The 144179-nt window shown below is 42.3% G+C and overlaps 3 protein-coding genes, 1 long non-coding RNA gene and 1 pseudogene across 7 annotated transcripts; 3 read left to right on the forward strand and 2 right to left on the reverse strand.

Annotated features, from left to right (window-relative positions):
- The first annotated feature begins 18211 nt into the window (after positions 1-18211).
- Cacul1 (CDK2 associated cullin domain 1) lies at positions 18212-83932 on the forward strand. Of its 4 annotated transcripts, none has more exons than XM_078042207.1 (10): positions 18212-18913; positions 39361-39487; positions 40254-40356; positions 61867-61962; positions 65922-66024; positions 66563-66628; positions 69008-69097; positions 72579-72654; positions 78991-79034; positions 79413-83932. In XM_078042207.1, exons 1-10 carry the CDS (start codon positions 18553-18555, stop codon positions 79451-79453), a joined length of 1107 nt encoding a protein of 368 aa, XP_077898333.1. In that variant the 5' UTR covers positions 18212-18552; the 3' UTR covers positions 79454-83932. The 4 variants fall into 4 exon arrangements, with proteins under 4 accessions (XP_077898333.1, XP_077898413.1, XP_077898302.1 ...); XM_078042176.1 differs by having other exon boundaries at positions 18221-18913; positions 72516-72654; XM_078042287.1 differs by lacking the exon at positions 66563-66628 and having other exon boundaries at positions 18220-18913.
- On the reverse strand, positions 30499-36031 carry LOC144376090 (uncharacterized). The gene is made up of 3 exons (XR_013436183.1): positions 35857-36031; positions 35391-35465; positions 30499-31144 (listed from the first exon to the last, which is right to left on the reverse strand). It is a non-coding gene; the product is annotated as an uncharacterized LOC144376090 (long non-coding RNA).
- Positions 56394-57769, forward strand: LOC101974165 (fructose-bisphosphate aldolase A). The gene has a single exon (XM_040272367.2). The coding sequence runs from the start codon at positions 56481-56483 to the stop codon at positions 57555-57557; it is 1077 nt and encodes a 358-aa protein (XP_040128301.2). The 5' UTR covers positions 56394-56480; the 3' UTR covers positions 57558-57769.
- A 34364-nt stretch (positions 83933-118296) lies between the features above and the next one.
- LOC120885387 (peptidyl-prolyl cis-trans isomerase A pseudogene) lies at positions 118297-118792 on the reverse strand (annotated as a pseudogene).
- Positions 118793-128552: 9760 nt separating this feature from the next.
- Positions 128553-134798, forward strand: Prlhr (prolactin releasing hormone receptor). Its single transcript, XM_005320713.4, has 2 exons — positions 128553-130088; positions 130352-134798. Exon 2 carries the CDS (start codon positions 130358-130360, stop codon positions 131468-131470), a length of 1113 nt encoding a protein of 370 aa, XP_005320770.1. The 5' UTR covers positions 128553-130088; positions 130352-130357; the 3' UTR covers positions 131471-134798.
- Positions 134799-144179: the final 9381 nt, after the last annotated feature.

A 144179-nucleotide genomic window follows, 5' to 3' on the forward strand; every position in this document is an offset into this window, starting at 1 on the left:
AGGAAGGGTACAGTGCGGGTGACTGTGACTGCCAAACCTCCCCCACACAGTTTGTTCTTTTTTTTTCTTTTGGTATTTTTTTAGTTGTCAATGGACCTTTATTATTTTTTTTTTAATTTATTTATACGCCACGCTGGGAATCTAGCCCAGTGTCTCACACGTACTAGGCAGGTGCTCTATCACTGAGCAACAAACCCGTACCCCTCCACTTTGTGCATGCTTCCCAGGTTCCATGCCCTTGGGGGGCTGCCCGCCAGAGAACTCTCACCTCGGTTTGTGACGTGCTTTGGGCCGTGGAGGCAGCAGAGGCCCCTGCACACAGGCAGAGGCGTGGAAGGGGCCTGGGAGTTGGAGTTGCCTCCTTACTGTGGGCCTTCTGGTACCTGCTGCACAAACCACCACAGCCTCTTGGGGGTTGAGAGATCAAGGCAAGTGTGGCTGCACACATCTCTGCTGAGGCCCAGGCCCAGGACGGGTGCCCAAGGCCATCCTAGAACCCCCGGCACTGGCCCGCCTGACCCAGACCACAAGAACCGCCCAGGTCACTTGCAGAGTTGTGAGTTATTGCTCGAAGCCACTGAGTTTGGGTGGGTGGTTACACAGCAAAAGTGAAGTCATGTCTGGTGTGGGTACAGCCTGAGATCTGCTCTCTGTGTCAAACTCACTGCATCCTGAACCACAGACAGTCCTCAGACGACATGCGTTCCAGTGGCCCTTCCAGCTTTGATCCCTCTGTGTGTACATGGGTCATTTTCCTTAATCGTTTGCCCCAGGTAAGAGGTAGGTACCATGAGTATCATCCCCGTGTTAAGATGGGACAACCAGGGCTGAGAGAAGCTCAGGCATTGCCCAGGATCAGACCACTAGGGACATGGGAGCAGGGACGGGCTCACTGCCTGTCCTTGCAGCAGCGGCTCGGGCTCCACACAGCCTTCCGCTCTAGGCTGACCGTCATTCTCCATGGAAGGAGATCCTAGGAAGGGAAGCAGATGCAGACTTTGCCGTCTTGTTGCTGAGTCGGCCTCAGTCATCAGCCCCTCCGTGCACAGCGGTGGGTGGTTGGGTCTGGTTTAGTCCTGGGAACCAGGTTTCGCATGACGGTGGCAGCTGTGGGCCTAGTGGGCTCTGATTGGCTGAGAGGAGGTCACCAACGCAGGTTGTTAGGAGTAAAAGATGCCCAGCCGGGAGCTGGCTGCGTCCAGAAACGGTACCTGGGAGGGGAGCCAGGGTACTGCTCCGGTTTGGGCTCAATGAGAACTAATTGATTCCAGTCGCATTCCCTGGGACCCAGGTGGTGCCCATTATGGGCGGGAACAAGGCCAGCGCAGCAGAGGGTCTGTGCCAGGCAGGGCCTTTTCTGGTAGCGGTCTTGATGAGGCCTTCTATCCACCCAGCCTGGCCTCCACCCGCGCTCAGATGGACAGAAGAAGCACAGATTGGATTAGCCAGGTGGGGTCTGCACACGAGCTGCCTGCGGGGCCGCTGGGCTTTGTCAAAGGGGAGCAGACTCCGTGGTAACTGGCCAGTGCCCGGAGCATCATTACACGAGCTCATCCTCTCAGGACTCGAGGAGGACGATGTCTCGTTCCCAGCGGGCCCTGGCTGCTCTCCATCAGCGTGCCGTTCACTGTGATGGTTCTGTTGGCTTCTTTATTTGTGTTTTGACCGTCTCTCCCCCACGCTCCATGAAGGTTGACGTCGTGCCTGTCATTTTCTCTCTGATGTCCTCAGCACAATGTCATGCAGACAGCACATGTACAATAAAATGTTAGGTGGCTGGAATAGTTCACGAAATATATGTGATATTCCTATAAATCATGGATTCTTGAAAACAGACATCATCATCATTATGTTTTACTAAAGTTCAGAAACGCTGGGTATCTTCCTTAAGGTTGCTCGGCTAATCAATCTTAGCAACAAAATTCTAACTGGGGTTTGACTGGCGACCCCCCCATGGTAAGAGTGGCCATGTAAGTGGCGCTCACATATGTTTAGAGAATATTGAATCATAGTGCAAACATTTCCATTCTACGTATCTTTCTTTTTAATTTATTTCTTATTCTAATTGATTATATGACAGAATGCGTTACCATTCATATTACACATAGAGAGCACAGTTTTTTCCTATCTCTGGTTGTACACAAAGTATATTCCCACCATTCGTGTCTTCATACATGTACTTAGGGTAATGATGTCCATCTCATTCCACCATCTTTTTTACCCCCCTGCTCCCTCCCTTCCCCTCCCACCCCTTTGCCCTATCTAGAGTTCGTCTAATCCTCCTATGCTCCCCCTCCCAACCCCTTACATATCTTTCGGTCCTGATTATCTTAAGAAAAAATACTTTTCCAAGAAAAAACAGGCTTTAGGTACAGAGGCAGACTGTTGTAAGAGGGTTGGTTGTAAGAGGCAGAAAGCTGGGAAAGAGTGGTGTAATGAGATAAGGCATGTTCATCTCGTGTAAATGAACCTGAGGTAGGAGGCCTGGGGCTGCATGATTGTCAGGAACCGAGGAATCTTCCTCGGTTGCTCTGACATCCTTATCTACAGAGACTACAGTATAGCCCAGGATAGCTGCTGCAGCTCCAGTCATCATGCTGAACTTCTTGTCATCAGAAAGGAGGAAGTTCCCACCTCTTTAGTTCAGGGTGACTTCCTGCAAGTCATATGCAATAATTCACTTCATATTCCTTCAGCTACTAGAGGACTTGAAGAAGGAAGGAAGGATGCAATCATTTGTTCCTATCATTGCAACAAGAGCCTGGCTGTCACCAAGTCTGTGGGCTCGTTGCACTTGGCAGAGTCTCCAAGCTGGAAGCTTTGATCAGAAGATCAGAGGTGCTTTGTTGTTGGACAGGCTGTAAAGTGGGACTTGCCCCTTGACTTAGGATAGGGACAGGGACTCACTCTGCTTTGGACCTTGTATGGGAGAGACAATTTCGTTTCCTTCCTGGGGTTCATAGTGGGAGTGGCTGCTCCCCTCATTGTGCCACCAAAGCCAGTGAAGGGGAAAGAATTCCTCAGAAAGATTGGGGGTTGCCTGCCGGAGGCAACGGGTACGCTCCATTCCAGTCAGGTGGGGCCCAGGCTCTGGGTGTGCTCATCTCAGGACAGGCCCCATTGAGCTGAAAAAGGAGGGCAGGGCGGAGAGCCGCCCGGGGCAGGCCCATTCACCACGCATGGTCCTGGACGTCACACATGCCAGTCCCCTCGGCATCCAGGTTGATGACGGGAGGTGGCTGCCTCCAGGTGAAGGCCCTAGCACCCTGTGGCTGTGGGGTAACCACCAGGGTGGGCAGCTCAGGCCGGAGGAGTGGAACCAGGTAGCTCACATCAGGAAGCCAGGCAAGGGGAGGCTCTTGGGTCCAGGCAGACACATACCTGCTCCTGCCCAGAGGGTTCAGCTCAGGAATGCCTGGGGGCTTGGGAAGCAATGGAGAAGGCCATGGGAGGCCTGGTCAGCCAGTGACCACATGGGCTCACTGTTCCTCTGTGCGGGGCACCAGCAGGTGTGTCTGCCCACGTCAAGGAGCGAGAGGGGCAGACGATGTGGAAGGAACGTGTGCCGGCTGAGGAGCGCAGCGTTGAGGAGGCCACCGCTCAGACCAGGGGCCACCGCAGAAGGCCTGCGGGCTGGGAAGGAGTCCTGGAGGTGTCAGGACACGGGTGATTCCTCGACCCTCCGCTGGAGGGGGCCTAGCCAGCCTGGTGGGGTCACCCTGGGGGTGTCCAGACCGGCTGGCCATTAGAGTCTCAGGTTCACAAACCCAACCCTGGGATGGTCATCTAGTGGCATGGGGTTTGGGGCCAGGAACATTTCCTAAAACACTGTGATCATCGGAAGGTCTGAGAACCCCTGGTGGGAGAGCCCAGTGCTCGCACCTGCTCCTCCCCGATACCTGCTGGATGGAGGCGGGGGCAGAACCACAGGTATTGAGGGCCGAGTCTCCATTCCCTCCAAGCACTTTGCCTGCATTCTCTTTTTTAAAATATGATTCTCATAAGCACTCCAAGGTGGGTATCATCCGCCTACCCGTTCTTAGCTGAGGGGACTGCGAGGCAGCGAGATTAAATCCTTGTTGGAGCTCACAAGGTGCCCCGAGGTGGAGCCGGCTGCCCCGAGGTGAGAAAGGCAAATGCTAAAAAGGGAGCTGGCCACGGAAGGCAGTACATTCCAGGTGGCGAGGGGGCGTGGACCAGGCCCAACTTCAGATTTCAGAGGAGAGAGGGGTGACAGAGGCCTGCGTATTCTGGTGGGTCGGCTGGGCCATCTGCAGCCGCGAGGCCAGGCCCGCAGAGCAGAGGCTCAGAGAGGAGGACAGTCGGCAGCAGAGCCTGCACCTGCGGCCCAGAGAGAAGCAGAGACCCGAGGCTGCCTGGGCCTGGATGGGGAGACAGCACTTGCTTTTGCATACAGTGGCAGGACATCAGAATCTTTATCCCAGGGCAGAGAGGGAAAGGGAGCCTGGGGACCAGAATTTTCCTGGAAATGAATACCAGACGCATAGCAAACGAGAGGCTTCAAGTTCAGCATATCTAAACATAGCAACTCAGTGCAAAACCCAAATAGTAGAGATTCTCCACTTCTATCTTTGTGGTGCCCCCTCGACTGGCACTCAGGGGCATGTCTCCTCCCCCTGTCCCCTTCACTGTGCCTCTGAGTTTGCAGAAGGCTCAGAGGCACTGTGTTTTCTGACTCCAAAATTCATGAGCTCTCAGGCATTTTGTGTGACTTCAGCCTCTTGTGTTTCAGTTAGGTTGAGTGTTTCCGATCTCTGTAACCATCAAATCCCTGTCCAGAGTAGAGATGATGAGTATGGTTTCTTGTATGGGGAACTTGAGATGTGCACGTGGCCCCTACATGTTGAACTCTACTAGGAAACTCAGAATGAGGAGAGGGAATGTATTAGTTAATGCCAGATGCTGCGACAGATAAAACCTTAGGGCCTTAACATGATATGTATGAGTTTATTTCTTGTTTAAACCTTGTTCCTCAGGCAGCCTTCATCCAAGATCTGAATCCTTCTATCTTGTGGCTTCTCCCTCCTGTGTGTCTGTGGCATCCTTAGCATTAGACCATGAATAGGTTGCACCTGTGGAGAAGCACACCTGCCCAAATGTCACAAAGCTCCCTAGTGTCATTTCCAATGCTAACAATGAGTCACACAATCTCACCAAAATACAAGGGGGCCCATGCTGTGGGAAACAATATGGCTTTTCCTTTATTACTATCTGACCCAGTGGTTCTGCTCCCAAATGTGTACCCTAAAGAATTGAAAACAGGTATTCAAACAAATACTTGGACACAAATGTTTGTAGCAGCATTATTCCTGGTAGTCCAAAGGTGGAAACAGTACAAACATCTATCAATGGTTGAATGAATAAACAAATTGTGGTATATCCATCCAATGGAATATTACTCAGTCATAAACAGGAAAGAAATACTGCTTCATGCTACAATATGGATGAATCTGGAAGACATTAGGCTAAGTAAAAAAAAAAAAAAAATCCAGAAACAAAAGGCCACGTGTTGAATGATTCCTTCTCTTAAAAAATGTCCAAAATAAGTAAATCCATAGACAGAGAAAGCAGATTGGTGGTTGCCAGCGGCTGAGGGGAGGGAGGAATGGGGAGCAATTGATTAGCTTAATAGGTACAGGGTTTTCCTTTAGTGGAACGAAAGGGGTTTGGAACTTGACGTAAGGGTGACTGCATAACACTGGGAATGTACCAGATGCCACCAAAGGGTACATTTTAAGATGGTTAATTTTGTGTTATGTGAATTTCCCCGCAATCTTTTAAAAAATGCAAGAGGAACTGGGCAGTGTCGTCGCTGGCTGGACAGCTGCTGCTTGCTTCCTAGTGACGACCCCACACTTTAGAAGGGAAATACACCTTTGGTGACTGGCTCAATATACCTGTGATCACATTCCTAAGCCCCCCTCACAGCCCCTAGGACGCCATTCACTTCTCTTTCAAGTCAGCACGCCCAGCTCAAAGCTGACGCTGTGCAGCGCGCTCCCCTCCCCGGGGCTCCGCGGCCTGGTGGGACCACTGCAATCGCGGGATCTGCTCGGCAGGCACAGAGCAGGTGTGCCCACAGGTTGGCCTCTCTCCATGAGGCCCAGGCTGATTTCTGGGAGGAGCTCCTGGGCCCATTGGTCTTTATGCCCTGACACCACCCTTGGGGAGATTTCCTGTTGACGAATATCTCCTGAGCCAGAACTAAAGGGAGAGGTGGGGAGTTTGCCCCACTTTGAGGGTGCACGGCTTGTATCAGGTGACTTCCTGCCTGTGTGAAGTTGGGAGTCCAAGGGTGGTTTAATGCTTCAACGGTCAAAACTATTCCTGCTTTGGGCTCATCAATTCTTTGTCCATAAAACATCCTTGAAAGCGTAGTAGCCTTCTTACTAGATACAGAAAGTACGTACTGTAAGGTTTAGTTATACGATGCTCAAGAACAGGCAGAACAAATCAATGTGGACACTTGGAATAATGCCAAGTACCTTGCCCAAAAGAATCTTTTGATTGAAATGGGACAGACTCAGAGGGAATAAGTGACTCATTAGGTCATGCAGCCACTGTGAGCAGAGGCGGGCCTAGAACCTGGGTCTTCAGCTTTGCAGCCCAGGGAGCTGTTCCACACCTGGACCCAGCCGGGAGCCAATAGACCGGCAGTTACCAAATGCAGCTTTTCCTTTTGGTGCTTTTAATTAGCATATATGAAATACACTGCCAATCTAATTTAATTATAATTAGGTAACCAGAAGGCTGATTATGTTGTAAATTTAGATTAAAGAGCTGTTGTTTTCAATTAGGCTTGATTGTAAAGTACTTTGACACTTCTCCCCCGCCTCCAGGAAAGTTCATTATATGTGTAACTTCCTACTTACTCCCTTTCATTCTGCCTACAGGTGGGGGGGGGGTAGGAACTGGACTAAAGTTCCTAGGGCACACTCCGTCTGGCGCAGATTTGGACCTGGTACGTACCCCATGGGGGCAAAGACCACCAGACGCTGCTGGGTTGTGGCATCGGGGGCTTTGCTGTATGTAATGGAGGAACCAACTGAAAAGTGGCTCCAACCCCAAGAGGGTTTAGAGTCTCATGATGAGAAGAACAGAGGTAAGACATTTCCAGGGTTTGCTTTCAACACCTCCTTAAGGACCCAGACTTCTTCTCCCTGCTCTGCCAACTTCTCGGGTTGGATTCTGTCCTCGGGCTAGTCCCTACTGGCTGTGTGATGGTTGCTGCAGGCCCTGGCTTCCCCGTCCCCCCAGGAGGGAGCATTCCTCTCTCACATCCCTGGGCCTCCAGGAGAACTCCCACTGCTCTTTGACCAGGTTTGCAGCTCAGACTGGTTTCAAGCCAATTGCTGTTCCCAAGGGGTCACCAAGATTAGCTTGGGCAAACCAAGATTCAAGACGGGTCCTTCTTGGAGACCATGGTTTCCTGCCAGCAAATGAGTCTCAGGCTGTAGGGACAGGGAGTAGTTGTTGGCTTGGCTATCAACAGTCCCCACCTGGAACCAACGTGACCGCGGCGGCCTAGGCGAGCCTGTCTGACGCAGCCCCAGGCTGCAAATGAATCCAGGTGCAGACGTTTGCTGTCTGACTCCCCATCAGAGGGCTGCATCCCTGTGTTGGCATGGGGTGCTGCTGGCAGTACACTTAGGTAGGGTTTTAAAAGGATGGAAAAAAAGGAGGGAAGAGAGAACCTTCTAGAAGACGATGAAAGAAATGAGCCCATTGGAAGAAGAGGACCTGGACTGTGGGGAATATTGAGATCTGCCTCTTGGAAAGAGGGTATCAGAGAGATGCCCCCAGCACCTCAGGTAATCCTCCTGGCAGTCCTCGAGGTAGGGAGTGTCTGACCCAGACTATTATTCCACTGCACAAGACTGCCTCCAACAGCAACCATCTTCTTGTCGGCCAGCCACCTGCAACTTCCCCAGGGCCAGCCCTGCTTCCCGCTGCTGCCCTGTGTGGCCCTCTTCTGGAGTGGAGCAGGTGAACAAGTGGATAGGCCTGGGGTCCAGCTCCCTGTGTTTACATTCCCATGCCTCTTACCATTGATCTTGGGAATTTCCTTACACTCTCTTAGCCTCAGCTTCCTTAACTGTAAAAACTCTACCCAAGGCTTCCTGTGGGGATTAAAAAGAATAATCCATAGAACCTGATTAGTACGATGTCTGGCATGGAGTTTGCGTACAGTGGACGTTGTTATTATCATCGCTGTTATAACCTCAGTACTGCTAATGTTATCATCCATGGTATTCTGGGCACTTGGAGAAGCTGGAAAATTCTCTGGATCTCATGACCCTCAGACTCCTTCTTGGCATTGATTTACAGGGTAGATCTGAGGCTAGAAGAAGGGCAGCCCATTGTAGATGGCAAAAACCTTGGTATGTGTCTGACTCACAGTAGGTACACAGTAACTATTAGTCACCTTTCCTAACTTAGAATCATCATGTCAATGACCTCCACATTTTGTTTCCTGTAAATCCTCAAGGATGATGCTTAAGCTGCAGACATGGCGCTCCGGGAAAGAGGCTTCTGTTCTGAAGCTCCAGGGACTGCACAGCAGGCAGGCCTCTGCTCCTTACAGCATGGGTCCCTCAACATGTTGGGACATGTGAATGTATGGAAGTTGAATAACGGCTCTGCATGGTTGTAAGAGGCTGGATATTCTCAGAAAGCTAAAGCAATTATATAATCCTCAATTACAATAGTCCTTTTAGACAGTCCTTGGCAGTAATTTGTTGCCTTTGAACTTAATTTTGTTCTTTACAGCTGAAGACATGAGTGACCACTGACTGAAGTCCAGCGAATGACAGATAGAGGTTATAATCCTGCTTGCCTCACTCCTAGTGGTTTCTACTTGTGTCTACACTGGATTACCTTTATAGCTTTTTAAAAGATCACTGGGTGCTAGGGCTGGGGCTCAGTGGTAGAGTGCTTGCCTAGCATGTGTGAGGCACTGAGTTCAGTTCTCAGCACCACATACAAATAAATAAAATAAAAAGTTCATCAACAATTAAAAAAAATCACTGGTTCAGTTCCTGGATAATCAGCGTGGCCTTAAAAGGCACCTGGGCCTCTACCCAGGGTTAATCCATGGAGAGAGGTTGTTGGTGCCAAGCTCATGAAGCATCTTGGTCCAGGCACCTGGAATGCCAATGAGAATTGTTCAGATTGACTGGCCATGAAAAACCAGGTGTCTTGTGCTCACTGCTGCCAACCCCAGATATGCCATGGCACCTGCCAGTGCTGGGTGGTGGCAGAGGGCCAGTGCTGCCTTTCGACTCCAGGCAGGGTGTCCCTTGCAGGCCACAGCTGAACTATATGAGGCCCAGGTTCCCTGTTCCTCTCAGACTCCACTGGGGTTGAATGCACTGGATTCCAAATTCTTGCCTCTAAACTTCTCTGTAATCCTCGGACCCTGCACAATCCCATCCCTCCCTGCCTTCTAGAACTCTTGCTCCATGATCCGGTTATTCTTTTATGTACCTTTTCCTTCAAATACTCCCTGCCTTCATCTGAGTTCAGCTCCCTCTGAGGGGACGCCTAGTTCTCACACCCAGTACCCCCCATAGGGAGGAGGTGATGGTGTCTTCCTTTTCCCACAACTGCTTCCATCCCATTCCTTCTCTTGCCCTGGTGAGCTCCACAGAGGTGCCCACCACCTCCTCAGAGTGCCTCTCTTGTGTCCCCTGGTCACTGTTACCCCTTCACCTTCATTTCTGGAATACCTTGATCTCCCCTCCGACTCCTACCAGCATTCCTGAGGGAACTTCACATCCGTATGAGTGACCCTTCCAACCTCTGGCCTCTTCTCTGGCCTCCTCGCCAGGCTGGGTTCTAATAACTGTAGTAAGAATCCCAACGGAAGCTCATCTGTATGTCCAAATAGTCAAATGTTACATACCAATTAATAAATGGTTAGACATATGTTCTGTTCTCCTCTATTAAATATACTTTTAAATCGTGACAAAAAAATATGCATGAGAATATGTGCTATTCATGGTAAAATATTGAAGATGACTGGCTATAACTATTATTATGTTTGGATGCTCTTTTGATGAGTTGGATAAGTCATAGTCATGCATAATTCATAAATTATATTTATTTCATGAAAGTTAATTTTCTTGCCTTCTCCTAAGTAAATTACTAATTATGTTGTTATAATCAAGACTTTCACATAATTTGTGTTCTATTGAGAGTAATGACAGATTAGACAACTTTTCTGGGGACATTGTGGTTCTTAGGGTGTTTATCATTAATTTTGAAATGGAGGAACTATGTTTTGCTGAAATCAGAGCAACTGAAATAGTTAACTTCATTATTAGTGCAATATTTAGATCATAAATGAACCATGGATTTGATATATCCTGCTTGTATAAGTCCATTCTCCATTGCTATAATGAAATATCTGAGACTGAGTACTTTGTTAAAGAAAAGAGGTTTATTTTGGCTCATAGCTCTTGGAGCTCCAAGGATCTGGCTCTGACTTCTGCCCAGCTCAGTGAGGATCCCCGCAGACTACATCACAACACAGTGGGTGACATCACGGTGGAAGTGTGTGCAAGAGAGAAATTACAATGGTGAGACAGGAAGCCTGAGGGGCGGGACCGGGGCGGGCAATCTTTTCTAAAACAACTTCCTTTGAGAGGACTAACTGGGGTCTTGTAGAACTACATTAATCCCTTCTTTGTGCTGGGCCAATGCCCCAGTGTCCCAATCACCTTCCACTAGTGGCCCCACTTTTTAAAAATTCCTCTTACAATCCTGCACTGAGGTTCAAGTTTCCAGCACAGGAGCTCTTGGTGGACACACTGAAATCATATTCAAACCATAGCAATGCACAGACAGTTGAATAGGGTGAGGGTGTATGTGACCAGTTATTGTCACAGAAAATAGAACAAAATATTTTAATGTCATTATATAAGTTGATGTCACTAATATAATGAATTTTACTGTTTCTTAAAGCAATATCAAGATCCATAAAGTATTTTCAAGTATTTTCCTTTCAAATCTCCAGTGCTAGAAACTAAGAAGAAAATCAACAGTTGGGCATGGTGGTGGCTCAGGGGGTTGAGGCAGGAGAATCACAAGTTCAAAGCCAGTATAGGCAACTAAACGAGGCCCTAAGCAACTTAGCAAGAACCTGTCTCAAAATAAAATATGAAAAGGGGTGGGGACATGGCTCAGTGGTTAAGGGCCCCTGAATTCAATCCCCGTACCAAAAAAAAAAAAAAAAAAAGAAAGAAAGAAGAAAAAAGAAAATCATCATCATCAACAGCAGCATGTTATTCAATTTGTTAAAATCTTTCTCCTCCAAATGCCTCTTCATGTTAATGGTCAAAATATAGTCTCTATAGTAATTCAAGACAATTTGGGGAAGATTATATCTAAATCTTCGTTATAGTCATGCAAATGCGTTTTTTCCTTTAAATCTTTCTTTAACAGTTAAAAAATAATCTTTTAAAAGGTGAAACAAATTTAAAACTCTGCTTTTCTTTCATAAAGTTCACTCCATATAATGTGGATAGTGTACATACTAAAGTAATTTCATTTTCCACTAAGGACCACAATTCACTCACATTTGAGAATCTTCTATTGTTTTCACTTAACTCTTCCAAGGCATCTCATCTGTCTTGTCTAAATTAAATCAAATTGCTTTAACACAGTGAGTAGCTCCAGGACCATGAATTAGAACACAAAATTGGACACTTGGCACAACTGGGAAATGATATTTCGTTATGCAAGAATCTATCACATTAATGCCAAGTGGAAAGGATTTGAGAAGTTAATTAATTTGTTTTCTCTCTCTGTTAAGTGCTTGTGCTGCTCAGCTCCTCCCTGCATTCTGAAGCTGTCTTTGTGTGTCTGTGGTGGACACCACCCAGAAACCTTCATGGCAGCCGGTTGTGCTTGCTTTTTGTTTTGAGGACACAGAGCCTAGAGGCACTTGTAGGAAGCCGAGAGGAGCTGGTTGTCTTGATGTTTTGGTGGTGGCCAAGCCATATACACTGAGCATGAAAGCCCAAGTGGCAGAGGTGCCCACATGGCCTTTGATAAACTTGATGTGTGTGTGTTTGTGTTATACAGAGCTCTCTGAACTGTGGGGCCCAGGGCAGTGGCTTCTTTGGAGGTGAGGTCTCATTTCTAGGGGCTTTTGCTTCTTTTCCATGTTGGTGTACCCCTTCCACAGTCCCACTGTATCTCTCTATTTTTGGTTAAACAGAAAACAACTCTAAAGTAGAAGAGGACTTTACTGGAAGGACGTTGAGCAACTTATGGAATCAACAAGAAGGTTGGGGAACCTGGCCTGGAACACAGGCAGAAGCCAGGTGTAGCTGGGTCTCTGAGAACGCCGCCGAGGTCATGCCAGAGGGAGCTGGTGCTGAACATATTACCTCAAGTGCCGCCCTTGCTGTGAGACTCAGGCTCTGCAGATGTCATTCATTATTTCCAGTGATTCCTTTGGCTTCGAGTCATTGTCTCCACACCTGAGTCCCTTGTCAAGAAGGTTGGCTGCGCGTAGGTTGTGCGACCTTGCTGTGGATGATAGCATGTGGGGAAAGAGATGTCTGGCACCCTTAGGCTTCCTGCACAGTGGTAGGTGGGGACTTGCTTCTCACTAAAGAATGCAAAATATGAGTGTCCAAATAGGAAGGAATTCAGGTACTTGGAAGCAAAACAAAAACCAAAACAAATCTCCACTATTATCCACGGTAAGTTGGTAGGTCCATACCAGCGGAACTTTCTTTCTTCATCCTCAATGTTGACTCATTGAGTCCCATTGATCCTAAATTCAAAACAAATGTGCAGTCTACCCCTTCTTCCTGTGTCCACAGCCGTCTCCCTAGTCCAAGCCACCGTTTTCTGCTGCCTGAAGTATTGTCACAGCCCCCTGCTTGGGTTCTGTCTTCACTCTTTCTTTTCCTATATGCCACTTGCCTCAGGACAGACAGGTGCCCTTCTAAAATGTTAGGGCACATCATATGCCACTTCTCTGCCTCTTTAGCATTCAAATGGAAACACAGGATCCTCAAAAGGACTCACAGGGACATACATAACCCACCCATAGCCCACTTATCTGCTGTGTGCTGAGCCCCCTGCTCTCCCCTTCATTCCACGTGCTTCTCATTTCTTTCTTCAGTGCCTGGACAGCGCCAAATACCTTCTGTCATGTTTCTTTGGCCTGGAATGTTCTCTGCCTAAATTGTTGTCTGATTAACTCCCATCTACCTTTTCATCTTAGCAGAAATATTCTTTTTCAGAGAGGTTTTCCTTGTTCTCCTAAAATAAAATAATTTTCTCTGTGATGTCCTCAGTACTGCTCTGTGATGCCTAGTATTTTCCTTCATGGTGCTTTTCGTGCTGTGGTTAACTGCTTGATGCCTGACACCTCGATGGAAACTCCACAAAGGGAAACGCATGCTATTCTAGCCATCAGCACCACAGAAATACCTGTGAATGAGTGAAAGGGACAGGCCTAAACAGGTGCTGGGGAAAGCCCTACCCCCAGCCTCCAATAGCTTAAAGTAATTTCTTTCAGCTCCTAAACTCATCAGGTTTACAATAGAATGTGCATCAGTATCTCAGTTCCCCTGCTAGGATGGACTTTCAGATTCAGATGCTAAGATTTTTATAAATGAAAGAAACAAAAATCCAACATGGAAAGAAACAGAAATAGAGAATACTCCCCCGAGTGGCTACACATCTTCACTGTAAGCAATAATCTCAGTGTGCAACTATTGAGACTTGAGTAATTTACACGTCTCTAATCCTCTTACCTTCTAATCAAGAACATTCCAGTAGCTTTGCACTTAGATTCCCAAATGCATCATACATTCAGAAATCATTTCTTTGTCAGTGCTGTATTGGTAACTTATAATCACCTAGAGATTAAATAAGAATTCATTTTTCTTTATCCTAATATAGTTTATCTTTACAAAAGTTGCGTTTTTAAGTTTTCCATGCTAATTCCTTTACATAATTAATAGTAATTTAAAATGAAATGGCAATTAAAAGAAATAATCTATGTTTGCACATGGTCTACTTCGCTACTCAAAAGAGGCAACTATGGTTTGTGGATTTTTTCATGTATATTTTTTCTGCTCTTCGTGCTTATCTCTGAGCAATTTCATCATTTATTAATAATGCAAGAATTAGGTGAATAGGATAGATAAAAGGATGTAAAAACTGCAATTATAAAACTTTACTTTTTCTTGGGGAAAAAACTTATCTCAATAAAGGCTATGTTTTAAGAGTTGACTACCAAAAAAAAAAAAACACTTGATATAAAATAAGATTACAAGTAGATTTAGGCTGATCATGTATTTATTCATTGAGAAATACTGTATAATTGTGATGAAATACTCTGTGGAAAAGTGAGGCATTAAGGGGGAGGTAAGTGGAAAGGCTGGGACAAGGCTAGGTCATGGATGGTTCCAGGGGATTAGTACTTGGGCCTGTAATAGGCATTATTGGCTGCCTGACACCCACTGAAACCTCCCAAATTGACCCCCAAATTTGTTCCTGTTATCTGTCCCTTCCCTCTCTGCCAATGTACTAAAGGAGAAACTGATCCTGCTCTGAGTTCCAAGGGTGGGCCTATTTTCCAGAGTAACTCCATGCTCTTTCTAGTACAAGGTCCTGGAATCCCGGCCCAAGTGTCAGGTAACTGGCTCAGGAATGAGACAATGAGACGCTGAGAGGAAGTTTGCTGAGGGCTTCTGGGAAAAAAAAAAATTTGCTGATAGAGAGCAATCAGAATTCATGGGTGTTCTTCATCTTGACTTTGTTGTCCACATTTAATGAGGCCTGGCTGAGGCGGCTGTTTTCCTGACACTCTGAGATGAAGCCTGAGAAGGGGTATGAAAAACATGGCAGAGGGCAGAACTGGAGGCCTGGCTGAACCGTACCTCACCTCTTCTTGCCTAGACCCCATGGGTCTGTTAACCATGAATATTTTGAGTTTTGAGCAATTTTTACTTGGGAGTTCTGTTTCTGAAAGCCAAAGCATTTTAACCTATGATATCCCAATTTATATTTCCTTAATGTTATTTTTATTTTTAAACTTTAAGGTTTGGGATGTTTGATAATAAAAATAATCAAGCTCATTGTAGAGAACAAAGAAAACATTGAACGATACAAAGAAAATTAAAACCATGCAAATTCCATTATCTCTTGAAAACTATTACCGATGTTTTAAACTAGTCTTCTTTTTGTATCAAGCTTTACAAGTATACTTTACATGTATAATTTTAAAGAAACGCACAACTTAGTAGGAAATAGAAACAAACAAAAAATCAATAGATGAATATCTGGGAATGTGGAAGGTTGTCATTTTAACTGTGTCCACTGTCAGTGTTGCTAATAATGATATATCCTAACTCCACACCCAGGTATAAATCATCAAAGATTTTAAGTCAAAAACTATTGAAGTATAATACACTTTAAAATAGATGTCTTATATTGATTATCTTTAAAGTACACACATAATGGCTTCAGTATTCATCAGCATTCATGAAAATTCCTGGAACAGAGCTTTATTAGGATGAAAGTTATATTATTATGCTAATCCCTTCAGTTTTGAATGCTTTCAAATTCTCATTGTTTTTTTCTGACCCCTGAGTTCACAGGAAGAACAGAAATGTGGAGACTTACTAGTTGTCTTTTGGTTATTGGCATCTAACTTAACTGCAGACTGGTCAGAGATTGCAGTTGCTATAGCAATTCTTAGATGGAGACTTGCTTTAGGACCCAGTATGTTTGACTTTTGAAAATATGTCATATATTCTTGGAAGGAATGTGTATTCTATAGTTTTTAGGCAACATTCTATACATAACCACTACATTCAGCTTGGTAATTCATGTTATTAATTCTCCTAGTCCTTTAAAAATTTTTTTTGGTCCTTTTGACCTATGTATTAGTTTCCTGTGGTTTTTGTAAGAAGTTACTACAAACAGATGGCTTAAAACAGAAGAAATGTATTCTCTTGCAATTCTTGAAGCTAGGTTTTAAGTCAATTTTAAGTCAAAAACTATTGAAGTATAATACACTTTAAAATTGAAATTAAGGTGTTGGCAGGTTTGCATTCCCTCAGGAGGGTCTAGAGAATTCATTCTTTGCCGGTTTAAGCTTTGAGTGGCTGTTGACATTTCTTGACTTGTGGCTACATTACTCCAATCCCTGCTTTTGCGTCCCATTACTGCCTCCTCTTTTCCATGTTTTGTATACCTAACAAATCTCCCTCTGCCTTTTTCTTTTAAGGACCATTTTCATTGGTTTTATGGCCCACTGGGATAATCCAGGATGATTTCCACGCATCAAGGACTTAATTACATTTGCAAAAACCCTTTTCCCCAATATGCTCACATTCACAAGTTCCAGGGATCAAGACACGGAACAATCTTTTGTGGGGCTATATTCAACCTGCTGCAATCTTAGATATATGTATAAAATCACCTACTCTGATAGTAGGGTTTTCTGTTTTCTTGTACTTCTGTCAAATTTTTGCTTTGTATATTTTGTGGCTGTGATATGAGAGATATAATGTTCATGTCTTCCCTGTGCGTTGGATTTTTTTATATCTTATCTGTGTATTGGAACTCTATCTTTGGACACTCCACCCATCATCTATCCAGAGTCTATTGAGTTGTTTATCTTAAAAAGATATGATTTAGCTTCTTTTTCCATTTTTAAAACATTGGGTCTGTGATTCTAAGTTTGTTTTCTTCTCATTATTTCATTTAACTCTCTTCTACTTAATTTTTTAAAAAATTCCCAATTGATCCAAGAGAATCAAATGATCAGAGAATTAAAACATATGCAGCTGAAAAAAAAAAAGTCGCCGGGCGCGTGCTGGCACACGCCTGTAATCCCAGGGACTCACAAGGCAGAGGCTGGAGGGTGGCAAGTTCAAAGCCAGCTTCAGCAAAACTGAGGAGCTTAAGTGACTCAGTGAGACCCTGTCTCTAAATAAAATTCAAAATAGGGCTGAAGATGTGGCTCAGGGGTTGAGTTCAAACCCCGCTACCAAAAAAAAAAAAAAAATCATTATCTTAAATTAAATCATTCCAAAATGATTGGTAAAAAAAATTCCATTAGGGGCTGGGGTTGTGGCTCAGCGGTAGAGCGCTCGCCTAGCACCCGCGAGGACCTGGGTTGGATCCTCAGCACCACATAAAAATAGAGGTACTGTGTACAATTAAAAAACAAATATTAAAAAAGTTCCATTAAACATAGTTCAGAACAAAGTGGGGAAATATTCATAGGGAAACTGAAAGTGGATACTTAAATACATCATAAGTAACAACTTGCTGAAGCAGTTCTTTGACACTAATAACTTATCTTGTGGAAGTAGATTCATTATCTACTAATATAGGGTTTTCCTAGACAATGTCCTTATTCCATCAGTAGCTAGACTAAGCTCCACAAGAAAAAAAAGTATAAAACATATTCTCAATTACTACCACTATTGCTATAATTTTGAGAATGCAATTTTACTGTGAGCAATGAGAGAAATTAGAATCACGTAATTTTCGTCCGTGGGCCTCAAGACACACCTCCAGGTGATAGTTTTGTGGAGCCGTGCACGAAGTTTGGCGTTAAAAAAAAATGCGTCCGCAGCGCAGAAGAGATAAAGAACTGGACGTCACGCCCACGGGGCGAGTGAGCGGCTCAGCCGAGTTCAATCCCTGGCAGCAACACCAAAACGCATCAACATCTCGAACGCATTACTTTTCTCGCCTCCCTGCAGTGGGTCTCCAAGGCTGAGGAATGATCCGTGAGCAGTCCGCACGAGCCGTCCGACACGTTCATAACCTGCACCCTGGAGCTTCTCGAGGCCTCACACCGCTGTCCCCACACTAAGGCTGCGAGGCACTCCAAGGCACTAACGTCTGGGAGACGCAAGTGGGCGTGGGAAAACCGCCAAGCACTCGGGCCACCGCAAAGACGTCGGCTTGGCTCTAGTCTTCAAGCGCCTTTCCGATCCCGGTCGTCCCGGTAACCAGACTGCGACCGCGCGTGCGCGGGACAAACTCCCTTATCACGTGAGGCCGGCCCGGGGGCGGGGTCGGCGAGGCTCACCGGCACCCGTCGCCCCACCCCTCTCAGAGCCCCGCCGAGGCGGGGCGAACCTTCACCTATTGCGTGGGGTAGACTCAGCTCCCGCCCCTTTTCGCTCTGCTTTCTCCAAGGCTCTTCACTTGCACCACGTGCCCTTCTGGCCGCTCCCCCAGCGCTCTTTCCAACCGCCTGTTGGAGGCTGCCGTAAAATGGCGTGAGTGGCGCTGCCGCTTTACGGCTGCCTCTCCCTGAAGTAGAGCCCCGGAGCGCCCACCGCCGTCAGCTGTGTCTTCAGGAGCGTCGGCCCGGAGCAGAGCGGGAGACCCGGTGTGGCACTGCTCTTCCAGCTGTGGTTTCCCCGTTCCGGTCCCCGGCGATGTGAGCTCGAGGAGCCTGCGGTGCCCCCTGGCCCGGGGGTTGAGGCGGGCGGCAGGTGCCTGTGAGGCGGACGGGTGCTGGGGGACAGCAGGATGGAGGAGAGCATGGAGGAGGAAGAGGTACTAATCTACGAGGCGATGATGGACGACCAGAACCATAACAACTGGGAGGCCGCCGTGGACGGCTTCCGGCAGCCCCCGCCACCCCCGCCGCCTCCGCCGCCCCCCTCGTCGATGCCAGTCCCCGCTCGAGAGCCTCCGGGGGGCCAGCTGCTGGCCGTGCCCGCCGTCTCCGTGGACAGGAAAGGCCCCAAGGAGGGGCTCCCGCTGGGGCCGGAGGCCAATGGGGTGATCATGATGCTGAAGAGCTGCGACGCGGCCGCCGTGGCCAAGGCGGCCCCCGCCCCCACCCCCGGCTCCACCATCAACATCAACACCTCCACCTCCAAGTTCCGTGAGTCCAGCCTTTCCCCAGCAGCTCGGCTTCTCTCCTCCCCACCCGGACGCCAAGTCCACCCCGCTCCTGGAGCAGCCCCGCTGCCTTTGTTCCAGGCCTGGGTCTCCTCTCCTCCCCTCCCGCCCCCTCCCCCTCGGCTGTGCCCGCGGCCAGCGCCTGAGCGGGCCTGGCTTCTTGTGTTACCTGGCCTAGGGAAGCAGCCTGGTACGTACGCCACCCCAAGTTCTGCCACGAACGCGATCCTTATCGCCACTGGCGTCTCTCAGCATTAGCAAGCTCTTTTCTCATCTGTACCCTCTTAAAGTTTCGCCCTTCGAGGTGAGGGGAAAATAAGCCTGCCTGAGTTTCGTTAGAAGAGGCTTTCAGTCCTTTCTGCAGCCAGAGAGAGAAAAGAAATCTGGCAACTCGTGTTGCTGTGCTTTTAGCCCATCTGCGTACGTTGAACAAGTTAGGGATCGAAAGTTGACCTATATCTACACTGCATTCTTCCACTTCTCTGTACACTTTGCCTCCTGCTAGGGAAATGTTGAGTTGCTTCCTAGTGCAGTGGGAGGGGGGACATCCGCTTTGAAGCTAGTGTGTAAAATCACTTTCCAGAGCCGTTGCTCATAAAACTCAGCAATTCAGCATGTGTCCAAACGCAAAAGTTTGTTGCATGTTGAACTTTGTTATGTTAGTGATCAGCCTTAACATTCAGTTGCAGTTAGAAAGATTTAAGACCAAAGTCTGTTTTGTAATCCAGAACTGACCCCAACCAGGATGTATGCTTCATAGGTAGGGAAAGAAAGTGCTTTGGTTTGAGTGTCCCCAGCCCCCGCCTCGGTGGTGGTGGTGCTGCTCGTGCAGGTGGTGGTGAAAATGAATGTGAACATCACAGCCAGGTTTTCTCTCCTGTTAATGACTGCAAGTTTTAATGGCATCTGGTAAAGCAACTGGAGATTTCATTTCTAGTTACTGATTTTATCAAGCAGTAATTGTCCACTTAGCTGTACAGAGAAAATATTTGCTTTGATGCGCATATGTAGTCACAACCTTAAACAAAAAAATTCTTATGAGAAGAGCACAAAATCTTAGTTATTTGCCTTCAAGACACTGCTTTAGTGAAAGATTAACAACTGTAATGTTAATCTATTAATGTAGTTTATCTCATTAGTAGACAAAGAAGAAAAACCGTGATTTTTTTCCATAAAACCACTTGATGCCATAAAAACCATTTGATAAAATCCAGCACCTATTTATGATAAAAACTCTTAGCAAGCTGGAAATACAAGGTAACTAGATAAAAGTCATCACCAAAAACATAGGATACATATATAATAATTAATGGAAAAAATTTAGATATGTTTACTTTAAGACAAATTAAGGATGTTCCCTGGCACACTTAATTTCAACATGGTAGGAAAGTCCTGGCTAATACTTAAGAGAAAAAGTCTGGAAGGAAAGTGATAAAACCAATAACTTGCAGATAATTTAATCAGTTACCATGAAAAACCATTAAATTAGAGAAATAGAACTAGTAGGAGTTTATAGTTTTGTTACTATTCTTGTATATATCTACTTCTGACTACCTTTACTAGTTTGTGTAAATGCTATTTTTGTAGGGTGATGATGATCAATAATCCTTCTAAAGTCTCTAGGAAGTAACTCAATACATGAGATCTTTAAGGAAAAACTTTAATTAGGAATTAGAGGAGGGTCTAAATAAATTGTATAAGTTTCCATGTTATTGGGTCAAATTGGTTATTATAAGAATGTCAGTTCTCTCCAATTTAATTTAGAGATTCAGTTTAAGTGCTTTCAAAATATTTGGATTGACAAACTCGGTTACCTAAAACCTCAAATTTACATGGTAGATGGAATAAAGATTGTGAATAACTAAATCAGTCTTAAAGATTTGTTTTGTTGGGTGGCTTGTGTTATCAGAAGTTTAGATAATATTTCAGAGCTATAGTAATAACAACTGGTGTTAAGTGTAAGAACAGAAATATAGACCCAGGGAACAAATTAGAGAGCAGAGAATTACCTATTTATATTTGGGAACTTAAGATAAAGGTGGCATTATAAATCACTAGTTAAAGGAGTCATAGGTTGTTTGAATAGCTCAGTATATGGATAAAAAAACCAAATGACAACATAAATAGGATGGACTCTGAATGAATTAAAGACCCAAATGTGGAAAGAACTACAAAATTAACGAGGAACTGTTGAAGAAGCTCTTTCCCTAGGAACAGGGAGGACTTCTTAAAGATTCAAAAGCTTACACAGATGAAAAATCAGTGGCTTTGGTTGTATAAAACTTAAGAATTTTCATTTATTAAAAGACAGGTGAAAGAATGAGAGAAGATATTTAAAGAACCTAAAATTGGTAAGGGATTTGATTAAAGAACTGTACATCTATAGCAAGAGGGCAGCTACATCTTTAAAAAGTAGGCAAAGGATATCGATAAGTAGTTTACAAAATAGAACATCTTAAGAAAAAGAAGGGATGAAGGTATTACTGATCTGAGACATGCAAATTAAAACAGTAATGGAATGTCTTTTTATACCTATTAGATTGACAAATATTAAAAAGCTGGGTAGTGCTAGTGTAGGTGGGGACATGGGGATACATGAAAACTCATACCTGTGGGTAGACTGACAGTTTTAGTGGACTTGTGTACTTATGAGATGTTCAAAGTCTCTGTGGACCAGATAGTGAAAAATAGCCCAATGGTCCTGAACCAAGACGGTGATGGAGAAAACAATTGTTGGTGTTTTTTGAAATAGGAAACTTGATGAATATACACTGAGTGCTGGGATGGTTGGTTTCTCAGTGATCAGGCCATATCTGGAAGAGCAACTTCGATTGAAGTCACTACTAGGTGTGATTTACCATAATATAGTCATTCTCCAAGACTTATCTCCTGCTCAGGCCAGATAGACTGGTGAAATTGGAATGTCGTAACAATCACCATCAAGTCTTTGAAGTTGGTAGTATTCTCTATTGTTCCCACACAGATGTACTGTTTGTCACTGTGGGGTTTGTTAGTTTTCACAGGATGGGGGGTACACATTGGGTCATTGGCCCTTCCTCAACTATAGCCCTACCTCCAGGGAGCAGTTAACCTGTGTGTTCAGGAACTGAGGAAATTATAGGGTGGAACCTTAGATCCATGGGACCCCTCATGAGATGGATTGAAGCCAAAATGCCATTTATCTTGTGATGTCCATAAGTTCCTGATCTTACTGGTTTACTGTAGTGACATGCTGGTCCCTGAGGGTTAGTATGGGCTTAGAGCTAGTGTTCTGTAATCCTTGAAAAATCTGAGTGATTTCCATTCCCAACTGTACTGTCTCTCTAACAGATAGCCATGTGTTCCACTGGAACAGGCTAGAAGGAAGGCTTAGGTATGTTCTTTCAGCAGTTTTGGAATTCATTTTCTCCTTTGTTCCAGGGGTTCTATGTCTGAACAGGTTCAAACTGGGTATTAGGTGAGATTTCTCATGGCTCTCCATTGTGGTCACTCAAGCGAGACCTTTGTTATACTTAAAAGAGTGTCCTGCTCTCATTATTCAGATCAAGTAACATCTTGATATACTGCCTGCTTATTTTTCTTAAGACACCATAATTAGCTGCCACTAGAGCCAAGCCATCCTGATAATCACTCTGACCCTGCTACTCATTAAAATAATCATGCTCACTTTATATCTGGGAGTTATTTCTACTTATCTTTTGTCATTATGGAAATTGAACTATCCCATTGAATCAGAGAGCCCTCTATAGTGGCAGTTTTGCTCATCTTTACCCAGAACTACAGAGAACAACTACCCCCCCCCCCATCCCCATAGTAGTGCCTCCCTCACCAATATTCTTGTCAATTCCTTAGTGAAGTCCTTCTCAGAACATAGTTTGTTGGGGTGGGGTGAGGGGGTCAGATAGGATAAATACAGTTTATAATTCCGGTCATTCATAAGTCTGGATTCCTTCTCTCACATACTAAGGAATTTCTGGTGTTCTAATCTCCTCTTCCCTACCTCTCTTTTCTTCTCCTTCATTTTCTTCCTTGTCCGTTTCTTTTCCCTCCTCCTTAGTAAAGTGTACCCATTTTAGGTGAGTAGTTTGAATTTTAACCCATGTTTCTGGTCTGAGATTTGATTTTTCTCTACTTGCAAGTTAAAAGTTAGCCTATTACTGTTATTACTAGATGCTGACTGAAGTGGGAGATTTCCTGGGTTGGAGATAAGGAATGTATTACAGCACAGCAAACAACATAAGAATCACCATATTTTCTTAAGTTCCCCTTCCTTCCAAATTCTACAAGGATGATACATTAATACTATGGATGCTTTTTTCAGTGTGTGTGTGTTTCACAGCTGAAGAACACTGAATTTGGGGGAATCCACTGCTTTTATAGAAAGCAGAAAGCAAATCAGCTGTTTGTTTAGCTGGGAGACTGCCTCATCTTTCAAGGTTACCAAATGCAGAATAGCAAAGGTTTAGGAAGGGTTGCTCAGGGTCTTGTAGTCTTGGCACACTGAGCCCTGCAGGGGAATGCATGAGGCCCAAGGAGGACTTTCCTTCCACGGTAACCACTGCATTAATCAAGAGATAACTTATTTCACCACTCTAAAATACACCTTATGCTTCTTTGCAGTTAGTAACCCTGCCTTCACCCCAGCCACCTACTGATCTGCTCTCTGTAACTAGAGGATTTTGAAAGTGTAATCATAAAATTTGTATTATTTTGTGTTTGACTTCTTTCTCTCATTCTGTTTTTGAGATATTCCATGTTCTTGCATGTATCAATTATTTATTCCCTTTTATAGCTATATCTATCATACATTGTTCATTCATCTATTCACCATTTGAGTTGTCTTCAGTTTTGGCTATTTTGCGTAAAGCTGCTAGCTTTGTATGAAGATAGATTGTCAAATAAGAATCTACAAATGGAATTTCTTGGTTATAATGTTGGCTATTTTTTAACTTTGTGAGAAACTGCCGAATTGTTTTTCAAAGTGGTTGCACTATTGTGCATTCCCACCAGCAATATATGACAGTGCCAGTTGCTTCAAATATTATTGATAATTGTACAGGCCCGGCTTCATTTTCTTGAATGTCAGTCTTTAAGTTGATTTTCTAGAGGGTAAGTAAGTGCTATTTAATTGTGGTTAACAGTGATGTTGGTTAACCAGCTTATCAGCTTTTTTCTATGGCTTGTGCTTTTTGTATCCTAAGAAGTATTTGCATATCCCAAAGTCAGGAAATTTTTTTTTGCATTTTCTTCTAGAAGTTATATGGTTTTAGCTTTTAAGTTTAGATCTGTGATCTGAATTATGAGTTGATGTATGTGTGTAGTGTGAGATAAAGACAGAACTTCCTTTCTTTCATATGGATGTGTAGTTATATCAGCATTATTTGTTGAAAAGCCCATTCTTTCCATACTGATTTTGGCAACTTTATTAAAAACCAAACAAATCACAGCCTTTGAGACAGGAGTCCCCTGTGTTTCTCGTTTGCTCAAAATCTCAATACAAAAACAAAAAACCTGACCATATATATGTATGTCTGTGTGTGTATATCTATCTATACCTATCATCTATCTGTGTGTGTGTGTGTGTGTGTGTGTGTGTGTGTGTGTGTGTATCTTCAATTCTATCCATTAATCCTTTATTTGGTACATCGTGTTTAGGATTCTTATTTCTTCTTGGTATTTTATCATTATAGAATGTCTGTCTATATTGCTGTCTATCTTACTCCGAAGAGTACTTTTTCTGATAGGCATTTTAGGTTTATCAGGATTATTTTTACATAATACGACTTCCCCAGTTCTTTTGTTTTAACTTGTCTCTGTAAAGTACATTTCTTATAGACAATATGTGATTGGATCTTGCTTTTTTAAAAATCCAGTCTAGCAACTTCTACCTTCTAATGGTCTTGTTTAGACCCTTCACATTTAATGTAATTACCTGTATAGTAGGGTTTGAATCTATTGTTTTGCCATTTGATTTCACTTAGTTCATCTGTTATTCTTTTTTATTTTTTCCCCACATCTTTTAATGACTTAGTTTTGTCTCCAGTTTGGCTTATTAACATTCTCTTTTGCCCTTTTGGTTATTCTAGGATTTACAATATGAAAATTTAATTTATAACAGTTTACCTTCAAATAATTTGGACTGCTTTATATATAAAATATAAAAACTTAATGTCAGAATACTTCCATTTCTTCCATCCTGTCTTTTATGATATTATATATTGCTTTACTTCTGTATATGTCATAACCTCTCAAATACATATTATTAATTTTGCTTTAAAAAATCATTTATTAGGGCTGGGGCTGTAGCTCAGTGGTAGAGTGCTTGCCTTGCACATTTGAGGCACTGGGTTCGATCCTCAGCACCACATAAAAATAAGTAAGTAAATAAAGATAATGTCCATCTACAACTAAAAAAATTTTGTAAAGTCATTTATGTTTTTTAGAAATTGAAATTCACAACATCAAGCTAGCTGTTTTTATTTATTTATTTGTTTGTTTGTTTATTTATTTATTTATTTGCAGTCCTAGGCATTAAACCCAGGGTTGTTCTACACCTGAGCTACAACCCCAGCCCTTTTTATATATTTTCTAAAATTTTGAGACAGGGTCTTACACCCAGAAAAATTAACCATTTTAGAGTGAACAATCCAGTGGCATTTAGTACATTCATAGGATTGTATAACTATTCCTCTATCAAGTTTAAACATTTTTATTAAACATTTTTATCACATTGTAATAATATTTTATACCCATTGAGCAATTGGTATGTGTTCTTCCCTCCCCCAGCTCCTGGTATTCCCCCATCTGGGTACCTTCACTGTGGGTTTACCTATTTTGGATTTTTCATATGAATGGAATCATAAGATGTGAAATTTATTTTTTAAATAATCAGAAGCTGGAAAAGAAATCTTTTACCTAAATAGTTTGCATTTTTATCACTCTTTTTTCCTTGATCCAAGTTTCCTTATCTGTTTTTCTTTTACCTCAAGAACTTCCTTTAATATTTCTTAGAGTATAGTTCTGTTGGCTTTGAATTTATTCAGCTTTTGTCTATCTTTATTTTACTTTCATCTTCTAAGATGATTTTTGCTGGATATAGCATTCTATATACACAGCCTTTTTTTTTCTGCTTTGTTTTTTCTGTCAATACTTTATAGATATCTTTACATTTTCTTTTTTTAAAATATATATATTTTCAGTTGTAGATGGACACAATATATTTATTTTTATGTGGTGCCGAGGAGCAAACCAGTGCTTCATGGGTGCTAGGTGAGTGCTATACCACTGAGACACAACCCCAGCCCCTCCGTGGTTTTTTGACCTGCATTATTTCTTATAATAAATGTTGAAATAATCTTATCTTTGTTTCTATCTTTGTAATAGGTATTCTTATTTCTGTCTTCTTTTAAGATATGTGCATCATATGCATCTGTGTTGATGGCAACCATAGATACTTTTCTGTTCATTGATAATAATTTTCATTAAATTTTGCACTGTCATCAGGTCAAATAGCCTACCCCATTGTCTTCGAATTTCCTATTTCCATCATAATTATCATAGCCAAATTGTTTTTTTCAAGAACTTTATTCCAGTTGTTTATCATTGATAGTTAAGTAACACTTGGCTGCTGCAGTAGTGCCATGCATTACTGGAACACTGTATCATCACTGCCTTTCAATTCATCTAGATCAGAAAACCAAAGATAACTTTTTAGCCTTTAGGAGTCTGTTTCCTGTAACTGTTCTAATAGCAATTACTTTGTCAGTCACAGTTCACTGCAAGAAACCATTCTAGGTATCTAAAGCAAGAAGCCACAGAGATTTGGAGTTTGAATGCTCCAAATCATGTCTCTACTTTGCAGGAAAATTGGCAACAGTAATAATGTTTTTTTGTTTTGATTTGGTCTTCCAAATATCACTTAAATGTGTTCTCTTAGTGGAACCTAATTGTTTTTTAGGGAGTGGTGCTGGAGATTGAACCCAGGGGCGCTTTACCAGTGAGCTACATTCTTAGCCCTTTTTAGTTTTTATTTGGAGAACAGGGTCTTGCTAAATTGCTGACATTGGCCTCGAACTTGCAGTCCTCCTGCATCAGCTTTCCAAGTCACTGGGATTGTAAGTGTGCGCTACCATGCCCAACCGGAAAGTATAATTTTTAGTGTAACTTTCCATTCCACATTAGTCAGCATACTATGAAAATAACCACCAAATCTCAGGAATTTATGTAACAAAGGTTTATTTCTTGCTTATCTTACATTAGTGGCTGAGAGCTGGCTGCGGCTCTCCATATGCCATCTCATTGTAAAGAGCAGGCAACTCTTTTCTGGACCTTGCCGTTCTTGGAAGAGGTAGAGAAGAAATAGAAACATGTGGTTTTTAAAGCTTTTAAGCGCAGATTAGCACATCTGATGTATCACATCAGAATGCCACATGTGCTTATGTTCCATATGTGTTTAACAGAATAGAATGGCTTTCTGTATGTGTGGGGAAGGAGGGCATGTAGGCCTGGGGCTACCTGGCTACATAAACACCCAGTGAAGGATCTTGCACTGATTGATAATGATGTTCCATGATCAGAGGAGACTTATTATCTCAACCCAGTCACTAATGATTCTCTCTCCCAGATGAAGACACTGAGCCATCAAGATCTTATGGGGATCCAGTCTTGCTTTTTTTTATTTAAACACTTATCATGTAAAATGTCATTGATGAAACTGTAAGAGAAAGCCATTTTAGTGTTTATGTAAGCCCAGGTCAAATCTCTAAAGAAAATCAATGCTGTTTACTTTCTCTATAAACTGTGCACCATATATAACCACATTGCAAACTGTTCTGTGCTATGTAAAAATTTACTATAGCTATCCCTTTGTAGTGTGACTTGGCAGGGCAAATTGGCCTCTTTTACTTTCTACTTTTGTGGACATTTGGCTGTTAACCTCTGTAGATCTGTAATATGTAGTTGTAGGTGTGCTGATTAGACATCTGAATGTCTTTTTTTTTTACTTAAGAAGTATTTATTTGTTGTTTGCCAAGTTGATATTTTTAATATGGGAGGTGATAGACAAAAGATTAATGGTACATTATGATTAAATGCTATAGTAAAGTTATGTACCTACTTGGTAGCCTAGAAGAAAGAATACCTGTGAATATGAAGACATGTTGTCAGGAGGAGGTGGGTGGGGGGAATTGAACTTTGAGAGGCCGGTAGTTAAAGTGACTTCTGGAACATAGGGTGTGGGAAATGCAGTGGCACAAATTAAAACTGGGTAGGTAGAAGGAACTGGATTGTGAAGGACTTGCCATGTTAGAAGGAGGATTTCTTCTAGGCATGGGGCCCTGAAGGATGTTAAGGAAGGAAGTCTACTTGCTATGTCTTGGTGTGAGAGTAGAGAGAGTGAAGCCTGGAAACTAGTGGTGGGTTATAATTAAGTCTCCACAATTGGAGGTCTGAATAAATAAAGCTTTGGAAGCAAGGAGGTTTCAGATTTTATAGATATTTAGTGACTAGAATCTACAAAAATGTGCCAGAGAGGGAGAATAAAGACTTAGGATTGATGTTGGATGACTGAAACTGGCCCCGACTTTGACATAGGTATGGAAAGAATAAAGGTTTTGAGTGTAAATGTTTCTTTTAAGAACATTCAGGTAGAGCGGTCCAGGGGCAGTTGGTAAATCCTGGGCTTTCTTTTCTCCTATGCCTTAGAATATTGGAAATCTTGAAACAAAAATTTAATTATGATAGATTTTTTTCCCCCCCATTTTTAAGAATTTGAGATTCACCAAACTTTGGTCTTAAAAAGGAATAAAGCTGAGGCTGGGGATATAGTTCAGTTGGTAGAGTGCTTGCCTTGCGTGCACAAGGCCCCGGGTTGGATCCCCAGCATCAAACAAACAAACAAAAAAGGAACAAAGCTTTGTGCTTATTAGAATAGTGGGGGGTTTTAATTTAAAAGTTCAATTTATAGGAAAAGACATACAATAAACTGTTATCTGAAGTCAATCATTTGACTATAATTGATTTAGATGTTTCTTCTGGCATTTATCCACATATCTCAGTGTGTTAATGTATTGTTATTGTTTACTTTATCATGCTTATATGTTATTGATTTCCTGTGATTTAAGATGAGAATTTAGTTCTTTTATATTTCTACACACCTCACCTCTCCTGTTCTTTTAATACCACAATTTTTGGTTTAATAAAAAACACATTTATATTATAGCTATATAAATGATCCCTGAAGGGCCAAAAGTATACTCAGATCCTCACATTTTCTTTCACCTAGAACTATGCTATTAGTTGCCTTATTTGCATTTACATAATTCCTTTTAGATATAGTCTTAAAAGTTTTAGCAGCTTCATAGATTGACCATCTGATGACTGGTGTTTTTGAAATGCTCAAACAAATCAGTTTGTTTACTGTCTGCTTGTGAAGCTGTCCTCTTGTTCCTGCTTATTCCTTGGGGCCATGCATAGTTGGCAGCTTCCCATATAGATGGGAATGATTGCTTCTTTATATTTTCCTTTTTGTTGGTGAATGTGTGTGTGTGTGTGTGTGTAGAACATATCTTTTTTTGGTACCAGTGATTAAACCCAGGGCACTTAACCACTGAGCCACATCCCCAGTCTTTTTTTTTTTTGAGACAGGATCTCATTTGCATAGGGCCTCAATAAGTCACTGAGGCTGGCTTCCAATTCAAAATCCTCCTGCCTCAGCCTCCTGAGCCCTACCATGCCCAGCTGTACAGAAAGAAAATATCTTAATATTGTTTTTATACTTTATTAACAATTCAGGTATAAGATTCTTAAGTGAAATTTCCCTTAAAATTTTGTTAAGTGTTGCTTCATTTACATTAAACTAGCATGCTACAATGAATGAAGGAGTCAGGTAACATTTTAATTCTTGTTCTGTATGTGACATTTTTTTCCCCTTTGAGAAAATTTGTGTGATATTTTCTTACAGGAGCACGTCAATATTTTTCTGTACATTTTCTCTATTAACCCTTTCTCTCAAATTGTTGGTGGTAAACATGGTAGTTGGTAGAACATGGTAGTGAAATGTTGAATTTCCTGTTTTGATCTTCTAAGTCTTTTAATTTTTGCTATATACTGTTTCTCTTAATGCTCTGAGAGAGTTCCTGGATGTTTTCTTTTTTCTTCATCCCCTGGATTTTAAACATTGGCAGATTACTACTTTTTCTTGATAGTGATCTTGACTTTTATCTTAGGGTAAGAATTATAGTGGCTTTTTGTTTGTTTGTTTGTTTAAGAAAAAGTTTATTCTACTTAAATTATCTTTGTTTTAGCTTGTCAACTTTTTGTTTTTGGTCTTCCATCTCTAAGACTTTGTGTAAATCTTTGGAAATCCTTAGCCATCTATTCATATTTAAAACCAAAAAAGGCTAATAAGCAGTTCTGTGTGTATAGAGGGCCTTGTCAAGCTTAGTTGGTCTTCACCTTTTGCTGATTAAATGCAGGGCTGCATTTATTATTTATTTATTTATTTATTTTTTAAAGAGAGAGAGAAAGAGAGAGAGAATTTTTTTAATATTTATTTTTTAGTTTTCGGCGACACAACATCTTTCTTTGTGGTGCTAAGGATCGAACCCGGGCCGCACGCATGCCAGGCGAGGGCACTACCGCTTGAGCCACATCCCCAGCCTGAAGAGCTGCATTTATTGGCTGATTAAAGGCAGAGCTGCATTTTGTTGAGGAACTTCCAAGTATTCATATGTGAACAAACGTCTTTTCTCTCAACCATTGAGTTTTGTAGAAAAGGATCTTCTAAAAAAAGGTAGGGGTTGGGAGATGGAACAGGAAGAAAAGGAGCAAGGTAGATGCAGGAGTGTTTCTTGTGCTCATGTTTGACTCTTGCTTCATCAGCCCTGTGTTTCACACCTCCCACCCATGCTTTACATGTATCTGTGCCTCCCAAGTCTTAATACTTTGTCTTCCAGTTTCTTCACAGAATAACACTTTTCTAGCTTCTTTCTAGTTTTTGGCCTACAGACTTTTGCAGTCAATCTTCATTCCACCTCTCACCCCTTTCCATCTCTTCCTCATTGTATCCTGTCCTCAAATCCTGAACCTTGCAGGTCTGGCAGGGCAAGATGGCTCCCTTTCTGTTGGGATACATGTCAGCACTTGCCTTTTGTGATTCCTTCAAAGTTCACATGTTCTTAGTCTTCATGCCAAGGAGAGACTGACCTGTTTAAATCTTGGAAGACATCAGAGAATTTTAAAACCATGGCAGACCTGTAACCAACAGTTTATACCTATATAATCTCAGTTGATAATACTTTGAAGTTTGAATAACTTCGAATTTTTTAAAATTTTGGATTAGGTGAACTTGGTACCATAATGGATGGCTTGGTAGTCCTTGGCCATTTCATATTGTTATAACATGTTCATGTTAGGAACTATGTCATAGGTTCAAGATAATGAAATTGTAGTACAGTGTTGTGCAGTTACCATTCTAAAAGAATGGAGATCTCAGTTCTTTCTGGTCGCCCTACAGCTAGGTAGTGTTTTTGTTTTGGTTTTTGTTTTGAGATAGTAGTAGTAAAGGAAGTTTCTGCTATTCTATTACATTTTCTCAAGTTGGAAAATGTGTGAATTCCTAAGCAGTAAAAGAGTAACAATGTATTTCCCATATAAGTTTTAAAGTTTACAATGGGAGAAGTGGTACTTCATTTGATACAAAGGCCAGACAGGTTAGATAGTGTCAGATATTGGTACAGTTATAACCTTACCTGGACCAAAATGTTTTTTGTTTATTATGGTTTTGTTTTTGTTTTTATGTAGGGTGAGGGGTTGGTAGCATAGAACCCTTAAAGAATGTGTTAATGAGGACCTATATAAAATGACACATTAGATATATTTGATATATTGTTATTAGGAAGAATGACTTCATAATGATCACAGATATTTTAAATTGTCCAGTGTTTCAGTTGAATTGTGCAGACCACAGACCTTAACACCTAGAAACTTCCCAAACACCTAAAACTCACAAGTTTTTGAAAGGATTCACCCCACTTAAAAAAACAAGTGCTTCACTAGGAATTAATATTAGCTACCTTCTTCTATTGGCAAATCAAAGTATACCCAAGTAGGCGGTGCAAGTTTTGTTTTATTCTAATAAGGAAAAGTATATTTAAAGATTTCAGTAACTCCTTTTACTGATTTTTTAAGCTGATCAGTTTCTCTGAGGATCAACTAAGTATCACTGTTTTATTTGTATCAGAGTTATTAGCTAGGATTTTTCTGTCTTAAGTAAAACTTAACCTCCCCCCACTTATTAGATACACTGCCTGGTTCAGCTTCGGGTTCTCCTCTTCCACTCTGACCATGCCCTTTCTTGATTGCCAAGGCCTTCTTCTGAAAGTTTTGTTCTTTTTTTTTTTTTTTTTTTTTTTTTTTTAGAGAGAGAGTGTGTGTGTGGGGGGGGGGAGAGAGAGAGAGATAGAGAATTTTTTAATATTTTTTAATTCTCGGCGGACACAACATCTTTGTATGTGGTGCTGAGGATCGAACCCGGGCCGCATGCCAGGCGAGCGCGCTACTGCTTGAGCCACATCCCCAGCCCCTGAAAGTTTTGTTCTTGACCGTTAGCTTCATTCTTGTAAGAGTTCAGTCATACTTGTGTGCTGCAGGGAGCAGAATATTGTGCCCAGTGGTAATGTCTTGGACAACACAGATATACTAAGTGGTTATTGACTGCTGGGTACACATGATCACAAGAAATCACAAATTTTCTTCTACAAAGTATATGCTGGCTAGAGTTAGATAAACTAGAGTTCTTTTTGGCTACTCCATTCTTCTTTTTTTTTTTTAATATTTATTTTTTAGTTGTAGTTGGTCACAATACCTTTATTTATTTATTTTTATGTAGTGCTGAGGATCAAACCCAGGGCCTCTCACGTGCTAGGCAGGCACTGTACCGCTGAGCCACAACCTCAGCCCTCCTACTCCATTCTAATTTCAAATTTATAATTTTAGTTCATCTAAAAAGTTTATTTCAAACATAATTTAGCTTATTAAATTTGACTTAATTATTTATTTTAGAATTGCCATTATTGTAGTCTTTTTAAAGAGTCAATTTTAACTGAAAGTAACTTTTGGGGGGGTATGGAATAGGGATATAGAGTAGCACTTATAGAGTCTGATGTGAAACAGTTCTGGCTACTCTTTTAACATGGTCTTTAATATGTATTGTTATTTGACTAATTCAAATTGTTGACAGCTGACAAACCCCTTATTTTCAGTACACAGAAGAGAAACTTTTATGTGACCCCCTGGCTGTCCTAAGCTACCATCGCAGTGGCATTAGTTAGTGATTCTCAAGCTTGAGCTGTCTTGACAAGCTGGAGCAAGGCTTGTTAGATCTAGGGTCCCACCTAGGCTCTGGCCTGGCAGTTTGCTTTTGCAGCAGTTTTCAGGTGATGCTGTTGCTGATACTGCTCTGGAGGTCACTTTTGAGAACCACTGAAAGCAGGTAGTGATCAGCCTTTGCAGTAGACCAAGCTTATTGTAATTTCTGAATTTATTCCCCTCTTAAATAAATTCAAGGAAATAACACCAGAAATCATTCAAAGGATTATTTAGTAGGATTAACCTGATTTACTTTAGCCTGTGTGAAATCAAATGTGATTTAAGCCTTAATTCTAAAACAAATACTAAGTAGTAGTATGCCTTGGACTTTTTCTAGTGGGCATTCATTTTAATACTAAATTAGTCCACTTCAGACTTAATATTGAATACCTACCAATTGTTTGGTACTCTGTTGGTGAATTTCTTCTCCATGGGGCTTATGTTTAGTGTGTAATGGATCAACAATAATAAGTAAATAAGTTGTTTTGATAAGTTATTTGGTCAAAAAAGGATGAGTGTTTATTACTGCCTGGTATGAGTTATACATCTCGAGTAGTTTCCTGTTTATTAGCAGCCTGGTATTTCTTAAACCTTAGGTTCCAGCTATTCCATGTGTTTTAGACTTTGTTTCATTTTACTTTACTAAAGTTTGGTTAAACTGTCTTCTCAGTAGGATTTAGATCATATGAACTTGTTATCTGTTTCTTTTTTTTATTTTTTATTTTTTGGCGGACACAACATCTTTGTTTGTATGTGGTGCTGAGGTTCGAACCCGGGCCGCATGCATGCCAGGCGAGCGCGCTACCGCTTGAGTCACATCCCCAGCCCATTGTTATCTGTTTCTAGGTTTAAGCCTTGTATAACATTATCTTTGAGGCTTACACCATGGATCTTTAAATTTTTTTTTTTAATGTGAATGTTTCTAGAAGACATATACAGTTCATTCTTTTGTAAAATTCTTTTACCAAACTTGATTTATTAACTTGTGTTTACTGGCCTAGTTTTGTAGGCATCTGATTTTGTAGAACTAGCCCCCCCCCACCCTGCCTTTTTTATTTTTTTAGGATTTGGAGTCCTGCCAGGTTGTCCAGCCTGTTTTGGGACTCCTGGGCTCAAGTGATCCTCCTACTTCAGCCTGCCAAAGTAACTAGGACTGCAGTCATGCAACACTATGCTTGGTCTTTATAGTGCTTTTTAAAATTGACTTAAAAAGTAATCCATTATTTTCAAGTGGAAAATGTTAGATAAAATTTAGTAATTTAATGGTGATTTCAATTTTATCTGGATTATGTGTGTGTGTTTTTTTAATGAACACAATACCTTTATTTATTTACTTACTTTTATCTAGTGCTGAGGATTGAATCCAGTGCCTCACACATACTAGGCAAGTGCTCTACCACTGAGCTATAACTCCAGCCCCAAGATTCTGTGTTTTCATTTGGATTCACAGTTGTTAACGTTGCATATCATATCCAGAAAAGGAATTTAAAAGGTAGAATTCAAGAATTTCTTAGTTCACTGGAAATCTTTTAACCACAGACATGTATGTTGAAAAAAAAGACTGGTATGCACCGTGTATTGGTGGGGAATTATGAGTGATTTTTCTTTTTTGCTTTTGTTTTCTAATATATACTTAATGCCTAACTACTAAAATCAAGACATAAAATTGAAAAATATTGTCTAAATTATTTGGCTTTGTTAGTCTTCTGAGATTTCTCCATGTGGTCTGCACTCTGACCTATATAGCACTGCATGTTGCCTTTTTAAATTGGTAAGCTAGTTGTTTTATTTATTGCATGAATTTTGACTGTGGTTTCTTCTGGTAAGTCCACATTTTTCAATGGTGAAAGTTTAAAGGGATTTCATTTCTTTAATCAGCAGATCTAATTTTTAAAGTTCAAGGCTGCATACCTATACACATGAGGCTATGTGTTTAAACTGCTGATAAACTGCTAATGGTTTTTGTTTTTTTAATCAGGAATGGGTTGGTATTAGCAAAGAAATAACCAGTATCTTAAAGTTCCCTGCATTGTCATCATAAATGTGGACCGAGGATTGTGTGAGGAGCCCTCCTTAGACCAGCTTATACTCACTCTTCAGGCCTCCTCTGGCTCTGCCCATACTCGCCCAAGTTCTGCTTCTCTTGCCACTGGTGAGGATTGGCTGGCCTGAGAAAAAGGTTACATTTGTTAGCATGTGAGGCCAGCTGAGTTGACTTCTTCATCTGATTTTTAAATAAAATGTATTTGAAAATAGGTGCATATTATATATGTTTGTGGAAATAGATGTAACTCTTTTTTTTCTGTATGTGGAAAGAGGCTTCTTTACTGTTCCTTGAGTTATCGTCATTTTTTTAAAAAATGCCCCTTTTCAAAGATCTTTAAAAGCAGAGCATTAAAAAAAACCAAACAGGGTTAGGAATATAGCTCAGTTGGTAGAGTGCTTGCCTCCCATGCACAAGGCCCTGGGTTCAGTCCCCAGCACCACCAAAAAAAAAAAAAAAGGAAAAAAAATAAGTAAAAATAAAATACAAATTTCTTTAAAAAATAAGAAAGATACCTGAGTGGCATCAGTGGTTTCTGCTTCTAAAGTTGGTCTCCATTCTGTCCTAATAGCTAGAGGACTTTTTAATTTTTTTTTATTTTAATTTTTTAATTATTTACACACACACACGTAATAGCTAGAGGTCTTTATATTTTAGTTCCTTTCTCTTCCTCTTTCATGTGTTTGACTCGGTGACTTGCTGAGGTCTGACTCCTATGCTTGAGAAGTAGGCACGCTCCCCACTGTGGCCACGTGGTGTGGTTTGTTGAGCTCAGCAGGCCAGGAGCCCAAGGACTAGTGTGTGGGGTCTTGGCTTTGTGGAACTGGCAGCCTTCTCTTTGAGTATTACACTCCTGTTCTTCAGGTTTCAGCTTTTGGTTGTATACTGATAAGGGATTCACACATAGAATATAATTTCCTTTTCAGTTTTCTTTGAATCCTTTAGATTACATGAGCAGAAATGTAGTGTGTAACACTTTTCAACATCTGCCAATCTCTTTTAACAGGGAAAGCCAACTTCGGGCTCAGAACACTTGGCAGGCAGCAGGACCTCACTAGAATTTGACAACATCATATTATTTGTATATTGCCATCTGTTTAATGGCAAGCAATGTGGATTTTCTGTTTTTAAGAGACCTTCCTTCCCCTTTTTCTTTTTTAAAAAGCACAAATAGTTTTAAGTACAAGGTAATGAGACCAGGAAGCACTTGTAAGGGAGTTGAGGAAGTGAGATAGAGAAGGTAAGGAAGCTGGCAGAGTCTGTCACCACTCTGAGCCCAATCCCTGTAGGGAACTCTGGGTGTTAGTATAGCACCCGTGTCTCAGTTATTTCACCTGACAGCAGAGGGATCTACTGAGGTAATGAGGCTGAATCCTCATTAGCCATTGATTGAAAGTAGCTGGAGAGTATGGCTACTTCTCTACCGCTCCCAACCTGCCTCTCCTCTCTAGAGCAAGTTATGGCAGCTAGACAGAACACTGAGGCAAGTAATTGTAGGTGTTGACAGTTGGCCTTTGTGGACAAGGGTATGTTGATTTCCGTTGCTGTGACAAAATATCAGAGCAAAACAACCTAAAGGGGAGAAAGATTTATTTTGGCTTATAGGTTCAGAGGTTTCAGTCCATGATTGCATGACCCCATTGCTTTGGACCTCTGGCAAGACAGAACATCATGGTGAGGAGCTTGTGATAGAACAAAGCGGCTTATCACATGGCAGCTGGGAAGGTTTTTATAACAAAGTCCCCCTCCATTAAGCTATGAATCCATAAATTCATTCCTGAGGTTGGAGCCCTCATGATCCAGTCACCTCCCAAAAGCCCTGAAGACTGCTGTGTTGGGGTCCAACTCTTCAACTCATGAGGTTTGGGAGAACATTTAAGATCAAACCATAATAGTAAGTGGGTGAGGCACCAGCAGCATCTGCTACACCTGCAGATAAGCTAAGCTTTTTCTGCTCCTCCTCTTAGTAAACAGCAGCCCTGACTTTTGGTGCTCAGGCCAAAAACTTGGGAGTTATCCTTGAACGTTCTTTTAGATCTCTCATCCAGTCCATTAGCAATTCTTACTGGCTTTGCCTTTAAAATATATTCAGAATCTGACCTCTCCCTATAATCTTCAAGGCCACCACTTGGCCCCAACCCTACCCTCTCCCCCAAATCACAGCTTTCTAAATTAGTTTACTCTCAACACAGCAGATGGAATGGTCCCATACAAAACGTAAGTCAGATCATGGCACTCCTGCTTAAAACCCTCCAGAGGCTCCCATCTTACTCAGTTTTTACAGTGATCCAGAAGGCCCTGCGTGGTATGGCAGCCTCTTAGTTGTGTGTGTGTGCATATGTGCACACAGTTCTTTTTGTCTTTAGTTTTACATTTAATCCGATACTCCTTTCCTCTCCATTCTCTTCATTGTGAGTTCTGATTTGTAAATTATTTGGTCACAGTTGGTTTTTCATCTTTACTAGTATAGCCTTATTGATTTCTTCTTCTTCTTCTTTTTTTTTTTTTTTGACAGTGAATTCACTTTATGGCATACGATGTTGTTGGTTTTGACAAATGCATGGATGTGGTATCTAATACCACAGTTCCATACAAAATAATTCATTGCCCTAAAAATTTCCCCATGGTACCTTTTTATAGATAATCCTTTACCACCCAGCCCTTTGGAATCAGTAATATGTTTTTCTTCCTATAGTTTTGCCTTTATTAGTGTCATATAAGTGGGACTCAAAATATGGATCCTTTTGGGTCTGACTTCCTTAACTTAAGAAAAAAAATTTTTTTTTTCTGTGTTGGGGAATAAGTCCAGGGCTTCACATATGCTAAGCAGGTACAGTACTGCTGAGCTACATTCCCAGCCCCAACAAAATATTTTTAAGGTTATACTTTATTGTTTTATGATTCAGTAGATCATTTATCAAGTGTCCCTTAAAATAAGTTAAGTGAAGATGAAATTGAATTGGTTTAAAGAAAATATTAAATAAAGATGAATAAAAATGATAGATTAAAAGAAATCTTGCTGGGGAAGTGGCTCAAGTGGTAGCGCTCGCCTGGCATGTGTGCGGCCCGGGTTTGATCCTCCGCACCACATACAAACAAAGATGTTGTGTCCACTGAAAACTAAAAAAAAAAAAAAATCTTGAACCTGAATGACCAAGGTTGGAAGTCACTAATGTGATAGACTTTACTTGGTACTTCTGCCAGTACTTAACCATGTGTTCTTGGGGGAAGCCACTTAACCTTTCTGCTCTCCAGTTTCTGGTGAAATAAACAGCAAAATACTGATTCAGTACTTGTAAGCTCCTATGTCGCAGGGTAGCTCATATTCTTCAAGTAGTTCTTTTTTAATATTAGCATTCCATTGTTGTGAAGCAGTTGTCACCCCTGGATCTCAAAATTGTTAAGACCAGCTATTACAAATGCTTCATAATGAATGAGTCTGTTTGAAGGAATAAGGTAAGACTTTGATGTCAGGCTCCAGAACACGAACAGGTTTTCAGGTGGGCTTGTCAAGTTGCACATGGTAAGAGCCCAAGTTAGAGTTCTGGTGAAAACTAAAAGGTACTTGAAGCACCATAAAGCTAAACGCATTTTCTGGCAGCCTCTTTGATGACTGTTAGCATTTAGACCTTAATACCTGTAGTCCTATCATTAGGTAGATTTTCCCAGGAATATCTATAAATATTGATGGTGTTTATTGTTTCCTAGAACCTTCTTGTGATTCACTGATAGGCCACTTATAATTGACAATGTCTTTTAAGGGTCAGCATATTTGAAAATACTTCATTGATGGCAGAAGCTTACAGAAAACTGGGAAAGAAACCAGTAATACTTGTTTTGTTGTTTTTAAAGATGGGCAGATTCATAGCTGCTTAACTTCTCTGACCAGGTATTTTTCCCTTTTAATTGAAATGTGATGGGTAGTTAATAAAAGAATGGATTTGTGAGTACAAAATTGCTATGATTTGTGTTCATTTTATGTGGCACATAGTAATACTTATTTTACTTTTTACTTGTAGTAATGAATGTTATAACTATTGAAGATTATAAGAGCACATACTGGCCAAAATTGGATGGTGCCATAGATCAACTTTTAACTCAGAGTCCTGGTGACTATATCCCCATATCCTATGAACAGATATACAGGTAAGTCAAGATTTAATTTGCTTGGGTTTGAAAGGGTTTATTGAGGTTCAGGGCAACTTTGAGTTATGACAGCATGCATGCATGTGATATATAAAATACACAAAGTGAGACTCTTAAGTATTTATGTATTCCACACTTGTGGATTGGATGTTTGATTTATACTTTTTAATTCAAAAGTGGTTTTTAAATCAAGACTTCTGCTACCTCAGCCTGCCACATCCACCATAGATAATGAAGAAACTGGAGGTCACCAAGGAGACAAGAATGACTGAAGTGTCTGGTGTAGAAAATCAGCACAGTGACAGGAAGAAGAAATAACAACTATGTTGTTTCACACAACTAATGTACAAAGAGATTGTATTGCAGACATTTTTGTCAGTTAGACACTTTCTTTCTACTGATTATTGCTTTCTTCCTTATTTTGAAATTGATCTTCCTTATTTTGAGATTGATTTATTTAAAAAAAAAAAAAAGCAAGAGAGAACCTGACTTTTAAGGAGTTATCATATTCAGACCCTTGGATCATCACCAGTATTGGAACAGCTAGTGCTGGAATACACTCTACTCAAGATTATTTGCAGTTAGTGGTAATATCTTTTCCATCCAGACATTGATTGGGGAGGGCAAATTTTTATTAAAAGTTGTGGTCAGTCACTGGTTTTAAATCTGAATTATTTGATTAGTGGTAATATATTAAAAATGTGCTTTCACCTTAGATTGAGTTAAGTGCATCTTCATTAACTTGGTTTTTTGTTTGGTTTTACAGTTGTGTGTATAAGTGTGTATGCCAGCAACACTCGGAACAGATGTATAGTGACCTGATTAAAAAGATAACTAATCACTTAGAGAGAGTTTCAAAGGAGCTGCAGGTAAAGAACTGATTGTGTTGATTTTTGTTTCTTTGGGTTTTTCTGGCTGGTTGAAATTAGACTGTTTAATATTTGGGATCTTGTTCATTTTCTTATGATATAAATTTATAAATATTCCCTAGATGATTATTGATCAAATCTTTAGAGTAGATTCTTTGAAAATATGACATAAATTATAGATATTTTTAGATGGAGTATATTTTAGACCTTAAGTGATCCCAGTTATTACTATGTCAACATTTTTTCAGATAAAAACCTTATTTTTCTCTTTAATATTTAGTGACTTTTATAGCATAAATATACACAATAGTTTGTATTTTTTTTCTGGAACTTTTATTATTTCACGAGTAGTTTGCCTAATTTCTTTTACTTGCCAATGTGAAAAACTGAAGTCGACTTGATAAACTCCCTGTAGTAGATAAACAGCATGCTGGTTCTTTCATTCTAGGGTGAGAGGGCTGTAGGAAATGCTCAGTTTAAGAGGCACTTGGCCTTCTGGTCCTCATCTTTCCTCTTTACTGGCCTGCCTCAGCATAGCTTCCAGTGCTTGAAGGTCAGTCAGGGTCAGATACTACTTTAGTTCTGGAGTAGAAATAACATGATATCTAGAAAGTCCTTTAGCAGTAGAGTATCAGGAATTGCTGTACAACTAGGAACTACTCCAACAATTGTGAAATAAAGCACATTTTCTGGTAAGTGCTGGGGTAGACTCTCACGTGGATAATGTTCCTCACTTACCTTGTGGTCTGAGGTTGTTGTATTAAATAGGTTTTTAAAAATTATCACCAGAGCTAAATTTTATTATAGTCAAATGTGTACTTTTCTTCTTACTAGTGTAAAATTGTTTGCTAGAAAATATAAAATCTTCATTTAACAGAAATATTTAGTGCCTAGGCATTGCATATAAATTGTAGATGAAACCCAAGACCTGTGCATTAAAACTTTGAATGATTGGCTAATTCTTGACACCACCCAGGCCCTGGATTCTCACCTGAATCCAAGTTATTGCCAAAACCCATTTACATTTACCTCTCTCTGGACTCTATCTATTCTGGGCATTTGCCAGTCTCCTGGTTTTGGTCACGTTATCTCTCCAGTGTTTTACTACAATGCTCATCTCAGCTGATTGCTCTTCCATACTTTATTTATTCCATACTTTATTGTGTACCTTAATTCATTTAACCACTCTAAATAATGAATATTTAGTTGTTTTATTACTAACAATGCTACAATGAATTATTAGTCTTGTAAGTAACATCATTTACCACATCCACCTAGAGGGTCATTAAAGTGTTACTAAGTTACACTCTAGTCATCTATGTATCAGAGTGTGTTTTCCTTGCAGGTTATGAAACCAAATCATTTTTACTTTTATATTAGCAGAGGAATGGTTCTTTAAAGATTAAAACTAGATAAGGGTTATGTCTCTTTTAATGTTTTTAAAAAACAAGTATATTAATAAATGTAAAGTTAACATGATTTGGGGAGTTTAGTTATTTTTTAATTCACTATATGCCCCACTTTGAGCTCAACAGTATAGTCCTGTTAAAAAAAAAAAAACTAGCTTCAAAATGATCTCTTTTTGTAAGATTATGATGTCTGTAATCATTATTAAACAGCAAGAAAGAATGGTTCAAAACCTGAAGACCTAGAGCTCAATTTTGCCTCTTAGCACTTATATACCTCTTGATTAAACATGCAAACACTGTTTTGTAAATTTTCTCAATTTTAAAATCAAATAGCTTTACTAAAATATGTGGTCCCTTTACACTAAGTTGTAAGGCTTTTTTTTTTTTCCTTCTGATTCCTATATGGCAAAATCTTTTCATTCTTTTCTCAATATTAAACTCATTTCTGTCTACCTATGTGAAGCCTTCCTGACCCTTGCACTCTCCTCGAGCAGACCAGAACAAATAGTTGTTTTTTTGTTTCTTTGTTTGTAATCCTGTAGCATCTTGGAAATAACAACTCTATTAGGGCAATGATTATGTTATAATTTTTAGTTTATACTGCTTCACAGGCCCCCCTTGAGGGTGGGGATTCCATCTCGTTTCTCATTTTATCCTTAAGTGTCTGGCACAACTATAAGTCAGCAAATGTTTATGCTTAGCAGCTAAGTCTGACCTGTTCCAGTGGAAAGAGCAGCATAATTAGTGTCCTGTGATTGCTAATCTTTATGTTCTTCAGATGCTTGAGCATTTTATTACTCTGTGTCATCTCCGTTTTATAGAAAGCTAAAGGTAGTTTTCATGGGGGACAGAACAGGAGTACTTGCCAGATCTCATGAGTCAGAAATGAAACGTTATATTTGGGTAGAGCCATTTTGTTTGCAGCTCTGATTTTTAAATGAATTTTTAGAGCCAAAACATAGGCATGGGATAGAGCTACATTTGGCAGGTAATCAGAGCTTTAGTTGTTGAGTTTATAAATCAATGAGTTGGATCTTAAAATAGCTGCTGGATTGTATAGTTTGTCAGTTGACTTATTTATCATATCTAAAGATGTATCCTGTTGGAAATACTGAACAGTATTATATGAAATAATGTTCCATATTCCCTAATTATTTTTGGTGTTGATCTAAAATCTAGATATTATGTTTGCAGAGATTTTAATAGATTATGTTTATTTATCGAACCAAAATATTTTTAAATGACTGTATAATCTAATTTGTGCCTCTTTTTAAAAAAACATATTTCTTTCATCTTGGAAAGAGTGACTTTTCCACCACCTCAGTAACTTTAAAAAGTATTTTTTGTTATTTTTGTAGAATTAATAAAACCCTTGGCAAATAGCTAAACCCACTTAGTATTTTCCTCACTATTGTATTTCACTGAATGTATATCTGTACCTTTTTCTTTATTGCTGGATTTCTTGAACTGTGATATAGTATATTTTGACTTTTTTTGTTTTTAAATATGTGTGTATGTGTGTGTGTGTGTGTGTGTGTGTGTGTATTAGTTCTAGATGGACACAATACCTTTATTTTATTTATTTATTTTTATGTGGCACTGAGGCTCAAACCCAGTGCCTCACACATGCTAGATGAACACTCTACCACTGAACCACAATCCCAGCTATTTTGACTGTGTGTGTGGGTGAGTGGGTGGTACCAGGGGTCAAACCCAGGGTCTTAATCGTGCTGGGTAAGCATCCATGCACTGAGCTGTACCTTCAGCCCAGCCTTCTTTTTAAACATTCTCCCTTTCCCTTTAACCTTAACTTTTTTCTCTGTCATTGTGATAATGAAATTCTGTATTTTATTTTCTTTTTCCTTTTCAAAGTCTCTGGATTTCTAATTCTGATTTTTTCAATATACAAATGAATGTAAATAGGTAATTATAGAGAGAAGATCATTTTAGCAATTTAGTAAATAGTATTCTGATTAGTTAGAAAGTTCTGTTGAAACTTAGAAATCACCATACTGTTGGTAAGGACTCAAATCAGGACCTTCAGTTACCTGTTAAACTTGGTTTATTACTAGAAGATATTTATGATTAAGTCTAAATTCTTCTTCACCCAATTTAGTTTCTTCCTCAGGTTTGAGATTTCATATCCATCTCTCATTCTTGTCAGGTGTTAGTCATAGTTGGTGTAATATTGTATTGTATTTTGCTTCTGACCTCTTTTCATTCCCATTTCTGTCATTCTCTTGACTTGCCTCTTCTTTTTTGGCTGAAATAGTCTTCTGAAAATCCTATTTTTTTAGGCATACTTTCTAGTTTCCTAAAGACTCCCTGTTGCCTCTCTCAGTTAATCGCAATTGATTTCTTGGTCTTCAAAAACAAAAACAAAAAACAAAAAACTTGTTGGTTGGTTGCAAGGATTCCTGGTGGGAAGCCTGTATCAGCTAGCACTTTTCTATTCAAATATACAAGGTTCTTTCTTAGTAAGAGGAGTGGGTATGTAATGGATAAGACTTGGTAATTTGGATCACCCCTCCTGCTGAGAATAATGGAAAAAAACTAGAAATAACAAGGAAATTATGACAACAACAACAAAATTATAGGGCCAAGGTCTGGAAGAAGGAAATTCAAGAGGAGAGCCTAACATTTGAGTCATTTCGTTACAGGGTTACTTCTTTTGAGGAGTCTAACAGGCTGTGAGCTTTAGTAGAACTTTGGTATACCTGTGTAAATGTGGTAATAAAATTGGAAATCAAGACCTATCACTCAAAGGATTCTATCCCACTACATATACTATTTTTCTTAGTAACTGAAACTTCATTCCTGATGAGATTAAGATGGTTTGGATTAGCTGGATCCTCTGGTCACTTAGAAGAAAAAGTGAATTCTCTCTGGAGAAAGACAACATTATCATAGGCTATAGTTGTTCAGTAATTTTTCATAAACAATGTCTGGCACTCAATCACAAATAACTAGCCATAGTAGGGGATTTAGGGGATTGTAAAGCTAGGAGACATGAATTGAGATAATTCATCACAATAGTCTCCTCACTTAAAAGGAAGAGATATTCCTTATAAAAAGTTTCTTGATGAAAAGTTGGAAATTAGAAAAGGTAAATATGTGAGTATAGATCAATATAGTTAATTTCTTGTGGGGTATAAAAATATATATTATCAGAACTCATAACAGTAGTGTGTAAGTCAGAGAAAATTGACTTAAAATGTTCTAAAGTCCTTGGTTTATTCAGAAAGTATCATAGTCCTAGTTTATTTTAATCTATGATAAGGCAAGAGTGTAGTCTATAGTCTTAGGGTAACTTCTAAAGGAACAGCAAAAGGAAATGTAACTAATAAGATAATAGAGGGTGAAAATTGGATCATCTAAAAATAACAGTCAAGAAAGAATAGAAAAAGATGCAGAGAACAGATGGGACAAGTAGAAGACAAATAGGGTAATAAATCAGCATATCACATTTTATATGAAATGTTAAAAACGTTGCATTAAAAAAAGTAAATCAGTAATCAGACTAGACGATTCTGCAATCCTCTGAAGGTTGCTAGCCTGTCTGTAGGAATACAGAAACATTAGCCGAAAGGAAGATGACACGGTTATACTGATATCAGAAAAAATAGATTTAGAACAAGAGGTATTATTGGCTATAAAGAGAACTTTCTATTGTGACAGAAAGTTTAGTTACTAGGAGGATAACAATTCTACATTTGTATGCACCCAATAATAGCCACAAAGATTTAAAATGAAAAGATTTAAAATTTAAAGGAGAAAATGTAACACTGTGGTGGGAAATTAATCTCTCTCTCTGTCTCTCTCAGCAGACAAAATAAACAAAAGACAGTAGGAGTATAGAAGATTTGAACTATATGGGTAATAAACTTGGCTTATTTAGAAGTCAGTATATGTTGATTGTAGAATACACATTCTGTTCAAGTAAACCTAGGTCACTTATAAAGATGATTATATATGCTGCTCATAATGTAAGTCCTCACACATTTTAAAGAATTTAAATCATGCAGAGTATGTTCTTTGGCTTAACAACAGTATTCGGTTAGAAACTAATAGTGGAAACTTAAAAAAAAAAAAAAGAAAGAAAGAAAGAAAGCTTGGTATGATTGAACGTGTAAAACTCTACTTCCAGAAACCACTGTGTGATAGAGAAAATTGTAGTGTCAGTAAGCACCTGTTGTGCCTATTTCCAACTGAATGATAATGTTACTACTTTCTGTCAGGCCTTGTGGGATTAAGCCAAAGTCTTTTTGGAAAAAGTCAAAACTCTAAAATTCATGTTAGAAAATCAATAACTTTTACATTTATCTCAGGAAATTAGAAAGAGAATAATAGTAGAAATTCAAAGAGGAAAATAAATCACAATCCCTTCTAGTAGACCACAAGAAGGATAAGAGCTTTTCAGAGCACAGTGAGGAAATTGTCTTGTTAAGCAAAGGTGGATGAGCTCAGTCAGGTACCGGGTTGAAGGGGAGGCAGTATCAGCAATGGCAGGGCCTGAGGGAGTGGATGGAGGAAAGTGGTGCACAGAGGCTGTCCAGGAAAAACCTGGACAGACTCTCTGATAGTGTATTCCAGGGAGACTGGGAGGAGAAAAGGCAGATTGGAGCCAAAATGTAAAATCCCTGAAATGTCAGGAATTGCATCTTAGAAGATTAGTGTGGCAAAAGAATATAAGATGTATTAGAGTAGAAGAGGAGATGTAGGGAGATGGCAATTGTGGTAGACTAGGTGAGTTACAGCAGCTACATAGTCCCTCATCTGCAGTTCCAAAAAAAAAAAAAAAGTTTGAAAAAGGAATGTGTCTTCATAAATTTGGTTCTCAAACTCATGTGGTAGTAAAACATGATCTAAACACTCAAGGAACTTGATGTGAATGTTCCTATACTTTATCCCAGAAATATCAGTGTGTTGTTTCCATGCCTAGTGGGACTGGAGCATAATATAGGATGCATGTACCATAATACCTTCTAAATTTTAAAAGTTCAGAATTAAGGGTCACACATATGACTGCAGGAGTCTTGGATCAGAAACTGTGGACCTGATGGTAATGAACAGGGAAAAGGAAGTTTGGGGATGCATTGCGGAGATGATGAGACAGTGTCAGACAGTAACTTCATGGTTAGAAAGAGAGGTAGGGTTACAGGATATAAAGATCACTTTGGTTTCAATAGAAATGTTAGGAGTTTACTAGAGGGGACTTGAGCAGGAAAGGATAATGATAGTAGTTTGAGAATGTTTAATTTAACAAGCAATGTGCCATGTGCTGCCAGGATGCTATATGCTAGGGCACAGAAAAAGTGGCATACAGCTTTATTTTTAAGCACCTTTTAGCGGGGAAAGGTGTAATGATAGTTTTAATAGATTGGATGGGATGGGTGATAGGATAGGAATATGAAATGAGTTGTAAGTCTTGCTAAATTTTCCTTTTGTGGAATGTCTCATATTTATTTCTGCTGCCTTCCCAGTTTAAATCCTCAGGGGTAATTGTCTGGACAGAGGAGAAGATTGCTACCTTATTTCTAGGCTCTGCCCCTTCCCCAATCCATTTTGTTGAATGTGCTCACAATTTGTCACCCGTTTTCTTGACCTTTTGACTGTCCATTTACCTAAAGAGCAAACACTGTGCTCCTTAATAACTTTCAAGGCTCTTTACACTCTGTACTCAGCAAAATAATGCAGCAACAGCATTTTGTCTTTTGAAATTAAGGTGACTGTTTTTCCATCTTATGTCTTTTCTCAGTTTCTTTGGCCACCACTTTTTTCCTCCTCTCCATCTGGAAGGGAGGCATTCTATTTGTTAGGGTTTGCTCAGCTTTTAATTTACCTATTCCAGGCAGGTTTAATTAATTTTTCTTCTTTGCTTCTGTAGCACTTTCTGTTGTTAATGTAGTGCTTAGTATAGCACCTTGGTGCATATTTAATTACCAGTCAGGATATCACCTTTGCAACACTGTGAGCTCCTTGCGGACAAGGATGTTGACTTACTAATGTTGGCTTCTTTTGGCCTGTCATAGGTTTGAATTAAGTTTAAGTACTAGGTAGATAAATGTGCTGGTCATAGTGCTCTTGACAGATGTTTCCAGTTCCCTTCCTTCTGATACTTGGTGGGATTGTACTTCTCCAACCCATTGAAGTTTGGACTTGGCCAGGTAATTTGCTTTGACACATGAATTATGAGTGAAAGAAGAGTATGTATCCAGGGCTGGTGTTGTGGCTCAGAGGTGGTACGCTCGCCTAGCAAGCGCTAGGCCCTGGGTTCGATCCTTGGCACCACATTAACACAAATAAAGACATTGTGTCCAACTACAACTAAAAAATAAATATTTAAAAAAAAAGAAGAGTATGTATCCAAAGAGCCTTTAGGATCTGCTCTGCCACCGTGTTCCAGATGGCAGAGGCTCGCCTCCCCCCGAGAATAACAGAACAGACCCTCAAGAGAGGCATATCACAAGAGTGAGAGAGAACTCATGCTATATTTTTATTAATCTATTTTTGGAATGCATTTTTCATTTCATATACCCTAAACCTTTTTGATATATTATTGCTTGGTGGTTTTTTTAGTATAGTCACAAAGTTGTAGAGCCGTTACCACTAATTTCAGAACATCTTAATCACCTAAAAGGAAACTTGTACCCATTAGCAGTCACTCCCTATTCTTTCCTTTCCTCAGACCCTTTCAACCACTAATCTGCTTTCTGTTTTGCGGATTTGCCTATGTTGGACACTTCATGCAAGTGGAATCATGTGATATATGGCCTTTTATGTTTCACTTAGCATAATTTTACAACGCCCACTCATATTGTAGCATGATTATCACTTCATTCCTTTTTTTAATGGCTGAATAATATTCCATTGTGTGGCTAAGTCACATTTTTCTAAGCTTTAGAAATCACTGGGATTTTGATGTGCTTTGTTTCTTTGAGTGATACAATAAGTATTTTAAATGACAACATTTAGAATATACTGTTTTGCCCCACTGTAATGTGGGCAGTTGAATTTAATGGGTCTAAAATTTTTTACTCTTAAAGCTGTCTTAATGACATTTCCACTATTGATTTTCCTTTTTTAAATATGTATGTCTGAATTGAGAATCCACTGAAACAATTGGGAGGCATCTTCCCCAAGTAACATAAATAAATTTATTGTACATCTTAATGCATTTTATTGAATTTAGAGTATATTTTCACTTTCACCAAATAAATATTTTGATTTTGATATAATAGTTTTATAGTCAATACCCATTAACAAGTGTTTTTTTGAGTGTTTTGGAACTTAACACTTCATTATCCTAAGTCAACAGTGTTTCAACAGAGACTTGGTTTTCAGGCCAAGATAATAACATTCAAGTGTGAGGAAAAGCACTGATAATACCTGAGTTCAGGGTATTATGATGAGGAGAGACCACAAAAATGGAGGAGGAGGAAAATGCTAGAGGTTTTTAGCTTCAAATGTGGCTGAATTTACGATAACCTAAATAAGTATTTGTCAACTGTTTAATTTAGAGGAAGTTAGCTAATTACATTTAAATCCTTTTAATAAAATTAATTTGATTTTAAGCAGAATATATCTTAGCTTCAAATTAAATATATAATTTGGCTCTCAACCAATTAGTAATGGAAGTTAATGGAAACTAAGCCAGAATTAGTCAATATTACTATCTATGATTCAGTCTTTACAGACAGCAGATTGCATACAAAAGCTCTGCCAATGTCTAAGTATTTAAAATTAGTATTGCTTTGCTATCTAATTTCTATCCAGTGGGTGGCAGTGTAACTCAACCTAGTTGTCTTGTTTTATGGTCTTTGAAATTTTTTGGTGGGTGTGTTTTTAAGGCTTTAATTTCTGTATGTTTTGAAACAGAAAGTGTTTTTAAAAAGAAGAAAAAAAACCACTTTCTTCCCTCAAATATGCTATTTACTATTACTCCTGATGAGAGAGAAAAAAAAATTAAATAATAAGAAATAGACTGGTACCCTTTTTTCATAGTTGCAAGAAAAAAATATTATTCCCCAGCTGGTGAATTAAGTCTTCACTTGTGTCTTGAGTTTTTCTTCATGATTTTTTTTTGGAGACCTATTTTTAAATCCAAACTAGAACCTCAACTATTGTTACTATTGTTCTTATCTCAGAGAATCTGCTATTGAGAGACATCCTGACCCTCAGTCATTCCATCAGATCTCATTCAGACCACAATTTTAATGTTTGCTGTCAGCCTTTGAAGCCAGGGACTGTGTTGTCTTTCACATGTGCCTTCATAGGGTTTGACAAAGACCAGCCCTCAAGTAGAGATTCAGTAAAGTAAGTCTGTAGAAAGCCTGTTGCTTTACAGTGGAAGTGGCTTAGAGGCGTCTCCTTATTCTAGTTGAAATAGTATCCTGAGTTTGGAACCTTCCCCCCCAAAAAATTAAATGGAATTTGTCATTAACAAGAGAGTAAAGTCACTTCAATAATGGGAAGTTGTTTGCATTTGTTATCAGAGTATACAGAGTAAAATTATGAATTGTATTTTTAAAAATATTTGTTTAGGGAAAGTGCTGTGTACTTAAATTTCAAAAGATAAGGAAGACTAAGTACATAAGCATAAAGTAGGAAGTTCTCAAGTGTTATCAGCTCAAATGTATAGAAAAGTGACACATCTGATAGTCTCTGGCTTCTGTGGATGTTTTCTCTATTAACTAATCCTTCAGTCTTTGTAACTGTCCCATGTCACTCAGCTAGTTAAAAGCTAGATTACTTCATGCCTATTCGGATAAGCTACAAGAATCCAGGATCATAGAAGCCAGGCTTTAACTCATTTTATTATTCAAACCCAAATAGTATTTGGGAATGAGTAAGTCTTATATTAGAAATCAGAACAGTTTTCCATATAGTGGTAGTAACAACAGTGGCACTTAAGTCAGAGCATTGAGACTAAGTGAAAATAGCAAAGTTCTGCTCTCTTTTGCTAGACACACTTGGCTTTCTTTATGTAGGCTTTTATTGAAAACCATATAGCTTCCCTTAAGAGTATCTAATGTCGTAAGTATTTGATATTCCTAAGGTTCGTTTACCTTCTGTATAACTTATATATTTTTTGGACATTGTTATACAGAAATAATAGCTGTCCAGCAAGAATGGGAATGCAATGAGAACGTAATGTCAGATGTATTTGTCTGTTTAGGAAGAAATTCCATTTTTATATAGCTTATCTATATAAATATAGCTTCATTACACTGGGTGTTACTTTTAGAGCCCTGACAGGTATCTTATTCTCAAAGTGATGGGATAAGCTAGTTAGACTAAAACCATATTATACACAAGTTGTTTTTGCCAAAGTTAGTCATATAGGGGCAGATTTTTTTTTTAAAAAAAGGAATACCTAGTTTGATTCAGAAAATATGAAGAATCTGTGAGATGGCATCTGGGTCCACTTGTACAGTATACAAAATGCTGAAGTTGTCCTTGGTGATAATAGATATCAATATTAAAAGATTGTGAAGAAATTATTTGAGAATGTTTAGCATTTCTATTTCAGTTTTTTAATTTTTTTTTTCAAAATAGTTTTGATTTCTCTGCTGAAAACTGTCATCTTTTTGTGAGTGTTGTTTATTAGGTGTGTTAGCTTTCTGTCACGATGATCAAACAGGACCTGAGAATATCAACTTAGAAGAAGAAAAGATTTATTTTGGTTTATGGTTTCAAAGGTTTCAGTTCACGGTCACTTGGCTCCAGTAAGTCTGGGTCTGTTGTGAAGCAGAACATTATGGTAGAGCAAAGCAGCATGGCGGCCAGAAGGCACAAAGAGAGGAGAAGAGGGAGAGGATGGGATTCAGGTCCCAATATACCCTTCAAGGCTGCCCTTCACTGACTTATGTCCTCTAACTAGGCCCTGCCTCCTAAAGTTCCCTGTCTCCCAAGAGCTCCACCAGCTAGGACCAGGCCTTTTACATATAAGGCTTTGGGGACATTCCAGATTCACACTGTAACACTGGGTCACTGTGTATATCAATCACAGTTATTTTAAAAGGCTCTGATAATTTCATCACATGGGCCTCTTTGCTTCTGGATTGTTGAATATTTAATTCTTGACAATTGTAGGGTTTATTTTGTTTGTTGGTTTTTCTTAGGATTTGGTTGAATGTTAGATATTGTGTTTGGAAAACCAGTATAGACCTGCTTGCATGATATTTATGCCTAGAAATAGGTATGCCTGTCTTCTAGCAGGCTGATAGTGTGGGGAGTTAAATCTCACTGTCAGTAGTTGAGTTGGGTTTGAGTTCAGTTGTTGCTACAACTTCTGATTCCTTTAGTGGTGGGCTGTGCTAGCTTGTTCCAAAGTGATCCAGAAGGATTCTTTTCAGTGCTCTGCTCTTCCCTCAAGTCTTAGCAGGCCCTGTTTCAGGGAGGGGGGGGCTGGGGATGTTTTTTGTTGCATCATTGTCCCTCCCTCTGCAATGAGTAGTTGTTATTGTTTGGTGCAAGAGCTAGGCTGGCAGGGCAAGTTCTGTCCATGTGGAAATTTTTATTCTCTTGCTCCTGCCTCAGTTGTAGGTAGTACTTGTGTCCCTGAGCTTGGCTTAGGTGGGGGTGCTGTGTAAGTGCTCCCACCTTCCTTCTCCCCATCATAGTTGCAGATGACTTTTTCTTCTCAGTTGAGAGTCCTGAACAGGGATTGGTAGATTTTAGTAAATAAATATCTTCATCTTAGGTGTCTAATTAGCTGGAAAAAAATAATTATTTAGGTGAATTAGTTTTTTTTCATAATTAAAAAAAAATGGTGGCAATGATATTCTCTTAGATTTCTGCATTCTAAGCTGAGGTAGAACCTCATGGTACATTTTACTAACTTTATAATCCCTGAATTTGATATTGGTTAAGAAGCTGTTAAATTTAAAAGAAAATTCACCTTAGTCTAATGACGAGTGTTAGGATGTCATTGGACCCTGTCTTTCTAGTCACAGTGTGGTCTGCGTTTGATGACCTCTCATTGTGCATTGGATACCTTGCTGCATGGGTAGGGCCTGCCTACCTGCCTGGGATCTCCAGACTTCCTTCCCACAGGGCTTAAGAGGCCTTAGGTAGAGGCTTCTAAACAGCTGCTTGGCCAGCTGTTTACACCATCCCTTATGCTCTCATTAAAAACAGGAACCTCTGGAAAGTTTCAGAGTCAAGACTTTATAGAGTATGGCCCAAACACTTCAGATGATTTGCAGAGTGAGGGTCTTTGAGGTCCATTTTTCTGTTGTAAATATATCTTGTTCCTGAACCTTGTCTCTTTTTTTCTGAGGCAGGGATTGCAAAGTATCTTAATGTTTGGTGTTGCTAAGATGGTGTTGCTGAAGCCCCTCAACACCTTTGCACCATTGCAGTATTGGTCTGTGTTTAGAAGAATCTGCACAAACCTGGATACCATAAACAGCAAGGAGCAGCCTCAGCAGCCAGTGGTGAGGGACTGAAGAAGACAATGATGTGTCCAGACAGTTGGTAAAGTTTTGTTGCAGAAAGAACTTAGACATGGGAGAGATGTTGGTGAGACTTAGATAAGCAATTAAAGCAGGCTTCAGAATAATTAATATTTGTTGAAAGATAGGCACACAACAAAACAGAAAATGCACAAATGTTAATGGTAGTTATCTCTAGTGTTGGTAGTGATTATTTTCCTGTAGTTAAATTTGGGCGGGGGGTACCAGGGATTGAACTCTCAGGGTTACTAGACCACTGAGCCACATCCCCAGCCTATTTTCTATTTTATTTAGAGACAGGGTCTCACTGAGATTTTCTAAGGCTGGCTTTGAACTCATGATCCTCCTGCTGCCTCTGCCTCCCAAGCTTGCTGGGATTACAGGCATGCACCACTCACTGCATCTGGCTATAGTTAAGTTTTTTTTTAACTTTTTAAAATTTCAGTGAACTATGTTACTTTTTCAAAGGTTTATGTTAGTGACCTTGTTATGTTTATTAGGTCCCCTTTACTTCACTTGAACAGACAGATGTCTTTTATTTATTTGAAGATAACCAGAATGCTTTTGTTCAGATTAAAAAATATATATATTTAAAGCTTTTTTTATGCTTCATTTTGGTGTGGGATAGGAGGGTAACTAAAGGGATAAGCATAGGAGAAGGATATAAATATGAACTTGTGGAACCTCTTTATATTTTATATCTATAGTGTTCAATTAGCCACTGTTAAAAGTCAAAATTTATTAAAATGAAGTAAAAACTTGGTTTATTGGTTTCCTTAAGCATATTTTAAATGCTTAATAGACATAGATGGTAGTGGTTACCATATTGAATAGTAGAGATAGAGTTTCATTGGGTAGTACTGACCTAGATCTTGGTGTATTTAAGGTTCTTGGCTAGTAATGTTACTTAACTAAGTTATCCTCTTTTAAGATTAACATACATCCAGTGAGAGGGACTAGCCACCCAAATTTCCTTATTTAGCTTTAGATAATAAAGGTGATAAAGCTTTCTTTTCCCTTCCTTCCTATGACAGTATGGTGTGTGCATCAAGTCAGACCTTCCCTTTCTTGCTTTAAGGCATTTTTCATGCTTACTGATACACTGTGAAGGTGTACATTTTTCATTGTATTTAATAGATTGACTTACTTAAAAATAAACACTAAAATTATCTTTTTATATAATGATGCATATGATTAGACAATATATGTTCTTCAGTATCCTCTGAGATACTGAAACCCTTTCAGAGGATCAGAAGAATCAATTCTGTTTCTACTTTTATTTGGATATTATTTGTGCTTTCTATTATGTTGACATTTAAACTGATGGTGCAGAAGTAGTGAGAATAAAACCGTGGGGCCTTAGTACAAATCTTTACTTCCATGTGTTTGTATTAGCCAGAAAGGGTGTATGTGTGTGGAAAAGCCAGTTTTACTTATATGAACGCCTAGATGAAGCAGTGAAAATTATGACTTAAGAGTATTTTTTTAAAGTATATCAATGTGAAGAAATGGAAAACCACCAATGTCTAGTGGTGGTTTTGAGAGGAAGCCCTTGTATAGTTATATGAGTTTTGAGTAAACTAGCACTCGTCTTGGTTTGCCCCATGAAATACCATTTTTACTTGAATGATTGACAAACTGTGGTTATTTAGACTTAGGTATTTGACCAACATTTTCTCAAAAATGGGTGGAATAAGTCTGTTCAAGGAAAATAATGGACAATATTTATGGCCAATATTAGAATCTTAGTTTATCTACTGCTGTGAGCTTAATAACTTCTGAGTATTTAAAAAAGACTTAGCTGATGAGATGGTGGTAATATTAAAAATGTATCTTCTTTTTGATATTGTATAATGAAATGTGCCTTCAGTTACGAGATTTGTACAACTCAGTGAATCAGTCTTTTTCAAATGACCATTGCATAATGGTAGAAAATAGGTGTGTTAAAAACTGTTCAAAGTAGAAAATAAAGCAGAGTTTTAATGCAATTAAGTATAACACTAAAAATGAACCTGTTGAGAAAGAAATTAGAAAAATAATCCCATTCACAATAACCTCCATCCCAAATAAAATACCTTGGAATAAATCTAACCAAGGAGGTGAAAGACCTTTACAATGAAAACTATAGAACATTGAAGAAAGAAATTGAAGAATAAGGAAGATGGAAAGACCTCCCATGTTCATAGATAAGCAGAATTAATATTGTTAAAATAGCCATTCTGCCAAAAGCAATATACAGTGTGATCCCTATCAAAATATCAGTGACATTTTTCACAGAATTGGGGATGTCCTAAAATTCATTTGAAAAAATAAAAGACCCAGAGAAGCCAAAGCAATTCTAAGCCAAAAAAGCAGTGCTGGAGGCATGACAATATATGAATTCAAATTATACTACAGAGCTGTAGTAACAAAAACTGCATGGTACTAGTATAAGAGCAGAGAACAGTAGATCAGTGGTACAGAATAGAAGACAAACAGACCCATACAGACAATCATCTCATTCTGGACAGAGGTGACAAAAACATACATTGGAGAAGAGAGAGCCTTTTTAACCAAGTGCTGGGTAAACTGGCTATCCATATATAGAAGAATGAAATTAGATCCTTCTCTCTTACCCTGCTCAAAAGTCAACTCAAAATGGATCAGAGACCTAGGAATTAGAAACTGGAGCTCCTTGTAGAAAACACATCAATATATAGGCACAGGCAACAGTTTTCTCAATAGGACCCCTGAAGCTCAGTAAATAACACCAAGAGTTAATAAATGAGTTGGCATCAAGTTAAAAAGCTTCTGCACCTCAAAAGAAACAATTAGGAATGTGAAGAAAGAACTTGCAGAATGGGAGAAATTCTTTGTCAGCTATTCTTCTTATGGAGGGTTAACATCTAGAATATATAAAGAATTCAAACTCAACACCAAACACCCCTCCCCAAACAAAAAACAAAACAAAAACTCACAAACCAAAAAACCCAGTTAATAAATGGGAAATGAACTAAAAAAGATATTTTTCAAAAGAAGAAATACAAATGGCCAACAAATACATGAAAAAAAAAAAGGTTTCAACAGTTAGGGAAATGCAAATCAAAACTATACTGAAATTTCAACTCTAGTTAGAATGGTAGCCATCAAGAATATGAACAATGGCAGAACCCGGTTCCGGTGACGACTGCAGCGTACCCGCCAGCCCACGGCCCTCCGCCTCCGCACCCCACAAACCCGCCCCCTTCTGTGCCAGGAACCTGCTACCACCAGCACCATGTCCTATCAATACCCAGCACTGACCCCGAAGCAGAAGAAGGAGCTGTCTGAGATAGCTCGCCGCATTGTGGCTCCGGGCAAGGGCATCCTGGCAGCAGATGAGTCCACGGGAAGCATTGCCAAGCGGCTGCAGTCCATCGGCACTGAGAACACCGAGGAGAATCGTCGCTTCTACCGCCAGCTGCTGCTGACTGCTGATGACCGTGTGAATCCCTGCATTGGGGGTGTCATCCTCTTCCATGAGACACTCTACCAGAAGGCAGATGATGGGCGTTCCTTCCCCCAAGTCATCAAATCCAAGGGTGGTGTCGTGGGCATCAAGGTAGACAAGGGAACAAACGGCGAGACCACTACCCAAGGGCTGGATGGGCTGTCTGAGCGCTGTGCCCAGTATAAGAAGGATGGAGCTGACTTTGCCAAGTGGCGCTGTGTGCTGAAGATTGGGGAACACACCCCCTCATCTCTTGCCATCATGGAAAATGCCAATGTTCTGGCCCGTTATGCCAGCATCTGCCAGCAGAATGGCATCGTGCCCATTGTGGAACCTGAGATCCTTCCTGATGGGGACCATGACTTAAAGCGCTGTCAGTATGTGACTGAGAAGGTTCTGGCTGCTGTCTACAAGGCTCTGAGTGACCACCACATTTACTTGGAAGGCACCTTGCTGAAGCCCAACATGGTCACCCCAGGCCATGCCTGCACCCAGAAGTACTCCCATGAAGAGATTGCCATGGCAACTGTCACAGCACTGCGCTGCACAGTGCCCCCTGCTGTCCCCGGAATCACCTTTCTGTCTGGAGGGCAGAGTGAGGAGGAGGCATCTATCAATCTCAATGCCATCAACAAGTGTCCCCTCCTGAAGCCCTGGGCTCTGACTTTCTCCTATGGCCGAGCCTTGCAGGCCTCTGCTCTGAAGGCCTGGGGTGGGAAGAAGGAGAACATGAAGACCGCCCAGGAGAAGTACATCAAGCGAGCCCTGGCCAACAGCCTCGCCTGTCAAGGAAAGTACACCCCAAGTGGTCAGGCCGGGGCTGCAGCCAGCGAGTCCCTCTTCGTCTCTAACCATGCCTACTAAGTTGAGGCATTCTCAGGCTGCCCCCCAACACTCCAGGCCCCTGCTCACACTCACTCTTCAAGAGGGGGCCACATGGGGCTCCAGGCTCTTTCCCATCACTCTTGCCTCCCTCGTGACTTTGGTGTGTGGTGTTTGTGTGCGCTAACTCCATCACCCCTTCCAGCCCACTGCCAATAAACAACTTTTTAAGGGGGAAAAAAAAAGAAAAAGAATATGAACAATAATATATATGGGAAGGATGTGGAAAAAAAGGAATACTTTTACATTGTTGGTGGGATTGTAAATTAGTACAGCCACCATGAAAATCAATACAGAGGTTTCTCAGAAGACTTGGGTTGGACCTACCATATGACCCAGCTATACCATTCCTCTGTATTTATCCTAAATAATTAAAGTCATCATGATATAGGCATAGCTGTATTTATAGCAGCACAATTCATAATAGCTAAATTATGGAACCAGCCTCGGTGTCCATTGATGCATGAAGGGATAAAGAAAATGTGGTATATATACACAAAGAAGTTTTACTCACCCACAAAGAATAATGACATTAATGTCATTTGCAGGAAAATGGATGGAACTTGAGAACATTATATTAAGTAAAATAAGCCAAACTCAAAGTCAAGGGTTGTTTTTCTGTTACATGGAAGCAAGAAAGTAAACAGGAAAAGAAATGTTGGGTTGGAGGAGGGTCTCAGAAAAATTGAAGGGCTATCAATCAGTACTATAGAGGAAAGGGACCAGGGAGAGGGGAAAGGGTAAAAATTGGGGTATGGTATTGGCTAAATGACACTGTTATATTGTGTGCATGTATGAATATATAATGAATCCTACCATTATGTGCAAGTTATACTAATAAAAATATGGGAAGTTAAAAAAAATAGTAAAGTATAAAAAAATTCTAACAGTTTTAGATTTCATATGGCAACTAACCTTTAAGAAACTACCACTAACCAACTTTCAGAGAAAAATATAATTATCTGGAAAGACTATTTATTAAAATAAGCCTTTTCTTCCCCCTCTACATATCTGAATGAGGCTAAATTTTCTTCATTTACTTCAAGATGACACATGGAGTTGATGTAATACTGAAGCAGATATGAAAATCCAGGAGTCTTCTTAAACTAGCTCTAACAAGACTTGCAAAAATGTCAGAGTAATGATACTTTAATTGAATTTCCTTTTTGTTTTGTGTAAGTAATTTTTAATAAAAATGTTAAGATGTGGGGCTGGGGTTGTGGCTCAGGGGTAGAGCACTTGCCTTGAACACGTGAGGCACTGGGCTCGATCCTCAGCACCACATAAAATAAATAAATTAGTAAAACAAAGACAAAGTGTCCATGTTCAACTAAAAAAAATTTTAAAAATTTAAGATATGATGTAACACATGTTAAGATTAATAATAATCTCATTATTATTGAAAGGTTAGAAAGAATTAATACATATTTTTAAGGTCTTATTTATTTTTGAGGTGGGATCTCACACTGTTGGGTTCAAATGATCTTCCTTCTTCAGCATCCCCAGTACCTCAGACTACAGGTGCATACCACGTATAGGCTAAATTTCTCATAGTCATCCATAGAACTCACATGTCAAGAAAAGCTTTTTGGACCTTGAGTTATCTTTAAAAGTGCAAAAGATTTCAAAGAACAAAATGTTTGTGAATTCTAGAATAACATTGACTTCAAGATACATTGTTAGGAAAAGTGTGGATCAGTGTGGTTACAACTTTGTATTTGTGCCACAGGAGCTATAAATGAAGCACTAATTTTCTTATATGGCATGAAATTCTCCTGGAAGGTTACAAAAGAATTAAGTGGTAGTTGCTTCAGGGAGAAAGGAGTTAAAAGTAAAACTCTACTTATCGGAAATTAATGGTTTCCTAATTGGAACAAGTTATACCTACTCTATGTATGTAAATACGTATTTCAAAATATACTGTCATGTGAAAAGAAAATAAAACCAATTATGAATGTTAAAAAAAAAGTAAAACTCTAAACCCATTTGAACTAATTTTAAACCAAGTGAATGTATAACCCCCGCCCTCAGGCATGAACATACCTGAAAGAAAAAAGCATTCCCACTCAGCTATGTTGTTCATTTCAGAGAATCTAGGCATATTATGAAAAGTTGGGGCAACTTTGGAATAATGATTATTAGTTTTTCTGGCAGCTTGCTTTTTCTTGTTTTATTTGAGAAAATAATTTAATGTCCAAGCCAAATATTGTTATGTTGAAATAATGTAAATCAACTAGGTAACAGTTAATGGGGCTGAGGTATGCTGAACTTAAGTTTGAAGAAAAAAACAACTTGGATAGACTTTTTTTAAATGGCATTCATTTCTAGGTTTCTGGAAAAGTTTGAGTTTACTTTAGAAGACTTAAAATTTCTAGTCTTGTCATTTAAAAGGTTTTGAATAAGTGCTGCATGAAATGTGGAAAGAAAGTAAGTATTCTAACATTGATTCAAGACAAAAAGTATTTTTTAATACTCAGAACCTTTGAGGCTTTGGGAATTCTTGAAAAAAATAACTGAGGAACTCAATTTTATTTGTGCTGCCTGCTGTTAAATGTGCCTTTCGATCAGTGCTCTTATAACTTTTGGATAAAATGTCCTTTTATGAAAAGGGAAAATTATTTTAATGTAATAGCTTTTAAGATTTTCTTTTCTCACATAATACTTCTAAATTTATTTCTTTGAATGCTAAAATATCATTTCTAGAGTTCTTTGAAGCAGTTTAAAAGATGATATTGTGATTGTTTTATTAATGGTAGTTTCAAGTTTGCCTATAATATGGAACCATTTTAATGCTTTTTAAAATGTTAATGGATCTTAAAGAATTGGGCCTGTGTGAAGTTAATTGGAAACGAGTTTTATTTACTCTTCTTAGTTATATATACATGTACAAGTAAGTACTTGACATTTTCCTAAGCACTTCCACATTATTTTCTTTGATTCTAAGCACATCTTGGAAGTAGCACAGTTGGTGTTTTTTCTATTTAAAATGAAAATTGAAATTCAGGAGGCTAAATGATTTGGCAATGCCAGATAGCTTTGTTAAATAGTGAAACAGGGATTTATATTTAAAAGCCACAGATGGATGATTTCACCATATCCAAGTTTGTTTCTTTTGGTACTGAGGATTGAACCCCAGGGGCGCTTAACCACTGAGTCATATCCCCAGCCGTTTTTTATATTTTATCTAGAGATAGTGTCTCACTGAGTTGGTTAGGGCCTCACTAAGTTGCTGAGGCTGGCTTTGAACTCATGATCCTCCTGCCTCAGTCTTCCAAGCCAGTGGGATTGCAGGCATGTGCCACCATACCCAGCTCCAAGTTTCTTTCTTACTGTTCTGGAGGCTGGGACATCCACTGTAAAGTGCTAGTTGATTCAGTGCCTTGTGAGGATTCCCCTCTTGGCTGAGAGATGGCTGTCCCCTCAGAAGCCCCCACATAGCCAGTCCTCTGAGCCATGTTGAAGGAACAAAGATAAGGAATAGCAAACTCTTTGGTGTTTCTTCTTGTAAGAACACTAATTCTATAGGAATAGGGCCCCACCTTATGACCTCATGTAACGTTAATTATATCCTCATTCCAAATTCAGCTGCACTGGGGGACTAGGGCTTCAATATGTAATTTTGGAAGGAAAAACACATTCATCCTGAACATAATATATTAAGTTGGAAGTACTCTCTTGATGGCTTTGTGACTTGATATTTTGTAACAAGGAGAGTTAAATAGGAGACATGCATTATAATTTTACTACTTTCCAGAGCTGCAGATATATGTGGAATATTTAATTCCTGCTTTCTCTAATAATTTTATAACTGGTTAGCTTCAGAAGCTGTTTAGAACCCAGCTGGCATAGAACTTTAAATGTTACTCTATTTATTTCTAATAACATATTGAGCCTCTACTACTTTCTTGAATCTCGTCCACCCATCCAGTGGTTCATATGAAAAATGTCTAAATAATTCAGTGTTAATTTTTCAAATCATACTTCATTTTGATTGCACCTTTTTATGAGAGCAGGTCTTTTAATTAACGTGTTAGGGTTATATGATTTTTAAAGATAACTAAGTCAAAGCTCAGTTTTACATAGCAGACTTTGAAACAAATTTCAGAGTGTAAGTAAGTGTCTCTCCTTTTCTTTCTTGTGAATCTCAGTATGAATTTTGGATTCCTTTGAAGCCTGTTTGCTTTTCAGATTATGGTTGTTTCTGCATTCAGTAGCATATGTATAACTATGTGTGGAATATCGATCTTAAAAATAGTTTGCTAGAATGATACGTGTGTGTTCTTTCTCACAGGCCAGCCCTCCAGATCTCTATATTGAAAGATTTAATATAGCTCTTGGACAATATATGGGAGCATTGCAGAGTATTGTGCCTCTTTTCATATATATGGTAAGTTTGAGTTGTTTCCTCCTTTCCAAAAGAAGCAAACTTAAACGTGTTCCTGCTTTTTAAAAAAAACTATTTTGTGGAATTTTCATATTGTAAAATGAAAATTAATTCAGTAATGTTTAATAGTTGTTAACATAGAAGAATTATATATTTTTCCCTTTGTCTGTTTTGAAATTCCCTAAGTAACAATTGCTTGAATAGTCACCTAGGCATTAGTAATTAGCAGTCATCCAATGATTCATTGTATTCATTGTATTTCTGGTCATGTGGAATGGACTGTGCTTGGTCCTGGGAAAATAAAAGATACATAAGATTTCTTGTCCTTAGAAAGCAGTTAAGACATGTATCTAAAAATATGATGTATGAAAAATGCCAAGTTAAGTCATCCATAAAAAGTGGAAAAATAAAATGCTTCCAATCTGATGTTCTCTTTTGCTTGGAGAGTTATGCCAGAAGTATAATTTGTAGACTGTAACTTGTTGATTAATTTCTTCCTTCTTTTAAATATAGAATCATTTGTTAGTGTTCCTAAATGGGGAGAGCCCTAGAAATCATTATTCCAACTCTTCTTTGTTAGATTAGGGAATGGGATATTTGGTTGTTTCTGCATTCTGTAGCATATATATTGCTGTGTATGGAATATTAGTCTTAAAAGTGACTTATTCTTCATAAAATGAACTTTATTTAAAACGAAAACAAAGCTGCCTCTAGTTATTTCTGATTTAGAAGATATTTTCCAAAAGATCTTGTACTTCAAGATTTTCATTTGAATTAAATTATTCTTTTGGTACTGATAACAATTGTAAAAGTTAATAAGGGTTTATAGTTAATGCAAAAGAAGCTTATATTTGCCTGTTGTTTTACAAAGACTTTATCTTAGGAGAAAGTGATAAAGAGGCTTTGCTTTTGGTTTAAGTGCCAGAACTTCTTTATGAATCATGATACTAGTCAAAAATATTAGCTGGCTGAAGTGTTACATACCTGTAATTCCAGCTATTTAAAGGGGTAAGGCAAGAGGACCACAAGTTTGAGGCCAGCTTGGCAACACTTTAGTGAGACCCTGTCTCAAAGTAAGACTTCAGAAAAGAACTGGGATGTAGCCCAGTGGGGAGTACTTGCTTAGCATGTATCATACCCTGGGTTCAATCCCTAGTACCTCCTCCACAAACACAGACACACACAGTTAATAGTATTAGTCACCTGGGTTGGCTGGGTTAATTCTTGGGATGGGTCAGAAAGCCTGGGAGACAGCCGAGTATCATTTTGGTGAAATTCTCTAGGGTTATTCATCAGGAGTATTTGTTAGGTATAGTAGATATTTCATTCCCATTCTAGTAAATTCCTTATTTCTGCTGTTCTAAAATTTTCAGTAGAAATGATGAGTGAAATCAGAGCATGAAGGATAGAGCCTCAGGCCTAGTTGTGGAAAAGGGGAGATAAGGGTAGATGAGTAGGTTTATTTACCTCCACGTCTGCCATTTACACGGCATTTCCCAGTAAGCATATTGGCTAGGTGGGTTAGAAATAAAAATAGAACTAAATGAGCATAACTTGGATTTCGAATCAAAACTGATAGCTAATTTGTTTTTTAAAAAAAAGGCAAGAAAGTGGTATACTTGTCTGTCTATGCTGCCATTATTGCTTTCTTAAAACTTTATGGTAGGATCCTGGCAGATAAGAAGATTGTATCAAGAAAGAATAAATGATCTTCACACTCTTCTACCTAGCAAAATTCTAATACAGGATATGATATTGTAAAATTAAAAAGCTTAACTATACCTTTTCATTTAGCTTAAGAATTTGAATTTGCTTTCTGGTTATTTGTGAAAATTTGTTTAATTTATTTTTAAAAATTTTAAACTTTGGTACTCCTTTGTTGAAAAGAGTATATTATTTAAATAATAGTTTGAAATGTTAACCTGATAGAAACATAATCATAATAGTGTTACTTGTCAACACTATTATCTTAGAATTCTATATGACTATTTTAAGAAATGAAGTCATTAGAAAATGGGTTGTGTCTAAGTCACTATTAATAGTGAAGATTCTTGTTGAAAGACATAGAATCAAATAAAGATATTATGTATTTTTGTTTAGGATATTGAAACTTAACAGTATTGTATAAAAAAGTCAAATAGCTTGTTATTTAAATAAAGAGGTAAAATAACTTAAGAGTTTCTTAGTACTTCTGAAGTTTTCATACTACTTCTGTTGAATGAGTCTGGTTACTTACTAAAGAATAGGGAGAGGGCTGGGGTTGTGGCTCAGAGGTAGAGTGCTTGCTTACCATGCGTGAAGCACTGGGTTCGATCCTCAGTACCACATAAAAATAAAAATATTGTGTTCACTTATAACTAAAAAATAAATATTTAAAAAAAGGAGTAGGAAGAGAACATTAAGATGCTGTGCATTAAGATCTTAAATATTTAGAGTGTGCATCTGGTGAATATTTAGGAAAACAAGCTCACACTTTTGTTAGAAATATAAATTTGTAAAATCTCTTTGGAGGAACTCAGAAATTATATCTCTAGGAATTTATCATAAATAAACTCATAAATATATGTAAAATACTGTACATATGTAAGAATTATGCAGTATTGGGGGGGGGAGCCTGATTATCATCAGTGAGGACTATTTAATAAGAAAGTAGGAAATGTGTAAAGATAATGATGTCTGTATGTTCTTTTCCGGAAAAATTTTGCAGTACACAACATTGGTGTGAAGAAGCAAGGTACAAAGCAGTGTGTAATATTTCCTTGTTAGCAAGTGTTTTCTATTTAGGTGAAAAAGAGAACATATCTACTTATATGAGGAACATAATGGACAATAATTTCCCCAATACAGAGTGGGACCTTTGTGAGTAGGACAGAAGGTTTTCAATAGGAGACTTATTTTTATTGCATACCTTTTTGCATGCTTTTGTTTTTTAACTATATACATCTTATTTTTATATTTTTTTAAAGAGAGAGAGAATACGAATCTTTTTTTTTTTTTTTTTTTTTTGTAGATGGACACAACACAATGCCTTTATTTTTTATGTGGTACTGAGAATCGAACCTGGGTCCCACCCGTGCTAAGCGAGCGCTCTACTGCTGAGCCACAATCCCAGCCCTATAATTTTTTTAAGAAGAGAAACCATTAAGAATTTAGAATCAGTGAGCAAGTTCTTAAAATTTTTCTTTGTTTTCCACTCTTGGTCATTTATATTAAAGCATGAACAAATTTGATCTTTTTTGACTTGCCAGTCACTATAGTCATTCAGCTGCAAGAAACAGAAAACTTGATTCAACCTCGGTCTGTGAATTTTAAATACATAAGGAAAAGCTTTGTGTCCTGCAATAGAACTGTAGAAAGGAGGCAGTCTCCAGGCGTTTTGAATCCATAGTTCTTTTTTGTCTCTTTGCTGACCACCACATCTGTTTTATCTTGTTCTTCTTGTGGTCCTGACTATGACTCTTGCCCTCAACTCAAGCCTACTTTTTCACAGTCTGATTAGGCTACTCTGGGTGTGTCTACCTCTTAAGCAAAGATGATCTCCATGGAATCCAGAAGCTGACTGGACATTGATGAAGTGGAATGTGTGCTAGGGAGTCACCTGTGCCTGCTCTTAGCCTATCTCATTAGTAAATGAGGTGCCTTTAATGAGTGCTTCGCAATGTTGTCTTTAGATGATGATGTAGGATTTTAAAGGGGATATCACACGGTGATTCCATAAGTCTCTACATTTTGGTTGAGTTGATGTTTGAGATCTTCCAGTGGTCTTTGGAAACATAGTTCTTGATCTTCTTACTTTTCAATCTCATGCCAGAAAGACATGGAACTCATAGTGGTGGGCTCTTATTTGATTTTTTTTTTAATTGATGACTTTATGCATGTCTCCTAAAATACTATTTAGTGCTTCAGTTCACAAGACTAATTATATCCCCCATTTGATACACAAAAAATAATTTCTTTTTCAGAATAAGTTTTACATCGAAACCAAGCTTAATAGAGACTTAAAAGATGACCTTATAAAGCTGTTTACGGAACATGTTGCAGAAAAGCACATTTACAGCCTGATGCGTAAGTAATTAAATTTATTATGAGGGTGAGAGACTACTAACAATGATGTTTTCTTTCCCTTCCTCCCTTCCTATAAAAACTCAGTCTTTATATCTTCTGAACCAGATAGTAGGAAGTGTTGAAGCCTGCTCTGTTCTATAGGGATAGAAGCTGAGGAGTGCAGATGTTATTTCTGGGTTGGCCCTTGAACTGGGAACAGCTTAGCCAGGTCATTGAACATGTCTTGTGTTTTGCCTGATACTTGGTGCCTTTTTAAATTCTCTTGTGGCAAGGGAGAGACTTTAGGAGTTTCATCCCTGACTTTCCTACCAGTGACTCTAAAAGGAGTGCTGTGTTGTGTCTTTGAAATGGTAGTGCAGAATCCTTTCTAGTTTTTACTCTTTAGTCTGGCTGTCACTTTGTGACTATGTGATAGGCAAGCTTCTTAGCCTCTTGTGGTCTGCATTTTCTGTTTGTGAATTAAGACTTGTAAAATATTTAACTTGGCTATGCACTTGATTAAATAAACAAATGAGTTTTGCCTTTTTCTCATTCCCAGGTTGCCTGCCCGCTCACAGTAGGTGGCATCTCATCCTGCCTTCCCTAAAAGAATATCCCTCTCCAAGTGAGTTAGGAAGCCCCTATCACTTCATGTCTCAGCATCCTTTAAAAGCTCATATTTTATGCTGTACACATAAAATCATTTTTAAAGAATTTGACACATATTTGGATTTGCAGTATATATTTTTTGCTTTCACATTAGTCATAATTAGTTGCTACCACATTGAACTTTTACCAGAATTTTTCCAAATTCGACCACAAACGGTTTTTCTTTTTTTTTTTAATTGAGAAATTGCTAAACTTAGGGCCAGTTTATTTTAGAGTCAGGGTTTTCAAATAATAGTGTAGATGATGATAAGACATGTTTTATTATTATATTCCCAAGAGATTGCAGAATGGAGGCCCAGAATCTTGAGCATATGACTTGCTTTAAAAACAAAACAAAAGCCTGGATAGATGTTTACAAACATCTTTGAACATTACCTCATTAGATAATTCCAGCTATTAATTATAGCCATTTACATATTTTCAGCTATGTTGACATTTTCTTTTGTTCCAAAATTTAGCACAATATTTTTTTTTTCTGTTAAAATTCTATGGAGAAATGCTACCATCTGGTAGAAAGTCCTCTTTCCTTTATAAATGTTTTTCTATATACTAGCACTTTGGAAATCAATTTTATTGAACATATAAGAAAACGATAATCCAAAGAAAATACAGGGCTAGGGATATAGCTTGGTTAGTAGAGTGCTTGCCTAGCACATGTGAGGCCCTGGGTTTAATCCTCAGCACCACATAAAGATAAATAAATAAATATAGGTATTGTATCCATCTAATAAACACACATAAAAAATATTTTTTTAAACATCAGAAATTTATTAGTTGCTCAAAACATTACATTGATCTTGACATATCATATATCATACATTTGTTTCAAATGGGGTATATAAAAAATATTTTAAAAAAAGAAAATAAAATATACCAGATTTGGTGAGAGAGAAAACATAAATAGATTACATCTTTTGTTTCTTGTATACTCTGGTTTTCAATAAAAATCACACTTAATGATAGACATGCCTTTTTTTTTTCACAAGTAAACTGAAAGGGCCCTTAAGCCTTTATAAATTGAATAAAACATAATTTATCATATTTATCGAGAAATTACTAGGGATTATACTTAGTGAGGTATATACAAAATGTGAACAGTAGTCATACTGGTTTGGATTCCAGAACAAGGGACTCTGTAAATGTTTAATGGTGTTTTGTGAGTGATCATCAAAAAGATTTCATACACACATACTGCTTATGTGTGTTAAGACCTATTCCACATACTTTACAGATATTAATTTATTTAGTTCTCATAAGGTTACCTAAGTAAGATGTTGTTTCCACTTTTAGAAAGATGTAGAGGGAAAAATGGTTGATTACAAACCTGGCTTAGAGTAAAATATGCAGATTTTAAAATTATTGTTTATTTGTTATTAGTTAATTACAGGTATTTGAGAGATAAATTAGAAAAATAACTTTAGGTCAGTAATATCTGTTCTGTCCACTAAATAATGCAATTTGTTTGAATCTGTTAGTGATGTTTTATCTAGAGGAATCATTTCTATTTATTTAAAAAAATGTTAATAAACTATCATAGAACAATGTAAATGACCCTGGGAAAACTGTGTTGTGATGTTTAGTGTCAGGGTTGTGTTGTTAACCAAAGTCATAAACATGAGAAAGATGAATGAATCATCCATCATCTCTTGACCTTAGCTTTTCTAAGAAGAAAGTAGATGGAGCTAGGCATGGGGAAAGTAAGTTTCTGCCTATAATCAAGTTATTAAAATTACTATAGGGTGAGGATCCTCAATTGGAAAATCTAAAATTCTCTGAAATCTGTAACTTTTTTAAGCATGATAAGTTTTAGAGCATTTCAGATTTTTACAGAGATGCTTAATCAATAAAATCTATACAAGTATTCCAAAATCAAAAAAAAAAAAAACAACTCTGAAACCTGAAACACTGATTGCTAAGTGTTTCTGTTAAGGGGTGCTTAACCTTTACATGTAAAGAGCTTTAAATATGGTATTTTGAAGGGAAGAAGAAATGATTGAAGAAGTTTAACTTACATTTTACTCCCCAGATGTAATGGGAGCACTTTCAGCTCACTTACCAAGGGCCATGATGCTGTTGGTTTTAGAAGGCTTACCTCTTTTCATAATTTGTCTGAGTTGGTTCATTTCTTTTGGTGCTCTAGCAGACCTTCACGTATTACCTGTGCAATTGAGCTACTACAGGGATTTTTAAAAATTTTCTTAGTATATAAACTCTTGATTTTGTTCTCTTGTGCTATTATTTTCTTGTACTTCTTTACACTTCAGCTTTGAGAGAAATAAAATAGAAACCTTGATAATCAGCATTATGTGGTTTTTAACCTGTTCTCTTATTCCAGCTTTACTTTTAGAAGCCCAGTCAACACCATTTCAGGTCACACCTTCAACTATGGCAAATATTGTGAAAGGCCTGTATACTCTCAGACCAGGTAAACACCTGTCGTTTTCATTGGGATTGGACCTGTTTATTTGTTTTATTACAGCCTTATCCATGAGGGCAGTAGTTCTTTATGTACTTTGTGATGCCTAATGATATTTGGATTTCCTATAGCAAAAAAATTGAGTAGCTGTTTATCAATGTGCAGTATAAAACTCAGAGCTCACTTAGAACTCTCTTGTGGTGAGAACCAACTAGTTTGGTTTTTGTAGTATCTGTAAGGGGGAAAAACAGAAATAATTGTGGGATACATTTTGAATAAAATTGAATCTCATGTTTGGCCTTAATTTTAAAGAGTTCCTCCTTTACTTCCCACCCCATGATGCACATGTGCCCTGCCACACACACTCACAACTCATCTTCTTAGGCCTGGGTTCTAATTGGCAGGGAATCTAGAGTTGGTGCAGTTACAGTCAATTCATAAGGACGTTTTGACAAGATATACAATCAAAGTACATGGCATTCAGAGCTTGATTTGTAAATTATCCTAATGTGTTTTAGAATAAAAACAATAGATTTGAAGAAATCCCAAGGAGCCTTTGTATGTATCTTCTTGTTTGTAAATCAGAATGTCAAATTTGTCATAAAGTTTTTTAGCCAATTTAAAAATACTGAAGGGAGAGAGATTGCAGAACTTCTCAGGGTAGAATATTGTTCCCTAATTTGTAAGCATAAAGGGTGCCTTTTTAACAGTAATTACCTTTTTGTGAAATTATTTTGTTTGAGGATTAAATGAAATAAAGCATGACGTAAAGAGCTTGACACAGTACCTGATAACATAATAGGCGTGCAAAAACTGCTTTTGCTACTATTCATTTGAGCTTGTCATTTTATTGAATTGATGACTTGATTGGTTAATTAATTTTTAAAACGTCAGAATTTAACTTGATGAAATGGAAACCAGGTAAAAACCGTGGAATCACAGAAATAGACTGATTCCAAAATAGCTTCTTTCTCAGGCTACTTTAAACCTTGAATGATATCTGGAATATTCAAATTTATTGTGATTTAAATTTGGGTCAGGTCTTGAGCTCTATTTATAACTTCTAACAGGAAGTACTGGTGTAAAGCTGCAGAAAGATTCCATTGCATGTATCCAGTAAACTGATATTTTTCATTTTCTAGTTTTTCAGACATTTGAATTTCATTTTACCTCAGTGAAAATGGCTCATGAAATGTTTTTGTGCGCTAGTTTATGAATTTATTTTTTTATGTTTGGAAGGCTTCCAAGTGCAGTATGACAAATTCTGCCTCCCAAGTAGGCAGCTCTATCAGTTCTGGCTTTTGTCAGAAGTAACAAAATTGCACAATAAAGCTAATCACTATGGGTAGGAAATATTGTAGATACATGTTTATCTAAATGCTATTTTATCCAGGTTCGAGCTGTTGTAATAGGATTTATACTACTTGTGAGGAGGATTCTGCATTTGAGAATTGTCCTTTTCAAAAGGTGAATTTTATCACAGACCAACCTTTTTCTGCCCTATGCATTTTCAGAGTCCCTTTTAAGCATATTTTGACATTTACAGGTCTTGGTTCCTGGTTATATTCCTAGTTTATTAAAGCAATTTTATTCAACTGACAGATTAAGGTTAGAATATTTTAAAAGTTGAATTTTAAAGGTAAAAGTTTCTTCAGTTGTAAGGTCTCTCAGATGCTGGTCTTTTATGCTGCTGTGTCTGAATAACCTCTGAAGGTTTCTAACTAGATCCACAGACCTATTGTAGAAGGTTGTGAGGACTTAACCCTTGTTGCTGTGTTTCCATCGTTTCAGAAACTCAGTCTGGAAATAGTTGGGCAGTCTCACCTTGCCTTTTTCCATTTAATACCTTTGTTTGTTTCTTCATCTTTATTTTTAAAAATCACTACCTGAAGTTCCATAAGTGGCAGAGAGATTTGACTTGCATCCTCTCTGACTGGTTAGTACTTCCTCAGAGCATGACAGTGATGCTCTTTTTAATGCCAGATTTGAGCTGGGCTGGCAGTAGGGACTCTATTGAGAACATTTTGCCATAAGTTTGTGCAAGGGCTGATGGATTGGCCTTTGTATCATTTACAATGCTTGCTTAGTTCCCATCTGTAGCTTAACTGTTGTTTACTTTCATTTTTTTTTAACTATGTTGATGTTGTTTGCTTTCACTTTTTTTTTTTTTAAATTATGTTGATCCAGCATCACATAGCATCAGATATGGCTTTTTCAGATTTAGAATTATTTACATAGGTTGCACTTTTAAAGTGAGCTTGCTGGTTTAATGAACATTGACATTTTAATGTTTTTTGATGCAGACAGCCACAGTGCTTTACAACTGGGAAATTTTGAAAGGGCTAGATTAAAACAGTTGGAAAGGGCTAACAGAGTTGTCACTGAGCACCACCACCAGGGAAGGGAGTAGTGGTGCCCTTGGGACAGGTGGGCATTATTTCTATTTAATGTTGGCTGAACATGGGGAACAGAGTGGTTCTTTTTAACTTTTTAATTCTGTTCTCCCTGTCCCCAACTCCAAGAATTACCATTCCTATCTTTCATTCCTTTATCTGGTCTTACAAATTTGTACAAATACTTTATAAAGATTCTAAAATCATTTTTGTTATGTCCAGTGCAAATATTTTCCTGTGGCTTCTATTTGCCTTTTTCCCCCCTATAGATTATTCTCATGACCTTTTCTTAATAACTTGATACCCACTTCTTTTATTGTTTATATTTACATACACACAATAATTGTTTGTAAGTTTGTTACAATTTAATGTTGAGTCAAAAACAATTTTTTTCCTAAGTAGTGACCAGTTATCTCTAGCCCACTGATCAAATTTTCATTCTCTCCACCCCTTTTTTATGTCTATTTTTCTCTCTAGTGTTTTATTCTCCAGCCAGTATATCATTTTAATATTAGTTATTTGCCTAACAGGGCTGGTATATCTTCCCAGTCCTTTGTCTCCAAGTCCCCTTTGAATCAGAATTGTTTGGAATTCTCATTTGTGTTTTCTCCATATTTAGAAATTTTGACAAGATCATTAAAAAACTTCCTAGAGATTTTCATTAAATTCTGATAAATCAGTAAAATGTAAAAATGCCTGCTTTCTTCATACTGTAAATTCTCTTTTCTTTATTTTTAATAACTTATTTATTTAATTATTCTTTTTTTATGTGGTGCTGAGAATCAAGCCCAGTGCCTACACATGCTAAGCAAGTGCTCTACCACTGAGCCCCAACCCCAGTGCTATGCATTCTTTTTAGGAAAAAGATTTAACCACTGTGTATGTTCTTTACCAGAACAGGATTGAATTGTTCCCCCACCCTGCCATGTTTCATATTTGGTTTAATATATATTTTGTTCTTTAAATGAAAGAAAATTTTCACTTTTCCATTTATCTATGTGATTTCCTTAATGAATCTTTTCCTTCCCTCACAGAGTGGGTTCAGATGGCTCCAACTCTATTTTCTAAATTTATTCCAAACATTCTCCCTCCGGCAGTGGAATCTGAACTTTCTGAATATGCTGCTCAAGATCAGAAACTTCAAAGAGAGCTTATACAGAATGGTTTCACAAGGCAAGTTGTTTTTTTAATTTGGTGACAAAATATGTCCATATCCTTAGACTGCTCTGGTGTGGTGGGGGAGGGATGCCAAGGGCTTAGAAGGTAAAGTTACTTTCTAGGAGCCAAGGCACTGCTGTCTGATGAAGTAGTTAGCTCCTTGTTGGCACAGTTATTGAGGTTAGATTTTGAGCTTGTGGAAACTACTCTTCACTACATGCATTTTTGAAGAAGGGATTTCTCACTGGGTAGCCAATTAGGATGGACAGCTTCCAAGCTCTCTTCCCAATTTATTCATTAGCTTTTGACATACGGAAAGACATTGTAGAAATTTGATTGGTTATAATATGCTTTTATGACTAACTAGAGAAGAAGCTTTAAATCCTACAATTCAGATTTTTGTTTTTTTCTCTAAAGTAAGATTGTTTATTATTAAAAAGTACAGTATTTCCTTATACATGTCCAGAAGAGTTATCTCTCTTGCTTTTGGCATTTACACTGTGCTTGTTTTTCTTAAATTTGCAAGTCTTTATCATGGCCATACCTCAGAAAATCTTGGAAAGTACGTTTTCAACTAACTTAAATGTAAAATTTTTGTGGTTTCCCTGTGGAAAAACACCTAGTTATATCACTAAATTGTTTAAGGGCATAGTGATACCTTGTATTTTCATAATTCTTAGTCTTAGCACTTTCCTGTATCTTCCTATATTTGAATTCCTGGCACTGAAGAAGAAACTTGTGGATGTCTTAGTCATAGTTGTGTCCACAGATATTAGGTTGAGAGTTGACTCATTTGTCTGTTGAGGGCTGGAGAGGGACATTTCTCTTTCATAGGTTCTAAGGTCAAACTAAATTTCAGAGAAACTGGCCTTGACCAGGATCACTGTTATTACAGTATCTGTTTCAACCCAGGTTAGGAAAGAAAGCAGGTAATTTTTTTGTTACTCTTTGTTATTCCATGGATTGACATTCCCCTTTTTTACCCTGATGGCATGTGTATTTGTGTGGTAATGGGGACACTGAGTCACCCACTGGTTCTCTACCTTCTTCCCTGGCATTTGCACTACAGAGGCCCAGAGAAGCTGTGTGACTTGGCCAGGTAGACCTGACTTTCTTGTAGTTAGGGGAAGGAAGAACCAGAGAGAACTGCTGGAATGTTTCTCTTTGATGTTGAAGGATCTGGAATTATTTGACTAATTGTATTTCTGGCAGAAATAGGGTGGTTTTATTTGTTTTATTTGACATGACTGTCAAATGACATATTAATTTTACTCATGTGGTTTAAAAATAAAAATGATACAGAAAGTATACAATGGGAAGTTTGGCTCCCATTTGTCCCCATGTCTAACCTCACCTAGTTTAGTAACTCTTACTCTGTGGTTTCTTGTAATTCCTTCCGTTTTTTTTTTTTTTTTTTTAATATACAGATATAAGAAAACAGAAAATATGTCTTTATTTTTATTAATTTCTTTATACATTCCATTGTGTGGATGTATTAAATATACTATAGCTTATTTAACCAGTCCCTAGGAGTTGGCCTTTGAATTATTTCTGGTCTTTTGAAGTTTGGGAAAATGCTACAGTGAAGAATCTAGTACATGTATAGTTTTGTACCTGTTACATATATATCTAGAGAGTGAATTCTTGGAAGTGGGAAAGCTGGGTTAAGGGTAAATGCAGTTATAAATTTGGTTAATATTGCCAGTTGCCTTTCATAAGGGATGTACACTTTTTTGCCTATCTACCACCATCAAAGTTTGAAAGTGCTTATTCTTCAAGACCTTGATTGTACAGTATTGTTGTTACACTTTTGAATTTTTGCCAGTCTAGCAGATGAAAAAGAATTACTCAGAATTGGTTTAGTTTGTTTTTCTCTCATAAGTAAAGCTAAGCATATTTGTTTGCATTTTTCAGTTTATGTCCTTAGCTTATTTTTCTATTTGTTAGTCTTATTTTTCTCTTCTTGATTTCTAGGAGCTCTTTCTGAAAGAAATAAATTGATGCTTAGTCCAAGATAAGATCTATTTATAAATATTTTGAGTATTTTTAGATTTAGAGATGAGTTTATTAATATCTTCCAAAAGATCAGTCTCCTGAAAACTGATATTTGTGAAGCAGTAAAGGAATATAGCTGTTTTGGAATTCTGAGCACCTTGAGTTCACCTTCCAGAACATGATGTAGAACTGTTTAAACATATCCAGAAGCATTTCCCAATTGTAATTTTGAATCTGGAACAAGAGAATAGAGTTAGGAATGCTTGGTGTGTTGTAGCTCTTAGATCACATTTGCTTGTAATGAGATGGGCAACTGACTTCTTAGTACTTGAACTTGACACCATTCAGCCAATGCCAGTAGGTCATGTTCAGGGAAATGCCCTGGATTTTGATGTTAAATTAGAATTTTTATTACTCTTAGTGGAATTCTTTGGTACACCTTCTGGTTGAGATTTAAACATTAGGCAATATTCCAAAAGGTGATAAAATTAAAATGTTTTATTTTACAAACTTAATTGAACCATTTATAGTTAAATTAATACTTTATAGGCGGGTATGGTGGCTCTGATCCCCGTAATTCAGGAGACTGAAGCAGGAGAATCACAAGTTCAGCCTCAGTAAATTAGTGAGGCCCTGAGAACTTAGTGAAACTCTGTCTGAAAATAAATAATAAAAAGATAAAAAGGGCTGGGGACTTAGCTCAGTGGTGAAGCAGCCCTGGATTCAATCCCTGGTACCAAAAAATAAATTAATTAACACTTTATTATGCCTTGCTATAAAGATTAAACTCTGGTTCATAAATTCTGACAGGTGCTTACCACAGAGTACAAAACTGACATTTTGTACCCACTCTTTTTTTAATTAATTTGTTTATTTATATATGACAGTGGAATGCATTATAATTCTTATTTCACATGTAGAGCACAATTATTTATATCCATGGTTGTATACAAAGTATATTCACACTAATTCATGTCTTCATGCATGTATTTGTACCCCACTCTTGAGCTCATGCACCTTCCACATTCTGTCCTGTCAAGTTTAATGCTTTCTTTGATCAGTGTTTGGCTAGGATTGTTTTGGAAGAAACAGTGTCCACTGATAGTATGTTATTTAAATGTTTTTCTTTTTCTATCAATAAAAATTCTGTTACTGGTTATTCTGACATGAGCAGTCATTTTGTGGTTTCAGTGTTACAAACTGCTTTTTCATTTAAGATGATGTTCCACTTATGTGATTAGGATCCCTGAAGAAACAGCCCCACAACTTTAATGTGACCAGTGCAGAGGAAGTCTTTGAAATGTCATGAAGTAATATGAGAATGTTGTCAAATATATCCTCCTCTGAGGTTAGTGGTCAGATTTTCATCTGACCAGGAGTTTTTGTGAAATATAATATAGGGTATTTAGCTGGGTTTGTGGCTCAACAATATAGAGCGCTCACTTAGCATATGTGAGGTCCTGAGTTCCATCCTCAGCACCACATAAAAATAAAGTAAAGGTACTGTGTTCAACTACAACTAAAAAATAAATATTAAAAAAAGAACTTATGGGATATACTTATTTCATAGCTAGAACTAACATAAGCTCAAAGCAATAGTTTTCTCTTACATGAATAATTGAATTGATTGGGGAAAAGCAGAAATTCAGTGTCTCTTATCAAACAAAAATCACATGAAGATAGGCTTATTTGGGAACATATTAAAAAAATGCAGGCCCCAGCAGGAGCATTCTCATCCAGACCAACCTATGACCCCCTACTGAGAGTGTTCCAGGGAGTTTATAAAGGCAAATATGATGTTCATTCTGAGACATGGTTACCCACATTTCTGGAACAAAGTAGAACCTTGTAAAAGTATTGCTGGTCTTTTAGCTGAGAGGGTCACCCCAAATTTGAGCTTTTTGTTTAGTAGCAGGGATCTGGATTTGAGGGCATCTTATAGCTTTGAAGATTCATGGGAGTAGATAACATTGATGGCATACTTAATTCACATTCTTTCTTCCCGCCTGCTGTTGTTTTCACATCTGTATTTTTCTCCTGTTGTTTGTGCACATTTGGCTTTTATTTTAACTGTTGAGGGGTAGTGATAAAGGTTGCATGTAGAAGTTAAGTTTCCATATATAAAATCACTTGTTTTCATTTTTAGTTAGCATTAACTTATTTCTTTTAGAATATTTGTTGAATGGTACTCAAATGATACCAGTATAAATAACAGTGTAAGTCACTCTGCTGGTTTTGGCAAAGTGTTAGGTTAGCAACAGAACTATTTAGAAAGTGGTGTGAGGGCAGACTGCTCAGAAATCTGCTAGCCCAAGGTGGTCATGATTTTCCTTGAATGATCAGCTGGAAAACCTTCTGGGGATCAGGTGGTGTGGTCTTTGCCAATCATGAAGGCTCCTCACCAAGCCTACCAAGAGGTGTCTGCCCTTGTCTGAAACAACCAGAGAAAGAAGGGGTGGGCTCGGGGGGGCTTTGGATACTTTTTAGATTCTTTGAAATCTTCCATTACTATGGTCTTTCAGAGTAAATGGTAGCAGTGGCTTTGTGTTAGGAATATTAGGCTTCGTTGTTTGGGTAATTGAAGTGATGGTGTAAGACATACTCAGGCTAGCATTTTAATAGTCTATCTGTGAGCTCATGTCATTCATTAATTTGTTAGTTCAACAAATATTAAGTGTCTCTGTGTGCTATAATTCTTTTAGGTACTAGAGTGTATAAGATAGAAAAAGTACCAGCTTTTCTGGAATTTCTGTTCTAATGTTATAGGCAAATAATAAAATATAAGTACTAATAGGTGCTGTGAAGAAAATTAAACAGGGAATGAATGAGATAGTGTGAAGGGCTGTTCCAACTGACCTAATGGAATGTCCTCTGAAGGGGAGATGTTGGAGCTGGGCAGAAAGGAGACAGCTGTGTGACTGCCTGAGGGGGGGAGTGTTACAGATAGAGAAAATCCTAAAGACAAAAGTGTTGACATGTCCAAAGGGACAGAGAGCCAGGGTGGCTATAATGTAATGAACAGAGGTAAAAAATGAGGTTGGAGAATCAGGCAGGAGCCATGTCACCAGGCTGGGAAAATGGATTGGGATTGATTTTTAACTGTAATGGGAAGTCATAAAGACTTTAATCAAAGATGTGAACTAATCTTAGGTTTGCTTTTACCTAAGACCAGTGTAGCTTTTGTCTAAACTTAGTTAAGTCTCATGCAATTGCAGAGGGGAGAGGTGATAGTGGCTTGGATTGAGGCCATAGTGGTAGATTTGGTGACAGTGCTTGACTCAGGATTGTATGTGGAACAAAATACTCCAGGGTAAAGGGAAGAGAGAAATCACGGATGACCTTGACTTTTGGCCTGAGAAACTCGGATGGATGTGTTATTGAGATGGAGACTGAGAAAGAGGTGGGGATGGAGTGGAAATGGCACTGTTTTTTGCCATGGTCAATTTACAGTGCATAGATACTGGTGATGAGGCAGTTGGGCTTACAAATGAAGAGTGTGGCAAAGAGAAGCAGCTCAAATGATGATCAAGGAGGAGAGTGAGTAAGTGAGTGAGAGATACCCACTCTCCAGATACAAAATATGTATCCCAATGACCCACTTCATCCAGCCACACCCTCCCAGCCTCCAGCTACCAGTTAATCCCATCAATGGGGATTAATTCACTGGTTGATCGTTTGACCCACAAACTTTTGAGGGATACCTTATATCCACACAATAACAGAGATCAGTGCTTTATATTAAATCTGGAAGCCACTGGCTTGTGGAAGATTTAAAGTCATGGGTTCTGAGAGTTTTCAAATGCTTTAGGAGTTTTTGGTTCAGTGGGGCTTATGGGGAATAGCTAAAATTTTAAATTTCATATTTGAAATTTGCCCTAGTATATGCACGTCACTAGGGAGGTTGATAGCAGAACCCAGATTTGCCTTCAAAGATATATTTTAATATGAACTTATTTTTAGAACTCAGTGTAAACCATCTTATAGATGAGTCTTCATATTTAAAAGACCATACCCTTAGTTAAGAACATTCAGGGTACAAATCAGCTTATGTTTAATGTCTATTTTATTTTAGTTTTTGTTTTTAAATAATTTTTTGTTGTAGATGGACAGAATACATTTATGTATTAATTATGTGGTGCTGCTGGGGATGGAACCCAGTGCTCCACATGCGCTTTGCAAGCTCTCTGCCATTGAGCTATGGCCTTCAGCCCCTAATGTCTATTTATAACAGGTAGTTGGGTTAGAATTGAAATATTTGCTGTACTTTACTATGAATTGTGCTGATTTGTTCATTCTCTTGTGGTGTGTCAAGAAATCAGTCAGGTCTGCTAACTGCCTTCTTTTTCCTTTCCCCAGAGGTGACCAGTCCCGGAAGAGAGCTGGGGATGAGTTGGCTTACAGTAAGTGGCAAAGTTCCTTCCCATTTTGGGTGGTCTTGTGCTAGGGCAGCCAGTAGGATACCCACACAGTGTGTCATGTCCCTTGTGTTCTTAATGGTGCTAAGGTGCCATGTGTAACCAGGGTCAGGCTCTTGAGGCAGCTGTCAGGAGGCCACTGGATTCCTTAATATCTGCAAGGATGGGGCAATGCCCCAGGGTCAGTTTCTGATGCTCTTGGCCCCTTTTTGACTTTACTCAGAACCCTATGATTTTATGGGGATTTTTTCCTAAGTCCTCTTGGGGGAGAGGATTAAGACATACAAGTTGGATAAACAGACTCCTGCCATCCTCATATGCTATCTGCTCCTCATGCATTATCCTGTTTTGACCTTTTTTCAGACAGCTCATCTGCATGTGCAAGTTCCAGGGGATACAGATAGTGAATGTGTTGAATGTACTTTCCTCCCGAGGAGAGGACACACTGGAGCTGCAGAGACTGTGTTCTGAGCACAGCGGGGCCTTCGACACTCAGGAGCTCTGTCACAAGGCTGTTCTTGGGAGAGAATGCTGGACTTCTTACTTTGGTTTGTAATTTTAAAAAAAACAAAAAACTAACAAGAAACAAAAACATGAAAACAGTTGCTGCTAGAGTTGGGGGTGATTTTGAAATGGGACAATCTTTTAATGAGTTTATCTACAGATTCTATGAGGAACAAGCTTCGGGGAAATTGACTATTGCTGAGTGAAATCTGACAGCCAAAATCAGCAGCTTCCTCCAAAAATATAAGGGCAGAAGAATCTTTTTTTTTTTTTTTTTTTTTTAAGCACTTGTTTTGTTCATCTGTGGACTTGGGACTTAACAGCATATTGGTTTCACATGTCAAGATATCTTTTGCTTTAAAACCAAGCAAATGGTTACAATACAGTGTTTTCACCCATAACCCAAACAGCTCCTTTAAAAATAAGAGTTGATCTTTGTTTAGTATTAGGAAGTCTTGTTCAAGGAGAATGCTAACTACTTTCATTAGAACTTTTCCCTCATCAGTTCTCAACTTTCTACTCTGTGCCTTGAGCTTTGTGCACTTTGCAACTGTGTGGCAGTGTTGTCAAACTCACAAGTACTTCCTGGAGAAGGTGATGGTATTCCAAACCAACCCACTAAGATGGTGGGTGACTTATAGGATGCTAATTAAGTGGGAGAATGGAAACGTGTTGCACATTGGTCAGATTTCCCCTACTGCACCAGGCGTGTTCATGTTCGTGTGGGGACCAACACTTGTAGAGCATTTGCATTCCTGCCATCACCTTACCTGATTCACCAGCCGCTCTGGCATGGGCAGCCGTAATTCAGGGGTGGGCAGCCCTGCAGTACTAATGCCTCTGCCCCCTTTTAATATTGTGGAGATTGTCCAACAGCAAGAGCTGCTTCCTGCGACATTCTGGGAAGTGATAGTTATTAAAACCAAATATAATCCATGGTGTGGAGTTCCTGATCCATTTCATTTTAATGGGTGATAAGTACTTTAAAAAGGTAGAATCTGTGCTCTGCATCTTTTAAATATTATATTTGACATTTGAGCTCAGTAGGGAAGAAGTTCTGCTCTTTTTTAGGGTCCCCTTCCAGTTGTAGCAAAGCCATGTTTTCTGTTTCACCATACCTGCAGGGCTGTTTAGTTGTTCATAAAAGTCTCTGAAGCTAATTCTGTTTGGCTTTGAAAGTCAAATAAAAATAGAAAATGTGGCAAGGGGAGAATATTTTTCTACTCATTTTTTCTTAAATGTAGATTAAACATAGCCTTCATTTTCCTGGGCCTTATCAGACTGGTCACACTGGTCCTGATCTGTCCAGAAAACTTGGCAGGGAAAGAAGACACACCTGATCTGCAAGTTTTTCATAGAGCTGCCTCTGCCAGTTCAGCATGTCCTTTTTTGGGGAGTGTCATGGGTGGAAGAGCTAGAAGTGCGATACTGGGCACATGGTATGTTATCTAATAGAAAGTCTTTGATTTGTAAAAAATTATTCTGCAGAGGGGTAAAATTAAGCGAAGGTTCTCAGATATATTTTTAAGTACTTATCATCCAGAATGGGTGGATTTTGTGGAGGGCTTTAATTGGACTCATTTCACTCTGTTTGCATCTTAGATTGTGTAATGAACACTGAATTACTGTAAGAACACATACAGGACTTCACTATGACCTGTATAGCTTGATTTGCTACACCAGTAACATTCTAGTGTCAAGAAAGAATTCCATTTTATCATGAAGCCCAAATTTTACTTTTCTCAATGGAGTGCTTTCCCTAGGCTTATAAATATACCTGGAACTGAAGTCTCTCCTGAGTGGCTTTAATGATATTTCTCAAAGGAATAAAATTGAAGCATTTCTTTATACATGGGTGAATTCTTCAGTATCCTGATAATGTAACCAAGTGCTTTTTTCTGGGAGAGAGCATTCATTTTTGGCCAAGAACAGAACTTTCCCTAAGACAGCACTGTATTATGATGAGAATTGGCATTAATATCTTATGTACGATGTTTTTGCATTATAAGTTAATGGAAAATACTTTAATTCCTTTTATTGTTGTATATGTGTTAACAAAAAAGTAGGTGAAGGAACGTCTGCAGAATTTCGTTTTTCTACTTTTTGCACAATGGCTGCAGCCAGCTGTGGGTTAAGGTTTGGTACCACAAAGCCATTATTGGAAGGCATACAGGAAGGCTGTGCACATTCCCCAAGGCATGTGTCTTGGTGGTTGAACACATCTTTAGCCCCTTGAAGTATGTTGCAGTGTAAAAAAAAAAAACCAAAAAAAAAAAAAATTACTTTAAGTTGAAAGTGACCTTGCTTATTAATTGAAATTCTTGACATTTTTTTTTTTTTAGTTTGCAGCATGAAGAAATACAACTTGGCCCCTTCCATTTTGTATTGACTGTGTACGGTTTGCCAGGAAGTATGTTCTTCTCGTGTTTCCTTGTATTCTTCTTGCCAGCACAGTGTATAGTTTTTCCATGCCAGCTAAATACTGGCTTTTGTATCAAATCATTGAAAACCCAAATCATTGAAGATAGAATATTGTACATGCTGGTTGATTGGTTAGACAACACATGCAGTTGATTTGGCAAAACTGACTAGTATGTATGTACAACCTGAAACTAGATCCTTAACAAGAAAGCTGGGTCAGTCATCTTGAGTTAATAACATGTAAAAGTAAATGGATAATAATTAGAGAGATGGTACTTATTTTAAAGGTTAGCTTTAAGCCTCAATAACAGTGTCCTATCTCTTGACTTCTGTTGTCACTGCTGCACCCTAACCCGACAGGAATTACTGCTTCATTTTCTTTGGGGGTAGAAAGCAAAACCTGATGTCGTGACTCTTAGCCCAATAGTTCCTAGGCAGAATCAGTGAAAAGAAGCACCAAACTGTTGTATGACTCCTGCTTTATAACTTTCATGGCAAAGTCACATTTTTTCCTGTTCCTGTTAAAAAATTATAGCAGTTTTCCTCCCTTTCATTAGAATGGAATCTAATTTTTGGGTGGTGGGATTACAAAGGAATGGATGCCCATGACCAGGAACAGTGCACACGTCTCCAGTGCTCAGACTTGCCCAGCAGCCCCACTCCCCTTGCTGTATGTATCCCAGGCATTCTGTTGGGTTGCAAATTTGCACACTTAAATAATTCCTCAGGAAGAGTTTGCATGTGCATCACCTCGAAATATTCTGTACTGACCAAACAAGGAATTTGAAGGTTTTCAGCACAAAAGGGTAACTTCAGAGTGGTCTGTACATCTATTGGCAAAGGTAATGGTGATCTGGCAAACCCAATTGGTTTCTGCAGTTATAAAGTAAGCAGGAGCATTTGTACCATAGTATTTAAATAATCCTCTTGAATCTCCCTGTATACAGTAAATAGCCCTTCCATATTTTGTCTTCTTATTGAGGCAGCCTGTGTTTTCTCCCCCCCCCCCCCACCGCCACCCCGTCTTATAGCAGTTAATTATTTCTGTGGTTATTAAGAAAGAGGCATTGCCCTTGAGCTAAAATTCAATTGTTCAATAAGCAGCTATTATTAAACTAACTGAGCATTGTTTTATGGATATACACTAATCTGAGATAACAAAAAATTTACAATTAAAAAGTAAAACAAAAAAGCCCAATAAAAAAAAGGAAAAAAAAGAAAACAAAAAAGCCTTCTTTAGCTATCCAGCCATTGTTTGAATGTTTTGAGTTGATTTGTGTGTGTGTGTCATTGAACTTTTAGCTTGGGATATTATGTTTACTTTAATTCAGTTCTAGACCTCTTAAGGGGACTTTGAAATTCAAGGTCAGAATGTGAATCCTTTGAAACTTATAAGAAATTTAGAGGACCTTTTTGGGTGTGATTACTGTTTTCAATAAGTTTATATAAGATGAAGTTTATTTTTATCAGAAGTTAAAATGGAAGTCATAGGAGTTGGTGGAGAAATAGCTTTCCTATTACTTTCATTACTCTGTCAAAATTTGCCTGAGTTTCTGGCCACCAGAATATATGAAAGGAGCTCTGTTATTCTCAAGGGAAATGATTCCTCTTCTTCCCCTGTATTGATTAACTAGTCCCTGGCACCTCCCTCCTCCACTCTCCAAAACCCTATTTTGAACATCTCTCCAGAGTCAAGTGGCACAAGTATAGGTGCTGTTTCTGCTCGTGTTGCTGGGGCAGCTGGGGGAGAAGTCAAGAAAATGCTAATCATAGATTTATTCTCATGGGACTCCAGTATACATTGCACCCCTGCTAGTTGGAAATTATCTTCCTTTCAGATTGGACTGCATTGTTCAGAAAAATGTTAATGGATTACAAATCTGGAAAATTTATAGGATGACTTTAGGGCTGAGAATTCTGTGGTTTGGAAAAAAATAAATATTTTGTATTGAATCTCACATGTCATTTCAGTGTTGTGACTGGGTACCAGTGCAATAAGTCTGTGGATAGTCACTTAGAAGACAACAGTTTACTCACTTAAGAGCCCTATTTGTCAGTATTACAACCATGCAATTCAGGTGAAGTTGTGGGGGAGCTGTGGCTAGAAACAGAAATGTGTCTATGTAATTTAGAGATGAAATGCAGGCAAAAAGTCTTTGCCACCTACCAGGACAGCCAGGACAAGGATGTGGCAATGAAGGCATGTCCCTGGTGGTGCTAGTTGTCAGAAGGCATGGCAAGGCCAGAGCAGGTGCTGTGCATATGAACTCATTCATTAGTCCAAGAAAAACCAAACAGTGGGTGAAATACTTAACTGACCTTGATATAAAGTCATTGACTTTGGTTTTGACCTTTAACCCTTGGTGGATTTTGAATCACTCCTTCTGTATTAGGGTATATACTATACTATTGTAGTTAATGAAATAAATCTTGTATAGATGTCCCTGGCCTTGTTATGTTATGTTATAAATCTTGTACAGAGGTCCCCAGCCTTGATACCTGGGTCACTAGAACTTTATTATAATATAGATATTTGATCTTTGCTTACAAAAAATAATTCTGGTATAGAGATCAGGATTGACACGTACTTTGCACGCATTGTTGCCACAGTTACTCAGCCTGCAGGGTATCTGTCCTGACTCTTCCTGCACCAGTGATGGAAACTCTGTATGAATATGTTGCGGGGGGGAGTGGGGAGATTCTGTAGACATATGGAGCACATGCAGAGGTATATATCTAGCATGTTTTTTTTTTTTTTAAAAAGTTTCTTTTGTAGACCTTAGAGCTCTCTGGCTTGGGAATTTTTGCATGGGTTCTACCATGATTTCTGTATAATGCTTTATGTTTTCGTGCTGTGAAAGCAGTAGTAATCCTCTAGTAGCAGGTTTTTTAACCTTACTTCACAATTGTAGTTTTTCTTGCTGTATCTTTAGAAGTATCCTTTCCTGCAGTGTTCTAAGAATGCCAGTTCTCACCATCACCAAACCACCACCACCACTCCTTTTTTTTTTTAAATGTAAGCCCTGTTGTGATAGTATCTTACGTTTTGGTTACCAGGTACAGCAGGTTTCATTGACTTTTTCTTTCTTTGCATTGGAATTGCCTGACAGCTACCTTTGATTTCCTTGCAGCCAGTAGGGAACTATTTAAACACTCCCTTCTGTGTGTTCCTTATTTTGAATTTTCATTTCCCCATATTATATTAAGTCTTCACTTCCCCAAATTGCTAGTGATAGCCTAGAGAGTATAGCAATTTAAAACTTCTTAGTTACTGAAATGTTTTAATAAAATACCTCAAAAAGAACTCAACTATAGGAAGTGGACGAAGCTACCAACACAGTGGGTGTGTCAGTACGTTGCCCTCAGCAGCTAACAGATGGTGCAGAAGACCCAGTGACTAAGATTACGTAAGGACACAGAAAACCAAATAGCACAGCTAATAAACTTGACCTATTGGTGGTGGGGGGGGTGTTTGTGTAAAACACATTGCACCCTTTAATTGGAAGCACTGTTTGTAAACCACATCTAACTGTACAACAATTAATCACCAAATTGGGTTTATCTCAGGGATGCAAGTTTGATTAATATTAGAAAATTAATATTAGAAAATGTGGTTGATATTTACTAGATTAGAGTTGTATGATCAAGCCAGGCATGGACGGCACATGCCTGTAGTCCTAGCAACTCAAGAGCTGAGACAGGAGGATCACAAGGTTCAAGTCCAGCCTCAGCAATTTAGATCTTGTCTCAAAAAGGGTTGGAGGTTTGGCTTAGTGGTAAAGCACCCCTGAGTTCTGTAGTAGTTATGAGATCAGATTGTTTATGAAAATCTGAAGAATACACAAGGTGGCCAGGCATGGTGTTGCAAACTTGTAATCCCAGCAAATCAGGAAGTCTGAGGTAGAGGGATTGTGATTCAAGGGTAGCCTCAGCAATTTAGCAAGACTCTGTCTCAAAATTAGAAAGAAAAAGGACTGGGGATATAGCTTAATGATAAAAAGTGCTCCTGTTCTTTCCCCAGTAACCAGAGAAAACCAAAAGAAAAGAAATCTATGAGGCAAATAGAACAGTTAATAGTTGTATCAAGATTATAGTTATTTTTAATTAAAAATCCTGACTGCTTCTAAGTAGATGTAATTTTTTATAAAAAATACAGTCTAAGTGCTAAGTAAATACAACTTTTCTTATTGAAAACGTGAATGCTTCTAAGCAAGTAGATCCCCCCCCCCCTCGTTGAAGCTTATCAGGGTTTCTGGGACAAAATCAATAGGCAAGTGTCAGTTTCATTTTCAGGTACCAGGTACAAACAGGGATGGTTTTAAAATTTGTAAGACATAATTATGTACAATTCATAGGAGGAACAAAAAAATATTATGAACCTAAGCATAAATCTTAAGTATGTGGTGTTAATGAGGGGACAATTTAAACAAATGCAAAATTTTATGGATCTACATAAATGGATAAAAAGTGGTGGATGAGAAGACTTGATTTAACCTTAACCAAGATCCCAATTCTTTCTCCAAATTGGCTAATAGATTCTGTGGAATAAATAATTTTTCAATAAAAAAAATCCCAGTGATCTTCATTGTGAAACTTGACAAACCAATTTTAAATTTTAATGAAAGACCAAAGGGCCAAGGATGCTCAAGACATTTCTAAGAAAGAATGATGTGTGAGGGGAATATAAACTAGCACTATAAGAATGTAAAACTTAGTGTAAAATGCAGTGATTGAAACAATGACTTAGGGTTGGGGAAGGATCTCCTGCACAAGATAGTACAAGCCTCAGTCAGTAGAAAAAATTTGGCTTCATTGATAGTGAATAGTTTTCCAAACAGGCCATAGAGTGAAAAACTTACATATATCCCTGGTAAAGAACACCTAGATGCAAATTCATACTGAGAACACCCAGGAGAAATGGAACCAAGCAGGCAGGAATTTCAAAGGAGAAGCAGAAGTGGCTTATAAACATGGAAAGCTGTTTGGCCTTATTTAGTCTTCAGGAAACACATTAAAACCATAAATTTTTCCAGCCATCCAATTAGCAGAAACTATAAAACGTCAGAAAATACCAACATTCGGAGACATTTTTGGCAATAGTGACTACCTTCTGTTACTATTGGTGTGACAGTTGGAAGCACCACTTAGGAACAGTGTGGCCTGGTGAAATTGCACAGTTCATCTGATAGCCCCTCTGCACTTCAGAACTCATGCACATGTGTGCCGGAGATGTGCTGGAGCAACTCTATCAGTGTTAACTGAGCTACCCAGGGGCCAGAGATATGTGGTAAAGCGCTTGCCTGGTATGCACAGGGCCCTGTGCCCCATCCCCAGCACCACAAAAGAAGGAAGGGAAGGAAGAAGCCAGTGCCCACCTGCCGTACAGTGGGTAAAGAGGTCTCTGTGCAGTGGAGTTCTATGGAGCAGGATGGGCATCAGACAGCTGTGAGGGAAGCAAGCCCAAGGAGAACCAGCATGGGCATCTTTATACAAATGTTCAAAATCAGAAAACAGAATATCACTAAGGGACTCATTCACAAATAGTAAATTTACTAAGAAAATGACTGACATCATTCAGAATCATGATTTCCTTAGGGGAAGGGGCGATAGAGGGAATGAGTTCAGAGAGGAGCCCAGAAGCTCATGAGAACTTGATAATAACCTTTTGACCCTATTAGCATGTCAGTTCCCCTTGAGTTACTATATAAATTCAGTACAAAACCAAACCGAAGACTAAAAGACGATTTTTTAATGTAATTTAAAAATTTACATAGAAGTATAAACATGAAAATAGGAAACTCTTGAAAGAAGAAAAAAATAGAAGGAACTTGCTGAACCAAACATCCCATTCTTTAAAAGTGCAATTAAAATGGCTACACTGGTATAAACAACAAGTTAATGGAAAACAGTTTTAAAAATAGAAATGAACTCAATTACTTTGAAGTATTTAGAGTACATTAAAGATATCTTTTAAAAATTTTTCTGACCATGATGGATTATTCAATGAAAGGTGCTGGTACTGCTGGAGAAAATTAAGTTTAAAAGGATTATAAAAAATAGAAAACAATACAGTTCTTTGTTGGAGTTAGAGAAGTTTGTTCTAAGAACTCAAACAATGGCCTGAGACCCAACCCTGTGAATAGTCACCTGCCTTTGAAATCCATGGAGCACTCGCCCCAACGTGCGTGTGTGTGTGTGTGTGTGTGTGTGTGTGTGTGTGTGTGTGTGTGTGTGTGTATACTGGCCACATGTGTGTTTAAAATTCATGTTTAAATTGGAATATATGCTCTAACTAATTCGCAGAAGAAATAGAACATTTTTTAAATGAGTTTAAAATGTTTTACAATACTGTTGGTATTTTTGTTTTTAAACCTGCATTTTCTTTTTAAAGATTTTTTCTTTTGTTAAAGCCACATGATTATAAAGTATTCTCTGTTTTTGAAACTCCTAGTTTAAACACTGTATGAGAACACCTCAAGTTCTTGTTGGTCCTAAGGTAGGTTTACTTTGTTGCTTGATTTTAGTGGCTATTGTAACTTAAAAGGCCACTTCATTGATATTTGTATTCTAAATTCTAAATAGAATTATTCTATTCCATCTGCCAGTTTTACAAAGATGTAGAAATCTTTCGAGTTTCATCTTACCCAGTGTCAGTAACTGTTCTTGGTGAATAATTAGCAGAGTTGCATTTTTACTATTGGTATCAATGGGTTGAAAACCTACTGAAGTGTTTTTTAGAAATTTAATTTTCCAGGTTAGAGAGTGTACTTTTTGGGGGGGGATAGTTTGGGGCAAAATATTTTTATAAAGCTGAATACACATCTAACCAACCTTTCACAGGGCTCCTAAGGCAAATTTGTTTTGGAACAAGATTTTATTTTTTTATTTTTAGTTATCTTTATCTTGAAGGGTCAGATAAAGCCTATTTGTTTTTTAATCTGTAAAAACCTGTACAGAACATCTTTAGGTTGACAGTATTTTTAAGAATGTTGCTGTGAGCAAAGTAGCCTGCCTCTTCAGGGGTTTAAACATCCTTGTCTCATGAACTGCCACATGCTTTTAGGTAAGATGATGACATCTGTAAGTCCAGTGGACACAGGGATAGCAGCATTCTGCAAGAGAACAGTGTCCCACAGAGCTCTCCCAGTCTTGTGAGGATCCCTCACCTGTGTGTGTCCCCTGGCTGCTCTGCACGGGAACTGAGAGGGTATTCAGTGTTGGTAAAGCTTCTTTACTCAAAACAGGTAACTCTTCTTCTTGTGGGTCATCTTGTTCACTGCAGAGACTGCTGACTTAAAATATAAGGAGGAAGTCCCAAGATTGGGCAACTCCAGATTATTGGCGTCATTGGAAACATGTTTCTTGCAGCTTTCCGCCTGGCCAGCTTCTGTCTTGGTCCTTGTGTTGCTTCTTCCCCCAGGGCCTTCACCTAATTGCTACATTTGTCAGGCCAGTTGAAGAAGAGGGCCACTCTTGCCCAGCATCCCTCAAGGAGCAGTGAAACTACCCAGACACCCACTATTGTTCCCTTCCCTTTCCATTTGGGGAAGTTGGAATACATGAACACCCCCAAACTAGTAACTGAAGGAGAATGGGGCCATTTGTTTTGAGAAGATTTAAATGTTTATCTTAAAATCAAGGGTCTGAGCTGTTGAACTCAGCCTGGCGTGGGAACTCAGCTGTGTTTTATTTATAGCGTTGTCTTGCCAACTTTCACAGTACATTTTTGGCTTCCAGTTAGGGTCTGGAGAATTGAACTGAATTAGTATAGCTTCAGCCAAAATGTCCTCACAATCATTCAGGTGAAGCTTGGAAGAGGGTCATTTGAAGTCCTTGTCAGCTGATTTCCTGCAGCTGGGGGTCTTCTCTGGGCGTGGAATATGTTGTCTTCTGGCAGTGGACACTCTGTGCTCAGACCTGGTTACAGTCACTCCTCACAAATGAAGTTCCTGAGTCTACTGAAAACCATGCTCAATTAAGCTAATCCTTGGTGGCCATGAAAGTGAGGAATTGCTTCCAAACTGCAAGAATGGCAGGAGAAGATTAAAGGTGCTGGAGCCGTTTGCTAATGCAGGGAATGACATGAAAAGCAGGAAGGCTTTCCCCTGTGGGGTCCCAGCTTGTCAGAGTACAGGTCCTTGGGAGGGATGAGGGACAGGTGCTCTGGGGAAGATTGGATGTAAATGCATTTCAAGAGATCAGACTGCGGGTCAGATGAGGCCCTGGCCATGTTTAGCTGACCTGGACTCCTGGGTGGAAGCACGCTGCAATGCAAAAATACCAGCCTCAGACTCAACTGTCTTGGGGCCAGCTGGCATCTGGTCCTGCTTGGGTCCCTCTGCAGCTCACTTCAGTTTTTTATGCCAGTTTTCCTCCACTGTAAAGCTAGAGTACTCATGCTTACTGCCTTTGGTGGCTCATCCTTCATGTGTCAGAATTGCCACCACCACTGCTCCTGGTCCCATTTACACTCTTACTGTTTGCTCACGGCATACCCTGCAACTTGGCAGAGCCTGTTGTCACAGTGAACCTGACAGCAGCCCTGCGTTCCAGTGAAAGCCAGAGCTCTTGGATGTGAAGGGGCCTGTCTGAGATCACCCAACTGTAGCTGCAGCTAGTCCTTAACAGTCTCATGCTGTCAAGGGTTGGTGTCGAGCTTCAGGATGCAGCCACAATGGCCCAGCACAGAGCAGGTGCCAGGAAGTGCACACTTGTCACAATTCGTCGCACTTCATCAGAGTGTGTTTCACAACCGCTTAGCTGCTGGCACCATGGGGCAGCAGTGACGGACCCTTTGCTCTGGTGGCTGTTCTCATGTCAGCAGCACACCTTGGTGGACTTTGGGCCCACAGATGGCCCAAGTGCCCCAACATGTGGGAGGAGCAAGACCATATTTCTGGGGCACATGGAGAGGAAGGGCCAGAGATCCCTAAGCTACAGTGATTGTCCTGCCAATGAGACAAGAAAGCACCATTGTTTGCTGATCAGAGGGAGGGATGCCGGCCAAAGTCCGATATACTTGGGGGTGGCTGAACACTGTGGCAGGGAGAATTCTAGAATCTGGATCACTGGGACTTTGAGTTCTGCCATTCATTTACCAAGCAAGTCAGCGAGCTGCTCTTAACCTCCATCTTTTAATAAAAGGAACTGGCCCGTGGTGTTTGGATCTGCTTAACCTTCACTTGCCCTCCTTCACTTTGCTTGGGAGAGTGTCCCTGTGTTCAACATGGTCTTAGGGAGACTGCTGGTGAAGGGATCCTGCTTCACACCACCAGTGGAGAGTAACCCAAGCCAATGAGGCCCTCTGCTGGAGCTGGAAGTGTCTAGGTAGCTCACAGTCTGCAGAAGGTGGGAGCAACCTTCCCAAGAGCAGAGACTCCACAAGGCTGCTGGGGCTCTTGCTGCTGTGGTCTGGTTCTGCCTAATGCCTGCCCTCCCAAAGGCTTTAGCTCTGCATTGTTCCACCAACCACAACCTTTCCTTCTTCACCTTAAGGGGTGAGGGTCAGTGTTTGTTGCTTTCAGGCCACTTGCCTTAAGAACTCGCCACCCTCCCCAAGAATCTCCTGGGGGCTCTTGCTTTCCATGTAACCCTTTTCCTGTAAGTGGGGTTTTTGTTAGCCACTTTGGGGCATTTTTTAAACTAGATATTAACAGATGAATATATTTAAAAGACAGTGACAGTTTATTCCTTCCTCTGCACTCCTTTCTGGAAAGAAGAGACTATCTAGGTTGATTTCTGGTTTTGTCCATTCTGTGTTGCTACAACAAAATACCAGAGAATGCATAAGTTATCAAGAAAAGAGGTTTAGTTAATCCATAGGTACAGAGACAGGGAAGGTCAAGACCAGGGCCCAAGCATCTGCTTGGCTTCTGGTGTTAGCACCCACTGGCTCATGGCAGAGAATTAGAAGGGACCAATCAAGTGGGGATAGCCTCTCTACAGCAACCCACTCACAAGGACTAATTCATTTCCATGAGAGAATGAGAGGGGCATCAATCCCCTGTAATGATGTGGCTTAATCACCTTTTCAAGGGCCCATCTTCCAACACCGCCACACTGAGAAATTAAACCCTAACAGTTCTGATGGAGACAGTAACAGTCCAGGATTCCCAGGGTGGAGAACCCAGCAATACTGTCCCTGCGAGTGAGCCTTAATCAGCCACTGGCAGAGAAATCCAAGAGCCCTGTCACCAGCCCCTGCCGTGGCATCACTTGCCCAGTCCAAGCTGAGCCTCCCAGCAGGCTCTAAGGGAGCGAATGCTTCTGCACAGTTTTGGCAGGTGTCTCAAGCCCTGCTCTTCGATGTTTAACGAGCCGCCAAACACTTCAGCTGGCTGTCTCCTCCGCTGACCATTTGTAAATTGCCTTTGCCCTGGAGCCCCATGGGGTGAAAAATGCATTTGCCATCTCCAGGCAGCAGCAGGTGCCCCCAAGCCTGGCCTGAGTGTCCTGGGAGGGCAGGAGCCAGGCCAGTCCCCGGAGGAAATAGGTGGGCATCAGGCCTCACTTGCCCCCACAGCAGGCTGGTGATGACAGAGGTGGCCTGTTTGCCACCAGATGCATGGAATGCTGGAATGAGCCCTTGACGGGTGGGAGCCACAGCAGCCTCAGTGTCCTGCAGGCCTAGATTGGTTCTGCATATGGGGCCCCACCAAGGCGGCCCTTGCTCTGTGCTGGGCCCTTTTCACACTGTTGCCCTGCAGAGCAATGGAACTAGGTGCTTTGCTCCTCGGCTCCATTTTCTATAAAGTTCTGCTGTTGGGTCCTGACAAGGCTTCTGGTACCCGCAGCACTGGGGGCCCAACATGTATTTCCAGTCCCTTCCCCCAACTCCCCAGGGCTGTCACCTGCATACATCTCGGCCCAGGTGGCACCATGGGAGTCTACCTCCTGGGGGGGCCGGGTGGGCTGTGTTGAAAGAAAGAGGCCAACTATCAGAGGATAGAGCTGAAAGGGTCTGTTCCCCTTCATCAGTGAGCTGACGGGTGGGAGCCAGAGGCTCTTGGATCATGTTTCTAGCATTCGGTGCAGGTGCTAGATAGGAGCACAGGTGTCCAAGCTCTGCCACTAGAACAGCACCCTGAGGACACATGCTACTAGGAGCCTGGCTAGACTAGCACTGGGGAAAATGATGGTAGCTACAAGCAGAGTGAGTTGAAATAACTGTTTTCTGGAAAGCAGTTCTCAGTAAGTATTGAAAAAACAGCAGCAATTATTAACATGTTGTCTAGCCAAAGCCCGTTATTCAAGTTGTCTTTTAACTTGCTCTTTTGGGGGCAAAAATTAGATTCTTGTTTTCTTTCAACTCAATCAACAGCCACTGAGCATCCTCCGTGTATTAAGTGATCTCCATGGTAATTCAAAGCACCCACATCTTATTAAATCCATACCTAGGCCTGTGTCCAAGCTGCGTCCCTGAAAGGATGCCCTTGGGTGGAAGCGATAGCTTTCAATTATTGAGCACATCTGTTGTCAGGCTGTGCGCTACCGTCCTGCAGACTCCTGGCATCTGATTGCCAAGATGGTCTCACTGGGAGCCGCTAACATTTGCAATCCCGGTTTACATTTGGGTGAGTGATTCAGAGAAAGCCAGTAACCCCGACTACCAGGGGATAGAGCTGCATCCCACTTGGGTCTGACCCTCCTAGGCTGTGTGCTCATGGTCCTGGGCCATTACAGACCTAGAGAGTGTCAGAGTGGGAAGAAGGCTGAACCCCAGCCCCCAGCACTTCAGGACACTTCACAGGAACAGATATTTACCTGGAAAGGTTACCAATCAGTAGCTTCCTCTGGCTGGAGCTGAAGTGCTGGTCACTGGAAGTGGCAACCCAGGGAGTCTCATGCTGGTTGAAGTAGCCCCGGTGGGCAGTTAAAGATGTGCCAAATAAAGCAGAGAATAAGTTAGCCCCTGACCTTGCTACTTCCAGAGCAAGGAGTCAGGCTGGTGAACTAGGGGATGGGAGGGCTGTGTCCCTGGGATGGGGTGCGATGCTCAGGTCTGAGAGTGGAGCAGGACGAGTTCCACCCCCTTCTCCCTTATCTGCTCAGAAAGGGAGTGGTGAGGGTGGGGACCTTGAATGTAGCTCCAGAGAGTTGGGGAGAACGAGGGAGGCAAACAGCAACCTGCACATCTCAGCCCATCCCTCGGGAAGTAGACCCCCGATTACTCTGCCCTCACAGAGGGAGCTGAGCTCAGGGACGTGCTCAGGCCCACACAGCAGCACAGTTGAGTTGGCTAGATCCAAATCAGGACCTGAAACCAGTCCCCAGACAGTGACCAAGTTTCTCCCTGAGGACCCCACCCTGCTGATGCTCTGCTGATTGGCAACTGCATCACTAGTTAAAAGAGCTTCCTGCCAGAAGCCCAAGTCCCCTGAGGGACAACAGATTATCTGTCGCTAAAATCCAGGACCTTGTGTCACCTCTTAAATCAATGGCTGGACCCACCAGCCCAACAGCATCTGCTAGAGCTGGGCCCCGGGTCTTGGCATTACCTGCCTGGGTCCTAGCCACCTGGCCGCCCCATTTCCTCTCTGGCAAGAAAAGGGGTCCCAGAGTGCAGGACTGGCACTAAGGGGGCTTGTCAGTAAAACAGTTTCTCCTGCTCTGTTGATCCCTCTCTCGAGATTCTGATTGTGCAGATCTACAGCAGGACCCAGACACACACATTCAGCCTCATGTCCCAGTCACCTGTCATGCAAGGGACGTGTAGGCTGGATCAGATCTCAGATTCCAATTTCCATATCCTGTAGTTGAAGGCTAATTCCTAAGTTATCTTTCATGTTTTCTGATCTTGGACTAAAATTAGAACCCTAATTTGGATGACCTTTTGATTCAGATCTGTCACTGTGCTCTGAGCACGTGGTGGAGGACTTGGCTAATATGGACACAGAATGGTCCCTGTCCCTTGGCAGCAGCCACGAAAAGCTGAGTGCTCTTATGGACAGGGATCCAGAGGGCAGGGCATGCAGGTCCTTGCCAGAATCCATGCTGTCCCTCTGCCTGAGCATGTTAGCCTCTCTGACAGGGATCCCAAGGCAGTCCTGGTCAGGGCTGCCTCCTCTCCCTCAGTGAGCTGTGCAGAGCTCAGGTAAGGTGGCCATATCTGGATGCTGCTCAGCCCTGGGATCCTGTTGCCTTTTGGCTCAGTCAGGGTGGTGGGTCCAGCTAGCTGATGAAGGGCTGTGTGCTTTGCAATGGGGCCCCCCACCCAGTGCCCTCTACAGTTGAGGGCTTAGATTAATGGGCATAAAGAAGATTCTTGATTTCCTCAGATGGATGGATTTTGAATGGTTACTCTGGCAACCAGGACTGGCCTGATTTGTTATCCAGAGGAGGGAGGCTTAGCTTGGTAGGATCTCTGGTTTTGCCCTTATATTTTGCAATCTGTGAGTCTGGTAAGTGGGTTGAGGAGAGTTGTCACTTTAAAGGTTCTATTGGTCCCTCAGCATGAAGCCAAACTGTGATAAGAAGTACAGCAGATTCAGGTGGGCACTTAGGTGTGACTGGGCATCCCAGGCCACTGACTCCAGGCCAGTGGGCCAGACAGTAGGGCAGGGCTCATCCTCAGGGGCCTTGCATGCCAGAAGCAGTGATCCTCAATTATACAAGCACCAGGTATGGACCATTGACCTGGGCGGTGTCCTGCTAAGAGGGCTCAAGGGCTAGGAGGGCATGGAGGGGAGGCCTGAGAACCTGGTGAGGCTCTTGGGACCTTTTGGGGTGGGCCTTGTCATGCAGCGCTCTCCTCCCTGCCTGCACTCAGGGTCCCAACTGGCTTGTGAGAGCAGAGGACAGCAAGAGCTAGGGAGGAGAGATGATACTCTATGGAGGTGGGGCAGGGGACCAGGAGGAGGACCTCTGGCCAGCAGACCCCAGGTAGAGTCCAAGCCACTTCACAGCTGCCCAGAATCCTCACTGAAGACACACTACTGACCTGGCACAGATGGTGGGGCCAGATGGTGCCAGGGCAGGTCAGATGGAACTTCTCGCCCAGAGACAGGAGGAGCCCTCATCCAGTTTCTCACCAGCGTAGACTTTATGCTAGCTTTTCACGTAAGATATTTGCATGAAAATTTGTAGGTAAGATTTTTCAGTTCATCTGAATAATTTGGTACTTGGCAGAATGATTCTCCATGATGCGCTGCTTAAGGAGTTCATAGAGGAGTCTCTCACACAGCTTGGGGGCTGAGGGAATAGGACCACAGAGGGAGTTCTTTGGGTGAGCCCCTACCTCTCTCAGAACCTCTCAAACCCATCAGGCTCTGCCTCCGCCTCTTTTACATTGATTGATTTGCAATGAGAAGTGTTTGAAAGCTGGATTTTTTTTAATCAAAATGTTGCATTTGACATTCAAGAAACAGGAGGCTCAGTGAAGTTAAGCAACTTGCCCAAGATTACACAGCCCAGTCAATCAGCCCAGATAGATGCTTTATGTCCTGCAGTGGTAACTCAGGGGCAGAGCCAGGTCCCTGGCTCAGCAACCTCTGATGCCCAAGGCTCATCTTCCTCAGGGAGGGATCACTTGGCTGATAGTCCAGAAGCACCCCGACTGAGGGGGGATTCATTCCCTTTTCATCCCCACAACCCTGTCTTCCTCTAAGGGGTCCCCAGCCCCATCTCCCTCCATGGCAGGGACAAAAAAAGGTGATTCTTAAACTTGGAGCATCAAGGGCTTCAGAGGCCAGAGAACAGATGCCAGAGTCTGCCATTCCCCTGCTTCCCTGTTTCCAAAAGGGGACGGACGATGTGCCTGCAGCCATGAGTGGGCACTGAACCTGAGCCGTGCTAACACCCGGCAGCACTGCAAGCAGCAATTGAGAAGTCAGGAGCACCACAGGGAGGATCAACACCCATCCTGTGGGCGGGACTGCCCCCCATCCTGGGGAAGCTTTCTTAGCTGGCACAGACCTGCTGCAGCTGGGGGTGGAGGGTGCACAGGTGTCTTCACTAACTGATAGCACCAGGCCCTGTCCAGGAACTTGGGGAGGTGGGATTGACTGCAGCCTTCTCTGTGCACCTGTGGGCCTCTGTCCCTGCCACCAGCCCAGGCAGGACATTCAGAAAGTCATCTGGTCCTGGCCTCTGCCTTCAGGGAGGTAGGAACTCATGGTCCTTGCAGAGAGAAGGCAACAGCCCCAGGAGGTGAGTGCTTTATAGGAGGAGACTGGCCTGGTTTATGATTGGGTTGGAGAGCTAGGGCTGGGCCACTGTCTCCAGGTGTCCTTCCCACCTCCCCAAGTTCCTGGACAGAGTCTGGTGCTATCAGTTAGTGAAGACACTTGTGCACCCTCCTCTCCCCTGCTCCCCACATGAGGAACAGGCAGGAGAGAGGGCTAAGAGTGGAAATGACCAGGAACTTTCTGCTGGGAATTTGGGGAATGCAGCAACTGCTAGGTTGTAGGGCATGGGCTGGGCATTACCCCCACCACAGAGCCCAGCTCCCTAGGTGGGGAGGCTTGTGATGATGAGACTGTGGTCCCAGAACCCTAAGGGGGCATAGGCTGGGGGAGTAGTCCCAGCCTTCCAGCTTTTCTGTAGGTAGTGTCTTGGCATGAGGCCTTAACGTGGATGTACAGAGATCCATGGCAGATGTGTGTCACTGCTGTGCTCCCAAGAGCAGATGAATGTGGGCACCTCCCTCTGTTCTAACCACTGACCCAATCAAGTGTCCAACAGGGTGAGGTTGGAGCACCACACTCCCACCCTGGTGGGGTGCTCCTCCTTCACCCTCTGGGATGGATGGTCCAGGCCGCACCACTCCATGAGACACTAGCCTCATGCTCAGGATCTGGCCATCTGGGCTCAAACCCAGCTCCAACTTCCTGGCGGGTGGTTTACTGGGACTCTGCTTCTCCTTGCCCCGCTCTGTGGAGCACGGCTTGGTGCCTCGAGGCAACCAGACACGCTGAGCCTCAGTGAGACCACGCGTCTGAAAGGCTTGGGAGGGGTACAGCTGTTCGGTCTTTGTCGTTGCCTTTGAGAGTGGAGAGGAGGAGGAGCTTGGTGGGGCGTTCGCCCAGGGCGGGGAGGGATGGTGCTGGGGAAGGGGGGAGGTCCGAGGGCCCCAGACTGCAGGGAGGAGGAAGCCCAGGCAGGGAGCCGGCCTCCATGGGAAGTTCTGTCTGTTCTACAGGACAAAGACTGAGGACCTCTGCCAGGGGTGCAGGCGGTGCCCAGCAGGGTGGCAGGTGGCTGGCATCACGGTTTCTTCAGATCCTCGGAGCAGGGCTTTGGACGCCAGTCTCGCCACCAGCGGGCGTCCGCGGCTCTGGTGGTGTCGCGCCTCCCTCCCTCTAATTGGAGCTGGGGTTCTCTATTTTTGAGAGACGGCGGCGGCTGCTAGCAGCCAGCCCGGGGAGGGGCCGGGTGGAAATGGTTTCTCAACCCTAATTTGAAAAACAGCTGAAAAACAGACCTCCTCTGACTCAGCGCCATTATCCCTGATCGCACCGAGGAGGCGCCGACCTCCCAGGGCAGCGCCAGCGCCGAGGGGCCAGGGCGCTGCCAGCGTCTGCTTGCACCGCTGGTCGGTCGCCTGCCAGACCTGTCCCCAGCCGGCGGTGCCTTCACTTCTCAGCCCATGTAGCTGTCAGGATGGGCCTGCTCGAGGGCGGAACAGGTCCACTTTGACACACAAAAAGCCCCAATTTCAGAAACATTTAGCATTCGGCTAAAGGTGGGCACCCTAGCCAGGTGCAGCAGGGCGCGCCCGTCCTTCCACTTAAGCGGGAGACTGAGGCAGAAGGACCACTGGGCAAGTTGGCAAGGCTTTGCCTCAAAATAAAATATAAAAGGGCTGGGGTTGTAGCTCAGTGGTAAAGTACAATCCCTGGTACAATCCCAGTAACTAACACACACACACACACACACACACACACACACACACACACGAAAATGTAGTCATATAGGAATGGATGTCTGCCATATACTATTAGTGAGTAAAAATCCAGTTTATAATATAAAATAATGCATAGAGTGTGATTTAGTCGACTCAGGCTGCTGTAACAGAATCCCACAGACTGGCACTTAAAGAGCAGATGTTTATTTTCTCCCAGTTCTGGAGGCTGGACATCCATCATCACAGTGCCCTCCCTCCTAGCTTGCAGAAGCCTCTTTCTGCTGTGCCCTTGTGGCCTTTTCTCTGTGCAAGAGGAGTGAGACCTCTGATATCTCTGCCTCGTCTCATGAAGACACCAGCCTAACCCTGAAGTGATGGCATTAGGAAGTGAGGCTTTTATTAAGTGATTAGCTCAGGGGGGTGAAGCCTTCATGGATGGGATTAATGCCCTTATACATGAGGCCCCAAACAGCTCTCTTGTTTCCTCCACCATGTGGGGACACATAAGGATGAGGAAGCAGGCTGTCACAGACACTGAATCTGCAGGTGATCTTGGACTTCCTAGTCTCCAGGACTGTGAGAAACACATTTCTGTTGTTAATGAGCCACACAGCATAGTAGGTCAGCTTTAAGCACCCACTATGTGCTGGACACTGTTGTGGATGCAGGGATCAACCAGATGGGCAACTTCCCTCATCTTACATTCTAATGGGCAAGGCAGACAGCAAGCAAGCACATTAGTTCTATAAAGCAGCGCAGAGACATGTTCCATCAAGGGGTGATCAGGGACAGCTTAGCCTGTAGAGTTTCCTGCAACAGACCAGGTAGCTTCAACAATAAACATTTGCACAATTTGGGAGGCTGGAAATCCAAGATGGAGGATTCTGGTGAAAGCTCTCTTCCAGGCTTGCAGGCACTGCCTCTGACTATGTGTTCATGTGGCCATCCCTGCTGCATGTGCACGTGTGCATGCGCTGAGAGGGACATTTCGAGCTCTCTGTTGTACCTTCTTGTAAAGACACTAATCCTATTGCACCAGGGCTCCACCTTTAGGCCCTCATTTGCTTTACTTCCTTAGAGGACTCCATTCCTAACGTGGCCATATTAGAAGTTAGAGTTTGAACATGTGAATTTACCCCATAACAGAAGCAAGTCTTGCACCAGGACCCTGGCTTTTGCCAGCTCCTTCATTGATAAGTTGAGTCATTTGGGTAAAGTGATATGACTTCTTTGAAGTCTTCCATTTCCCCTTCTGTACTCTAGGAAGGATCATGCCTCCTTCTAGGGCCATTATGAAGATGAGAAAGATGAAGAAATAGTTTCATAAGTTGTGAGGTGCCCTGCCCAGAGTGGCCCCATAGGAGAAAGGGGAGTTGGAGACAATGCTATGGAGCATGTGAAACCCTCAGGATCACCTCTAGTCTAGAGGGGGGCTTCCAGAGGGGCTCAGGGCTTGAGGTTTCAGGCCCAGCGTTGACAAAGAGGTGAGGTGGTCCCATTAGTCAGGGGAATGGGTGTGTGGGGGTGGGGCGGAGGATGAGAGGTTGCTATGGTGACCAGATACCAGTGTTGGGAAGCTCCAACCTGCCCCAACAGGAGAAGTCAGCTCAATTTCTTCCATGTTTCTGAATTATCAGGATGAGATGGACATCAGAATTGTTCTGCCAGATGCTAATTAAATAATTTAAAATATTAGCAAACCAGAAGAAACAGGCCTGATTTGGCACATAGCCCCACAGTTTTGGACCAAGGCTATCAGGGATTGCTGGTGAGATGGGCAGACTGTGACTTGAGAAGGATAAAGGAACAAGAAATATGCCACCAAACATCCTCCAGTGCATAGGACAGCCACAACAGAGAGCCATCAGCACAGACTGTCAATGGTGCTGAGGGTGGGGAGTTCTGCCCTGCCAGGCTGGGTGCTTCCTGCCTGTTTGAGATTGTCCAGTACCTTACAGAATGTGTGCACATGTACCCCTGCACTCTTAACCCAGAGCGATTCAGTTTGAGATTGTCACTTAATGTGTAGTGGGTGCCACCACTTCACCCAAAACACATTCTGGCCAGTTCTGAACTACCTCCTCCTGTTCCCAAGGTAATTCTCAAATCAGAGATGTTTTTACAAGTACTGCCCCCTCTCTGCCCACCCTTCCTGTTTGTTCCCAGTCTTTCTGGGAGAAAAGTGCAGCCTAAATATTAGTTATTATCATGGTGACAAGATTACCAGGGGTTTGTATCTAAAATGTTTTATTCCAAGTTTGATCAATGGGGCTCTTCGGGGAAAGAAACAAACAAGCTCATTTTATTTATGCTGAAAGCTTCCCATTTAGAACCCAATTTCCTGCCCCCATAACCCCCATGCTCTCCCCCAGGCCTGAGGTTTCTCTCCTGTGAAGGGTGGCCTTGAGGGCAGTGTCTAGGACTCAGAGTCCTTGACTGTACCCAGTGCTCCTTCCCCAGGAGCCAGGACTCTTGGGAGTGTGTCTGCCATTTATTATCTGATTAGTCTCTCCAAGGGCATCTTAATTTGTCCTTCCCAGGCACGTTTCCATTCAGACAGTTTGAGAAATAATGTCTCTGGGCCTGCTCTAATAAGACAATTATTCCAGCAGTGTCCCATAGCACAGTGGCAAGTCCTGAGCTTGGTCACACCTTGATTTCCATCTGGGTTGAAAAAACACAGACATTTGGGAAGCTACAGCTTTCAGATGACCCGTGTACCGAAGCAAAACTCAGGCGGGCCTTCACCCCGTCGGTGATGTTTCTTTCCTTAGCCCTACCCCTAGGCTGATGAAACTTGGGGATGGTGAATGGGATGAATCCAAAATGGAGCTGGAATCTCAGTTGTGCACTCTGTGACCCTAAGATAACACCCTGACTCAGAGCCCAGAATGTGAGGGAACCCAGGCAACAGGTTCTCTCCATTTCTGCCCAGGAGAGCAGCGTTCATGAACATGGACAAGCAACCAAAGTGCGGTGGGCATTCCCTAGTGAGCTGAGGCCTGTCCATAGTGGATACTGTCCACCTCCTGCCTGGGTTAACCTCTTCCTTGGGAGATCACAACTGCCTTTCCTTAGGGATCCATTTTACTTCCTTCTGAGTCTGCAGGCTTGAGGGACCGGGGTGGTAACCACCCACCTGCCCCAGCTGCCAAGTCTGGCCACCTGCTCTCCTCCACAAGAGCAGAGCCATGATGATTTAAAATTGCATCTCTGTCTGCAGAATGAGCTGCCTGAAGCCGCGTCAATTTGCTAGACCTCAGGAGAGCAGCGTTTGCTGGGCCGGGCCCCACTGAACAGCAAATGCAAACGTGTCGGCAAGAAACTGATGGTCATTGAGTTGCATTAACTGTGCAAAACACTTCATCCTCTTTTCTTAAGAAAAAGCACTCATCCTCTTTTCTTTAAAAAAAAAAATCATGAGAAATCAAATTTCATAGAAAAGCGCAAAAAAGGATTTAACCAATAATCATTGTTGCCACCTAAATTAATAGCTGTTAACACCTTATTCCTATTTTCTTCTACAAGCTTAAAGAAATTATTATCCATGGGGATAAAGTCCTTTTAGGCTGCGTTGCCCAGTTCCATTTGTTCCCTAATGCCCCTGAGCCAGTTAACCTCAGGAGGTTGTCATGGACACGTCCCGTCTGCACTGAGCATGCCTCCCGCACGCACGTGCACACACACGCAATGTGTCCACGAGGAGGGTTCACGTCTGTGTGCATGCTTTAAAAATGACACAAATAGGGAGGGGCCTGGGCATATAGCTCAGTGGGTAGAGTGCATGCCTCACATGCACAAGGCACTGGTTCAATCCTCAGCACTGCTGGGGGAAAAAAAGACACAGATGGTATCATTCTTTATGTATCATCTATTATCTTGCTTTTTTCACCCATTTTTTAAATATATGTTTATTTAATTTATTTATATGTGGTGCTGAGGATCAAACCCAGTGCCTCATGCATGCTAGGTAAGTGCTCTATCACTGAGCCACTAGCCCAGACCCTCAATCTTGTATTTTTGAAATCTATGTTGATATACAGGCTGGGGATATACACACACATGCAGGTGGAGCATCCCTAAGCCAAATATTTGAAATGCTTCCAAATCTGAAAGTTTTTGAGCACTAATGTGAAAAATCCCACACCTGTACTCCTGCAATAGATTGCAGTCAAAATAGAGACTATAGCATGGTTTATTCAGCATCCCCAAGGGGAAAATCCCTCCAGACCCCTTTCAGTTGCAACAAACTTTGTTTCATTCACAAAATATTATTATTATCATTAATATTATTACTACTACTACTACTACTGGGGATTGAACCTAGGGATGCTTAACCACTGGGCCACATCCCCAGCCCTTTTCATTTTGAGGCAGAGCCTCACTAAGTTGCTTAGGGCCTTGCTAAGTTGCTGAGGTTGGCTTTGAACTTTCTAACCTCCTGCCTCAGCCTTCTGAGCCACTGGGATTACAGGCGTGCACTACTGCATCCAGTTTCATGCACAAAATTATTTAAAATATTGTGTAAAATGACTTTCAAGCTATGTGCATAAGGTGTATATGCAACATGTGGATTTTGTGTTTAGACTTGGGTCCCATCCTCACAATATCTCTTGCTGGGAATATAGCTCAGTTGGTAGAATGCTTGCCTTGCATGCACAAGGCCCTGGGGTTCAATGTCCAGCCCCACCAAAAAACAAAACAAAACAAAACAAACAAAAAACCAATATCTTTTTATATAGACATATACAAAAATCCACAAATCTGAAAAAGTTCAGATTTCCCAAACCTTCCTGGTCCCAAGTATTTTGGATAAGGGACCAGCTTATGCTTCCCCTGGACTTGTCAAGTGTCCCTCCATGAAGGCTCTGCTTTGGAGGACTCATGTGGACAACCGGATGGTTGTTTCTCCCAATTCTGTGAGGCTGTGTCTGCACCTGTCTCCCTGAGTCTCCTTGATTGTTAGTTGCCCATCGCGGTGAAAAAAATACCTGAGATAAGGCTTATGGTGGCTCACTGTCCTAGAGGTGTCAGCCCACGGTCACTTACCACGTGACTTTGGCCTGCAGTGGGCAGTGCATCGTGGCCGACTTTACCCCACGATGACTGGGAAGCAAGGAGAGAGATGGGAAAGGGGCGGGTCTCAGTGACCCAGGTTCCTTCCACCTAGGCTCTGCCTCTCAAAGGTGCTACCACCTCCCTCCCCATCATGCCGCTGGCTAGGGACAAAGCTTTGAGCACATGGACCTTTGGAGGGAAGAGCCACACTGCACCACGGCTACAGTGGCTGCCTCTGTTCTACCCCCTCCCTCTAGCTCTTCCTATGCTGCTCCCCATCTCACAGGGGTCCTTCTGGCCCACTGCTGATCCACCTCGCTCCCACACTCCTGGGTTTTCTATCCCATGCTCTGGCCTTTCCCGCTCCCCATCCGGGCCTCTCTTCCTTGCATCCTTCCCTCTTGGTGTTCTCCCCCAAAGGCTCTGCCCCAGTCTCTCTGGCCTTGGTTTATACTAGGAGCCTCATGTTCACTGGGAGGTAGATGTGACAGAGCTGGGTCTTACCTGGCCAGAGTGATGTTCTTGAGGCATTTTGAACCATGTGCCACCCATTGTCTTACACCAGTCACACTGATGCCTCCTTGGCATCTGAAGTGGACATGTAGGTTGTGTCCCACGTGTGTCCCAATCTCCTCACACGATTCCTTCCTCTCTGGAGGTGGCTGGAGAACTGAGATTCCCCAAGCCCCACAGGGATGGCTCTGGATGAGCTTCAGAGCCACTGCAGATGCGCCTGCTTGGGACTCTCTTCTCAAGAGAGTTAAGTAGGGAGCATCACATCACTGGCCTTCTTTGGTGGATTCCAGCAGATGCCACGTGGGTCTGGAGCCAACAGCCCTTGGGGCCACTTCCTGATCCCTGGCCACCAGAGACTCAGACCTGGAGCCTTCTGCTGCTTCCTGTGTCCTTGGCTTCTGCACTAGGGCACAAGTGGCAATTCCCTCCCTTGGTGGCCCAGTTCTGTGGGTGTCTCTGGAATCTCTTCTCAGCCTAGAGATGACTTTTTCCTCTGTCCCTTCTGATAACTCTGTAAACACCTGCATTAAATTCACTTCTGCTTCAACCAGCTAGGGTGGTTGCTATTCTCTGCAAGGGCACCCAGGCCGATAGAATCCCTGAATGAGAGGAGTCCTTGACTTCTGATTTATTCCCCCTCTTCCTTTCTCTGAGAGCACACTCAGACTGCAATTACATTCCATCATTTATGGCACCATCCAAAAATATGTAGTAAGCATCTACTGGGTGCTTATTACCATTGCACAGTTCATGAAGTACACCATAGTGAAATAAATCGCTCACACCAGGGCTGGGCGTATGGCTCAGTGGTAGAGCATTTGCCTGGTGTGCCTGAGGCCCTGAGTTCCATCTCTATTTTGTCAACTCACATCCCGAGGCCCATCTGAACTCCTAGCATCATAGTGAGCATCCTCGGTGAGTAGGTGATTGATACAAGCCCAGAGGAAGGAGGGCATTACCCGAGAGGGTCACTTGTGGCTTCCAAAGGGCAGCATGAGCATCTGCCTCACCAGTGCAGTCATCCAGGAGCCCTGGGATCTGGGCATCAGAGGTCTGAGGAGCTGTTGCTTCCTCCCAAGACAAAGTGCCTCATCAGCCCTGGGGACAGAAACAGCAGCTGCTTCCCCCACAGCAGAGCTGGAGTCACATCTGGACAGTTGTAACCACATGGACCCTTTGTTTTTGCACAAAAGGTTGCTTTAAACATCCTGATCAATCCTGCAGAAAGGGAACAGTGACAACAAATGAGTCAGGACAAACAAGCTTCCTTTTCTTTATCTCTTTGGAGTCATAAGGAAGCCTATGAATTATTTAACCTAGACTTCAAAATAATGAATATTGGCAGAGATAGAGGGGCCCTTGATAATGATTTTTTTTTTTAAAAAAAAGCCAAGCCATCAAGAGACATATTATTTGTAGCTGTGTATGCACCTAATAACAGAGCTCCGAGAAATAAGAAACAAACAAAAAAAAATGACAACATTGTAGAGATGAATGTACTCTGATAGGAAATTTCTCTTAGCGGTTGATAGAGCGAAGGATCTTTAGTAGACAAAAGCGGTGGGAAGATGTGCACATGCTAGCAACCAGCTTGACCCCACGGACATCAGGGAGCCCTGTGCTAGGGGCAACAGAGCATACTGTCATTTTTCCATGCAAATGGGATATTTGCCAAGACACACCAAATGCTGGGCCACAAAACAAAGCTTAATCACTTTTGAAAGGTTAAAATCATATGAAGTACATCCCCTAATCCAAATGGAATTACACTTGAAATAAGAAACCCAGAGGATCTCTGAAAATGTTTGAAAATGAAGCAACAGTTTTCAATAATGCATCAGTTAGAGAAGAAATCACAGGGGAATCAGAAAGTATCCAAAATCGGTGAAGAAAGTGGCCCTTTCAGGAGGGATGTGGCCAACCCTCCCTGCCTGCCCAGGGCCACGCAGTCTTGTTACTGAAAGTCCCTCATCTTCAGAAACCCCTTACTGTGAGCAAAGCAGGCTGGTTGGTCAGGCCATGGAATGTTCTGATCTGGCTACAGTGTGAGTCATGTGCTAACCTTGGGGACGGGGCTTCAGGGCTTCTCTCCGTTTATGTAGGAGGCCTCTGTGGCATAATGAAAAGATTTGGTTCCAATTCGGGCTCTGCCGTGTATTAACTTGGCACATTCCTTTATCTCTCTCTGCCCCGATTGTGTACCAAATAAGTGTTCATATGATCTACTTTAATAAGATTATTTTAATGAGAAATAAATGATGTGACCACAGTGCCTGGCTTGCTAAAAACATGTTCAGCTACAAGGTAGGAACCGACCTTGGAAATGGATCGGTCCAAAGGCCCTAATTAACATTGCCATTGTCACATCAACATCAAAATAGTTAATGTCACAGAGCATTTGCTGTGAGGCTGTCACTGCACCAGCAGTTTTTGAAGCATCTTGTGAAGAAAGTTTAGACCCGGAGAAGGGCAGATGATGTGACAACCACTTCCAGTTCTCTTTGGCTCAAGGATCCTTCTATCATAACTTGGAGAGGGGCTTCCCAGTTTTAGGGGGCATCAGAAAATGGAGGGCCAAGGAGGTTGGGCAAGTCCCAGCAGCTCTGGCATGGATGCCGGCCTTTCCAGAGCTGCTCCCACTGTGTTCTTGAGATGACTATGGGAGCAAGCTGGTCAGAACAGTCTCCCTGACCTATCTTGCCAAAGCCCAGGGAGGCCTAGGTGTGGGAGGGCACAAGGCTGCACTACCTCTAGCTGGGTCTCTGGCGATGTCCCTCTTCTGTCCCTCTCTGACACAACCTATTTTCTCAACATGAATGAGGATAACTGTCGATGAGCAGGGTATCCACGAATAGGACAGTAGGTAAGACGTCAAACATTAGTTGACAGTTTCCTTGATTGACAAAATCAGAAGTAATGCAGCATTCCAGCTTGAACTTGAGGAGAGAAAGAAGTAGAGGAGGAAAGGAAACGAAAACCAGGGGAGACGGAAAAATGTCAGAACTGGGTATTAGACCCAAGACGCATCGGAACTGGTTGCATTTGTTTCAGGGATTTCTTGAGTGGGAGTCACTGAGAAATCTCCAACAGTGAAGAGCCAACCATGGACCTGCCAGCAGCTGAGGTGGTCACTTAGGACAAGACCAAACGGAAAGGCATACCCAAATGTGCATTTTCTTACTGTGCCTGTGTAAGCAAGAAGTCCCTGGGAGAAAGGTACCAGTTGCCCACAGATTGGCACTGGGCGAGGGTGGTACACAGGGTGATGGGGGACCTAACTGTGCTGAGGAGCCCTGTCTCTATGGGCCAGAGAAGATGGGGGAGGGCTGGGCTTGGACAAGCACCGAGTCAGCGTGCAGAAATGTCTTCACCAGGAGCCTCTCACAAGGAGGCCTCTGAGCCATGGTGCACCACGGGTGTGAACCTGGCACATGTTCATTCAGCCAAATTTTTAGATATTTGCACCCAAACTTCCTGTGATTGTGATGTTAAATTTTTATTTAATTTTTTAGTGTGGCATAAAAATATAGCAATGATTTACAATGGTAGTGGGAAATGTCTAAATGTAAGGTGACTGTGGAATTGAAACTGACATGTCAAAATCGAGTTGTATCTTTGCCTTTTGTGGGCTGATTCTTGAGGAATGTGACACCGTCAATAAGGTGGAAGGTACGAGCTATGGAGGTTGTTCTGTGCCCACTTTCTGGGTGGAGGACTCAATATTATTTTGGCTGGCACACCCGTATAATTTGGGGTCAACTAATTGATGTAACAAATTTCCCAAGTGGCCATGGCTTAGTATGGTGGAATTTTATTTCTTGATCATGCCGTAGGCCAATGTGGGTCAGTGATGGTCATTGGGAGGTAGAGGTCAGGGCTTAGCGGACTCTATACTGTTACTCAGGGACCCAGGCTTCCTCCAAGAAGTGGGCCTTTCAACTTTTATGTTCTTGTCCTCTGCACCCTGCCAGCAGATAGCAAAAGAAAGATCATAAAGAGGCATTTTAGGGGCAGACTTGGAAGCCATGGTCAACTATTGCACTCATATTCCAATTATCAACACCTGTTCACACGTCTCACCAAGCTGCACAAAAGCCTGGGAAATATGGTCCAGTTGTGTGCAGGAGAAAAAAGGAGATGGAGTTTGGGCAGCACAGGACAGTCTCGGCCATGGCACATTTCTTAGACAACTTTGGATATTACCTTGATTCCCTTTTGGGGGGGCTATCCCCAAATTTTGGTGAATTTAAGGAATTATGGGCCAAGAACACTAAGGTAGGATGGGTATTTCCATGTTCCTTAGGGAAACTAGATCTCAAAACAGGGATGGGAAGGAATGATGGGTAAAAGCAAAAAAAAAAAAAAAAACAGATTTCAAGAAGAGAAAACATTAAAATATGGAGCCAAAGTGAGAAATTAGAGGAGTTTTAAGCAAAACTTCAGGAGCTGATAATCTCCTAAGCTCTTCCCTTTCATTTTTATCTTTTGCCGAGTCCCCTGGGCTCTGTACCAAGGGCCTTTGGTGTTTCCCTAGGGAGAGATTTGGACGTCTCTTTGCAGATAGGGGACACTGGAAGGGTGAGTCACAGTTATCTCTGCACACTCTGAAGTCAACCTCAGCAAACTGAGCCAAGAGTCACCACAGGCAAGGAAGTCCTTGGAAAGGTGTGACCCCTGAGTTCTGCTCGTTTACCTAGGAGACTACTGGACCACACTCCAGGGGCCGGTGGGTTGTTTTCAACAGGATGTTGCATTGTGGGCGGACAACATGTAAAAGGAGGAGGGTCGTTGAATAATGTGTCTTGGGCTCATGTGAGCTCATTGGTGAGCAGTGCTTGTGTCAATTGCAAAATGTCACCAGGTCACAGGGGTCCCACCAATCATCTGGGATGCTATAGCAGAGCTGGGCCAGAAGCAGGCGTGGGGCTGGATCCCACTCAGTTCTGCACAGAGTGGTAAAGGAAGTAAGGTCATTTCCCGTTTCCCTGCAGGGAAGCGAAAGCCCATCTCGCTTCTCAGCTGGGACTTAAAGCAATGGCCCTGGGAAGAGCTAAGATACTTGTGGAAAGGCCCAACAGGCTTGTCCCAAGATGCTGTGTGGAAACCCCTTAGTCCAGAGGCCTGTTCGTCACTGGCCCTGTTGGAGAACATGTGCCCCATCCCAGGGTGACCCCAGGGTAGGTCACTAGGGGAGGGGTGAGTGAGGAGCTTCTCTTTGGAGAGTTTTGTCCAGGGTGCCACTAGTCACAGAGTGTTCTGAAGCAGCTGTATCTGTTCCTGTCCCTCGGAACAGGAGCTTTCAAGCACTGCACTCTTCACATCCCAGAAGGCCCCAGAAATGCAAGGGAAAAAAGGAACTTGCTTTTTCATCTGGAAAGCAGCCGACAGTTACAATGGACAACACAGCACTTTAAAAACCATTATGGCAAATGGCAGATGTTATGAGCTACATGGATCAAAGGGACAAAGAAGCCAGTCAAAGCCCTCTCCCTGCAGTGGTGGAAAAGAAAGAAGTTTCTGCATTAAAGCAATTGGAGGAGAGGAGAGGTTGCCCTTCAGAAGAGGCTCAGAGTTGATTATATCGCATCTCAAAGAAGATCAGGGGCTGGGGTCGTGGCTCAGTGGCAGAGCGCTTGCCTCGCATGTATGAGGCACTGGGTTCAGTTCTCAGCACCACATAAAAATAAATAAAATACCAAATAAATAAATAAAATAAAGGGCCATTGACAACTTAAAAATATTAGAAAGAATGTAAGAAAGAAAGAAAATCACATTAGCAGAGCTATTATATTTTAATATAATATTATATTTTATATTATATATATATATATGTATATATTGGTATTATATTTTAGCCCAGAGCAATATGAGGGAAGAATGTAACCAAAGGGGTGGAGGGGGGATAATCGCATCTGACTCCTTTTCTAGACAGGCATAGAGCATAGAATGCCTCTCATCAGACGTGTAGGAGATCTGGGCAGAGGGTTTAGGTCCAAGGCATGTTGGTCTTAGGCTTAGGAGGAAGAGGAGGAGTGCACTGGATTTTGCTAGAGATCCAGAAGCTAAATGAGCAAATTCAGGAGAAAAATATTGACCTGGGAGACCTTGAGGAGCAGAGAGAGGGGATGAGATGAAGGGGAAGAAGCCAGACATGGTGGTCTCAGGCACACCACATGGGGACCTGCCTGGTGCTGTGGTTTGGATATGAGGTGTCCCCTGAAAACCTCATGTTAGGCAATACAGGAATGTACAGAGGTGAAATGATTGGACTACGAGAGCTGTAACCGAGTCGGTGGGTTAATCCATTTGGTGGATTAGTAATCTGAATGGACACTGGGTGGTCATCGTAGGCAGGTGGGCAAGGCTGGAGGTGGGCGGCGTTTCCTGGGGGATTAAGTCCTTGGCTCCTTGCTCTACTTCTGCCTCCTTCCTGCCAGGAGCGGACAGCTTGCCTCCACTGTGCCCTTGCACCTGAGGCTCTGCCCCACCTCACCCAGCGATGGAGTCGTCGATCAGGACCCAGAACCTCTGAAACTGGGAGCCACAATCCTCATCCTTCCTTGTTCTTGTGAGGTATTCTGGTCACACCGATGAAAAGCTGACCCACAGTGCTGGACAGAGGCAATGGTTTGCATTCTGCTGGTGGCCGCGGACGTGGTGTCAGTCAGGCTGAGTGCAGAGTTAACAGGTCGGCCCAAGGCTGCCGTTCTTCATTGTCCTGGCAACAGATCCTCGTTTCCCCACCCTGGCTCCGAAATAGAGATGAACCAAGAAAGCACACCCTATTAGGGGCAGGTCCCTATGTGGTGTGAGCACCTCCACTTTGGGGGCACTCCCTGGGAACAGGAATTCGGGATGGCTTGTGCTATAGACGAAGAATGTGTCCAGACAGGGATCAATAGGTTTTGTGCCTGTCCAGAATGGACAGTCCTGACCTGGGAGCCACAGGCCTGAGGTGTTCCTGTCGGCTCTGCCGAGGTCTTGGAATACGTATGGAGGAGTCTGCTAAGACCACCATGTCTGGTAGGGGTCTAGCTTTGCCACACCCCCCACCTAGAAGTTTGGCCCATGCAGAGGTGAGAAGGGTTGGGAGTGGGTAGTACAGGGACTTGACAGCACCCTCCTGTCACTTTTCCTGACCATTTGAGCCTCCTGCCCTGTCCATGGCCCTTTGCACCCCTTCCATCTGTGTGCCCAGCTCCGACCTTTCCATGCTTCGATTTGCCCTCAGCAACACTATTTGAGACTCACCCATGGGTCCCGGTTCTTACAGAATGAAACTCAAACTCCCTAGCCCAGTTACAGGTTCCTGCCAGACCTGGGCCCTCCTCCCCGGTCATTGTCCCCATTCACCTGACTCTCCTTACTGCCAACTCTGCTCAGGCTCCTGCCCACTGGCCCTTCTGACCTAGGCTGCATTTCCTTTCTTTTGCATTTCCATTTGGTCAGATTCACTCCAAACATGACCTGACCCATGCCTTCAGGTTGAGCTGCACCACCCCTTCCTGTGGGCACATCATGGCTGCAGGAAGAGTAGGATCCAGGTGCCTCAACACCGTTGAGCCTCTCCTCTGCTCCATGTCTTTTGCCAGTGAGCTCCATTCTGTCCCCGCAGTGGAACCTTGCTCCACCAGGTGGGAAACAAGTCTGCCCTCTGTTTTCCTGCCTCGCTTCCCAAGCTTCCATCTTTTTTTTTTTTTTTTTGTCCTGGGGATTGAACCCAGGGCCTTGTGCATGCGAGGCAAGCACTTTACCAACTGAGCTATATCTCCAGCCCCAAGGCTTCCATCTTGAGGAAGCCTCACTCTCTTTCCCAGTATCAATTTGAAAAGTGTTAGGAAAGTGTTCTGACTGGCCGTGCGTGGGCCAGCTGACTTTGTGAACCATGGTCAAGGTAACTCATCATTATTGCTACTAATGTGGCCTTCTCACAGTGCACTAGACTAGGCCAACCAAAAGCTCTCATGCCTTTGTCTTTGTGCCTTGTCCACAGCCTCGCCACCAGAATTCACAGGAAAAGAAATTTGCGGAGTGCTCCGCCATCGTCTCAGTACACTTGCTAATAAAGCAAAATGAAACAAAACTGTGGTTTACATCTACTGGATTTCCTTTGTCTGCATAGGACAAATAAGGAATATTCAACTGGCTTTTCCCCGGGCTCCTCGTTGGCAAAGCCGAGGCGGAGAGGGAGAATTGCAGCGGAAGAGAAGGGGCCCGGATGCAGAAGAACGTATCCCTGGGACGAGGCCCCAAGCCGATCTGTTCATTGGATATAATTAATTTATTCAGAATATATTCAAGAAAAATACATTCATAAAGAAAGTTCCCGGCTATAATCTTCTTATGAATAAATAATATGTTAATAAGGAATATATTTGTAGGAATCTTCATATTCAAGATAATCTTATTAATATATTTTTCTTGGGCCCCTGAGTGTTTCCCTCCACTCTGATCCAAAGTCTAATTAACTGCTGTTCTATCGTTTTTTTCTAAATCCTAAACAGCCTAGGTGCCTGCAATGTCTCCTCCTGGGTGACACGTCGTCCATCAGTGTGCACGTCTTCTTTTTTTTTTTAGAGAGAGAGAGAGAAAGAATTTCAGTATTTTTTTTTTTAGTTTTCGGCAGACACAACATCTTTGTTGGTATGTGGTGCTGAGGATCAAACCCGGGCCGCACGCATGCCAGGCGAGCGCGCTACCGCTTGAGCCACATCCCCAGCCCCTGTGCACGTCTTCTTGTCATTTAGAGATGGCTTTCCTCACAGCTTCCTTCCAGACTGGGTCTAGTTCCAGCCGAGTCCTATGTAAATAAGTAGAATAACTGTACAGTCATCTTAAACTCATGCCCTTCGCCTCTACTAGCCAGTATCATAATTATTATTGTCCATGTTGTCTGCGTGTGTGTTTATTGTCTTCCTAACTATTCCTCGCAGACAGTTCTCTCTGGGTTTGCGGTCAGATAAAACTCCTCACACCTTGCACAAATAACTTGCTACTAGCCTGGGGGAAAGATTCTGTGGACACATCAGGGAAGCTGGGCTTCAGGAAGAGCAGGACTTGGGACTCTTGGAAAATAGAAATGAGACTCCATCTTAGTCTAAGCCCTTATAAGTGTCTTCTGTTTCTATAAGGAAATACTTGAGGCCTGGATACTTTATAAAGAAGAGGTTTACTGGTTTGAGTTTTGGAAGCTGAAGGTCCAAGTGGGCGGCTGTCTCTGGTGAGGGCCTCATGGTAGCTGGCAGCGTGGTGGGAGTGTGTGGAGGGAGCGATCACAGGGAGACAGGAAGCCAAGGAGCAGGGAGCGGCTAGTGCTCTTTTATAACAACATCTCAAGGGAACTAACTGGGGTCACAATCACTTCCCAGGGCAGGTCCCTGGTGACCGACTCACCTCTCAATAGACTCTGCCACTTAAGATTTCCTCACCACCTCCTAATATCACTTTGGGGACACCCACACAGACCATATTAGGAAGCAAGGGCCTGAGCTCTGCCATCGTTTGAAAATAAAGACTTGGTCCCCCTGACGTTTAAAACGTCCTTGGAAACACTGAACAGCTTTTCGCAGGGTGTCGATAGTTCTATCCCTGTGTCATGTGCTTGATATCGACTTTGTGTGAATCCCAGCAGCCCTGCATCTTGACAGCTTGATCCGTGTGTGATCACTGCATCGTTCCTGTCCCCTGTTGAGTAATCACATCTCGCCCTCCTCGGAGTCCTTCGGGGCACCTTCTGTGACTTAATTAGGTCTGTGTTTAGCCAGAGGAACGAAGAGCACATTATATTTCCAGACGGAGTTTTCACTTGAACTTGAAAGCCTTGCCCATCGGGGTGCACGATTGGCATGTGCTTTCTCCAAGCTTTCAACCTGTTTAACGCATCTGACTTCTGTTGCTCCAGGCACAGGTCAAAATTAGCCTTTAAATGCTGATTTAATCTCTGGCATAATTACATGGCTCCTCACCCCTGAGGCTTTTAATTCTTGATTGTATGCTAAAAAATGACAAAGCTTCAGGAACTCAGAAATACATTGATTTAATATTTTAAAAAGCAGTTGTCGGATCTCGGAAGGAATCGCGCCTACATGAGGTTAGAAGGTGATGGCTGAGCCACCTAAGACGCTCCAGTGTCCCCAGCTCTTTGGATCCCTTGGCAAGGGGAGGGGCTGGGCTCCTAAGGGAGGCTGAGAAGGATTCCCGACACTGAGCCCACAGCTTCTGCCCCTAACACACAGGGTTTTTATCTGGGAAGTGTGGATAGTAACAGCCCATGTTGACTGGGTGCTTATTCTGTGCTACATGCTATTCTACACACTCTGGTCATTCGACCCGTCATGCAGGTATAAAATTAGCATGCCCACTTTAGAGATGGGGAAACCAAGTCCACCGAGAGGTTAAGGAGCAGCCCCAGTCACCTGATAAATGATGGAATCTGGATTTGAACCCAGGCTTCTGGCTCCTTAACCCACACTCTGACCCCCAGCTGTACCTTGCGAACCCCGGGTCTTAGGAAGGAGTCAAATGTGCGACCTCTCCAGTCGCTGCTTGAACTGCTGGAGCTCGGGAGCAGTGGTGGTCGGTGCTGGTCCTGGAACCACCAGGCCCTGAGGCTGGCTCTTTCAATGTCTTAGGGAAACCAACCCCCAGGCTCCAAGACACTCCTCTGTGACTGCTGCTTCCACTCAGAGGCCATTGTGAGCGGAAATGGGGGGTGAACAGACACTGTGCACATCAATTTTTTGTCCTGTAAAATCAACACTCTGCCTTCAAAGAATCCAAGGAAAGAAGCCAAGGCTGAATTAACACAGCAGATACCGGGGCCGTCTCCCTTCCTCCAGGGAAAACCTGTTTCCTTGTCTCGTCCCCACTCGCTGGAACGAACAGCGCGTCTTGTGGGTATGGTCTTGCTCACAGCTGGCTTCAGCTAATTCTGGAAGTTATCAAGTCTAGATTTAATTTGACCAGAACTTAGGGAATGCTGTGGGGAACAGGAGAAGGATAAATCACTGTCCCTGCCTGTCTCCTGGGGGCAATTAAGCCAAACAAACAAAACCCCAGAGGAGGATAAAGCATTCAGTGCCACCAGAGCTAGACCAGGAAACAGCAGCAACAGGCTGCAGAGGAGGGGGAGGGGGAGGGCTGCGTGGGCTGAAGTGGGGAGAAGTGGTCACATTGTCTTGGTTTTGTAAGATGAAGAGGGTTTGAAAGAACAGAATGATTGAGGAGGCCCTGGGCCTACACGGGGAGCACGGCCTGGGCAAGGGACTGAGTTGGGGATAAATAAAGCTGAGCTCCGGCATGGACCCCTCTCTCCTCTCTTTTCACTACTGCATGCACAACCCATGAGGGGTTCCAGTTAGAATGAGCAGAAGAGACACAGCCTAAAGTCTGGGAAGCCAGGGGGAATCCAGGTACTTTTTCAGGAGGTCATTAGTGTCACAAGAACACTTCACTGTAGATGAAAAGGCACCAGAGTGCCGGGCCCTGGCCTTGCTTGGCTACTGAGTAATTGGGTGGCCGTGGCCTGTCCTTCAGCCTGGCCTCAGCCTCCCCCTCTGTAGGAATCCCTTTTCCCTGGCAGCTGGCTCACCAGGAGCCCAGGGGGTCTGGCAGCACTGGGTGTGCTGTCAGCCCGAATTTCACAACCTCCTCCATGACATGTGGCCCTTCCCCCTGGAATGACTGGCTCCCCCGGATAGCACCTGCTCTGCCCCTGTGACCACCTGACACCTAGCCCCAGTATCCAATGACAAATGCACCGGAGAGGTCTAGGTTTGGGCCCAGCTGAGGGGGAAGGAGGGCTTTGCCTCTCCCCTCCTCCCTCGGGATATCTGGGCTTCCCTCTAGATTCCGCCCATCTGCCCCTTTCCTCCATCTAGGGCAACTTCTTCCCCTTCCTCTTTCTTTCTTTCTCCTTTTCTCTCCCTGTTGAGCAAACCAAGAATTCCTTTTCTCAGGAGGAAGCTCTTCTCTCTAAAATGCAGCTGAATTATAAGTTAAAAATCATCTTCTCATCACATGAAGAGCAGGGTGAAGGCCAGCAAGGCTCGCGGAGCCACAGGAGGGCAGAAGCGCGCCTCTACCCACAGAGCTGCCTGCAAGCCCCCGGCACCCACCCACGAGAGCTGGCCACAGGTGGGGCTTTGGGGGCCCTGGGCACCGGGTGTGTGTGCAATCAGTTGCACAGTTCGAAAGCTGCTCACCATCTCTGGGGCCATGTAGTGCTGCCAAACATTAGCTGTCCCCTGTAGACATCTCTGGTTTATCTATAAGGAACAGACGTGTAGCGGGTAGGTGGCTGCATTCCCACACTTCCCTTGGAGCAAAGGGTGACTGCAGGTTGGGGGCAAAAGTGGTTCCCTGCTTCTGGGTGTTTCCATGAGAATGTTGAGTGTGCGTCCATGGTCCTCCCTTTGTTCTGGGGGTGGGATACTAAACCCAGAGATGGATACCACCTTGCAGGATGGCAGAGCCCTGCCAACCCTGGACACCTACCCCTGGGTTGTTTCTTGAAGGAAAAGAAACTTTTCTCTATCGAAGCCACTGTATATTAGGGACCTTTCTGAAAAGCAGCTTGGCCTGGACTCAGTGCAGTGGCTACTCCTGTGCTAAGCAAGCCGGTGTTTACCCAGGTCACCCTCTCCACCCTGATGGGAAATGTCACATCCGTTATAGGTGGAGCCGTCTTCACTGGCATACAAAGCATCAGTTAGCAGCGATGAACTACACACACGTAACAAAACAAATAAGCCTGCAAAGCACGGTGTTGGAATGAAAAAATGAATACCTGGAACAAGATTTATGGCACGATAACATTTATGTAAATTAAACCTCTCTCCAAACCCACACTACTTTGTTTCAGGGATATTCATGTATATTCAAGGACACATATGAAATCATTAGAGTAGGTGTCTAAGAAAGGGGATAAGGGAGGAAAAAAATGATATTTATAAGAGAAGGGCCAAAAGCCAGGTGCAAAGGCAAACTCCTGTAATCCCAGCACCTCGGGAGGATGAAGCAGGAGGATTGTGAATTCAAAGCCAGCCTCAGCAACTTAGGGAGACCTTGTCGCTAAATGAAATATAAAAAGGGCTGGGGCAGGTGTGCAGGGGCTGTAGCTCAGTGGCAGAGCACTTGCCTAGCATGTGTGGCACTGGGTTCGATCCTCAGCACCACATAAAAAAATAAATAAAATAAAGGAATGCTGTCCATCTACAACTATAAAAAAAAATTAAAAAGGGCTGGGGATGTGGCTCAGTGGTTAATCATCCCTGGGTTCAATCCCTGGTACTAAAATAATAATAATAATAATAATTAGAAGGGCCTTATTCAGATGCATGATGATACCAGGTATGATCTGAGGAGTCTGCTGAATCTCCACCTGATTTGAATATACACACACAGATGGATCACATGCATACATGTGTACCTACACACACCTGCATGCACACAGACCCCTGATGTGGAGAACAGGAATAAGGGAGGATTTGGGTGACCAAAAGGTTATCTGTGCTCTGTAATGTGGACATTTTCATTGGAAAAACCATAATAAGTTTGGAACAAACCCTAGACAGATTCAGGGATTTTCAGGACCTGGGCTACCTTCCTTTCTCCCCTTCTTTCCTTCCTTCCTTCCTTCCTTCCTTCCTTCCTTCCTTCCTTTCCTTCTCTTTCTCCTCCACCTTCTCTTTCCTCTTATATTTTGTTATTAGTTGTTATTTAATAATCATAAACTTAACTGCAGTTCAGAGTTAAGCATTCCCTCTTGGAGAGAAATAAGCACGATATGGAACCCAGAGAATGCCAGTGAGCATACAAAGATTATAGGGCTTTGCAAGCAGACGGGTGGAAAGGTGCTCTCCTGAGCTGCAGAAGGAATGGCCTGGTGTTAACATAAAACAGAGGTCAGCTACAGTAGAGGTGTCCACCGTTGGCAATGGTGGTCTTGCCCATCCTGGACCCAAAGTGCTCCATGGTTTCACAATGTTCAAGCCATCTTTTACCTTCCTACAGACCACATGTTGCCATCCAGCCACAGTCTGGGCAGGGGACCATTTGCGTTGGGTCCAGTATTCTCCATGGACAAGATATCAGGACATGGATGCTTCAGGATAAAGTTCTCATCATCAAATTTCTCACTGCAGATCTTGCTACCAGTGTCATTATAGCATGTGAAGTCATCACCCTGGCATATAAATCCTGGAATAGTTCTGTGAAAACAAGAATCCTTATAACCAAATCTCCTCTTTCTAGTGCTCATATCCTGACAGTTTTCTGTTGCCTTTGAAACTATGTCTGCAAACAGCTCAAAGGAGATGCATCCCATTGATTTGCTATAGATGGTAATGTTGAAGAGTATGGTAGGGTTGGTAGGACTGGTGACGGGTGACTCCAGGTAACATCAGCAGCTGCAAAGTCTTAGAAGTTTTTTCTTCAATGATACTCATTATGGTTTGGATAGAAGGTGTCCACCAAAGGTTCCTGTGTTAATTCAGCAGGTGAAGTGATTAGATTATGAGAAGCATACTTTAACTGGTAGATTATTTCATTGGATAAATTAATAATTTGAATGAACTAACTGAGTGGTAACTTAAGCAGGTGAGGCATGGCTGGAGGAGAGACTAGGGCCTCCCTTTGGCATTTATTTCTTGGCCCTCTGTTAGGAACCTCTCTCTCTCTTCTGTGAGCTGAGTGGCATCTCTATGCTGTGACTTTCTGCCATAATGTTCGCCTCACTTTGGACCCAGAGCCATGAAACTGACTGACCATGGACTGAACCTCTGAAACAGTGAGCCAGAGTAACCGTTTCTTCCTCTTAATTGTTCTTGTCAGGTATTTGGTCGCAGTCATAGTCACAAGCTGACTAACACAATACCGTGTGTCTGCTCAGATGCAGGATGAGCGATGTAGTTCAGAGTATACCACTGAAGGCAAGGTGATGAAGCTTCTAGCACAGTTCATCTCAGATGAGAACGGGGTGCCAATCCCCTGCAATCTTGTGAAATGCGGATCTGGATTCAGGAGGCTGGACTAGGGCCTGAGAGCCTCACTTCTAAACAGCTCCCAGGTGCTGCTGGCTCATCCACCACCCTTTGAGTACTGAGCCCCTGAAACATTAGACCTATTTTTGGTAGGCCAATAACTAGAACTAAAAAATAAAAGAAAGAAATGGAAGCAAGAAGGTGTTGAGTCCTGTTGTTTTCTTCGGATGGGCAGCTGCTTAAATAGTAGATTTATAACAGGCCAGTTTCCAGGGAAATGCTTTATTTTGTCTCATCCCGTGTACTTTCTTTTTTGTTCATGGAGATACTTACATAAGAAGTGTCTCAGGGAGCTCTCTAGCTGTGTTTGTTTGTAAAAAAAACAAAAACAAAAACTAAAACAAAAATAACCCTATCATAACCACTAAGTATGTTTATGAAATTTATGATATGAAAGAAAATTTGTTGAGAAAGAACTAGACAGCTATTATACGACTGTTTTTAATCTTGCATGCAAAAGCATCTTCGTAAGCAACAGAGCCTCACCTAGCTGGAAAATGCCCGAGGAGTGCGTTAGTAATTGTTTCAACTGAATCTGGTGAATCACAGAAATTGAACAAAACACCATTTACTAAACTCTGAAGACTGCTGATGATTATGCGTTTTCTTTTCTCTCAGTACTTAAAGCTTGAGAGCGGAAACATTGCTAGCAGTGCATCCTGGCCTAAATTATTTCTCTCTGGATTCTTCCCTTAGGGAATTGCGAATCTAAGGCCCTGGGGTTATTTCTTAGACTGGAGGAAGACAAACCTGTAGGGAAAAAAAACCGAATGTGAGACTGAAAAGCATGTAGGTGCATTGGATATAAAGCAGACCACCTTTTAAAAAGGTGGAACTGGGAACAAGAGGTAGCATTCAGGTGTCTATGGACAACAGATGCCATCCAGGAGTGTGGATAGTTGACAGGAATGTCTCAGAATGACAGCCTGTGATCCCTGAGGCCAGCAGAACTCATTGTGACCTCAGGGATGGTCTAGTTGTCCTCCTGGTCTGTGTGCACACACATGCAATGCCTTGATCAACACCCCAAGTTCTGCTTTTTGAAAAAGAAAGAAAGGAAGGAAGGAAGAATGAACAACATAAGTACATGGTCTTCTCATTCAAGATCATGACACCAGAACAAACTTAGATGTGTGTGGAGAATGGTTCGGAGGTTGGCATATGTGGTTTATCTGAGGAAGTGGGGATCCTGAGTTGGAGAGCACTTGCCCTGGTGACTTGGGTAGCTATCATCAGTGTGGGGACTGGCACACTGATTGCAAAACAAGAACTGATTTGCAGGCCTGGGAACATAACTTAGACTTCATTCTCCAGCTCGTTTTTACAGGAGCCTGGCTAGAGATCCTCAGTCTGTCTTATTGAACCTAATTCATCTGAGAAGTCCAGTGACTTGAATGAAGTCTCCCCTGGACATCTACATTTAAAAGCAGATTAAAGGAGAGGTTCCTCTGTTGGGCCAGAACCACCAAGACAGCACGCTTAGGGCGATGCATGCACGGGACACAGGTCCTGCTGGGAGATTCAACATCCCTCCCAGGAGTGCTCATGCCCCTCAGCAGCCTCATGAGCCCCTGATTGGCAGAGTGCTGTGTAAGAACCGTGGCAGCCTGTGTCTGTGGGAGCCTTGGACAAGTGTGGATGCTCACTAGAAGGCAGTAGAGTATACAAGGAGGAACAAGTTTGGGGGCAAAACATGGGAGGTCTTCCCCAGTACCCATGAAGAGTGAGTCCTGGTTTGACTGCAACAGTCCTTCCCACTCTCCAGACTGTCGTGAGAACTCAAGCCATACACAATGAGCTCATAGACTTCAATAAGAAAAATTAAGTGCCAAGAGGGGCTAGTTAAGGGTGAATTGGGTCATCACTGTGACTTATAAATTTTTCTTTGCTGAGTCTCCCTTAGAAAACTCTTCCCACATAGGTGTCTGGGCACACGTCTACGATGGTTAGAGTTGAAGATGCAAACCTAAATGCTCGTCAGGACTACCCCTTTTCTGTAGGTTCAGATTTGTGTGTAAACACATATGTCCAGAAGGCCAGAGGTAACTTCTGAGCCACAAACTTGAATTGAGGCTGTGGGTAGAGGGGACTTTAGGTTTATCTGCTTTTTATGAAACAGGAGAATGTGCTCATGTGGTGCTAAAATCATTCAAAAAGAAAAGGATAGAATGCACAGACAGCACCCAGCTACTGCAGTGCATGGTCTTCCAATATCTCTCACAGAAGGAGGGCAGGAGGGCCGAGAGCCTCGCTGGACGCTTCGGGTGAGAGGGAAGGCTGGGCTTGGCAGCTGCTCTGAGCCCCCTGAAAGGCAGCCAGGACCCCATGGTTCTCCACCTAACGGCAGGCCATAGGACAGTGGTCTACACACCTGAGCGTGAGTCAGAACAACCCACAATTCACTTGTTATCAATTCACTTCCCCAGGCTGCGCTTTCACCAGCTCTGACTTAATGAGTCTGTTTTGTGTTCCAGCAATCTGTGTTTTTCAATAAGCACCAGAGATGACTCTGATAAAGGTAGCCAGTGGGACACACTGAGGGGAGGAGAATACTGGCCATTGCCTCATGATCTCCTTCAGGATGAAAGCCAGGCTGTTTCCGTGGTGACAAAGGCCCTCTTGCCAAGATAAAACACGAGGAGGACACACCATCCTAGACATTCAAATTGCCAAAGCGCCATTCCCAAGTGGCATGTGTGTATGACCAGATGTTTGTGATGTTTTTGAAAAACACTTTGAGGACCATTTCAATGCTGTACTTGAGAGAGAGAGAGAGAGAGAGAGAGAGAGAGAGAGAGAGAGAGAGAGAGAGAGAGAGAGAGATACAAGTAGGACAAGATCTTCTTACCCTAGATAATGACCCTGGAACAAACCTAGATGTGTCTGGATGATTATCTAGAGGTAGGCATAACGAGATGTGGTTTGGGTTCAGCACTGTGCTTTGTGGTGAGACATATTAATGGAAACCTAAATGAGGGGTTTCTTCAAGGTCAAGGTCCCCACCTGAATGTGACTGCAAAGAGCTCTTCGCCGCCAAATGCCACCATGCAGATGCCAGATGATTTTTGCCACCCATAAAAGCCATTTCTAGTTCATAATAAGGGAGGGCTGGAATCTAAATGTGAGAGCAAATTGCCTTGTCCCTGCCGTTGGGAAAGAATGTAATAGAAATGGCTTTTAAGTGTTTTGTTTTGCTCTCCATGTTTATTTACATAATGGTGTATTTGTGTGGATTTTCTATTTCTAACAGACTAAGCTGAGATGTGCTATCCATGCTGCTAATGTCTGACCATTGATAAGAACCCAATCAAAAGTTAAAAAATAAAGGCGTGCTGAGATCCTGAATTGGAGGGATTGGTCAAGCTTTGTGCCTTTAGGGAACAGTCTATTTATACTGTGTCTTGAGAGTAGGTGCCCTGGCTGGAGGCTGGATTTTCAGAGATAGAGTGAGGCCTAGGAATGGAGAAAGGGCTGACTGCCTGTGACTAGAGCACCCAGACCAGCTGAGGGCAGGGGACTGCAGCCCCAGAAACTCAGCCCACCTGCATCTGCTCCTGGTCCTGGATAATCACATCAGAACTAAACCCTGCCGCGGTCTGGCTGGGCACAAATCACAAGCCACTGAAGCAGGAACAAACTTTATTTCTGAACTCCACCTGCACACTCCACACACGCTCCCGGGACATCTGCGGAATGCTCCGCGGTTCCTCCAGCAACCAGCAACCGGAAAATCCCTCCTCCGGCACTTCCCCAACCGACGGGAACTCTCCAGGAATCCCCGCGAGAGCTCGACTGGAACTCAACGGGAACTCCGCGAGAACTCGCTGGCGTCACCTCTCAACCACTACTTCTGGCAAAAATGCCATGCGTCATCCCGACTCGGCTGTGGCCCTCAACACAGCCCTGTAGTCAACATCCCTCACTGGCCGTGTGGGATACTAGTAAAGACATACATTACAAAATTAAGTGATGTGATCAGGAAAGACAGGAGGTAGGGAGGGCCATGCTGTAGTTTACCCCGTTGTTCTACCCCGGCCTGACAGAAATGCATGAGATTTCTGGGAGCCCCTCTCCAGGAAGAAATAGTGCTGATCGGGTGGCTGGAAAAGCAGGAGAAGAGGTTTCCCGACAAAGCATCAGCCTGAAGAACATTCCAGCCATTCAAAGGGCATAAGGAACTCTCCTCCTTGACATCTGAGCACTTAACTCATGGAGATCCATGATGGGACCAACTTGTTGGTATGTCACACACAGTCATAGAAAGGGAGACGCAGCTAAGCAACGCGTACAATGCTGATATGGTGGAGTAAAGGCTGTTATGAATACCGCAAAGACTATCAAGCATTTAAATAAATACTATCTGTTAAAGTGAACTAATGCTGATTTAGTAAAGCTATTAGTAGACTTCCCAGTGATCATTAATCTCTTTCTTTTGTAGCATGTGGTGGTAGCATTTATCATGGTTCATACAACAGTGATTTTCTTTTTTGTTCAGGTACCAGCGATTGAACCCAGTGGTTTTCATAGACTTCCTTTGCTCTCACCCGACTGCTTCCCTCCACTGTAACTGGACATGGGCTTTGAATGACTGGTAGATAATGTTCAGATGAAATAGAGTGAGAAACAGCACATTCTTCCCACCACCAGGCTGCCTTGCAGACTAACTATCTTGTGAAAGAGTTGGGAACAGCACCCCAGGAACCTCCTCGACAAAAAATAGTGCCCTAAGGCAGGCGAGAGGGTCATCCAAGGGTAGTGCCAGCTCTGCTGGGAGCCCGCGATGTTCCTTCACACGTGATACATCACCAGGTCCCCTCAGCTCCTTTGGAAGTGGGCACTATTAGGATCTTTTTATAAATTCCAAGACTGGGGTTCTTCCGTGATAAGGAGTTTGCACAGTGACTCTCACTTAACAGGGGCAGAGCTGCTCCCGAGGCCTAAGAGCTGGGCGCTATTCCTTGTTTTGCCTGCAGGCTTTGTGACTATTTTCTCTTCCCTTTGGTAATTCATTTTTCTTATCCTAGAGTTTTCTTTTTTAAAAAAGCATCATCTTTATCCATATTCCCTGTTGCTATTTCAGGAAAGATAGAGAGGATAGCAGGAAATGAAATATTTCCACGATATTGTTCTAGGGTCAAGGCGCCTGCAGAGAGCTGACTCCGGGGGTTGCTTGTGAGAGATTACTCTGGGAACACGAAGGGCTGCAGGGAGCCATGTTGCCTGCGCCCTCTGAGGAGGCAGTTGGCAGTGCCTAGAAATGCTTGTGATTGTCACAACTGGGTGTGGAGGGCACCCGGAGGTGGAGCGGGGCTGCTTCTATACATATTACAATGCAGAGGATAGCCCCCCACAGAATTAGCCACCCCCAAATGTCACAGTATGCAGCATAAGAAACCCTGGTGTCGTTGCATGTCTTATATCATTGAAAGCTTTATTTGGGGGGCTTTATTTCTCCTTTTTTTTTTTTTTTTGTGGTGCTGGGGATTGAACCCAGAGCCTTGTGCATGCAGGGCAAGCTTTCTACCAACTGAGCCCATATCCCCAGCCCCTGGGGGCTTTATTTCTCATAAAGTAGAACACATAATATCATATATATTAAGGCCAACTAAGTTAATACAATATGAAATATATATATATACATCTATAGAAACTTTTATATCCTTAATCATGTTTTTCTCAGATTTTATTCAAAATGATGAGCTGAGGAGGAAGGGTAGCAATGGGTGATTTTTGAAATAGGCATCTCTGCTCTTAAAGACTGAAAACAGGGTATAGTGGGTAATTATCCTAATTATGGCTACCTAGTATCTGCTTAGAGTTGGGGGAAAATTCCTCATTATCTTACCAAAGTGGAGGGTGGAGCCCAAATATACTTTGATTTAGAACTCAAGGGTGGATTTGGGCTCTGCTGCCCAAATGTCCATGAGTGAAGCATATTGATAAATGAGGCACTTGAGAAAATTGGGGTCTCCTTTTGCCGGATGAGTGTCTGGCTTTGGGGAACACATAGTAATGGCTGCAAGACTGAGTTTCCAATGCAGAAGTGGCATTGGTGGAGGAGACAGTAGCAGTGACGACATAGACAGGAGTGTGTGGGTGGAGGTTTGTTCCTGGGGGGGGTGGTTTTGGAAGCTTGGTGTTGGTGCCAGTCCCTCAGGTGTGTGGGCACCTTCCTTACTACAAAAGCAAGAAGATGAGCTCTTTGCCTACTATGACACATGCTTTGCCTAAAGAAGCTTTCTATATTTTATTTTAATTTTACAAATCAATTATATTTTCAATGCATGAGGGAGGGAAACTTGTGCTTTTGTAGAATGTCTTTTGAATTTATTTCATTAAAAATTTGGATAATAAAGAAACATATCCAGAGGCGGCATGTGGCGTTCACCCAGGGTTGATTCAATATGCCCATCAGGATGGAGCACACGCATGCATCTCTCTTTTCTTATGCCTTGCTGCTACTTCAAGGTCTTATTTTAGTTGAGTGGGTAATTCATGTACAAACAAACCATTAAGCCAAAAAAAAAAAAAAACCACAAAGATTTTGAAAGAAACAGCTATAATAGATATTTAAGTCTGAGAAGAATTGGAAATCAAGAATCCCAGATATAATTAGTATGTCTGGGGTCTGTGACAAAAATCACTTACTCAAAGTCATCTAGAAAAATACATGGTGCTTTCTTTGCTTTTGTCTGAGATGTTATGTCAGTTGTTACACTGCCTGTCAGCGGTGGTTCTCTGTCCTAGGTAGCTAGCCCTGCCGTGTGGGAGAGGCTTCTACAGCTGGAGCATGGCTCAGCCTCAGGAGTCAAGAGGGTGCCTGGCTCTTGGGACACTCACAGGACAGGCTTGGAAGACCAAATACATTTCTAGGGGAGCTTCTGCCCTATTACCGCCTGGACTTAGAAGACAAGTTCCAAATAATTGCTTTCTTCTGCTAGTAATTAAAGATGATCTCTAGTGTTTTCTCAGATATTTGGGTTAACTTCAATGTATCAGCATGAACTTAACTTGTGTCAAATTTTTGGATCCCTCTAATCAACTTTCCCAAGCCCCTAATTCCAGTCTTTATTTCTATTGTTTCTGTCTAATGTTTGCCACATTACATTGCCTATTGTCTTTGTGTTAGGTAGCTCTCTGTTATTGTAATAAAATGCCCAAAATAATCAAGTTATAAAGGGGAAAAACATTTTGGTTTGCAGTTTCAGTGCGTGGCTTCTTGGCCTTGTTGTTTTGGGCCTGTGGCAAGGCAGCACATCATGATAGGAACATGTGGTGGAGCAGGTTGCCAGGAAGGAGGGGGCCAGGGAGAGACCAGGTTCCCATAATCCCTTTCAAGAGGGATTATGAGAATTTCATCTGAAATTCAGATGGCCCAAACTTTGTTTCCTCTATGGGATAGAAGCGAGGAGTCTTTTGGGTGAGACATAAAGATCAATTTAACTTAAACACAACAGGGCTAGAGTTGTACCTGAGCTTTCTAGAGCTTCCTTTAATAAACCACTTAATTTTCTGGAGTTCTATGGAGGATTACACTTAACATTCCTTGAAGAAGCCTACATTTTTCCTGTTTGAATGTCCCATTTGAAGGTACGTCTGTCATTCACTCATAGGCAGTATAGTGAAGCAGTTGAATGGTTTGGCTCTAGGACCAGGCAGACCTAAGCTGAAATTCCAGCCCCTCTGACTCTATTAGCTAAGTCATTATGGTTAATTATTTGGAACCCTTACCAGACTTAGCTTGGAACTTGGCAAATGATGGACTCTCTTCCCTGGGATTTATACATGTGAAGTACTTAGCCCAGTGCCTAGTATGCATAAAGCCCTCAATAAATGGTGGCTACTTTAATTTGTTCAATCAAAAGAAACATGTGTTGGGTATTGACTGGGTTGGTGACACATTATAGGTACAAACGTGCTTTAAGACATTGATTCTGGCCCTTACGGAGTTTACAGTCAGTGTTGCTGGAGACAGGGAAGCTAAACATTTCTGCAGTTTCAAAGGTAGGAAGTAATAAAGGACAGAAGAATTATGAAAGGTGGAAGTCTTTTTTTAATATTTATTTTTTAAAATATTTATTTTTATGTGGTGCCGAGGATCAAACTTAGGGCCTTGCACATGCTAGGTGAGTGCTCTACCGCTGAGCCACAACCCCATGGAGAAAGGCAGAAGTCTTTGAGAACAAGGTAATCTTGGAGTTGGATCTTGTAGGGTATGAAGGATGTGAACACCCAGAGTAGAGTGGGACAAAGCAGCCAACATTCTAAAAAAGAAAATAAACCCTACGAGAACTATTGGTCAGAAATGGTGAGGGCATGCCAATAGCTAACCAAGTGAGGCCTGAGGAGAGGGAGTGACTTGGACAGAATGGGGAAGCCCTCCATCCCCACACATGCCGGAGCACCAGAATTCAAGGACTGCTGGTTGGAAATGCCAAGCTCAGGGGCTGGCCTTGGTTTGATGGGCCATCCAAAGCTTTTTGAGAGTGGGACAAAACAAAATCCTTAGTTTGCTGTGTGGTCTAAGAAGGATTACCTTAATTTGTCCTCAGGGTTCTTTGTTTATTTTTGACTTTTCAGGGTTTTGGAGCAGTATTAGCACAAGACAGTCTGGGCATTAATGTGGAAAATGATCCACTCTCTTCTGTGAAGGGTACGCTAATGTTGAACTTTGAAAACCCCATATTTACATGTTCTTTATTCCAAAATACGATTTTTTGATTGTCATCTTCTTCTGATTACTTTTACTATGTATGTATTGAGCACAGCAATCGCTCTGGTGATGAGGCCTCACTACATCCCAAATCCTTTTTTACCTACTTTGTCACAATTTCCTCTCCTAAGGCATTTTGAAGCTAAGCATCACCTCTGCTTTCAGGTACATACAACCCTGCCAGCGAGCATGATGGAAAAATTACTCAGTGAGAGATAAGGCAAGTGCAGATTGTACCTTATCTGGAGCTTCAAAAAAACTCACACTGGCTTTAGCTAAATTGTAACTCAGGGAGCGTGGGTTTAGGATGCATACAGGTGCACACAATCGATTGTTTTGTGCTCAACACTGACTTTTCTTCCTGTATGAATGACTCACTTGAATTGGAAGGTGCAATAATTTGCTACTTCTTTCCAGTCTAGCTGGAGTAGTAATATCTATAGCCTCGAGCTTTGAAAAAAAAAAAAAAAAAAGGAAAAGAGAGGCAGAAGAGCTGAGATGGAGTAGATGTAGGAATTTACAAAGCCCCATTCCCCTGATAATGAACCCTCTATGGTCCAGATAAATTTGCATTTCAATGACGACTGAATACTGCTAAAGATTTTATGAAACGTTTTTGCAAATGTTTATTACATTTGTTATTCATGCAGAAATTCTGCGATTACTAGTATTATTTTTATCTTTAAATAAAAAAAACAAGGAGGGTGTTTATTCAAGGAGGAAAAGGATAGACGACTGGTTCAGAAATTTAACATTTTGTACTGGAAAAATCAGGCAGAGAAGGCATAGGTCGCTGTAGCTGAAAGCCTGAGAGAAAGTGAGAGGGAGTGGTGGGGCCAGGCACGGTGTCTGTGTAGGTAATTGTTAGGGTTAGGGTTAGGGTTAGGGTTAGGACTGCATTTTCTGACTCAGAGAAGTAAAAGATGGCATTGTCCCGTGTGTGGTGATCTGCAAAGGAGCAAGTCACCAACCCTCCGACCTCCAGAGACCAGGCTCGTCTTCCTTCATCCCCTCGACTCTTCTAAGTCGGCAGCCCCAGCTCAGAAAGCAAGCAGGGAGGCAGCTCTTTAAACCGGGCCTTCTCCGCACGCCTGGGACTCCCAGAAGGGAGGGTTTTCCCTAATTGTTTTCTGGCGCGGGGCTCGGGTGACACTCCAGGACCAGCAGGCGGTCTGGCGGGAGCTGTCCGTGGTGCCGAAGCCTTCCGGGCTTGGCGGGACCCTGCGCCCGGGAACCCTGCGCCCGCGAAGCGCGCTGCAGCCTGGGCACGAGGCTCAGTGGGTCCGCAGTAGGGCGAGATCCCCAAGTTCCGCGACGAACTCCGGGCGCCACGCTGCCACCCCCTGCCAGAACCCTCCAGCGCCCGGGTCATCCTTGGCTGGGACTCTCCCCGGGATCCGGAGCTGAAGGGCAGGTCTGTCTTGACTCCCCCACCTCCCCTGTGCAGCTCGACCCTCACCCCCACTCCCTCCCCTGCGCCTTCCCCTGAAGACAGCGCCACGTCGTCCTGACAGCCGGCGCCTCCCGCTTCTCATCTCCCTGGCGCTCTTCGTGTACGGGAGTCTCGGAGGCGCGGCAAGCTCCGCAGCCCAGCCTACCCCGCGCCTCTCCAGCCCCGGCTGGCTGGCCCTCCCCCTTCCTGGCTCCGTCCTCCGGTACTGCCCTCCCCACTAGTACTCTGAGCGCAGAGTTGGGAAATGCACGCTCCGCCCCCATTTTCCATACAAGGGAGCGCTGGAGTGGAGGGCGGGCCGGAGGGGAGGCGCTCCCAGCCCCTCTCAAAAGCTTTGAGCCCACTGGGAACTCCTGGATCCGTTCAGCCGCGGCAGAGAAGCCAGAAGTCCCGGCTGCCGTCGCGGGCGGAGGGCCGCTAGAGGACAGCGCAGGTCCTGCCCCTCCCTCCCTCTTGGGAGCGCTTTCCCATCCGCCAAGCCCATTCGCAGGTAGGACCTCGCTCCTGGGTCTGGACTGCGTAGACCTGAAGGGCTATAAATGAAGTAGGAGTAGTTTAAGTAACCCGTGCATGTCTAACCATGCTTGGATTTATTTCACACAGGAGGAAGGACTGCAATTTTTATTGATTTTGGGGTTGTTGTGTGGCCAATTATTCCAAGGGGAGGACTTGGGTGGTGAGGGGCGGGCACGATTGATGTAGAAGGGGCGGATGCAGAACAGAACGTGACGGACTTCAATTATCTTCGGACAGGTGGCCATGACCTCACTACCTGCTCGAAACCCCAGGGTCCCTGACTTGTTTTCTGGGCTGCCGGCAGCAGCCACAACTCCAGCTAACCAGAGCACAGAGGCCTCGCCGGGCAACGAGTCAGCAGCAGGCCCCGGCGCGCAGGCCATCACGCCATTCCAAAGCCTGCAGCTTGTGCATCAGCTGAAGGGGCTGATTGTGCTTCTCTACAGCGTCGTGGTGGTCGTGGGGCTGGTGGGCAATTGCCTGCTGGTGCTGGTGATTGCGCGAGTGCGCCGGCTGCACAACGTGACCAACTTCCTCATCGGCAACCTGGCCCTGTCAGACGTGCTCATGTGTGCCGCCTGCGTGCCGCTCACGCTGGCCTATGCCTTTGAGCCACGAGGCTGGGTGTTCGGCGGCGGTCTGTGTCACCTGGTCTTTTTCCTGCAGCCGGTCACCGTCTATGTGTCGGTGTTCACACTCACCACCATAGCAGTGGACCGTTACGTCGTGCTGGTGCACCCGCTGCGCCGGCGCATCTCGCTGCGCCTCAGCGCCTACGCGGTGCTGGCTATCTGGGCGCTGTCCGCGGTGCTGGCGCTGCCCGCCGCTGTGCACACCTACCACGTCGAGCTCAAGCCACACGATGTGCGCCTCTGCGAGGAGTTCTGGGGCTCCCAGGAGCGCCAGCGCCAGCTCTACGCCTGGGGGCTGCTGCTTGTCACCTACCTGCTCCCCCTGCTGGTCATCCTCCTGTCTTACGTCCGGGTGTCGGTGAAGCTTCGGAACCGCGTGGTGCCGGGCTGCGTGACCCAGAGCCAGGCGGACTGGGACCGTGCGCGGCGTCGCCGCACTTTCTGCTTGCTGGTGATGGTCGTGGTGGTGTTCGCCGTGTGCTGGCTGCCGCTGCATGTCTTCAACCTGATGCGGGACCTTGACCCGCAAGCCATCGACCCCTATGCCTTTGGGCTGGTGCAGCTGCTCTGCCACTGGCTCGCCATGAGCTCTGCCTGCTACAACCCCTTCATCTACGCCTGGCTGCACGACAGCTTCCGTGAGGAGCTGCGCAAGCTGTTGCTCACCTGGCCCCGCAAGATCGCACCCCATGGCCAGACCGTGACCGTCAGCGTGATCATCTGATGCCACTGTGCCAGGCCTGGGCTGGAAAGTTCCAGGTTCTCTGGCCCCCAAGGTTGGACTGAAGACCTTATTTCCAGAGCTAAGCCAACACAAGGGAAAAATTTCCAACCCAGACTGTTTGTCTAGCGTCCTGTCTTGTTCTTGTGTCTTTTAAAATGTTAAGTGGGCTTTGCGGAGTAGGAGGCCAGGGAAGAGGATTTATTATTTCTTCCTTATGTCCTTGAAAGACAAACAGACCTTTCTCTGGGGTCGGAAAACGTTTTAGAATCATGGTTTTCATCCCTGCTTTCTCTTCCTCTTGCTCAGTGGTGATGAAGGAACACTGTGGGTGGGATTTCAAATGGCCTATTGGGGTTGGCAGAGGTTTTCAGCTTGCCTTTTTAAAAGGACTCAGCTGAGATAATGCCTGGTATTCTTACATCAACTTGAACCCTTGACTCCAGGATTTTAGATGAATATGTTTTACAACTCTTAGGATTTCAGCATTTCCTGAATAAGACCATTAGGCACAAAAGGATTTTAGTTTTAAAACCACTTGAGTTTATAGTACAAAACCACTTACAAACTGCCTTTCAAAAAGTCTTGTTTTTGTTGTCCTTTGTTATTACTCCTCAACTACTATTTTAAAATGATGAGATGGATTAGTCAATGAATAGATAGCTAAAGAGAAAAAGGTCCAGTTCATTTAAGGGGACATATAACTAAAGGACACAAGGACAGGCATTGTGCATGTGTGTGTTTGTGTGTGTGTGTGCGCATATATGTGTGCACACGCGCACGCGCACCCAGTGTTTGCCACAAGGCAGGCACTCAAATATTTTATTGGTGTTCTGAATGCTCAATGTAAACTGTATGCCACAGCAATTCTCCTGCATTCTCTAATTGCTCAATTGCAACACATCAGCAGCTGTCATCTGACTGCTCAGCACCTGCTCCTTGGAGACACTTGGAACATATCAACCCTGATTAGAAGGACTGGGAGAATTTTCCTTAAGGACAGCACAGGAAAACACGCTGCTGTCCATAAGATGCACAGATCCAACAGTTCACTAATTACTTCCAGGGTTAAGGGAACAGGTGAAGACTGTTGGGCATGGTAGCAGGCTGATAGTTATCATGTTAATCTCCTGAGAGTTAAGGAGGACAAGTGCCCTGAGACAAGGGTCTCCATAATGAATGTTAGAACAGCATTTGGGGGCAGTGAGAGCAGGAGCCTTGGGAAATGATACTCAATACCCAGCTGTCAGGTCAGCCCCTGTGGTATGTGAGGCACGAACTAGTGTCTACAGCAACTCAGTCAATGCTTCCCCCCCCTCTTGGTTCTCTAACTCCCAGAAATGATTTCATTCACTTGCTGAAGTGCTCTGAAAGGCAAGGAGAGAAAGGTTGATATTGGGATGACAAGTATTAAATCCTGAGACCAATGTCAACCATGATGGGAGAGGACGCATTTGTGATTGGGCCAGGCAGCCAGAGGAGTCTTTAGTAGCTACAGGGTTGGCCTCTTCACTGCGCAGGAAAGAGCTGTCTTTGAAGAAAGAACTAGGCAGTTTAAGAGGGGAGGTAGAAGTTACCTCTGTCAATGTTGTGCAAGTATTGGAGGACGAAGAATCTGTGCTCTAATAATGCAGCCCACTGCCATAGCATATTGTCACAGCATCGTGTCCCCTGCCCCAAATGAGCTTATCTCCCAGGCATCCCAGGAAGTTTCTGAGACTGGCCTTCAACTTGTGATTTTCCTGTCTCAGTCTCCTGAATCACTGGGATTACAGGTGTGCATCACCTGCAATGTCTCTTTCTTGTATGGTTTAAATCACTGTTTCTCAGCCCTGGGTACTCCTAGTATTAACTAGGAACCTTCAGAAAAAACATCAATGCCTAAGTCCTACCCCTAGAGAGTCTAATTGACTCAAGATAATGTCTGGGCATCTGCATTTTCTATACCACTTGAAGTAATTTTGATGTGCATCCAATATTAAGCAGTTTAAGAATTCCCCTCTTTTCTAATGAGCCTCAGAATCATCCAAATGAAGATTCAATTGTAACTGCCAAAGGTGTTAAGGATTTGACAGCAAGTTGCATGTCATACAACTCTTCAGATAACATCTGATTTATCACACAGAAAGAAATCCTTTTGCTTGAATATACAGGTATTCATTCACTAGTTCTCACATAATTCTGTGTGAGGCATTACTTTGTGAGTTTTATCAGTTTGGAAGAAACATCAGCTTCAGGTTCATTGCGCCTTAAAGTTATACACCATAAATTCTTCCAAGTTCTCATTGTCAGGGTGTTAAAAAATTAAAATGTTCCTGATTAGCTTAATTTGAGTCTATATTAACTGTGAGAAGAAAGAGTCCCCATTAATCATTAGAAAAGCTGCCACCCATTTCTGTCATGTCTACAATGTAAAGTTTTTGACATTTGCACAGAATTTATGGAGAGCTCAAAGAGGTGGGAGAATCATGCTGGGTTTATAAACATCTTCACAAATTATGAAAATTGGTAACTGAATAGCAACTAATTGTTACCACATGTGACATCTATTTGAGACTAATTTAATTAAAAAAAATTCTCAGAGATGAGTTACAGAGAAACCCATATAGGACTGTAGGTAGAAAATTGTATTTCATAATTTATTTTGATTAATCTAAGCACCTAATATGTGTACCCAGGCTGTTCCTGCAGGGAGTCAGACAGAAGCAAATTTGGGCACTGATCCAGCCTGGGACTTGGCAGCAGCCATGCCCAAGGTTGATAGAGGCTCTGTAATCCTCTTTGCAAGCCTTGTCCCCAGGTCTCAGTTTTGGCAGTCAATCAATGGATTTATCTCACTAAATCGGCAGAGGAGTGTTTCAATATGTGTTGGCAACAGTTACCTGGAGAAAGAATTGCAAGAGATGTAACAAAATTCCATTGATGTAACCTTCCTGAGTTTTTGTTCTTAATGAATTTTCAGGCTGATCTTTTATGGAAGCAGCTCATTTTCATATTTATTATCTCAGGAAGGCTAAGTCTACCACCTCTGTCCTGTGGTTTGCACGTCTGAACATTGAGTCTTTCAAATGCAGGGCAAGGAAGTTACTTCAATGGGACCCAGGCAGGAGTGTGGCTTGATCCTGGAGTGAACACAAGGCCCATCCCCCATAAAGCATTATTTAAAGGTCAGGTCCTCAGAATCACCTCTGTTTCCCAAGGCAGGTCCTTGAAAGATTTACCTTCATGTGTTCATGTCTTTCCTATGATGCTTGTGTTGTTGAGTCGCTATGGAAAGCTCTTGTACTATGTTTGACATGTTGTGCATGCTCAATAAATACTAAATCACGGCCACAGTCTCCAGCCATGGGATAATAAGCCAAGTCAGTTACCTACAACCTAAGGACGGCCAAGGTCAAAGCAAGGATAAATCATGCCAAGGAAAATATACTCTTTGATCTAGATTTGTCAGAACCAACTAACATCAGAGGTGACTGTTCATTTGGGGTTTTCTGTAACACCATGTTCTCCACCTGAGTAATGCCAGAATTTTAATATATGGCACAAGATTGTATGTGCCTAAATCCACAGTCCATCAAAATCAAAGTGGAGAATTTCATGCTTAATTTCTATACCATCATGAATCTGGAGCATTATTTAAAGGTTAGCACTTTGTCACCCATTTTCCACATATAACTTGATAAATTCTAAAACATCAAATGTGTAGGTCGACAAATAAGATCTAGAAGATTCCAAAATGTTCTTGGCAGAGTCATAAACAAGAGTTTCTGGTACATACAAAATACCACTTAAAAATGAATCTGTGGACACCTTTTCAAGGGATCCATTTATCCTGTAAGCCAAGATAAACTAGTGTTAAAGTGTTGGAAAGATACAATATATGGATTGAAATGGAGTTACAGGCCCAATTTATTGAGAGACTGGACTTTCCCATACAGTTTTTGAAAGCAGCAAGTCTTAGTTTGATAACAGAGTTTTTGTACTTCTAACAGGATTTGAATTATTTATTCTCTGCCTTTCAACTTGATTCCTTTCTTTTCATTCTTTATTCCTCCATTCTCCTCTTTTTTTTCCTGCTACCTTTCTACATTATCTTTAAAATACCACCTCTCTGAATCCTCTTCTGTCCCAGTGAAGGACGGGTAACAGGATTAAAGCACCTGTTTTCTGCTTGGCCTCTCTAAGGTGAGTAATGGAGAGAAGGCCTGGCGAATCCCACTGCAGAAGTCAGGCCATATGGATGCGCATCTCTTGCCCATGGTGGGGTCTGGGGTTTCACACAGTCATTTCACAGCCAAGCTCCAGGCCAAGGTGGAGAGCAGAGGTTTGCCCAGACTCTCTATAGGACCCTTAAACTGATGAATCTCACTGAGCAACTCTCAAGAGGGGCCTAACAACAAAAGGTCAAATGTGTTTCATTTTGATGTTTGGTGCTGGAATAAAGAAACCAGAGCTAGAAAAAGCAAAGGACAAACACTGTCCACTTTTAGGCCCTCCACGCCCTCCCTGGACTCTCACAAATCCTCTTCTTGACTTACTGATGATTGAATCCCCTGGTCCCAGAACCCATCTCCTCCTGGAATGACATCAAATGACTCATGGAAAGCTACACTGTCACCACTGCCCCAGACCCTCAGGAAATAAAAATCCACATAAAGACTTCAGCTTGAGCTCTGCGTTAGAAGTCAGGTATTGGAATTTGTCCCCAGCCTGGAACACCTCGGTCACCTTGGTTCTTCCCTCTAGGAGGCTGGCCCAGTCATTGTGCTAAGAGGCACAGCACTGCAGCATAATGTGCCCTAGGATAGTCTGATGTGGTGGCCTGGCCATGGCCAGTGTGCTTGTAAACAGGCTCCTACAGATGACAGTCCTGAGGCCACTGCCCTTTGCAGGACAGATGCTGAGGGCACATTGACCTCATTTTAGAAAGCCCAAGGCTGGCCACAGGTAGATGACTGGAGTGTGTGTCACCACCATTGATGACCTTGTGTTCCCTAAGGTCTCTATTTGTTCCCATTTCCTGCCCCCTCCAGCTCCTCCAGCAAACCCATTTTTTTTCTCTGTATAATACAATGACAAAGCTTGGGGCATCTGTGCATCCACATTGCTCTCTCTCTCTCTCTCTCTCTCTCTCTGTATGTGTGTGTGTGTGTGTGTGTGTGTGTGTGTGTGTGTGTGTGTGTGTGTGTGGTGTCTTCTCAAGGCTGAGAGAGGGACTATTAATGTGCAGTTAGACTCCCATGCAGCTACGCCAAAGCAAGATGAGCTGGTCTGAATGCAACAACTTCCACCTGACTTAGCTGCCAGGAATTGGGTCCATCTGGGTGCCCTGGGGCCCATGTCTGCTGGTAAAGGAGGTCCCCTAATCCCAGCTAAGGAGGATCACAGGCCTAGAGGAGTGTGGTGCAGGACAGGAGTCCTCTTGGGGCCTGCACACAGTGCCAGCAAACCAGGCCCTCACTATGGCCTCTCATCCCAGAAGGAAGAGAGCTGGCTCCTGGAGAATGTGACATGCTCCGTTTCCCAGAAATTAATAAAGAGTCGGTGCCCCAAGTTCTGTAATTATATTATAGATAGAAGAAAAGGGTTTGCTGGGGAAGTCTGGGGCGGGAAGGAAAGGAAGACCAGTAGAGACTTGTTCTTACAAAACAGCTGCTAGGACCCTTCTCCCCACCCAAGGGGAGTGCTTGCTCCTGCAAGGTGGAGGGAGTCCTGAGCAACTTCCTTTTCTTCCTCAGAGCAGCAGCACCCCATCTCTGGCCAACTGTACTCCTGGACGCTGGCCTACTGAGATGTGATCCTGTGTCCACTGCTTACCACTGCCTAGGGACCCAGCTGTCGCATTTGCTGTTACTGTCCTCGCTGCAGTTCACTGTATGAGTTCTTGGCTGTCTGGCCGCTTCCAAAGGCTGCACACTTCTTTGGCTGACCTCACTGTGGCCTAAAGCACCAGATTTAACACCAACGCATGCCCCGGCGGATACTGCCCCACTGCCCCAGCCACCCACCCTGCCCCTGCACACCCCCAAGCAAAGCAGGGTCGCGGGTGATGCCGCACCTCCTGCTGCTCTCTAGGGTGAAGTGCGCATCTGCTGCCATCTACTCCCACCCTTCAAGCATCTTCTTCCTGCTGGCAGGGGAGGACAGGAGCCTTGTCCCCAGTGCTCTCTCAGTGTCCTGCCACCACTCTGTCCCTGGAGCATGGACATTGGCGCCCCCCAGGATACTCCCAGGTCTTGACTCCCTCTCCAAACTCTGCCTCTGGTCCCCACTCTTCGGTCCATACAAAGGACACCTAGCCCCAGCCCCTGGCAATGTACGTGTCCTGCTGCAGTGGGCTGGGGGAGCATAGAGGAGCCAGAGGCAGAGGGGGTCTGCACCCCACCAGACAGTGCTCCTGGTCCTACTGGTCAGGTGATGCGCACCCGCTGTTCACCAAGAGGTCTTGGCAGTAGTGGCCGGCATTAGGGAGAATGTTCACAGCGGGGACTCAGGCAGTTGGAAGGGCATTCTCCTGCCCTATGCAGCAGGGATGGTTCCTCCAGGAGCGCAGACTTCAGGGAAGGCCACCTGGCTTCTCTTGACAGGTTCTGTGGCAGTCTTCTTCCAAGTGATCCTTAGTTCCTTTGGTGTCCCTTGATCACTGTTGAAATGACATCTTGACTATCAGGAGAAATTTGGAGCTTCCAGAGGGTGGAGCCCTTGTCTGGGGAGGAAGCAGGGACCCGGCAGCTTTGAAGGTGGGTGGACATAGGGAGGGGCACTGCTTAGCTAAGGCCAGGCCCCTGACACCTTCAGGCTTTATTGCACCCTGGAACACACCCACTACAGGAAGGAGATGTCTGCTGAGGGTCTGGGAACTGAACATCTCCCAAATCAACAAGTGAATCCTCACCTGCCATCAGGGTGCCCTGGGGCTCCCCTACCAGAGCACACCTGGAATGTAACCCTTGAAGTTACTTTAAAACCAACCCAGCCCCACCCCTCCCATGTCCTTTCTGATTGAGACAGTCACAGACTTGGGGACAGGAGTGTGTTTCTCCTTTGCTAGCAAAGCAATAAACCTTCTTTATCCTTTTTCTCAAGACCGTGTCCTCATTATTAAATTGGCATTGATTGGCATTGGGGACAGGGACGGAGCTTTCTGTTACAGTAACTCAGAGGCAGAGCTGGGAATCAAGTCAGGCAGACTGCCCCAAAGCCCATTAGCTTTTCGGGCCATTTCATACGACCTTTCCAGAGCGCGTTGTTCCTAAACATCGGTTGTTGTCCCAGTTGCTTTGTGTCTGCCAGTGTCCTTTGTACTCAGACAGCTGGTCTCTTGCATACTTTGCACAAGGCTGTCTTTGAAACCAAACCCAACCCACAGGGGGTCTCCCAAGCAAATCCTCGCCCTCTGTGGCTGCCAACCTGAGAGAGGTCTGAGTTGTTGGACTTCCTTCCTTCCTCCCTCTCCCCTCCTCCCCTCCCCTCTCCTCTCTCTTCCCTTTTCATTTCCTTCCTGCCAATGTTTATGACCTGTGTTCTTCTGCCTTCGCTGCTGGTTATTTTCCACTTGAATGGAAGGGGAGAGGATGCTTCGGGTGCTTGAATGGACGCCCCACAAAATACACAAGTGCACGAACAATTTAGCAGCCCTTTACTACTCAGGTGCTCATTATGATAATCAGCAGGGAATGATACTCTGCGGCTGCAGCTGAGGCCCGAATAGAAATCAGCTGCCCGGACTAAGAAAAGACAGGTCACGGTAAGACCGTACTCCCGCATCGATTTCTCATGCTTATTGTTGAGGTAGTTAGGACCTGCGTCTTAATGGGTCCTTTGGTTAAGAGGGACTTGGTTTGGAGTCCTTTGGCATTCTGCAGCGGGTGCTCATTGTTCTCTCCTGGGCTCAGCAGACTTGCTCTGGGAGCAGTGGCTCATCCTGTTCTTCATCGACTCCAAACTGGGCTCAGGGTGGACAGGCCAACTCCCTGACAACCCATAGTTAATGAACAGATCCTAAGGGGGCAGATGCAGCCTGCACTTCACAGAACAGGCTGGCTTCTGTATTTGACTGCAGTCTGTCACTCTGGGCCAGGCCAGGCATTGCCCACATTGCAGAATTCTGGCTGCAGGTGTGCCAGCTGGTCCAAATGCAAAACAAACACCCCATCCCTGTGGGCAAGAGACCCCAAAATGCACGTAGATTTCAAGATCCTCAGAAGGACCTCAGAGAGCATCCAGACCAATCCCTTAATTGAACAGATGAGGTGAGTGGGACCTAAAGAGGCGTGAGGTTTACTCCAGGGCACAGAGGGATGTATGTCAAAGATTTGGTTTCAATTTTGTTTTTCTCTCTGATTTCATAAATCATTAATCTTATGTTAAAAAATCCACCAGTACATAAAAGTACACAGAAGGTATGGGAAAATGTGTTTTCTCCAGCTCTACAATATGTCACGAGTTTCTGTAGGATCAGGCTTATTTCAAATAGCTCTAAGAAAAAAGTGAAGATTTAAATAACCAGCACAGAACTGGATAGCAAAGATCCACTGATTAATGGGGTTTCTTTCAAAATGCTTCATTGAACACACAGGCACACACAGCTTTTCCAGTACTAATAGCTCAGAGTTCCCAGGTGAAGCTTATTTATGGAAAGGACATTGACATATCCTGAGGCTCCATTATGGAGCCCCGTCCTGGCCTGTGTGATTCTGGGAGAAGAGAAAGGGGAGAGAAAGGGGAAATTCACTTTGTTGAGCTTCCTAGTTATGATTTAGATGTGAGGTGTCCCTCCAAAGCTTATCTGTCAGACAATGCGAGAGGGCTTGGAGGTGAAATGACTGGGTTATGAGTCTTAACCTAATCAATGAATTATCCTCTGGTGGGGATTAACTGAGTAGTAATTGAAGACACGTAGGGTGTGGTTGAGGAGGTGGGGCACGGGGTGGGGGTGGAGGGGCGTGACTTGGGGTATATAATCAGTGAGCCAGGCTTAGTCTCTGCTTCCTGATCACCTTGCGAGCTGCTTCTCTCTGCAGCATTCTGCCACAATGTCCTGCCTCACCTTGAGCTCTGAGGAATGGAGCCTGCTGTCTATGGACTGAGACCTCTGAAACCTTGAGCCCCCAGGTACACCTTTCCTCCTCTAAATTTGTTCTTGTCGGGTCTTTTGGTGACAGCAGTGAAAAAGTAGAGAAAAACATCCCTCTGTGCGGAGTTACTGTTTGGAGGTTACTTTTATTTCTTTTTATCTTTTCAATAGCCCTTAAGAGATGGGTAATAGTGATACATTTACTCGAACACACCAAGGAGTGGGTTAGCTCACCCAGAATCACAGGCCTGATGCAGGAGTGGCCTGGTTCCGGCTCTGTGGGGAGAACAAATGCCTCCTCCTTTCGTTCTCTCTGTGTTCCTTGCATCAAGCTTAAAAATGACAGGGAGGGGACATCTGGTGGACCTGATTCTGGCTGGTTTCATTTGAATCTTAAAGGAGGCAGACTGTTGGGGTCTGGATGATGGCTACTCCTGTCTTCCTGTCTGAATTCCATAGTCTGTGGTGTGGTCCGGGTTTCCTCACCTGTCCTCTGACCCAAGGCGATTGTGACTTACCATGGCAGAGACCACGTACTGCTGAGAATCCCGCTCGTGTCCAGAACATGCATGAGGGAGGGAGTGAAGATCTGGAAGGGTCCGGCACTCTTGTTCCAAGGGGGTTATTCTGGGTTCATATTTGGGTTATTCCAGTGTTGGGGTTGTTCAGTATCACCCTTCCCCCCAGCATTCTTTGGGAGAAATAGCTCTTTCCATGGTTCCAGAGTCACGGGACCACATGAGGCTCTCTGCCTTCTGTGGCAAAGGGAATTAAGCCAGGTTGGCCTCTTTGGATTGTTATGCTGGAGGGCAGGAGAGCTGGCACGGTTCTGGGACAAGGCTATTAACATAACTTAAATTCGAACGCTTTCTAATCCTCTTATTCTGGTAGGGATGGGAAAGGACACATTTGCCTGATCAATGGTATATACCACACATGGAGGCCACGTTAATATTTAATATTCAACATATTAACAAGGCTTTGGTGTGTGATATTCTAATGCCATCTCTCATGTTCTAGAAGTATCCATCTAGATTTTGCAGGTCCCAGGCAGGAGAATAAAATGGAGCTGATGAGTTGTCCTCACTTCAGCATCCTTTGGTCTTTTAGTTTTATGTTGTTCCTTTTGGGATTAAATATTGTGTTTGGCTTCCTATTTTAGCCAGAGAGGACATTTTAGAGTTTTCCAAGGGGTCTTCCCCATTCCAGTAGCAATTAACCCCCAGGTCATTAAGCCACGGTGCAGGTTATACTATTGAGTTTATTCTAATTATTTGGGACACAAAAATGGCTTTTACATATGGATTTAAATTGCCAACTAATTACTCTCAGGTTTCTGCTGTTTTTTTTTTTGAGTATCGCCTACTGCGAGTGATGGAGTTCATGAGGCCGTGGAGTGATTCTGCGCCAGTGTCTGCTTTCTTGGAAATCTCTTGGCACAAGTGGTTGCAGACTGGGTTGCACAGGAAGCAGACTGGAGATGAGCCTGCAGGGAGTTTAAATGGAAGTGCTCTTCAGTGCAGCCCCTATGGAGGGATGGGGCGCAGGGAGGAGGTGATTAGATCAACAGAGGCCCCGGCTGACCCTACAGATTACTCTGAAGCTGACATGACCCTTCAGATTTATCCTGAGCTGAGGCAAAGGGTTGTGCCTTTAGCTCTGGCACCCCAAGTGTTTGCATGTAGGCTGTCCTAGGAGGGACAGGACATTTGGGGAAGCCATTTTCTTTCCAGATGAAGCAGTCCTTGAAGGAGGCTGACAGCTGAGGGCTGTCTTCTGGCAGTGGCTGGGGAAAGAAAGCATCCTTTCCCTGAAGACAGACCTGGCCGACCAGGTGCTCTGAGTGTTCTATGAAATAAGGAGACTCTGCTTGTCTTCAGGTTGCTCCTAGTGTCACAGGAAAACTGGGAGGAGCATTGGGGTTTCAGGGTTTCCTCCCCACCTCTATAGAAGACAAAGCAAATATATTCAAAATTTTTTTATCCTTCTATATGATTAGTATGAAAGAAAGCAGAAGATAGATTTTTTTAAATGTTGAGCCTTGTATACCATGACCATGGTATCTCTTTTTAGATCTTTGGTTTCTTTCATCAGTAGTTTTTAGCATACAATGCCAGATTTACACCTGAATACTTTGTTTTTTTGAGCAGTTGTAAATGGTGCTTGATTTTTAATTATTTTCATTGCTTGTATATAAAAATAGAATTGATTTTTGCTTATCTTTTGTTACTCTGTTCTAGAAGTTTTTTTTTGTTTTGTTTTGGTAGGTATATTCTGCATAGACAGTCGTATCATCTGTGAATGGGGATAGTTTTTTCTTCTTTCCTTTTGGTCTGTATGCCTTTTTTTTTTTTTAACCTCTTGTTTCCTTATTGCACTGGCTAGAGTCCTTCCACCATGCTGAGTACGATGCTGAGAGTGTGGGCCTCATTCCTTAGTGTTAGCTATAGCTTTTTTGTAGATCTTTTCCTCAAGTCGAAGAAGTTTTCCTCTATTTTTATTTTTTTAGTTGTTGATGGACCTTTATTTTATTCATTTATGTATAGTTGGGCATTATGGACTGAATGTTTTGTCCTCTCCCAAATCATCTGTTAAAACCCCAAGTCTCAATGTGACACTATTTAGGAGGAGCAATTAGAAAGTAATTGAATCCAGATGAGGTTATGAGGGTGTAGACCTTGAGACAGGATTAGGGCCCTCATAAGATAAAGAAGAGACTCCAGAGCTTTCTGTTTCCATTTTGTGCTGATACAGTGAGAAGGTGACCATTTATAAGCCAATAAAAGTGTTCATACTAGAACCTAAACATGCTGGCACTCTGATTTTGGACTTTTGGCTATCAACTGTGAGAAATAAATTGCTGTTGTTTAAACTACCCTGTCTATGGTATTTTGTTATGATGGACTGATCTGACTAGACATGGCGCCACATGCTTTAATCTATTCACTCAAGGTCTTTTATATTAGGCCATTTACATTTAATGTAATTAGTAATATATTAGTTCCGGCTGGAATTAAAGCCCTGGCTCCATGACAATGCCCCAGTGGTGTCTTGTGAGTGTGGAAGTGAAGCCAGAATTAGATCAGCAGTCAGTATAGAGAGGTAAATCCAGTCAGGTCAGATGGAGGAGGCCAATTTTGAGCAAGTCTGGGAAGTTGGAGACTGTCCCCTGAGGGATTAGAATGTTAATTCCTTCAGAGTCCTTCCTTCTTCCACTATCATCAAGAACCTGCTCCAACCTGTTGCTAAGGTAACCTATCCCAGGAATTGCCCCTCCCTACAGGGAGCTATAAGGTTGATAACGTGTCCTGGGCTGCTGCATCCTGCCCTTCCCCCTTCAGCCCACCTGTTTCCCACCTTGAGAGAGAAGTGGAGGAGAGCAGGAGAACAAAGGAATCCTAGGACATACAAAAAGGGCAGGATACCTCATTTCTTGGGATAACAGCTATGTGACCCCTTTTAAAATAAACCCTGCTTTATATGCTTGCCTTGGTGTGCTTCTGTAATGTTCAGACTTCTATGTGGGGGAGCAGAACTTGTCACGGTAACTGGCGATATCAGAAGTCTGGTCTCCCACTTGGCTTTTGCTAGGATTGGTGTCCTCATGATCTTACTGAGACCTTTGGCTAGAGCAGA

Source organism: Ictidomys tridecemlineatus, chromosome 1 (assembly GCF_052094955.1).
Source record: "Ictidomys tridecemlineatus isolate mIctTri1 chromosome 1, mIctTri1.hap1, whole genome shotgun sequence".
Lineage (NCBI taxonomy): Eukaryota > Metazoa > Chordata > Mammalia > Rodentia > Sciuridae > Ictidomys > Ictidomys tridecemlineatus.

Bases quoted from the DNA above. Each gene is read 5' to 3' on its own strand.
- Cacul1 (XM_078042176.1), top strand. From the start codon at position 18,553: ATGGAGGAGAGCATGGAGGAGGAAGAGGTACTAATCTACGAGGCGATG. The intron at 72,655-78,990 runs GCAAGTTGTTTT...TCCTTTCCCCAG, and splicing joins ATACAGAATGGTTTCACAAG to AGGTGACCAGTCCCGGAAGA. The intron at 79,035-79,412 runs GTAAGTGGCAAA...ACCTTTTTTCAG, and splicing joins TGGGGATGAGTTGGCTTACA to ACAGCTCATCTGCATGTGCA.
- LOC101974165 (XM_040272367.2), top strand. From the start codon at position 56,481: ATGTCCTATCAATACCCAGCACTGACCCCGAAGCAGAAGAAGGAGCTG.
- Prlhr (XM_005320713.4), top strand. From the start codon at position 130,358: ATGACCTCACTACCTGCTCGAAACCCCAGGGTCCCTGACTTGTTTTCT.